We start from the raw sequence: 121,896 nt of genomic DNA, 5'->3' as shown, positions 1-121,896 counted from the left end.
ATTAGATATTATTTGTTTTCAAGCCAATCATTATTTTTTGACCAATTATGGACGTTTTTAAAATGCAGCATATGTATGTATGTATGTATGTATGTATGTATGTATGTATGTATGTATGTATGAATGCATGCATGTATGTATGTATGTATGTATGTATGTATGTATGTATGTATGTATGTATGTGTGTGTGTCTGTGTGTATGGATGTATGTATGTATGTATGTATGTATGTCTGTGTGTGTGTATGTATGTATGTATGCATGTATGTATGTATGTATGTCTGTCTGTCTGATAGCGTGCATGCATGGCTGTAGGTACGTAGTTAGTTATGTATGTAGATAGTTAGGTGGGTAGGTAGGTATGTATGGGTGTAGGTAGGTAGGTAGATAGGTAGGTAGGTAGGTCGGTAGGTATGTATGTATGTATGTATGTATGTATGTTTGTAGTATTGATGGATGGATCTATGGATGGATGGATGGATGGATGGATGCATGGATGGATGGATGGATGGCTATCTGTATGTAAGTCTGTCTGTCTGTCTGTCTTTCTGTATGTATGTATGTATGTATGTATGCATGCATGCATGCATGCAGGTAGGTCGATTGGTAGGTATGCATTTGGTTTGACGGAACAAGAGGACAGTGTAAAGCAAGTTTGGGTATCCACATATTGGAAAATATGATAATGAAATAAAAACAAATGGTTGGAAAGATATCCATGAAGTACATAATCTACGTTTTAAACGAAAACCTCACCTGCGCCATGTAAATATGTTTTGGACTCGTATATGTTTGAACGAATGTATACATCAACACGCAAGAGCTAAAATTAACGTAACAAAAGAGTCACCCATTCTTGTTATTCACTTTCAATGTTTTGCTCATATCATATCATGTCAGATAGTGAAATCTAGACTACACTATAAATACGTGAACTACGGTTAATATATGTAATATTTCGTATGCACATTTGCTGGTGATAAATTAATACACTTGCATCTGTCACGCGAGATCTCAAAATTTCAATCCAGAATAAGCAGATCCCATGTTCATTTTTGTACTTTAGAAAATTTAATTCACTGTGCATACCATATGACCTTCATGATTTACTCTAAACTTTCAGGAAACTATTGTATATCCATTAGAAATTGCAAATACGTATTTATATAAAACGTTATCTTTTTATACGCTTTGATGTCTACAATGCATGCTGCATGGAACTGGTTATAGTCGTATGCAGAAGAATATTGTCCTATCTTTCTTGTATAATACATATGTAAATTCACGCATACCGACTGATTTATAGCACCATGGTACAAACATTACAATCATTTTTTTTATATACCAACATACATAACAGCGAGAAAACATTGAATGGCTGATATTTGAATTTAGCAGAAAGTATTTCTCATTTTCATTGTCCCCCTCCCCGAACGAGATCAACTGGTCATCCATAATATAATCATTAAATTTGGAATGGTCGGATTCTTTCATTTCAGCCCATTGTTTATTGCATAGCGGCATATGTTGGGCTAAGAAAGGAATATGGAAAACCTCAGGACGAACCACCGACCCAGTCGGAGCAACTGACCCTGCTAATTCAAGTACCCACGCTGAGAGAGGTGATAGGTGCGGTATCGTTGATGTCACAAAGCTGTATATCATATAAGGCTATTGACTTGCCTTGCCTGATGAAATCGTCTGCCATACACTGTACAGGTCAATATATTGCTCTCATTTTGAACCTTTCTAATTAACATTACCTAACTAACTGTATATAGTATATGCCTTAAAGTACGATAATTACCTTATTGTATACAGTTTTAAGGTGTCGAATGTAAACTGAATGATATTTTGCTCATGATTGTGGCATTATACCCTTTATCATATCGAAGATTTAGCTGTGTAAATGCCTGTTACTATTTATGTATAAATGTCGCATAAACTGCTTTATATTGCGTGCATAGTTTAAAATAGGTCAGATGCAATGTATGCGATAATCCAATATTTTTATTAGATATGAGTTGAAAACTATGATAGGAATATTTTGAAATGAAACCTATTTCTTTGGGATGTATTTCACACAGTTTATGGTGTATGGACAAACTATGCAATATCTTATGTGCACATTCCATGTTACTTCAAATATAAGCTAAACTTTATAACGTGTAAAAGAAATTACATTTGCTCCAGGTGAACGGCCTTTAATAAAACGTGATATATATATATATATATATATATATATATATATATATATATATATATATATATATACAGAGAGAGAGAGAGAGAGAGAGAGAGAGAGAGAAAGACCATGGTTGTATCACTGTGTTTATGCTTGTTTATATAACCTATGAATATGTGTTATCTTACTGTCTTTCTTGACCTGTTTAAGAGTTTAAAACTGTATGACATAGTTTGCATCATTTATAACATATCTTGATCTTTTTATAAAAATAAACAATATATCTAATGCACATAACTATTCAATCTAAAGTTATTACATATTAGATAATGATCATATAGATGTTAATATATAGCATATCTTGCATCAACATATCATGCTCAACTCATGCCGGTACGGACAGACATCGACAGTAACCTGTGAAAATAATGAACATTTGAACAGCGTCTTTCCTCGCTGACGTTGTCAAGCGTAATTCGCTGCACAGATGTCTGACAACATATTCTCGAAACAAAGTCTTTACTTCATATTACTAACGAAAACAAGGAAGTAGATGTATGTTTGGTCCATGTATTGGTTTATTAAGCGAAATGATATGGATGAATCATAATTTATAACATTATCTCTTCACTGAGAAAATTGTTTCTTAGTTTCCAACATAAACGTAAATGATTCCAGCTGTTTTCGGTTTGCATATATGAATATGACATTGTAGCTTCTACTGCAATGTACCACATCTTGGTACGGCACACTCTTCAACTCTGGTTTTGGAATCCATGGTAAAGCACCATGGTGTACCACTATGAGTTGGGTCACGACAATAGTTTCCAGCCTGTCATAAAATAAGAAATATTGTGATAAATAAAATAAGAATATTCATAGTGGTGAGTTGAAAGGAGTGGGAATAATATGCAAGTAGACAGCTTATTAAGAACTACAATATTTACTTCGGTTTGCTTGCAGCAATGCGCATTTTAAATAAGTTTATACAGGAAAATTTCTATCTCAGGCTTCCATTGTCCCTACAACAAGAAGGAAGTACATTAGTGGTATGATAATTATATTCCGACACTTCCCTAGAGAGATAATGAACAAACCCTTCCCTTTCAAAACAGGTGCGTATTGCCAGCTATAACATTCATTACAAATATACGTTATCATCAAATCCCTTTTGTGAACAAAATTAATGAGATTTGTTTTTTGTTTATGCAATCGCATATGGATCAGGTCTAAAGAATGCAACGTGGAATGTTCTTCAATGTTGTTTAAGCGGCATTACAAACCTTTAGGCAAACATATTCAATTTGGATATTAGACTGTCCTTATATTTCAATCAAAATACAGTGTATGGAAAAAAGATCATGCTATACACGTTTTCGATTTCACTCATAACGATGACCGTTTGCATTATTAATAGAGCATGAATGCAGTGGATAATACTGATGCTCTATATTACGATTACGAAATAAAGACAATTGTTGATTTACAAACAGTGACGATAAATGTGACACAATTGTGCAAGGTAATATCATGTGTGACTGATCGGTACAAGTACTTACATTCTCTAACTCGGGGAATCTGCTTTTAATAAGTTCGAGTGGAGCCTATAAACAAAGAAACATCATTTAGATGTATTAATAAACTAATTATTTTCATAAGATATAGCCATATATGTAATATCTGCGTTGAGGTCTCGCCGAAATACATAAATACACAGCTTGTGTGAGCTGGTGGTTAAATTTGCAAACAAAAGATGGAATTACCCATGAAATCGTCACCAAGCAATTGCTAAAATGTTACCTCTAAATACGCTAATCCCTACATCAATCGAAAAATACTTTAATAACCATATCGAAATGCAAAAATAAAAATAAAAATTACACTAACAATTTTGGGATAAGAGGAATTATATTATTTCTTCATAAAGTAATTTCCTACAATAAAACAAATTGTAGGCTAGCATAAACTATCGAACTATATACGTAAATATTTCAATTTCTTTAGAAGGTTGTGGCTAGAACAATTTAGTTATTTTAGGGCATCAAAAATGAAACCTTAGCTGAAAGAAACACCTTATTTTATAAACCAGCGACACGTATCTTCCTCGAGACCATTAAGCATCATATATAATGATATTTACAATAATAACATTGGTGATATATATTACCATAGACATCCAGTTCTGACATACGAGTCCAGATTTCGTCAAGTTCCTTTTTCCAGTGTATTCGTGGCTGATTATGAAGCAGTCTGCAGCGAAATATTAGCATTACCATGTATTCCATTTAAAATGATAAGTATTATATAAACGTGTGAACACTCCTTTGGACTTGGAAGCATTTTCCCATTAACATTATGAAAGTTTCAAAACATGTGGAAAAATATTTGACAGTCACACACCAAATTCCCTATACATTGTTATCTAGTTTCGAGTCCTTTTCGTTCAAACAAGACCCTTATATTGCATTGGTTGACATCTGATGTATAATCATGGAAAATTGAAAATGACCGACAAATTCTAAGGCTTTTAAATGCATTTATTCTAATGGTCAACTGTGTTGATAGCAGCAACTATTATTAGTTGTGCAGAAATGTGTTCCATAGCTAGTACAAAATACTTACAATGATTCTCTAATTTTCAGATGTTCATCGATTATGGATGGCACAACGTCATCATTTGTCAAATATTAAATAAACTTTGCCAGGCTAATATTTGTTAAGGTTGTTTAAACTTGTGCATTCTATATATAATTATGTGTAATTGGTTGTTTTTATTGGTCTAGTTTTCCCTCAGGTTATTTTATACTCCATTGATGAAAACAAAACAATAATAGCAATGACACTGCTACTTCTATTATTACCACTACTACTACTACTACCACTACAACTACTAGTGCTACTACTACTACTGCTACTACTCTTGCTACTACTACTAGTCATACCAATGCCACTACTAATACTAATACTTATAATCGCTATAGTATTAGTAGTATTTTCGCGTTAGTATTGGCAATATTATTAGTAGTAATGTTAGTTGTTTCAGCATAAACACTAGCGCATATTCCAGTAGTTATGTCAGTAAATTTTGCCATAATACAGGTCGTTGCGATTATGGTGCAGCAGTAGAGTCAACCAAAGACTAAAAAATATAATTACCTGTTAATTCCAACTCAAAAGCCTCATTGTACTTTGTACGACATCCAGTTGCTGGAGCATGATTTCTTTCTTACATGACGTGGACGCAATTGTGACACTATAATTGGAAAACAAAAGTAATGAGATACTGTATATAGCGTGAAAGCAGTGAGCTTTCGCAAATTTTAATACACGGTTCGTATTATATTGGTAATCAACGCGAGTTTGGTATAGAATTAATGGCAATCATGTGACTATTCTAGATAGAAAACAGCGACGCTACTGAAAATGTTATTTATGGAGTGAAGGCAGCATTATCTTAGATCCATAATATAAATATACAATAAAATATGTATCTGCAATGCCGGCACGTAATATATAACTTTGACCCATAGCTGTATTGAGCATGCATCTGATACCATTTTCCTATTTCCGACTCCAATAGCTTCAACAAACGTTTGGCCAAAGAGTTCCTATCTAATGCTTCATTGTTCGCTTCCACGCTGGTCAGTATCATAACTAAAGAGCCAAATAACAGGAGCATTTCCCTCATGTTCATGATGCTGCTTCAGAAAGTGTGCGTCTTTCGTCGATGATCAAAACTTAATTCAGTTACATTTTCTGCATGCGGATCGTTCTTATATACGCATCGTTTTGTGCCAACTAGAAGGCATCCTATACAAGTTAACAAGTTAGAGACCTACTCCGTGTTTACTACATATTGACACCAGTGAACTCTAAATCATGTGATGTATAACTGATTAGAAAGCACATATGTCTGTATACATGATGACCTGAGTTCATACTAAGTGCACGGTAACAAAAGGAATTAAATAAGTAGAATGCTACGATGTGGCAGTACTATTATAAGCACTAACATTCTGGTAAATATTTCCCTCTGTTCCTTCACCCAAATTCTAGACAAAATATGTCAAGAAGTATTCTCCTTTTAAGCAGAAAGACCTAATAACTTTGTGCATTTCATTTTCCAATTATCAGCACTAAGTAAATAATAATAATAATATCAATAATAATAATAATAATGACAACAATAATAACAAATAATAATAACAACCATCAATCATAATAATACAATTAATATATTTCACGCAATTTGCTTCAGTTACAAAATTTAAAACAGATTTCGAAAATCAAATAAATAGAAATAACATAATGAAAAATAGACACTTTTTGTTTTTAATATGTTCTGAAAACTAAAGACTAAGTGCAAGCAGAAGAAAGTATTTAGAAAAGGTAATTCCTCTCATAACTCGATAACTCGTTTTTATAATGTTATTTCATGATTTCAGTTGCATTTCCAATTATGAACTAATGTTATTAATCAATGAAGCAGTCACTTGTTTGTCACTTATAAACCTAAATATTCTAATACATCTGGATGATAGTCGATGTTTAATTTAAGTTACCTGTATATTTTTCTTAATTGTATCCTCTCTGATGTTCGTATTAACCAGTATTAATAATACAAATATGAACTTCCCCTTGTTCCTTTGCATATACCAAAGGCCTTACCATTTCCAAGGGTATGTATATGCCATGATCCGAAAAACAAATATCTCGTCTTATTAAAATGATCCTCTTGTTTCTGTATCTAGTAAAGTCTCATATACAATTTCCGAAAGGTACCATTCTCATCCTAAGTCAGGGCTAACTAAATTGTATATATGGACATTTTTTATATAAGAATAACACAAGCGAAACTCTTCTATTCATGATATATATATATATATATATATATATATATATATATATATATATATATATATATATATATATATATATATATATATATATATATATATATATATAGATAGATAGATAGATAGATAGATAGATAGATAGATAGATAGAGAGAGAGAGAGAAAGAGAGAGAGAGAGTAAAGCTGATACAAGACGGATGAAGGACCAACAAAATATACTTCTGATAGTGGAATGTATGTCCAGTTGATCTTAGTCATTCATATGTTGTGTTTAACATTACTAATGACCATACAATTGTTTCGGTCCATCTATCTCTTCGTTTGGCCAGATTTTTTTCATCATTCATCGGTCCAAAGACATCGTCGTATAGCACAAGCAAAAATCCTCTACTCATGCGAGAGAAAAACTGAGAGAGTGAGAGAGAGAGATGGAAAGAGGGATAATTAGAAAAGTTGATAGTGGTGGGTGGACTTTTCACGTTTTTATATTTAATTCATAATTATCAATGTTTAGAACCTTGTAATAGGTTTAAGAAACAACATTATCTGATTAGCATATACAAATACAAAAGCTTTATAGTATTCATGCTAAATTTATATAATGTACCAATTGATACATTACAGTTATATGTGACTGATTCAAAAACACTATAGAACGTCTCTTCAAATTTGGTAATATTTGGTCTATACGTTTATAACTTCGATCACGCAATATTTATTTATTGGAAGTTTTATTAAAGGTAACGAAATTGTTAATCTATAAAACTTGATTTAGTCTTTGTAAACACCGGAACAAAAAGCTTATACAATATGTATGCTTGTGCAATATTTATTTGATTTTTATAATCTGTTTTAAAGGCACAATAGTGCAGAGTGTCTGTAATTTTGTGAATGTTACAGATCATGTAACTAGTGAAATGTGTCAACTTATAAGCTGAAATAATTCAAAATAACCTAGAGTTTGAGAAGATAAATTAGGCAATTGATAAATAAACGAGAGAAAATGATTTTTTGTGGGGGCCCGCTTTAATTGAAACTTGTAGGTCACGAACTGTTACGGAAGCCTCACGTGACTACAAAAACGTATACGTCATCTTCGTCCAGTGGGCGGGTTATGAGTCACGTGGTTGTAATTTAAATATCTACTATAAACAAAAATGGCGGACACACGTGAGAGTCAAAAACGTAAAGGTCGCCCGCGCTTGTCACTTTCCGAGAAGAAACGTCGAAAAACTGTCCAAGAAACCGAACGGGACTTATCAAGGATTCGTCTTGGGGACCAGTTTTTTCGATGAAGAGCATTGATGTAAGAGTTAGGACTGGCATCAGACACTGAAATGGCGAAGTTGTTGTTGGACAGGTAAGCCAATGTCTGTGTTATATGGTGATACACATTAGTTTCCCCAGAATCAAGTGACTGTGATGTCTGTGCATAAGTGTTCTCCATTTTTCAATATCTTGTTCCTACTGTATGTTTGAAAACACACTGTTTTATTAATACAATGTTTGCACAAGGACTTGCTTTGTAATATGCCCAAAATAGATGTGATCGGCTGATAAATATTTCACTCGGTGACTTTATTGTGTGTATTGTATGTTGGGGTGGAATATATTATTTATTTTTTTATAACAGCGTGCTCATAAAGGTCATTTTGTACACCTGTCAATTATCTTCGTGAGACAGGTTTTTTTTTTTAATTCGGCGGGGGAACTTAGATACATTTACAAGCGTTATCATTATTTATATCATATCTATCCCCCTCTCTATCTCTCTCACACACACACCCCTTAGGTTAATGTGACATGCACATTACTTGCATAAAAGTTTAATAACCTTATCATGTAAACGTGATGGAACAAATAATAAGATTTTATTGTACATCTTTCAACTACTAGTAAATCTATTATAAAGCACTGTATTGACTGCAATTACAAAAAGATCTGTAGTCATGATAGGAAAGGATGTTGTGCTGCCAGAATATATGGCTGGCAGATTGTTATCAGTTAAAGTTTTGAGCTGCAGTCAAGTTAGTTTTATTGATGTGAATGTTTTTTAGATCTGTTATTATGTATTCTTGCCTAAATGAAGTATTTCATTTCTAAGTGTTTAACACAGTGCACAAAGAAACAGATTTAAAACATAACTTATAATACAAATGAATATTTAATTCATATTTTAAGTTACAAAGTTACAAAGAATATAGCAAAAGATGAACCCAAGCATACAGAATTGATGGCCAGTACATTTTCATGCTTCACATCAACACCTGGCCAAGTGCTTTTGCAACATACTGAGAGAATGAAGACATCTTCCGTATCTAAAGTATTTGCTATTGAATCAGGAAGGTACAAATGACAAATTTCTTGCAGATTTTTTATGTGTGTGGGTTGGGGTTGTCTTACAATTGTCATTCTGCTGAAAACAATGATGTAACAAATGCATTGCTGATAAAGGACATTATTCTAACTGCCAGCAGGTTGAGTTCCCACTTCATGCTTTTCTTAGTTTGAGTTCGAAAAAAACCTTGAATTTCGCTTTCTCAGAAGTGGGGTTGGGTATTTCAACTGTGCCACTTCATGCATAGAAAAAGGCATAATTTGAACTGTCATTGTTTTGGTTATGCAAAAAAGTTCCAGTATACTGTGCTGGCTAACCCAATAATCACAGCTGTTTTTTTCCCCCACTCAGTACTTAGAGGACCAGTGATTGTATATTGAAATTGTGTCTACATGCCTCATATGCTTTCTTTATGCCGTTTCCCATTTATACATGTATCTATGTCCCACGTGAAGTTCTTGCTAACACTTCTTCCCATCTATCCACTTAGCTCATGATGAATGCACATAAGACATATTTAATTTAAAAACAAAATACTGAGATAACAGTTGAAGTTTGTTTTTGGAAACCACTGGCAGTTCATTAGAACTTTATTCATTAGGACTGGTGATATAACTTATTTGGGATTTAATTTACAATACTGTAAATTCTTTTTAAATTTAAATTTTTATTCTTGGGAATTAAATGACTTGTTGGTTTTCACTCTTTACTGTTATAAAACTTTTGGAATTGAAAAGCTGTTTCTGTTTTGATGATTGCTCTTCATGCATTTTTAACTTTATTTTATCTACCTACTTTTCAAGGTTGCCAAACAAATGGATAATATGGCTTTATTACAATGGTCCCAAGACATGAACCAGTTTTGGTTTTCATGCAAGACTGCTAGCAGCTATGGACAATTTTTTGTGAGTTTTCAGTCCTTTTATTTGAAACATGTATGTAAAAATTTGCTATTGTATACTTTTGTATGAAATCAAAATTATCAAAATTACAGTGCATAATCCTTATCTTCTGATTTCTTTTAATGTATTTTTTATCCATATATATTCATCACCAAATCTTCTAGGTATGTAGTTTATTAAAAGTAATTTATTTGAAATGTCAGAGTAATGTGGAATATTGAAGGAACAATGATCTGAGGAAAATTTGAATCCTGCTACGCTAACTATTAGCCAGTTCTACAATGTAGCTTTCGCTTTATGATATAAATCACGTTGTCTTATCAATATGGGGTCACCATGACAAAAGAGACCAGCTTTAGGTGCTAAAGGTAATGATTGTGGCATTCTTTCAGAGTATCTTGAGGAGTGTCCTAAATCACATCGCCAATACACATGAGTAGATCCTCTCACATGGCCAAGGCATTCATAAATGTCTTAATGAACCTTACCTGGAGAATGAAGAGCTGACAAAGCCTTGGCTTGATGAAGATGATCCCAAGAAGGAAGCCAAAGTGCTGAAAACCTTGGTACAGGTGCTCTTGGACCAAAGGTTCCTAAACAGTGGAGTATTATTTAAATTTAAAGTATGCAATTTCAGGATTGCAACAATTGCATGGTATTTAAAAGAAAAATGTGAAGACCACTTTAAATATTTTTTATTCTCAACTAAATAATAATTTACTTTATATATTTACCATTTGAAGATATGAATAAGTTAGAATTCATAAGATGTATGCACATGATACATGTATAGTGACTCTTCTTCTCAAGTCTTTGGTAATTTCAGGTATAATACATGCACATCAGGTATAAACAATTCCATGACACTCTATTGATAAACACTTCAGTAAAGATTTTATGTATGCAAAAATTACCAACAGTAATGATTATTTAATAACTGTATTAATCTGTTAGCAGATTACAAATAACACATGTTACAGGATACATGTTTTTGATAATTGCAGAAGCACTGCTGAGCTTGAAGTTTTTCATCAGTAGATCATGATGTACAGTGCCAAGAGATTTTCATACATCCCTCCTGTATACAGGATTAGGAATGAGCTAGCTGCATTGGATCACAATATCCATAGTGGCTGAGGTGTAATGAGAAACAAAGAAGGGGAGATAGTGTAAGCTTGTTTCACTACAGGACATTATAAATAATTTTATATATTGATTGTGCATTATGATCCCTGCCTGGAGATCAGACGAATGGAGTGTTATTCACATGTACAAGTCATGAAAACTTTGTATTAGATACAAGTCATTTTGCAACAATTGGCACACATTTATCTTTGTGGTAAGGAATCTTAATATTTTGATGCATACAGATCTTGTAATTAGTATTGTTATCATTCTAGTAGATATTTATTTTGATTTGAGTAATGCAATTCTAATAATTAGATCCAGTGATATGTATAGCACTTTCCCAGGGGACTGACACACTTTATTAAGGATATATGGGGTTTATGGAATATCCTCAGGACGTTTGGGGTAGATGCTATCATCATGATGATTACTGGCTAATACCTGTTCATGAAAACATGTTGCTTTCTGAAGGAATGGGCAAAAATGCATCCTGTCTCACATAGTATTTTGTGGATAGAACAAATAAGAACAAAAACAACCCCTCAACAACTCCTTCTTGGGAACTGATCATGAGGCTCTAATATTGGGTAAGAAGTTAATATGGGTTAGCATGGGGATGCTTGTCACACATGTTAAGAAAATAAAATTTTTAAAACAGGCATCGATGTTACAACAAAAAAAGCGGCAGATGGTCCGTCTACCCTTGCAAGGAAAAGAAAACATCCCCACATCAGGGAGCTTATAAAGAAAGCCCTCATCTGTCAACTTGAGGGAAAGCAGGGTATGCAGAGGAGAAGAGAACTAAAGGAAGATGATCCCAGGAGAATTTGTAGAAACCTGGCACTTCAAGAACCAGCATCAACTCTAGTTTTGGTGTGCTGAAGATCTCTCGATTTTAGTTATGTAAAATATGAAACAGTGTCTGATATATGGAGGTGTCATCTAAGGCAGGTTATACTTTATCTAATATCCTGAAATATCAGTAGTTGAAAATAAAATAATGTATAATATTGTATCTGCAGTTGCTGAAAACTTTTTATATTGATTATTTATGATCTTCGTGCCCACATTGTTTATAGGCAGAAATAGACTGGTGTTAAAAGAATCTGAAAGCATTATTGTTTGATGCAATATTATGTGCATTTATAAGAAAAAATGAATAAAATCAATTGTATTCATTTATATACAAACTCATACATGCAAGAAAGTGTTTAAGTTCATGCAAGCCTAGAGGGGATGAAGCCAGTGTATTGTCCATCTGGATATTTGTCATGTATCTGCCAGAAACAGCCAGAGGGAATTACATGTCTCTGTCCAGACCCCAGCCTTCTATGTTGCCGTAGTATGAACTGCCTATAGGTAGCATGACTGTTGGCACTCATCAAGTCAACTTTATCATTGAGGACAAGAACACTTCATCTGTACATCCTGGACAAGGCAAGTACAGCCTCATCAAGGATTAGACCTTGAAAAATCTGAAAAATTATTCCAATTGTAATATGCTATTTCTAAAATGTAAAAAAATATATTTTAAGAAATAATAGGAACATGCGCTTATTAAAATGTTATTCATCTTCGATCAGCAAATTCCACTGTGAAATACACGTGGATCAAAACTGCACATGGTTTTTATTTTGACATGAACACTGAGAGTTCCATCGCAATTAGAACTGATAGTTTATGTTAAGATGGACAGCTCAAAGTTTTTGGGGAGCATTTCTAGAAGTCAGAGACTCCATTGGGATCAAATAGGAATGGCTGATTGCAGCTTAGATTTGTTTAGTATAGTGAGTTACCCACATTGAAATCAGGTAATGAAAAGAATCTACTGAGTATCATTTGTAAATTAAAACAAAGTCCTTATCATTTGCATATGTATGCATGTCTGTTTTTGGATGGCTTACAATTTTAAAATTCTTTCACAGTGGTTGCAAAGAAATAACATTTACAACAATCATGTATGTACATCAATTATCAATCTTTGAGAGTCCACCTTGGAAATGGAATTCATTGTAAATGTTGTATTGTAAGAGTAACTATCAAAGTTTTAATTCTCTTTGTAAATTGATGCAGTATTTTGATTTTATTGGTACAAAGTGCAAGTTGTACTTAGGCATGTGCTACACATATCCTGTATACAGAAAGAGGTTTTCTGTAATGTAGCCAACATACCTGTCAAGTTATTCATACCTTATGTGATATACATTTTGTACATAAAAAATTTAAGCTTTGGCAATAACACGCTCAAGGAATATATAAAAGTTATGAAAGAATTAAAGAAATTTCAAGTTGCCATTGAATCAAGTAAATTTGTTATACAGAAATCATTTGCAGTAATCACCAGTTCAAAGGTGGAAACATTGAATGCCAAACAGATTGGGCAATTAAAGTTCTTACCCAAAAATGTTAGATCAGATATGAAGAAAAAAAAAGTTTCTTGCAAGCCTTAATGTCATTCTACATTCTGGATAAATAAAACAGTTTAGGATTATTAAGTCCTTATTTTTATCATGATATTGCATATATAGTATTATCTTAACTTATTTTGGGGCTTAAGAAATACACATTAAAGCATGCATCATATTTAAAACAGAAGAATAAAAGTGTAGTATTTATTTCACAAGACTTAAATGGCCATATGAATTCTGTACATGTCTAATTTTTTTAAAAACTGCAATCCAGTCAGGTCTAATTGCTGAACTCCAAAGTAAGATTGCATAGACCTTTTGTTACCATTTTGTATTTTAAAAAAATAAAACTAATAAATGTACTACTTAAGTTGGTTTGTTAATTATATTGAAAAAAGAGCAAGTTGACCTTAATAGTATTGAATGTTTGTATGCCACTAGCGTAGATCACTAATACCTATATATGAAATGATTTTAGCTAATCTACCTTTAGGCCCTCATGCAAAGGAATTTATCTATTTTAAGTGTCTCTCTGAAGCCGCTGTATATATTGGTTTGGAAGAAGGAAATAGAGTTGGCATTTCTAATGTCAACTGGAATACTATTCCAGAGTACTGGAAACATTTTTTGAGTATTACCAGGTAGGATATACCTGAATAGTGATTGTAAATATTCAGGAGCACTATTATTGGATATCATGTACATTAATTTGGCTTTTCTCAACCGGATTCAGTTTTTAATAGGTAATAATTTTAACTTACCAGCTAAAATTTTCCTTGCTTACTTTCTGGATTGATATAGCCTGGACGCACTTGTTTTAAGATGTGCCAGCTTTGCTATGATTTTATCATTTGAATTACTCCACACTGTGTTACAGTAGTCTAAATAGGGTTGTATGTAACTGTTATAAAATAGTTTTCTGTACTTTATCCTACTGAAAAGCCATAAACTTGAATTAACTTTTTTTACTGACATGTTCAGTCCATGATAGATTATTATCTACCAAAACACCAAGTAGTCTATCATGACAAACCATTTGCAAATTTGTATCCTTCCATGTCAGACATAGTTCATCACTATCAAGATTTGTTCTTTTTTGCCATGTTGAGATAAGTAATATTTTAGTTCTTCCAGTATTTACCACTATGCCATTGTATGTGCACCAGTTGTCCAGTTTGTTTAGGGCATCCTGTAAACAAATTTATAGTTTGTGCTTTGTGTTTTGGATGTCTGACAATGTTGTGTCATCTGCATAGAGATCTGTAGATGAAATTGAGTCCCTTAGTAAAAAGTGGTAGGCCATTAATAAATAGTATCAATAGTAATGGACCTAAAATTGAACCTTGTGGTACTCCATATCTAATTGTTCCAGGTTCTGACAGAACGTTATTTATATAAACATGTTGTATTCTCTCATTTAAGTTTGAAGTAAGCCATCTAATTGTACTTTCATCACATTGGTTGATTTTCAGTTTCTTAAAAGAATTTCATGTACACCAACCCATAAACTTTCCTGAAATCTACAAATAGAGATCCTATTATTCAACTTTGATCAAGTGGTTGAAGCCATTTATCAGTTAGAGAGATCAAGTCAGTCTCACATGAATGTTTCTGTCTAAAGCCTGATTGAATAGGGTGTAACAGCAACTGTTTTGTTATATATGACATGAATGAGTAATGGACATGTTTTTCAATCAATTTTGACAAGTTTTGGTTGTATTGAAATTGGCTGGTAGTTATCAGCATCATTCTTAGAACCAGATTTGTGCATAGGCATTACTTTTGCAGTTTTCCATATTTTGGGGACAGATGAGGTTGCAATATTTAAATTGATTATGAATGTTATGCTATCTGAAATTGCTGAGGCAGAAGTATTAATGAGTGGTGGACCAATCTGATCAAGTCCTGTAGCTTTCTTGATATCAAGTTTACTGAGACATTTTTAAGCAGTTTTTTTATACCTGTGGGATAGAGAAACATACCTTCTTAGGGATTTTTCAGTTCATTATAGTTGTTTTCTATCACTGGTTCTTTTAACTTAGTGGTAACGTTAGTGAAAAAAAATCACTCAAAACATTTGCAATGTCAGTGTCATTAGTGACTTTTGTGTCATTTACCAGAAGTGAGTGAATTTTATTTGTCTTATCTCTGTGTGTTACCCCAGTGAGTTCACTGAAGACTTTCGATATGGAGTTTGTGTTGCTCTTTGTGTTTTCAAGCATTGATTGATAAAAAGTTTTTTTTATAGCCTTTTCAATTATACTTGTTATGTTATTTCCGCATACTTGATATTGTGTATGGTTTCCCATAGCCTTCAATTGGTCTCGCGTCTTCATAGTATCTAGAATTTCAGTAGTAAATCAGTTAGGTTGGATTTCATACTTTACTCAATGTACTTTTAGTGGTGCATGCTTAGAGACTACATTCATAAATCAGTCCACACTTTTAGAGCTTCACATGTCATCAAAATTTTGGATAATATTCCATGGAATCTTATATAGGTCATCTTGAAATTGTTATTTACTTCAATTTTGGAAAGATCTGTAAGTGATAGTTTTGTGTGTATTTTTCCTGTTTCTGTTGCATTTAACCTTTGTTGTCAAAAAAGTAGGATAGTGGTCACTAAGACCAACATTTGGTACATTAACATAAGCCACATTGTTTGGTAGGTTGGTATAAATGTGATCAATAAGAGTTCTTGATATTTCTGTTACACTTGTGGGCTAGTTTACCAGCTGGACTAGGCCTCATGATTAAAAAAATTCCATCCAGTTACTCCTTATTTGAGTATTGAGAAGGTCCTTATTTATACTGCTGAGTATATATGTTTCTTTCTCCTGTGCATGAACATTTTCTATTTGTTTCAAAGAGTTATCATTCCAAATTGCTTTGGAGGAAGGTGACCTATAAATGAAACCAACTAGGAATGATTCTGCATTATTTTAGAGAAATTTCCACCCAAATACTCTCAATTTCATGTGACCCCAAGTCAGGTTGCCCTTCTGCATTTACATCTTGTAATGTATACAAGACCCCCCCCCCCCCCGCTGTCTCTCTGTCCCTGCATAATGGTTTATTGTAGCCTTGACAGTGAAATAGATTATCATTGTGGCTAGCATTTAATTTGGTTTCAGTGAGTCCTAAAACATGCATATTATTTTCCTTGGAAGACAACATTAACTTAATCTGTTCTGTTTTTTCCACTATACCTTGTACATTTAAGTGACCCATGTTAAAACCTTTTGTATTTAGTTTCATATCAATTATATGTATTTCATCATGCAGTGGGGTACTCTATGAGATTGTCTCCATAATACTTTTACCATTGTTATATTTATAAGGTGGCCATATAAATGAGGTGGCCTCTGTATTTTCTGTGGTATCTGTGCATAGTCTTCCTTTAACAAATCATATTAGGGTGGGGTGTTGAGTAGCAACAAAAAGTAAAGCAGTTTAAACATACATTGCTTGGTAAAATAACTAATCCTTTAATACAAGTATGTATTTTCTAAGTTGTGCATAACACTACTGACATAGCTATTAGAGTCTTTGCCAAGTTACTTAGTACCAAACATTTTTCAACATCTCTCAATACTTGTTTTGCAAGATATAAATAAACAATTACCCCCATTCTTGTCTGCCTTGTCTGAACTATGTGTAGAGCTTGGTCAGCTCAGTTTTTAGGCTGCACAGCATGTCTTTCTCCTCTCCCCCATCTGGTTTTGCAACTTCTTGCTCCATGCCTCATCCTTCCTCTCCCTCTTCATCTTAAAGGTCGCTCTAGAATTGAGCTTGAAAGTGAGCTGATTTAAGTCTGTCTAATGAATTTTAATATGTAAATGTATTTCATAATTTGACAACTAATATATTCATGATTACTTATCAAACTTATAGGAATATAGTGCTAACTTTGGATCAGAAATTAATACTTGAGAGGTTGTGATTTGATGGAAGTATTTTTGGGCTGGATCAGGTCAAGTGTTGGGTGGGGTGGGGATCCAAAATTTAAAAACGGCCCCTACTTTCCTCGAATGGGCACCAAAGCAAAGTCTATGTGTCTATTTACTCAGTGTGCACAATACCCAATAAACATGTGCAAGAATAAAGCTGTGGTCAAACTTCAGCTGACAAGTGACTGTACGTTTGTGTGTGTGTACTTTTTTTATGATCTGGCCCCGAGTTTTGAACCTGGATTCCATATTCTAGTCGCAGATTCGAAAAAAAAAAGCTTATTTAAAACCTTGTGTATGTAAAGTATTAACTTGGAGAAGCACACAAATTCTTTTCCGCTTTGTTTGAAACGTCAGAAAGATGGGTGTTAGGGATCCACTGGTGACAATCTGGTTAGAATTTATAAATTGATTAATGAAATTACTCAATTTTGAGCATTTTTAAATATCCTGATGCTTTTCATTTATAAAATTGAGTGGTGGGGACGTGAGGGAGTACGAATTCTACTGGGCAAGAAATAGAGTGAGTACCTGTGGGTTTTTGCAATACTGTACAGAGCAAGTCGATTTAAACTATTCTCGTACCACACAAACTTTGAAATATAACTATAAAAGTAGTTCTACATGCATTTCATTGTTTCCTCTCAAAATTAAAATTAGAAAGGAAAAGGATAAGAAGAAAAGAACGAGAGCAGAAGAAGATCGTACTCACCGTTGTTGACATTTTGGGCGGTCTCGTAGCGTGGTTGTGTTTTACGTCATCATCTTCAGTGTTTACAATGTGGCCTATAATTATGCAAATTTCGGTCACCGGAATTATGTGTGTTATTCATTCGGGATCTGCCGATCACTGCCGAGCGGGATTTCAACATGGAGACGACAGATTCGTTACTCTACATACGAAGATTTCAGAGAGCTCGTATTTCATAACGAGAACCCCTACGTACTTGATATTACCCCAGAAATGCCTTTTAAATAGTATTTAATCAGTTGATATACATAAATGTCCCAACATTTTTGCAAGAAAATTCACCCTCAGCTGCACTATTGTGCCTTTAAATGTTGTAACTGAGGCACAATGTATGAAATATATTAATTGTATTAGTATTTATGATGATTGTTATTATTATTTGTTATTATTTTTATCATTATAAGTATAATAATAATAATTATTATTATTATTATTATTATTATTATTATTACTATTTACTTAATTGAAAAAGAAATGCAAGACGTTGTTATGTATTTCTGCTTATATAAAATATGTATTGACATATTGTATCGAGATTTGGGGTAAAGGAACGGAAGGAAATATATACCAGAATGTTAGTGTTATAATTGTACTGACAAATCGTATTATTCTACTTTATTTAATTCGTTTTGCTGCCGTGCCCTTAGTATGAACTCACGTTATCATTTATACAGGCATATGTGCTTTCTAATCTATAATAATTCACATGACTTAGAGTTCACTGGCGTCAATATGTAGTAAACACTGGGTAGGTCTATACTTGGTTCAGCATTATTGACGTCATGTATGCATAAGAGCCCTTCGCTTTTGTACAAAACGATGCGTATATAAGAACGATCAACATGTAGAAAATTTAACTGTATTAAGTTGTGTTTATCGAAGAAAGAAACCATTTTTCTGAAGCAGCATCTGGAACATGAGGGAAATGGTCATGTTGTTTGGCTCTATAAGGCATATAAAATTAAGTAGGTAATATATATTAGAACGGTTCAAAATTAAAGCAATATATTGACCTGTACAAGGTAGGGCCGTCAATTTCATAAGGTCAGTGCAGTCAGTAGCCTTACATGAACGATACGTTACCTATCTCCTCTCTCTCTCTCTCTCTCTCTCTCTGGGTTCTTGATTTAGCAAGGGCAGTTGCTTCGATTTGTTTGGTGGCTCGTCATGTGGTTTAACTTATTCCTTTCTTTACCGAACATATGCCCGCCATGCAGTAAAACATGGACTGAAAGGAAAGAATCCGACCATTCCAAAATTATTGTGTATATTCTAGATCGCCGAGTAGTGGCGCATTTGTAAATTATGAACAGTTAATCTATTTGGATGGTTGGGGGCAAAGAAAATGAGAAATACTTACAGCTAAATCTAAAATATCACCCATTAAGACACGTTTTCTCGCTGTGCTGTATGTTTGTATATTCAACCAATCGTAATATTTGTACAACGGTGCTATAACTCAATCGGTTTGCGTGTCGTGCATTATACTGAGACGTTGAAAATCGAGGATCGGTTTCGAATGTTCATATCAACTGTTCATTGTCAACTCTCTGTATCGTCTACGCTGGTATTAATCAAAGGTACTCTTGTAGTTCCCTGATTCAAAAAGCAGCCTTCTTCGCATTTACTGACAAAGTTATAAGACAAATATTAGCATTAGTACAGTAAAGTATTGACTTTGGAGAACGAGTTCATCATTTTCGATGGGAACTAAATCAACTACACACATTTTACTGAGAAATCCCGTATACATTAAGTTAAATTTAGCTTCAATATATATATAGTCACATAAACACATTTGACAACTGGATTCTTGCAGCACTTAAACCCACAACACACTGACTGACGCTCTATATGTTTCACTAAAGGACTATTCATATCAATAACAAGAAAAATAGATGAAGTGTGTACAATACATACTATGCCCATATATTTGAATTTTTTGTGTTTGTACTTAAATATGTCTGTGGCGAAGGTAAATTAATTGAGGCATAACATATAGACCGCAATGTCGGCCAATTCAGCGAGTCGGATAATTCTGCTCAACGATACGTAATTTCCGTAAACATTGGATCAAGTGCTATTTTGGGTAATAACATCCATTTTGTACCCAGAAAAAACAATCGTATATTAATTAAGAAAAGCGATATTCATAAAGTGTACAAAAATATCCCACATTTAGACTCGAAATGCACATAAAAATGTCATTTCTAAAAGGCAACGTGAAGACCCAATCCATGACCTTCTTGAACCTGTAACCCAGAAAATTCGATTTAATATGCATCTTTTAGAATAATACAAATAACAATATTATATAAAAGATGAAAATGTGTACCTTAAAAAAAAAACTGTATTTCAATCGAAGTTTCTAATTTTGCAAGAAGTTGTCCCACACGTACAAAATCGTCTGCTACACAACGTGTCTACTTGCCGCTATAACATAAATTATCAACACATTCCTCGGCGTACAGTCTGTTTCTAATTCTGTAGTAATTTTTCCCCATCAACAAGACGTTGTAATCACATTACATCCTATCTGTGTTGTTTCTCTTCCACGTAATACTTTATTTTTCATAAAATGTTGAACTTTACTTTTTTACAACATAGGTTTAGGTTTGCTTAATGCCTCTAGCCATTTATTGGCATTTCTACGTTGAAATTTGTAAAACTAGCTATAAACCTGACCTAATTACTCGACTGAACTGCTGACAGAAACAGTCCAAAGTAATATATTTCATTTATTCAGCCCACATGGATAAACATGACATCTTTTCAAAGCTATGCGCAGAATAGGCCGACATATCTGTGTCCAAAATTAATATTATTTTGAACAGAATGTTCTGGTGACCACTGCATTTTTTAAAATGGTAAACATTGCTGTATTTTATTTTTTCAATCGCTCGAATTCCGTATGCGTTTTGCTTCAGCATTGGAAACGAAAAGTTTAGGTGCTCAGAAATGCCCGACAACCGTGTATGCATGGAACGTTCATATAATAATAAAGCCTACATTACATACAAAGCCGTTTGACGATCTTGTCCAACAAAATTAATCGTAGACATCAGCGCGTCAGCCAAGCTGGTTGAGGTAGGGGTAAAATTCGGATAATAATTATTCAGACAGCATACGCAGTGGTGCATGGTGGATATCAGAGTTCGGTCATTATGTCGCCATTTACATTTAATCGTTGTCCGAAGTTATTCATCGATTGTGCCCAAGTGCCTACTAAGTGAGTAAGCGGAGATTATTTGTACTTAACTACAGTCGATACGACTGGATATTTACATGTTTATTAAGAAGGTATAAACCAAATACTGACAAATTCTGACACTGTTCTAATTATGAGGAAAACGAATGAGTATATACCAGTAAATGATTATATATATATATATATATATATATATATATATATATATATATATATATATATATATATATATATATATATATAATGAAATGATAAGAAAATTAAATGCTTGCACGTTGTCATAGTTTTCATTTTATCAAACATATTATATAACATACAAATAATTTATCTTCTTGATGATCTTCATCATTAACTGCATACTATTTTATTCAACTGTCATGCATTATATGTGGTTCAATAATTTTGAAGAGATCTGAATTTAGAGTTCGCATGTAATTTACATAGTAGAGAATTTACTCCAAACTTATGTCAAATGTCTTATCACAAGTCAAACAATTAAGAATGTTCAGAAAATATAGGATGTTCTGCATAAATTCCGATAGTTTAATGCCAATATGTTAAACCACAATGTGGTCAGTATCTATGGTAAATATATGACAAAACTATGAATGTAGTGTAAACGAACCTGTTAAGCTAATGAACACTTCAGTATTTTGAATGAATATTAAAACTATAACAATCTTCACAACTTAAATGTGAATACAAAAGCAAGTATATTTCATGGATCGTAGCAGTCTGTTATATTACCGATATGAATTGATGGTGAATCATATCCCAAATTACGTAAATTCGACGTCACCTATAGAGATTCAAAAATGAAACACTTGATACGTAATTACTTTGTTTACAACTTTCAGCCGTGGATAAGCATTAGCAGTGTAAAAGATACGTTTAGAACCTACATGGGCAAAGGTTAAACAACCACTATGAATTAAATTTATATAGAACATGGTCAGTTATAATTTCGCAATTTATAACATATTTCCATTTCTGTTCAGATTTGCGGTAAATAATATATATATATATATATATATATATATATATATATATATATATATATATATATATATATATATATATATATATATATATATGTGTGTGTGTGTGTGTGTGTGTGTGTGTGTGTGTGTGTGAGAGAGAGAGTGCGCGTACGTTTATGTGGATAGTAGAGTGTGTGTTTATATGAGTGGGCATACGTTTATTTAGATAGTAGGTATTGTGGTTTTTTTCTCTTCCCGTGTATATTTTGCGGTTTTTGAAAGGAAATTTTGGGGTTTGTAAGAGTTCGTGTACGTTTGTGTGGATAGTAAATTTTCGGATTTTTTCCCCCTTTCCCCTGTGTGGATAGTAGATATTGTGGTTTGTGGATAGTACATAATGATTTTTTTCCATCTTCCCGTGTGTGGATATTATATGTTTAGGTTTGTGGATAATATCTTTTGGGCTTGGATGCGATTGCGTAAGTTTGTGTGAATAGTAGATAGTGTGGGTAGTATATTCTGGGGTTTGTTTTTCTCCTTTCCGTAACTGGATAGCAGATTTGGGGTTTATGGATATTATATAATAGTCTGTTTCTTCTTCCCGTGTGTGGATATATTTTGGGGTTTGTATGAGTTCGCGTACATTTGTGTTGATAGTAGATAATATGTGACGTGAGTGTAAGGTATGTTTTCCTTCACATCCGTGCTTGAAGTATATAAATCATAGCCGATGTCAGGCTGGTACCCATCATTAGCTAGTCAACACGTTTGGAAAATTGATTTGTTTAATAACTTGAAAGACAGTTGGTAATGGATGGTGGATGCCACCTATGTAGTGGAAAGGCTTGAACATGAATGGAGGTATCCAGTTACGAAAGGTTCTGTAATAAGTCAAGTGACCAGCCTGAAACTAGCTAGGCATGTAGTGAAAGGAAAGATAGACGAGAAAGTGGAGAAATTAAAAGGCTTCATTTAGTCTAAGTATGTAAGAGTGGCAACATTGAAACAGGCCCTTGATAATGTAATCAAAATGAGGTGATTTGTACAAGACATATTGAATTTCACAGAGTGGTCTATTGTATATGTGTGTGATTTAGATTTTTAACGTAGCTTTAACCATTTTTCAGTCATATCGCTACGATGTCTGCAGTGTGACAGTGTAATGTTTACCCCGACCCAGAGTAGCCCCAGTTTGAAACATGTATAATCAGGTAATTCTGGCAAGCCATTGTTTGATGTTAAACATTACCGAAGGTTAGCACTAATCCATGACGTTAGATTGCCGTAGCTAGAAGTGGAGAGCCGGACCTAGGAGTTGCGAAGCCACAGATAGCCAATTATCACCTAGGTGTGGAAATGTTTATCCAAGATCAAAAGAAGTTGCCTGAAGAAGTGGGAGTGTCTTAACTTCTTTTCCCTGCAGACAGACAGACAGGTTGAACTGGCCGCTAAGACGATTGGACAGGGTCACAGCGCCACCCAATCAGAATCGAGATAGAGGAGAGACCATGATTTGGGTAGAATGAAATCTCCGCGTCTTCCGGCAAGAATTAGTTCGCTAAGAGAAATTACCCAGAGTGGAGGTTAGCGTAACTCCGAATAGCCATTCGTTATTGGCGGGAAAATCTTAGAGCAGGAAATTCCAGGTACAGAGAGCTTCAGATAAGGTCAGTGGGCTATTTGTTCGGTCTTTGTGGAATGCGACTGCATTTTAATTGTAGGTCGTATGTATACTTTATTATTACTAGAATCGTAGTACAAAGAATTACTTTGTTTTGTTAATATGTTTGCATATTGTGAAGAAATGAGTTGATATTTGTAAAGAATTATATAGCTTGCTAGCCGTCGTAAGAGTTAATATTGTAATTCGCTATTTGGGTATTTTATAATAGACTAACACATATGTTCATGTGATTATAGATTTTGCCATTGTTGAATATTTGTGTAATGTACAGACATGCGTCTGATTGTTGTCAGATTGTAGTACGATAGATTAAATATATATGTGTATATACTATCTGACGCAATGTATTGATGTCTGTATGACAATTCGCTGATACCGTGTTATTACGCCATTGTTTACCCTGCAAGAAGTGTGTGGGAATTTCGGTGTGTACGCATGCGTGACAGAAACCGTGATAGCTTATCTGATGATTAATTGATGATCTAGTGTGAGGTAAGATTCGATAAAGCATATGTTATCACCTTGTGGTTTTTCACAGGAAGCTTTGAGGGACAGACCAGTTACAGTTTGGTCCCGTAGTCTCAGATAGAGAGACGGAGGAAAGGAGAAGAAAGGAGAGAAGTCAGGAGAAGTTGAAATCTGGAAGCGAAATTGGAGGAGGAGATAGAGAGGGAAACGGAGTTGAAGGAGGTGTTAGAGGAACGGAAAGAACGAAGGAACTTCGGGAAGAAAGAGATGAGTAGATGCAAGGACGGGAAAAAATCGAACTCTCACTGTAAATCACGGGATGAATTAAGCTGTCACTTGGTCGAGGGAAAGACGAGTGATTGGAAGTTATCGTTTTATATTATCGAATTTATTCAATTGTTATTGACTGCATTTCATCTTCGTGTTCTCTATAATTTAACCGTCGGCATAGCTGACTGGGGGCTCAGAGCTGTAAATCTACCTCGTCACTAATTTAACTTTCTAACCTCACGAGCCAGGGTGGAACTTTCATCATAATTTAATTAAATTATATTGGAAGAACCCCACCCCAATGCGTGCAAACGTCACAGACAGTTTATAGTGATGTCTAGCACCGGAGCACCATGCCGCAGACATGTAGCATGATGTCCCACCCAGTAACATTATCCTGACACCAGGCCGACCAGTCGTAACACTAACCTCTTAATGATGAGCGCCAAGCGAGGCAGTTGTTAGTACCATTTCTGAAAGTCTTTTGTAAAGTGGGGATTCGATCAATTAAGAAAAGGAGAAGAAATGATGAGCATAATGCTGGAAGAAGAGGTGTAAAAGATTAAAGATAACTGGGGTAAAGACAGATTGGAAAAAGAAAACAGAAATACAAAATAGGACTTTGAAAGACTGAATCAAAACTGGATGAATGTACATAACAAATTAAGATTGATGGGACATCCTGACTGGACACCAGACGGTGAAAGAAGAAGAAAAAAGGAATAATTGAGAAAGTGAGGAGATGGTGGAAGAAGTGGAGAAAATAGAAGAAAAAATCGAAAGACCCATTTCAAGGCCACTCGTATGCTTCGAAAAGATCTGCTTTCTTGCCTGAAAATATTTTTAGTCGGTTGTATAGTTGTTTGTATGATAGATTAATATTCATCCATCTATGTCTGTATGTTGTATGTGTTATATAGGTATATGTCTCGCCAAGCGTTCTAGTTTTTTCCCCGCTCTTTGGTCACATTGAAGGTAGCCCTTTGCTACACTGTCACAAATCTTCAGTACTGTGAGGTCACCTCACCTGTTCCATTCATATTGCCCCTATACAACAAGCCCACTTTCCCTTGTCGCCATACAGACCCAGTTTTCCCCATGTTCAATTCACCTTGTCGCTAAACAGCCCAGGGTGCGCTAAAGAGTGGTGTCGCCAAACAGCCCGGTGGGTCTCTAATGTATTTTCCCATTGTCGCTAAACAGCCCCACTATACTACTTTTGATTTAAAATTAAAAACTCCCAAGCTACATATATGCGGTGTGTGAAGTCACCTACCTTATTAATGTATTTTAATATTGAAATTTGCATATGCTGCTCTCTCTCTCTCTCTCTCTCTCTCTCTCGATGAAAGTCGTTAAGGGAAATAACAATAACCCAGACAAACATGAGTGCAGCGAGGTCTTTATCATGTTTGCAAATCTTCAGATGATGAATCTAATATATGTGAAGTTTGAGAGCAAGCTATAATGCTTATATGTACATAACCGCGTAGCCTACATACATACAAACATAAACAAAACATAAAGGAATAAAATAAGAAAGTAGCAATTATACCGAGGAACTACTTTCCTTACTGATAAAATAAAAGTATGAATCGAACTTCAAGCAAAAAAAAAACAGTTTGAAGAATCTAGCAAACCAAAAGAAAGACATATGGTAACAAAATATGCAAAGAATGAATCTTTTCTCCTGACGCGTAAGGAAAATATAAACTGTATCAGATGTAGTTATGTCTATGTTCTAAAATGAAGTAAAAGCGAAATTGTTGCATTTTCAAATCAAATTCATATCAAAGTCTAAATTATATAAACTTTATTAAAAATAAGAAATAACATTGATTTACCAAAGAGAGGAAAAGAGCCTTAGCTCTCATAGTTTCAAATTTATTCCTTCGTTTTTAAAATTTGAATTTCACGTTACGTTGTCTGTGTTTACCATATAAAGCACATAACGTACCGAATTCCCATTCCATATAAAAAATATATGGCGTTTAGCTCAAGTCTAAGGTCTTGTTAAAATGCACACAGTATCACACTACGTAAATTGTCACGAAAATTTCTCTTGGAGAAAAGAAGAGGAATAGAACTCGGATATATATATATATATATATATATATATATATATATATATATATATATATATATAGACACATCACGTGGTGCAGATTGCCATGCCAGTACGTCATTCAGTGTTAGATAAATGAATAGTTTGCACTTTGAACTTAATTTGCATCAATAATTTGATTATGTAAATTATTTAGTCACTTATTAGTTCCAAAGGTAGTATTGACTACGATGAACACAATCTCACCGTCGTTATATTTTACATGAACATAAATCAAATCATTGAGAACCCAAGTATGCATTGCTATTTAGTACTACCAATACAATGGCTCATTGACACAGTTTATGCACCACTTTAACTAATGAACTTTTCAGCTTTCATTCACAACAAACATGTATTGTGAAACAATCCTCTTATATATTTTAACAGTATTGTCGTTGAGTGCCTACTGAAAATGCTTTTAAGTCTGATCTAAATAGTCATATAATGAAAATACATAATGGTTGTTTTCAATCTTGTTATGCAAGTGAACGTGCCGATTGATTCTCTTACAAGCAAGAGGAATAATGCAGATATTATATTGCTTTATACATTGCAGGAATTGTTACGGATGATAAATCCTAAATTATCACAGATATGTTTTAACTGTTATTGGTGAACAGTCCTGTAATATTACAGGTGTTTTTAATGTTATTAGCTATCGGTCATGTATCGTTACATATATTATTAGTGGTTATTAGTTAACAGTCAGTATTTTATCAGATTTATTTTATATTATATTAGTGAATAGACATCTATTATCACAGCTATATTTTACATGAGGGTTTTATCATTAAGCTTAGGTCATGTTGATTGCAATGTACATCAAAACGTGGCACCACTCAAAGTCTGACTATTTATTTGAAGGTATGTAAGTAAACTATAGGATAATAATAAATGTTATATGATCAATTAACACAAGGCGATCAACTGATGTAACGAGCGAAAAGTTTTCGATGAAGAAGGTGTGATTCGGAGATTTGAATTATAAACAGATTTCGACGCTTCAATTGCTTGAATTAAAATCAGTTCATATATCCCATACATAGCCCAATAATACATGCGTGCAACACATTAATATGTAACTTGAATCATTTGTGCATTTACCACATGAATATGTAGTTCAAGCATGCTTACATATGCCACCTGAATATATAATTCAAGAATGCTTACATATGCCACCTGAATATGTAGTTCAAGCATGCTTACATATGCCACCTGAATATGTAGTTCAAATATGCTTACATATGCCACATTAATATGTAGTTCAAACATGCTTACATATGCCACATGAATATGTAGTTCAAGTATGCTTACATATGCCACCTGAATATGTAGTTCAAACATGCTTACATATGCCACATTAATATGTAGTTCAAACATGCTTACATATGCCACATTAATATGTAGTTCAAACATGCTTACATATGCCACATGAATATGTAGTTCAAACATGCTTACATATGCCACATTAATATGTAGTTCAAACATGCTTACATATGCCACATCAATATGTAGTTCAAACATGCTTACATATGCCACATGAATATGTAGTTCAAACATGCTTACATATGCCACATCAATATGTAGTTCAAACATGCTTACATATGCCACATGAATATGTAGTTCAAGCATGCTTACATATGCCACATTAATATGTAGTTCAAACATGCTTACATATGCCACATGAATATGTAGTTCAAACATGCTTACATATGCTACCTGAATATGTAGTTCAAGTATGCTTACATATGCCACATTAATATGTAGTTCAAACATGCTTACATATGCCACATGAATATGTAGTTCAAACATGCTTACATATGCCACCTGAATATGTAGTTCAAGTATGCTTACATATGCCACATTAATATGTAGTTCAAACATGCTTACATATGCCACATGAATATGTAGTTCAAACATGCTTACATATGCCACATGAATATGTAGTTCAAACATGCTTACATATGCCACCTGAATATGTAGTTCAAGTATGCTTACATATGCCACATTAATATGTAGTTCAAACATGCTTACATATGCCACATGAATATGTAGTTCAAACATGCTTACATATGCCACATTAATATGTAGTTCAAACATGCTTACATATGCCACATGAATATGTAGTTCAAACATGCTTACATATGCCACCTGAATATGTAGTTCAAACATGCTTACATATGCCACCTGAATATGTAGTTCAAGCATGCTTACATATGCCACCTGAATATGTAGTTCAAGTATGCTTACATATGCCACATTAATATGTAGTTCAAACATGCTTACATATGCCACATTAATATGTAGTTTAAACATGCTTACATATGCCACATGAATATGTAGTTCAAACATGCTTACATATGCCACCTGAATATGTAGTTCAAGTATGCTTACATATGCCACATTAATATGTAGTTCAAACATGCTTACATATGCCACATTAATATGTAGTTCAAACATGCTTACATATGCCACATGAATATGCAGTTCAAACATGCTTACATATGCCACATTAATACATTGGACAATTATACTTCCATCTAACACAATACTATACATCCCTTTATTAAAGCATATACATTGGTATTATATAGCTAAATCACATTTCATATTCATACTCATGACGCAATCATTGTGCTCATAACTTATGCAAATATAGCCCGATCATTTATGTATGTACTGCATTAATATATAGCCCAATTATAATTTCAGCTACAGCATTAATATATAGTCCAGTCATAGTGCATATACCGTATTTAAAGACAAATCACACTGCTAATAAAACACGATATACGGCATAGCATAGTTTCTATACAAAATTATTTAAGACCTTGAAACTAAGAAGTCCTTTTTTATGATATTGATGATACAATCCTTACTTAGCATTCATGTTAGATTGCTGAAAAGAGATGATGTTGATACTAAAATATTTTACCAAATAAAATCATCCTGGCTGCTCATTTTATTAACAATATAGTTTATGCGTGCTAGAGGAAATACGGGTTATTACCCAAGAAGTGCAACAGCAGAGACAATCTTTAAAAATGCATTTATGTTGGGCACCTTTCGGGTCACCTGATCCAAAGTAAAAGCAGCAACTGTTCCTTAACTTCTCTTTTTACTCAGGTATTGTTATAAAGAATATTTTTAAGTGATAAGACCAGGATATAACATTATTATTAGGTACGCCCAAACCTTTAACACATCTAGCATATTCAACTTTGTACCATTTGCTTCTGTGTATAATTATCTACATTTGGCTACTTCTCGTACTGAGGATATGCACATTAGATTTATGTAATTTTAAGCTACCTTCATTGTTTATATATATATATATATATATATATATATATATATATATATATATATATATATATATATATATATATATATAAAACATGTTGTAAATGTACATCCAGTTCTTAACATTGATAACATGTGTATGGTTAACGTAATAGTATGTAACATCTACATTCGTAGAGTCTATCACAATGAAAAGTGTTTCCAACACTTTAGAAAATCATTTATACCATATGAATTAGAGAAATCCTAACATAAATATATGTTGTACTCCGATTTAAATGTCGTTAAAATGGGAGAACCATATCTCCAACAAACTGCTTGAAATCTGCATTAATATTAATTGAAAAGCACCGCAATGTAGGTTTTGTAACCTTTCACCTTGATATGGTGTGTAGCAAAACTTTACGGGATTAACAATATTAAAATATTTACCTAGATCTAAGAAGAAAACCGTTAGTTAATTTCCCGTCGTCAATATCATTTTAGCTGTAATCAATCACAGCGAAGATTTTGTCGGTAATCTAACTGAGATATAATTTTGTTCATAAAAAATGTCATGAAATAAGCTGAAACATGTCTTGAATTCGGTTAACAATGGTAGAACAAAGAAAGGTGGGTAATGTTATAATGCATGACTTTTAAAGGGAGATAATTCAAGCTTCTGTTAAATTATTTACAAAAGTATTTCTGCTTATGAGCATATATTAAATAGGTCAGTCAGCAAATGATGATTGTAATTTATTGGCAGCTTTAAGAGCTGCACCGACATGTCAAAGCAGGTTAACTTTGAATTCTATATGTATATTGTACAAATTGGTTTTGAAGAAAATTAATAACATTTTTGGTATGTGAATCAAAGGTTTCATTTGATATACCTTCAATCTCCGGTAGTGATGACGAAAATTATTATCGTAGGTGCATATTGCAAATGAATATGGACCAATACACTGAAATGTACAGGACAGATACAAGAAAAGCAAAACAATAGCAGGCCATTTTGGGTCTTAGAGATTAATCATAATATTTATAGGTACACAATTTGGTCTATGGTGCTTCAAGTGTCCGTACAAAAGACTGGCATATGCGTACGCATAGAATTCGAAATGAATGCAAAACAACAGTGACCACTTAAAGTACTACCATAAAACTGCATGACATAAACTTTCCAGAGGATTCAATATGAATAAATGATTTAAGGGCTATCTATCACTAACATCAAGAAATGCACGTGTATGGAAACTGTGAGACACAAATATCGATAGTGTCGTGTGACTGGAGGAGAATACTGACATGGAAATATCTGCTTCTTTGCTACAAATAAAAGTTTCTTAAGTAGGAAAAATAGATGTTTCTCACTGAGCAAAATTGGAAAGCTAAAAGTTAAGTCATCTAAAAAGAGTTTTATTCCTTGTTAAACCGTTGCAAAGTCAGTATTATATCACAATGTGCTTTACGATTGTGTTTCCTACACAAATAAACCTACTCCTCTCTCTCTCTCTCTCTCTCTCTCTCACAACACTAAATTTACAGATATGGATCTATTTTGCGAGGTAAAGGATGCCGAAAATGAACTGAGACATACAGAGACCTGAATATAGCATCGTAAAACATGGAGTTCATGTATGTTTTAACTGTAAAATTGCTAGACATTTGTTGATAGTGTCGAGTCAACTATATGGATTCATCATCGCGTGTATGGGAATTTCGAACGTAGGGAAGATTAACAGGATTGTGTTTTGGTAAGTGTGACCTAAAATATGTTTCAACGTTTGCTATGTTTTCGCCGTGATGAGACCATTGAAACTGTTAATAGAGCCACAAAGAACAAATAATACTTAAACAGGTGTAACAAAACAGCAGACATGTACGTAATCTTGAATAATATCGCCGAGAAGTTTACTATTTTAAGCGACTAACTGAATTAATTTTAAAAAGTTACATTTGATGTATGAATAAAAAGAAATATAGTAGGAATGAAACGACTCAATAAGGGACGACGAAATGTATATTTACATGACAGCCATTTTGGCTCCACTATAGGATGGTCATGACTCGTTTAGTAGAATGCTACACTTAACCGTGGCGAAATAAAATCATAACAAAATAATGTTTTCTCCTCAGAGTACTGAACGTTGTTTAAAACAATATTGTGCTGCATCTTGGATTGCGTAGTCAGTTAGTGAAATCATTAAGAGCTTCCGTCAACATGTCAATCGTTGCGGGGCTCTTAATTTGCAGATCCTTCCTGAGGCACTTGTAGAAACTTTCTGGAGCCTGGAAACATATAAAAATGTCCTAGTACGTATAACCAGGTCATGTTCGAAACGAGCATTCAAATTTTTATATTTTTCTTGCTTACCTGATTCATTATTGGAGACTGTATTGAACTTTAGACAAGTATTGTCGTACATTACAATATGATATACCTTTGTAGTGGGATGGGATCGTCTACATGTTATGATTTTCAAACTATTTACACAAGCAGACATTGAAAGTATATAATCCAGCATATATTATTGCAAGAAATTTATCTTCTGCCACATTCGCACGGTTTTTGTTTCCACACTTTATAATAATACCTGTACGATTCGGTAATTTCTTCTTAAATAGTACAAGTTCCGCGTTTCAGCAAACGAATTCATTGTTTGCACAACCTCACATACAGTTAATGTATAATGTATCTTATGTCATCTTGTTATAAATTGCAAGCCAGGCATACACATTATCCAACAAAGCTAATGCGGTTTGACAATTTAGAAGTGTCATCATATCGTTGGTAAGCATATGAATATGGGCATAATCAAGCTAGTGATAGACCTACAAGTCCTGGCACAAATGGTAATTACTACGTAACCAACTTGTCCCGCTCCTGGTGCTGTTTCTGAACAATAAGTTAAGCATTTCTGAACAGAAATGAAGAAAACAATCTGCATATATATATCAGTATATATATATATATATATATATATATATATATATATATATATATATATATATATACCACCACGTCGGCCAGTTCAGATAATTCTGTGCAACGATACGACATTCCTGTAAACATTGGATCACATGTTGTTTTTGGTCGAATATCCAATTTGTTTCAAGAAAGAACGATAGTCCTCTTATGAAGGAAGCGATATTCATAAAGTGTACTCCTTTACCGTCTTGAACTTGTAACCCAGAGAAACCTATTTACTATTTATCTTTTAGAATCATAAACAAATACATTATACAACAAATGGAAATGTATACCTGGAAACAATACAGCATTTTAATCAAAGTTTCCAATTTTACAAGAAGGTGTCCCACACGTAGTTTTATCGTCTGCCATACAATATGTCGACTTGCCGCTAGAAAGGGATTTTCAAGAAACTCCCAGGCATATAGTCTGTTTCTAAATTTTTAAAATTCTTTTCCCATAAATGAAAAGTTGTAAACACATTGCATCCTATTCATTGTTAGTTCTCTTCAGCATAATATATTTTTTTTTAAATACTGAACTTTACTATTTTGTTTTACACGATCAGTTTAGTTTGCTTAGTATATCTTGTTATTTATTGGCATTGTTACGTTGAACATTGCAAAACCGGCTATAAGCCTGACCTAATTACTCGACCGAAATACTGACAGAAACAGCCCAAAAGTAATGTATTTCATTTCCATAGCCTAATTAATAAACATTACATCTTTTCAAAGCTATGCGCAGAATAGACCGACATATCGCGAGTCACGAAAACACATGGGTGGTATGCGGTGTCCAAAATGAATATTATTTTGTAAAGAATATTATGGTGACAATTGCCTCTTTTCAAATGGTATGCAGTGCAGTATTTTATTTTCGTCAATTGGGCGAATACGGTGTGTAATTTGTTTCAGTATTGCTTCAGTATTGGTGACGGAAACCTTAAACCTTAGGTGCCCAGAAATGCCCGACAGCATATATATATATATATATATATATATATATATATATATATATATATATATATATATATATACATATATATATATATATATATATATATATATATATATATATATATATATATATATATATATATATATATATATATACATACATACATGAGCAAGGAAGATACAACAATCTAACAAAATTAAAATAAAATGGAACAATTAATTGCACATATTGACCACCAAAGACATTATTGCCAGAGTAGAGAGCATTTATATGCCTCAGAATTATGGTAACTAATATCCTGTCTCGCGACAAGGAAACAGTATTCAAAGACTCTGGAATAACCGAAATTCTAAAGCTAATGTATGCGTTCTAGCGACTTAGATAAAGGTTTCTTAGCTTTTATAGCTGAGAAACTGTAAATAACTTTACATTAATTTGGTCCAATGGAGAGTGAGGTTATTATGTCAACATAACTTACACTGGTGTTACCAAAGAAGACTTAATAGTACATGGCAATATGATTAATATGTATCGTTATACCTTGTCTTTCATTGCGATCAATCCTGCTAGGTCTCTTCCTGTCAGTTGCCCAAGCTCTTTCCTAAAAGTCAAATACAACTTCAATATTTTACATTATTTCATTACAATGTAGTTGATTTTGCGTTCAGCTCAGTGAGTGATATTGAGGCAATAAGACTTGAATAAATATTACTTTTGCAAACGTAAAATGTTTTTCTTAGCTATTTAATTTATATTAAAATGCTTCAATGCGAAACCACTCTTACGATCACAATATGACTACATCATTAGTCAGGTTATTTAGATCAGTGTACAAAATTCAAGCGATATTCAGCAGACTTGAGCCTGCTTCTCCTCTTTGGGGTTTGATCACACAGCGAATTGATTATGTTAGATAGTATACAGACCATAGCAACTTGAGTCAAAATACAAGGGGAGATAATAAATAATTTACTTAATATCGACAAAACCTTTACCAATGGCTTTTGTATAAATAAGTTTGCTCTCAACATGTTAACGAACGTTCCTGATACTTAAATAAAATGTTTATATTTGTATGTATCTATCTGGCAACATTTCTACGATTTTTATTTTATTTTATACTTTTATGTTAATGATATAAACAAGACAATTAAAACCAAGAATAATCCGTAGTAACTCTGCATGTACATATATAAACAGACAAATGTCAGTATGATATATCAATTTAGGGTCACTGAATCGCTTTCTTGTCAAACACTATACACTTCAAATATATGTCATACAATTGTACATTTGGAAAATCGAGTACAAGACTGGATTTTATATCTTAAGTAAATATTTGGGTTTAATTATGTAAATAAATTTCTTTCAAAGTAGATTGCTTTCATCTAAAATTTTATGTATAATCTATGCATTTTAGCATTATCAAGATGAAAATCTGAACGAGGAGAGAAGGAACATAACCTAATATATAAGCATAGTTTTAAATAGTGATTGTCATATATGAAGGTAGAAGTTAAGACCGGTTCCACGAGGTGGCAATCGTGTAAGTATCTTCTTGAAGTTCGGTATTTATATGTTATATGTACGATTTTCTCTGTTAATCGGCATAATGGTTCAGTAACTCTTCATAACCTTGTCAAATTGAATCACTTATCTCACTTATATAATTCTGTGAATCATACTTTTATATCAAGAAGGTTCTTAGTCATCCGTTCTATAACTTTACCAACAATGAGAGGAAACCTGGTTAAAGTCAAATGCCGCAAATACGTATATTTGTATTACTGAAATCCATTTAAGGAACAACATTTGCACTAGCTGGGAAGCTAAATTCGAAAATGATCCTGATATTCTTCGCTTCAATGATTCTGTACCTTAAAACAAGCTCCACAAGAAGTGGTCACTTAATATTATAGTGTATTGTTAAATAATAGAATATATTTTGAACATCATGTCAGCTTATCGAATACAACTATCAATCAAAATGTGTGAATGAATAAACCGTTTTTTTTATATATTTCTGTCCAGATTTGGAGTACTTCTTTCTGTTAAGTCAATAATCATATGCTTAGCTGTTTTCTCTTTAAGCTTCCAAGACAATACAAACATGCATCGTTTAGTTCGCTTTCATCTTTTATTCTCAACGCCCATTTATTGTTCTGAGGAAATCATTGCACAGAAAAACAAACGAGATATCTCTTTAGCTTTTGCTTGGCGAGAATATCCGCCATCAACATTACTAGGAACCTTATATTATGTATTATACTTTATGTGATCACAAAGTAAAAAATAATATCAGTAACGTGCCAAGTAGTATTTTTTCAACCATTTGATGAATATAAATTTTATGTAATAAGCTAGTTTGACTTAATAATATATCAGCGTCAGTTTCAAATGCTCCATTTGGTACATTAGTTTCCTACCTGGAAAGATTGTGTTTCTTTATCCAATTGTTTACATCAGTGGATGTCCAATTCCGTATTGAAATCACGGTTTCTTTTGGTGCAGAGTGTGGAGCGGTCCGGGTAGTGTCTGCTACATCTGATTCCGCCTATGACAAAATAAAATGAATTAAAAGCACTTTCCTCTTCTCGTGGGTGAGGTGCGTTTTTTTATTTATGTAAAGGTAGCAGCAAATGTGGCACCACCTTATGTTTAAATGCAAAACAAACGGAACGGCCAATATTTTTGGGAGGTTTCTGTTATAACCATACTGTAATCCTAACACGAAATGCTGAAAAGTGACCAATGTCTTGCAAAGGTGTCTGCAATAAAAGATGATGTAACTAATTTTCGGCTTGCGTTTGTTTGCCATTATATTGGGAAAAACATGTACAATTTTAGATACCTTTTAATTATTGTACTGAATGTAACCATCATTTAATTGATTTTCATTTATTTTTCCCATTGTGTGTATATATATATATATATATATATATATATATATATATATATATATATATATATATATATATGTGTGTGTGTGTGTGTGTGTGAGTGTGTGTGTGTGTGTGAGCCAGATCATACGAAATCGGGCTTTACGGCATTAAGCGAGAAACGCATTGAACCCAAATCAAAGTACGTCATAATTACTCGGAAGTGGTTTGCCATTCGCATGTCTGACTGATACTGGACTCAAGAGAAGTGCTTTGCAAATTTGTCATTGATTCTGGAGATGACACTGTATTTAGCGTGTGTTAATCCCTACTATTAAATAAATATTTCAAAACACAGACAGCATGAATAAATGTAGAGAATATAATTGTTAATACATGTATCGCTATAATTCGATTATTCTTTGCTGATCGACGAACAAGTCTGAACTTTATAAACTATATGAATATATATGATATTATGACCTACATAAACTAAAATATCTAAGAATTATTTCATATGTTTGCTATGACTTATACTGTCTATGAAAGTTTGGAGAAAGAACCAGACAAAAGTTCTGTAACGCAAAATAGTGTACAGCGCGTTGAAGAGTTATGCAGGACAAAGGAGATTATGTACAACAATGTAGATTCGGTTGTACAAACGGTAGTTTCACATTGCTATCCGAACGGACCCGGTTCAAATCCCATTGTCGCTTTTCCCACTATTTTTCGTTATTCCTTAAACTCAATGTTAAGTTTAAAAAAGTTGCAATTTTAAACGAATAGTAGATGATCAAATTAATATGTATGTCTTTGATGTTTCAATCAAGGTTTTTATGCAATGAAGGCTTGTAGAAGTTCGTTGTATCCAACAAATAATTAGAAGGTGTAATTAGGAAATAAGCCACGAATAGGCGCAACTTCAAAGTATATTTATCTTTAGGAAACTGAAGTAACAGTGTAGAGCAGTGCAAATTATTTCATTGATTATAAACTTTGTGCTTGTTTGTTTCAAAGGGATTTTTTAGAGGGCATATTCAGATAAAGCATTGTGTCATTCGGTATCATACTTTTTATTTGATGAGAAGTAGTCAAAGATATTATCGGCATATTTACATTAACAACATTTTTTTCTAGATTTTTGGGAAAATGTCCACGACCTCAAACTCAAATAAAATGAAACAAAAAAATTAGTAACTAAAAAGTGACGTTTTGAAGAAAAAATTAATTGTTTGTTGAATCTATTTGTGTTTTGTGTGTAAACTGTGTTTGTTATTTATGTAAAGGAAGATATATTTGCGGAACACTTTGGTAGGGTTCATGCATCCAACTATCATTCTCCCTCGTTACTATCTGACGATGTTGGTTTCCAGACGATGTTTTCGTAATGTGAAAAACATGCACCCCGATGACGAAGAATCCGACAGTGAGGAGGAAGTCATGAATAATAAATCTGACGACGTAGTCATTGAAAACAAACCAACATAAAACTGACGTCAGTAAAAAGATAGTACGCAATTTTATCACAAAATGTTTCAGTTGCGAATAACATCGTATTTCACGTCAGAACTAATATACAGTTTATGACTAAATTTTAAACATGAGGAGAACGCTTAAAGTTTGCAAGAGAAACCTTATGATATCGCCCAGCTGATGGAGATACTACCTAACAGTGGAATGACTCGAAGGAATATCTCGCCCAGCTCTTCAAGCCCATGCGAGGCACAGGGCACTTTGTGTATCAAAAATTTATGTCACAGAGCGTTACCGACCTCACGCACCATGTGTAATGTTTGGAAAGAATGCCTCTAATCAGAAGGAGATCCCTTAAATATTATGAAGGTCCAGGATAAGATGAACAAGCGTTCAGACCTGATGAAGAGTGCAGACATTCTCAAGAATATGTTTCAAAAATGTAACAGGATTTGTCAGCCTCTGCTATCAGTTATATCATGTCTAAGAACCCCAGAGGAGTGAGGAGCTTTATGTTGTTCTTTAGCAAACTTTTAGCTAGTCTGTGCTATATAAATGAAATATAATTGCGGCATTACATTACTATATATTTATTGTTTTCACTTGAGTATGTTCAAATGAAAAAGATCGTGTCACAGAAGAATATGTCATACCTCCAATATTCTATCCATCACATAGTTAAAGGATATACATATCAATAACAAAAGCTGCATCATACATATTGAACCTAGTTAACTAAAAGTTCAGTATTTAATCACTAGACATTGTTTCACGACATGAAACAAGATTTAATGAGACATTGCAGATAGATCTGTTTTTGTAACGAACTAAACTATTCCGTTACGATTTGAGCGACAGTACCTTAACGTCATGACGTGGCACTCTGAAACAGGATACATTTCCTCTTAAAACTATGGAAAAAAACTGACTCAATGTGCTGTTAACATTTATATTACTATAATTTCAAGACATTTCTTTATCATAAAATGGAAAATAAGTACATATCTAAATTTTATCTCATATGGCCGGTTTTCCATCTGTATTCCATCAAGTTTAATAAAAGCGAAATCAGGTTACTAATCATTCTCAAAAACACATCATTTAATCCAATAACTCATTGCTGATGTTCGCGGAAACACATAATTCCACTACATAAATCTGTTACCGAACAAGTGAGTAGGCTTGCCAAAGCCTCATCTTTTACATTTGAGCGCAGATATGACCAAAATAAATGAACAAAGTCCTAATAGGTGAAATCAAATTGTTAAAACCTTTGGCTTCAACATTTTTCTCTCAAGGATGCCGATGCTACTGCTCTGTGAATTTATTATCTACGCCACATGAGAATCATTGTATTGCTGAAATAAATTATTTCCTTCGTCAAGCGGAAACTTATTGTACTGTGCCACCTGACGGTATATTGTTTCACTTTCCGCACAATATTGCCTTATAGCCAGTCTATAAACGTAGACACTCGTCTCTACATCATTGAATGGTGCATACAAATACGCGTATAGTATATAGAATAAACATAGTGTGTTTTACAAATAGAAATATCTGATTCTCCGTCCTTTGTGAATGTTAGAATCCAAAAGGGATAAACTGATACATCGTTATACACAATGTGTCCGAATGAAAAAGGAAGCATTTTTCTTTCCTAATATTGTCAATAATAAACAAAGCGTCTAGAATCTAAATAGGATCAAACATCACACTGCATTGACCAATAATAGTAGTTAAAGGGGACGATATAGCGACAATGAAAAATACATTACAGAACCCCCTTTGGGACGATATAGCGACAATATTTTTCAGATGGGGTTGTTATATAGGGTAGCGGGTAGCGGGTAGCGGGTTAGTTCACTGGGCATGTTTAGCATCAATGTGAATTGAACATGGAGAACATAGGGTTTGTATACCGACAAGGGACAGTTGGGTTGTTGCATATGGATAATAGGAATGGAATAGGTGAGGTGACGTCACGGTACTGGACATTTGCAAAAATGTCCACCAGGCGTTCTATAAAGTGATATGTCCCGCTCCGCCAATCATTATATCCAGTTATATGTCCCACCCCGCCAAGCATTGTTTTATTCGTAGTGTCACCGCTGATCTATTTTAGCTTACCCGCCCCGCCAAGCGTTTTAGCATTTCACAGTGATATAGCGACAAGGGAAATTGAATAGGTGAGGTGACATCACAGTACTAGACATTAGCAAGGATATCGCAAGGAGATGACCTCAATCGGGCCAAACAGCAAACAGTGACATGGGGTAGCGGGTAAGTTCAGCTAGTTCAGCGGGTATCGGGTGGCGGGTAAGTTCAGCTAGTTCATAGACTATACCAATAAAACAACGCTTAGCGGGGAAGGGACTGACAGGATATAGACACAGACATATAAAACATATACAACACCTAATCTATAAAATCGACTAACAAATTTTGAGACAAGAAAGCAAATCTTTTCGAGGCATACGAGTGGTCCTTAGGGTGGGTCTTTAGGTTTCTTCTATTTTCATAGAAACACCATTATATTATCCACACACGGGAAGAGGAGAAAAAACAAACCGCAGATGTACTATCCGCACAAATGTACGCGATCCCCTACAAAACACTCTCTTTTATCCACAAAAACACACACTCTATTATCCACACAAACCATATGCGTATGCATACAGACACACAAACACACACTCTAATATCCGCACAAACGTATGCGCACGTATACAAACCCAAAATATACTATCGAAAACCCCAATATATATTATTCACACACAGGAAGGAGAAGAAAACCATAATATCTACTATCCACACAAACGTTCGCGAACGCATACAAACCCAAAATATACTATAAAAAAAACAATATCTACTATCCACACACCAGAAGGGGAAAAACCACAATATATACAATCCACATAAACGTACGCTCATTCATACAAACCCCAAATATAATATGCACACACGGGAAGGAGAAAAAATAAACACCAAATATACTATCCACACAAACGTACGCGCACACATACAAACACACACTATACTATGAACACAAACACACTCTACTATCCACTCAAACGTACGCGTACGCATACAAACCCTAATATACTATCCACACAAGGGAAAGGAAAAAACAAACTCAAAATATGCTATCCGCACAAACACGCATACAAACACACAAATACAAACACACACACACACACACACACACACACACACACACACACACACACACACACAATCACATCAGTAAAGGAGTGAGTGTTTATAATCACACTAATCCACACTCACTCAAATTGGCAACTTGAAAAGTCTCTTTTCCAGAGATTTTGTTAACTTTGAGAAGGACTGTATCTTTATAACTTGAAATACACCTGGATAATGCTGGCATCTCCCAGGCCTGACCCAACACATGCAGCGTCTACTCCAGTCCTGCTCCCAAGTTACATTTGTTCTTGGGAGCGCAAACCCCGGTTAAGTGGCCTCATCATCCCAGTCTTTACTTTGTGGGATAGTGAATACTTCCCTCTGTCTTTTGTTTTGCAGTCGGGATGATGAGGTCTTCTTATCTCTAGCACTGGTACTTGTGGCTGTAGCTGACGTTGATGTGATTGTAGTGCTGGTTGTCGTGCTGGTTGTAATGGTGTAGGCGTCCTTACCTCAGGCTTGACCTCACACAGAGGTCTCAGCATGAGTTGAGGCAGGATTTTTCTTCCTTTTCTTTCTACTTTCTCCTCTCCTCCTTTCCCTCTTCTATTCTCGTACTTTCTACAATTGCCTCCATAGCAGTTCGTCAAGGAAGCGCCTGGCATACTCCAGGTGCATTTAGAGTTCCAAGAGTTTTGTGATTCTGCTGCTCATTTGTTCACAAATGATTAATCAACGATGGATAGCCAGACTAACGAGCACTGCCACTTGTATTTGTCAAGCACGGACGTGAAGGAAAACATCCCTACGATGTTTTGTTGGGTCAAAATACTATAGAGTTGATTTAAGGGTGAGGGATAGAAAGAAATCAAAGACCATGTATCATGAGGAAAAATTTAAAACAAACGACATTTTCTATTCAAACAACAAACAACCAACAACTAACAAGAAAACAAAACAAATCATTTTTGACAAGGTTGACAACATTGTGAAGTGAAGTGAGACTTCCAATGATGGCTAAAGCTAAAGACAATAGATAACCATAATGGTCACAAAACCATCAATCTACTTTGTCATCGTTTCTAGAAGAGGGACGATCAAAATAAGTCACAAATGTTCTAAAGAATATCCAAAACTGCATCGATGAAGAAAGTACACAAAATATTGTATACACACCATCGAATCTGTGCTTTGTAATTTCACATTATTGAATCGTGTCGTCTGTGCATTTCTTCTCATAAAGTCGATGATGTCGTCTTCCAAAGGTGGCAATCCATACGAATCAAAATACTCCAGATATACTTATTTAGGAACGTAGACGGCTACCAAGTGGGTTTCTGGGAGATGACTGTCGTCCGTGTTGATGACATAAGCTTGATGGACTTTAGGTGAGCGATGAGGCAGTTGATCTTTAGCATACACGACAGGATTCCAAGAAGCAGTTTGTAAACTGTTGTTCAAAAAGTAATAATGTTCCCATGTATCCATTGTTGTGATGTCTTGTTTTCTAGTTTGTTTTTCACGGGTAATGATAAGTCATCAATTCAATCGTAACATTTTGCTTTAAAATCTCTGACAAGTAACCGTTTCTTCGCTTCTTCTCAGCACTCTTAGCCAAGACAGCTTCTATGCGATGGATCTCTGGATCCAGCAATGGAGGAGAGGAATGATAACGCAAGTCTTTATACCAATGATGCAATACGGCTTCTTCCGAGATGAGACTCCAAGCTTCGTCCAGATGCTCGTCCAAGTTTTCTTCTTGACTCAGCATCAGACATTTATCGTGTTGAATTTGACTGCGATGATCCATAGCAATCTTAATTGATCAATTCCGTAATTTTTTCTGCCAGGTGTTTGACAAACAGGAGAATAAATGTTCTTTTTCTTCTGGCCATCTGGACTTTATCACTATGATCTCTTCGTCTTTGTGTTTGGGTTCAACTTTCACGGTATCCTCCCATTCCATTTCCATAGATTCTCCACTATTCAAAGAGGGATTACAGTCTTCCATTGCTTATAATAGTCTAGAATGACTTCTCTCAAACTGTTGATTTCTATCGTATTATCAAATTCGGCATACAGGATGACGTTAACCGTCTCAAGGAGGGCATTCGCAAACTGAAGTTCTACAAGGATCTGTCCTGATATTATATAGTGGAAATGTCCCTCGTCGCTGCCTTGGTCTGGAGTGAAATCAAAAGCGTTCAAAGCGTAGCCTCCTGCATAATCTTCGTGCGTAATGCTGTGACTGGTGTTGGTTCCTAACTGTCCGGTGGCTTCGTACAGGGATAGGTACGACCTCAGGTAGTTCATCTTGACACTAAAATCAGGTTGCAAGGGTCTGGTACACATGGTCTTGCCATCGCGACTGACTTTCATATTTGACACGTTGTAGTGATGAAAAGGATTTTGACTGTGATCTCCGTTGAAGGCTGCATTGCTCACGATACCAATGGTTAATTGATTGGGTGCCTGTCTTTGGAACAGATGACCGTGGATATTGGATCATAGCCCAGTGGAAATGGTGAATGTTTTTACTTCCACGCGTCGTATCGGATACCTGGCGGTCATTCTGCTCAAAACATGACTGATGTCGTTTCCCACTTGCACGTAGAGTCTGGCTTCCTCGATGTAGGTTTTATATTCGGTAGCACCAGCCATCAAATGGAAAGCGGTACTGCTGCGATTGAGTCCCAGGCGAACACCCAAACCGTTCAGCAAATACTTCTCTTGTAACCACATGTCCAAATGAAAGCGTTCATCAGTTCTAAACTTCGGCTTCCAGCAATGATTTGACGTGCATATAATCCCTTATTGGTGCACTATTTTTCTGCCACCTCATCGAACTTGCCCGCTGTGTCAGGTTTCCATACAACGCAAGCATCCGGATGTGTGTTTTAGCTTCTTTTCTGTACGTCAAGAGATTTTCCAGGTACGCTCGATAAGGGTAATTATCCATGCTTCTGCTGACCAGTTTGTTATTCAAGTAATGCATGAAAGTGTTGTAGGAAGCTACTGCCTCATCGGCATCTAGATCGCTACAAGCCGTTTCGTTCACTTTGACTTTCAGGTACAAGTAACTACTGTTCAGATCGATGTAATCTTCGGGCTATCCTTTCATTTCAATGTCGATGGGAGCTGAGGCCGTCAAAGAGGAGATGGGATGAAATTCTACCCATTGGGATTCTTGCATCATCATTATAGTGAGTGGTATTGCAAATAGATCTAGGTTCAACTTGGAACAGGCGCAAGTCTCTCAATGCATCATTTTCTTTCTTTCTTTTTCTCTCCCTTTTTTAATAATCAAAAGCGTTTAAGTCTCGGACGGTTCTTCTTTTCTTAGTCTTTCTGGCTCTGAGAGTCGGACGGTTTCTGAAGGGGCGTTTTCGTCGCCTCTTTCTGCCTTGTCCTTGCTGTGGCATCAGGGAAGCAGAAATTTCTGACTTGGCACAGTTCAGGCCATTTATAGGAGTTTCTCGCCGATCAAAAATATCTTTGCCTGTTTGAAGCAAAACATTTTTGCCTGCTCTCAATAAAGATTCTTTACGTTTTTGTTTGTCGATTATGACATTATGGAGAAATTCTATGCCGAATGCGGAATTTTTCAAGGCCAGCAATCCTCATGTCACAACCGGTTTCAAAACGGGGGCCACCGAACGAAAGGCCGATTTTTAACATATCACCTAAACCAAGTCATCCCTGTCGAGCAACTACTCGGTACACTAAATACATGACTTACAACTCGTTAGAGAATCGTTTTCGAAAATGGAGCTTCAACGTGAATTTCACTTTGGAGAATACAATATTTTGTCCCAGATCCCCTTTTATTGCAATGTTGACAGTGTCGCAATACGACTTACTGACGTGCAAAAAGTGAGGATGTACAAATTCGCGATGAACGTGATAGGTGTTTTCTCCTTCCTCGTCAGTGACCGTGGTAGAATTCAATTTGAAAGGAATGACACGCAGTAACGGTACGGAGGTGTTTCGCACCACATTGTACTCCACCATTTCAGAGTAAACAATGATAAAATTGAGTCCTTTGTTTAGTTCTACAGGGGAATACAAAAGCCCTGTAGAAATTTATATTACTGTTGATCTTCGGGCTTAAATTCTGTGCTGCCAACTGTCGAAGTCCCAAAATTTAAACAAACTACCATTAAACATGATGAACAACGTTTTGGTATCCTGAAATTTCATCAGTAGGCGACAAGCCACTTTATGGTACTCAATATTATCACTTTTTGGGCTTTGTTCAGGGCTTTGCCAAACGCTGCCTCGACCTTTCAGCAATTGTGTCCACCAAATCATCACCTATAAAATAATAGCCTGACAGAATTTTCTCAGTGTAAATGCTTAATAACGGATTGCTTGCTGACTTTGTGTCAACAGAAAACCTGATTTTATTTATCTCTTCTTGCAATTGGAAGTTCAGGATTTCGACCTGAAAAGTGTTTTGAGTTTCAGAAACGCTTTTCATTTGTGTAGGGTAAATCCTTTCTACCAAAGCGAATTCCCAATGAGTTTCGTGATCCAATTGGATGACCTGAGATAATTTGGCCGTGTAACAACCCAAAGTATTGTTGGGAAATACCTCCATGGAACTGTCACTGTATAACATTAAGTAAAATTGGTTATTGTTGTTCATACTTTCAGAGTTCTGCTGTGCGAGGGGTAACTGGAAATCAGTGGAGTGCCTACGCCAAAAATATTGGTGTTGTGGTGGTGACTGCAGGAGTGGCGACTGACGTTGGATACAAGACTCCCGTTGTTACCGTTCGAGAAGTATTTTAGAGAAGGATTGGGAAGAAGGTAACCAATGAAACTGCTCAGTAAAATGATCCACAATTGTTTCTCACCTTGTTGTAAACTCAAATTGGCAATGGTGACACCGATGACACAATACACCACAAAGATTTGGCAGAAAAAGACTATTTGAGCTTTAGGCACACTTTCTCCACACCACACCCACAAAGGTTGTTTTTGTCGCTCATGCGTAGAAGACCTGAGTGAAGGAGTGGTTGCCTGTTGTAGTGACAGCTGAGGCTGTGTTGAAGGACATGATGCTCACTTCTTTTTATAGTTAATAACTTGCGAAGCGTCGATCCAGGAATCAAAACTGGTTGGATATCCTTTCCAACGTACTTTTACTTCTTTGACACTTTTGGGGTTCTTCGTTCGAGCATAATTTTGATGAAATACACTTCGTCTTCTTTTTTGGCAACAAGTTGTAACTCGGGCAAGTAAAACGTTCCTTTTAACACTTCCCCTTATAGACTGCAGGACGACGGACACGCACTCGTCTAGTGACGTGAAACAATTCAGTGGTCCATTTGAGTAAGTTACCTTTGTCGAAAGTGCGTTTGATTTTGCCAATGCGCACCCAACCTCCTGCTGCCAACACTCCACCTTGTTTGGGGACATTCACTGTCGGCAAAGTACTAAACAGGTGCTCAAGAACAGTCACTTCGTTGTCGGGAGTCACTTCATGGGGGTATTGGTGGGAGCACGTCCGATACTCCGGTGGTACGATTGCGATTGGTTGTACTCTTGGACCGTCGATGTACTTGAGAGTGTGTTGATGCGTAAAATATTTCCACATGCGTTCTTTTGAAGGTGCGTTTCACGATGCTGAAATATTTTTGGGATTCTCGGTGGTGAAAAAACGAATATCTCGTTTGTTTAATTCTTTTTGGAAAGCTTGGTTCAGAAATTTGGTGTCTTTGTCGGTTTGCCATCGAAGAGGGGACGACTACTTTGTTTTAACGCTAGTTTGAGGGCTCGCACTAACTCATTGCTCGATTTGGAAGTCAATGGCACAACCCAGGCAAATTTGGAAAAGACATTGATAACACAAAACAAATATTTGTAGCCTCGATTAGGTATCCAAATGAGAGACGTCGACTAAATCGGATTGCCATTGATGATCGATGCCATCCACTCGGGTGCAACGTCTGGAAATGTTCGTCGAATTGGTTTGTGTAAAGTGTACATGGCGTGTTCTTGTACTCATCATTGCACTTGAGTTAAACGTAGACTTTTCAGACGGGATTTGGCAGTTGGATACAATTTCTGAACTCCTACGCATCCCGCAGGATGGGATGGATCGTAGTAAATACTGGTTAACACCTCCATTTTTGTTACTAAATCACACACTCTTCACTGATGCAAATCTTTTTTTTTTCGTGTGGTATTTTCCTGGATAGTAATGCTTTGCGTGTCCGTCAAGTGATATGTGTCGAAGAGTAGAAGGATGTTTGAACAAGGGTAATCGGTTCTTGTTTCACTTCTGTATTTACTTTCTTTTTCTCTTTTTGGAAGAAGGGGTGGCCACCATCTTTCTAATCCATCTGGATGTATGTGGTGTTGTTAACTTGCATACTTTCTCTGGTGATGTTGTTAACATTTTCTGCCTTGGTCAATGTGGGTAGTGGTGAGACTTTTCATCAGGGTCCAGAAACCTTTCAAAGTCGGTTTAGCTGTTTCGTCTACAGCTTTCAGGTGGAATAGTTGCAATCGTTGCAATAGCTGACCGTACCATTGTGATTTTTCTCTTTCGGACAAGTCGTTACAATCCATCAACAATTTTAATACATGTTGTAAGTGGGACATCTCTGTCAAATTAGGATTGGTAGGCAAATGCGGGGTCCGTTGTTCTTGCCAACGATGGTATTTCATCCATCAATCGTAGGGCATAGAAGCCAGTTTTCGTCCTTCCATTCGATTCCAAAGGTCGCGTCTGAAATCGTTTCACTCCGGAGGTCATTTTTATCTTCTTGGTACTTTCATATTGGACCCATGGGTAAAATTCCTACCAACAGTCCTCCCAGCATGGCTCCTATCATTCCTTTGACAAGAAATCCGAGAAAAAAATCCATCCACCTCTCTGCAGCAGCATCTTTTTCTTTTTACTGATGGGTATTTTCTTTTTAACAATTTGGCAAAGAATGTGTTGATGTTTGTCTAAGCATTCTTTCTTCTTTCTTTAAGACAACATTCGTTCACGGTGATGACATCTTTGGAGACTGTTTGAATGGGTTGTTTTCGCATGGGTGAAGGAGCTTTGAACAGGAAAGACAACATGTCCCAATGTTTGGCTAAACAAGAGGGAAGTCCTTTCCTTATCTTTCATTTTTCATCCAGAGAGTAGTGTGCACTTATTTTAGGGGACATTTTTGGGCGTTCACGATCACAAAACACTGATCCACTGATCCCCATTCTTTACCGCAGGTCGTTTTTTATACCTGAATGATTCGCCTCTGGTTACCTTTACGTCGTATCAACTTCATGACAGGCATCACACATCGTGGAGGGGTTCGCAACGGACTAAATAGGGACAGTTCTTGCTTGGACGAAATCCAATAATCCCTGTAACATGTCGGATCTCTCTTGAACGTTTATTTTAGGTGCAGGTACTTTGTGAGCAGCTGATACTGCAGCTAAAGAGGAGGAGGGTGTCACCGCTGAAGGAGATGTTCCTTGAGACGATGGTGTCTATTATTTCATCAAACGAGGAAGAGTGGTTGTCATATTGGGCTTGGCTGCCATCACTAGCAACGGAGAAGTTGAATAACCTGAGGAAACTGGAGGCGCGGTCACAGTCGCTGTAGGTCATGGGATCTTGCGGGAAGAAGCTGTTTTTTGGCGTCTTTTCTGTGGGTTTTTCTTTTTCTTTTTCTGTTGGAATTTCGTTTTCTCTTGCTGTGACCTAGTCTTGAAACCAATGCTCTTTTTATTCTTTTGGGTGTGCTTGGCTTTTTGTGAGAGGCTTTATTCTTGGGGAGGACATTGTAGGCATTGGGATCCAATTTTAACAGGGAACGAATGATGACACCTGCTGTAGAACCGCTACCTCCAGGTTTCAAAACGATTTGCTTTTTATTTTGAGTGTCGATGCGAGGATCGACCAGTTGCGTCAAGTTTACTTTGTTTCTCTCAAACAAGCTTGAATGATGCCTTGCAGTAATTTACGTGATGTCGCCGTAAACCATCGAACGACTTTTTTGAGACTGGCTTTTAATATACGAGAACGTATTTTTAGATTTTTGTGCGACTGATGCCGTACAAGGTACGAATCATTTAGACCGAAATATAAGACCGAAGGGACGTCATGTTGACGATGTGTGAGACACACCCAAAGTGTACGAGGATTTTATATATGTTTTTGTTAAGTCGACGACAGGGGCGTGTACACGACGGGGCCTCCGTCGTGGCACCAGATGTGAAACAGATAATTACGAAATCGCAAAAAATCAGAGGTGGTGGGTTTTAAATCCACGAGTAAATAGGCGTGTGGGGTTTGAGTGTCATCGTCTTACGCATAAGTCAGTCATGGCGTTCCAAACTCTTTGGCTAACATTCGCACTTGCGATTTATCCCTAGGGCTTTTAAACAAGAGCACATAAAGAGCATTGAGACTGATGGTGCGATGGGCTTTACTTTGTTGAAACAAATTTCGGGTGATATAAATGATGCTAACATTACGATGATGCCCTTTGCGAGATTAGCAGTTTAATATCTTCTTCGTCTTTTCCTAACGTGTCGTCGAAAGTGACTAGATGAGTTTGAGTGGGGTCAGACTGGGGTCAGATACGATCCCGTCGTCTTCGCTATGGATGCCGTCCACAAATATGATGACATGATAATCAACTTGACTTTCTCTTAAGATTCTGAACGCTGATTGCCACTCTTTGTAACACCACACGATCCGTTGAGGTGAACGATCGATCAAATGATGTTTATGTTCGATCAAACGTTTGACAAGATGCAAGGCCTCTCAACTGGCACGATCTAACTTTTAGTCAATGACTTTAAAAATGGAGAAAGAGCAAGCAGTGAATGTCACTTTTGAAAAGAAGACAGACAAGACATGAGCTTGTATACTTTTTTTTCAGGACACGTTTATTGCGAATTAAAATTGAACAACACGAAAGACAAACGTACACAAAAGCCAAATGGTTATGTACAGCGATAAAATACACATCACAACGATCAAAGTGGAATATAAATAAGTTACTGTACAACATGCTTTTGGTTTTAAAAAAAAGGTGTTCCAGGGAAAGTGTGTAATATTCTGAGAATCGCAGTATTTGGTAGAGGTCCGCAGGTTGCCTGTCAGAATGACCTTCCAGGAATGTCCATGACAGACCTGTCCTGAAGAGAGTTGTTGTCCTCCGTGATGGGGTCTTCTTCTGTCACTGTCACTAACACAGGTTTAAAATTTACCTTTTTCACTGGACGTTTGAATGTAGGACCACAACTCTTGGTCTCTGTAGTTACAATGAACTATCGGTCTTGGACGTTTTCTCTTTTTATATCCTGACCTATATCGACGTGTCGGTAAGGCAATGTGAAGTGATTCGGAAGTTGCACTCGCTTCTGGTACACGATTTCATATACTGTTTCACAGGCCAACTGACGATTTAGTGTATGGGATAACACACAATCTTATGCGGTTCGCAGGTGGTCAGAATAAAGATTCCGTCCTATCCAGACTGTAAAGCTTCTTTCAGAACGCCAAAGTTAACCACTCGACTAATTCGATAATTGAGAGTCAATCATGGGCTCTTTCCTTTTTTGGCCCGGTATTCGTTGCTGTAATGTTTGGGACCGCCATTAGCAAAACTTATAATGTTTTCGTCCATGTGCTTGTCCGTCCAGGATCATAAACTGTCTCCATTGATGTCAGGGTGACGTTCACCCAGACGATTTAAAGCTTCGTACACGTATGCCACAATGATGACATTTCCAAATTAGTAGGCTTCTACATAGTCCAGTTCATCCTCGTAATTGACTAAGATCAAGTCCTCACGGAGTACGTCCACGTGTTTCATATATTTAGTTTTGTCGTGAATCATCTGGAAGTAGCTAAAGGTTCTGTAAAATATTCTGTCTTGGGGAAACACGGCGCTGTGCCATTTTGCCCCACAAGCGGCTTAACATAACTTTGTCAAATGCTCGCCTTCCTTCGTTTTTCTCCACCTTTTCTGAAGTGATGCATTCCTGCTCCCAATATTTTGCCTCGAATTTGTTTTGGTCTTAGGGAGTGTGGCACCAGGAAGGATAACCACAGGTATCTTGTTTCAGTTTCAAAAAGGCATCCACGTAATCTGCGAAAATAACTTTCTTAGTTTGGTCGCCCTTGTGGCACCGTTCTGTCTTGGGAAAGTGGTAAATTTCGTACACTTCTAACAGTCGGTATTCCAGGTCCAGAGTTTTGAACAATTCCACGCTGACCCACGTTCCCGTCAAGGGGCGTTTTCTACCTGGGTGTGCCGACAAGACTGGTCTTGATTGCACGTCTAGGCACAAGTACGGCACAAGGAAAACATCATTTCTCCTTTGCAGTGGTGAGATAAGCCGGAAGGGTACAAGTCTATTGGAGGAAAGGCTTGGCACTTGATTATTCCTTCGTATTGTCGAATGTTGTCCACGTCGATGTGTTCGGTCAGCAACTGCGGGTACCATACAGAAAAGTGATAATATTTGCACACGTAAGAATACAGCGAATACACTTACTCGTATTTAATTTCTTCTCCTTTCTCCTCGTTGGCTTGGGACAGCAAACAGGTGGCATTCTTTCGTCTTCATTACAAACTGTGCCATAGGTTCCGAGGATTGATTTTCAACGGTGATTGTATTCATGTTCCCTAATTTCCACAACTAGGTATCCTTGCTGTTCTAACTTCAAGCGACGCTGACAAGTGGCCTGGTACAAGACTTCCATGGTCCGTTGTAAAAACTGATTTTTCGTGCCACGTTGATGGTAGCAGATGAGACACCCGTGGAAAAAGCACCCATTAAACTCGTACACGAACTTGGGGTTTTCTAAGTCCCAGCCATCCACCAAATACCTTCCGATGGTCTTTTCGCATCCTTCATTGCAGACATGTTGGATCTATTTGTCTTTCTTATTGCACAAGTAATGTAGCCGGCGTAGGGTTATAACGTGTATTGACGTTTGACAAAATTGGTCATTAGAGGGCTTATGACAACCAGGGTGTTTTCAGGCTTGAATCGTTGGCGATACACTAAGGAAAACGCTTTGGTAATGGTGCTGGATTCTTCAAAGGGATCGATCCCTCCGTGCTCAAGGAATAATTCTCCAAATATTCCACAGCAACTCCGTAAAATGTCCACTTCGGAACGGCAATACTTTAACATTTATTCCTGAAGTCGAAGGGGTCTGAGGCGTGAGTCTGTTACCAAGCGTAGAAAGCTTTTCGTTGTTCGGTGCGTATGTTGTCGGGGTCGCAGTAGTGAGCCTCAGGCAAATGGGGTAGAATAACGTGTTGATTGAAAAAGTGCGAAAATAGCCTTTGGCCATTTCTGTCATTCCAAACGTTTTAGGCACTCGACTCAAAGGAATGGCCAAGTAACTCATCGAATCTTTAAACTGCACTTGTCCCACTTGCATGGAAATGATTTTGGCTCCGTTCAAAGTCACTTTAGGACGTTTGGTTCTTTGTTACGTATAGAATCTGAGATGAAATTGCATATCGTATCCCGAGAAATTGTTAGCCATCACCGTAGCATGGCATTTCGGGAATGACACAGAGTGTGTCTTTATATATCTCCGCTTGCTGTAACAGGATCTCTTCTTCTCTTTGTTGTTTGGCTCGGTCCGATCGTTGAATAGTTTTCCAGGCTCTTTTCCATTCTAACGTGTCGTTCTTGTCGGCATACGTTCGTCCCATCCCGATGGCACGGACAAATCGCATCTGGTCTTGAGGATTGTTAATTTGGACAAGGCTCGTTTTGGTGCTACGAAGGTCGTCTAAGAATAACACTTTTCTGCGTTATCCGGTTCCGTGGAGAAAAGACATATCCGGTTCCATGGCAGAAGAAACACGTAGGTCATGAATAGTGTCTCTTTTGCATCGGTGATGTGAAACTTGTCGTTGGATTGTTGCACTCGTTGAATCTTGTCGATAACTTTGGAAGGTGACAGTTCTGACGGGCTGCTAAACTCGATCCAAACGGGGACTTCAAACTGTCGTGATGAATGGAAAGTCTCAAGCGATCGACTTCTTTGACCAGAAAGTCGTTTCAGTGTGGGGAACAGAGAATCCCACACCTCGGTGATGAACTCTTCTGCTTCCTCCAACGGTACGTTGGAACTGAAATCTTTAAACTTCACACTGAATGTCTACGCCGGGCTCTACATTTTCTAGAGGAGCGCTTTTTTCTCTCGAATGTGGTAGTATTGTTCAGGGTTTACTGGTGACTGTGGTGGACTTTGGCTGGGTTTAGACTCTCCGGGTCTGGATTCTTGCTCACTCATGTCATCTTCAAACTCGCAGGCATGAAGTTGAGCCAAGACTCAGCTTCTGTGCGATGCGATAAATCTCGTTTCTGTCTCATATTTTTTCCTTTCTCCACGAAATGATGCGATTGTTTCATCTTGACTGCAAAACGTCAAATGACTACATTTTAAACGCAATGGGTCCCTTATATATTTATGTAAGACTAGTGTCTTCCATATATAAAGGGTCAGTGTCGCCCCTTCAAGTATTCATTTCACTCTCAAGCCGACCAGGACGAAGGAATAGCCAACACAGATCAAACCTCTGATCAGAGCTTTGCGAGGTATCGTACGAAAGTTATCTTCAGACAAGCCGACGGACTACTCCCCCTCATTTTGAGATAAAGGTCAAGATAATTGCTATATCTGTAAGAAGAAACGACCTTAGTATGCAACATGTGCAGACCGTGAAAAAAGCAAAACAGGTGTCAGAGAAGAGACAAAAGTCAAGTTACCTGTTATCACTGTAAAGAGAAAAGACATTGGTCTTCAGAATGCCCTTAGAAACAACAGGAACAAGAGGAAGAGAAAAGTTCAGAACAGGGAGAAGAAGCGGTACTGTCCCCAAAGGAAGAAATCAGACACGTCCAGTAAAAGAAAAAAGAGAAGAAAAGAAAACCAGACGAAAGTTAGGAAGAAGAGGAGCAAACACCCGTAAAAGTGAAAAAATTTAAAAGGAGAGTGAACTAAGGCCGAGAAGAAGCTCATGAACTTTTTAAAAGTTGTATTGTGTTGTGATATTGGATTGTATATTAGTACCAGAATAGACCAGACAGAAAACGTTAGTGTCTCTTGCTTTGCTTGGTTTTGATGTTTAGAAAAAGTAACTACACTCATGTATTCAAACATATCCATCATGGGGTAAAAAGGGATTTTGTGTTTAAATTGATTTTGGCAATCGAAATACTATATCTTTTCGAGAGAGGTTGGTGCTCTGAAAAAAACCGTTGGGTGTAATTTAAAAAAAATAAACAAATTCAGGAACGGGACGTAATCAGCGTTATCTTCCTTAAACCTTTGCCACGGCCAAGGCCTACTTCTGGACCTGCTCCTGTCGATGATGAATTTGGTAGAAATGACTAGGTTGGGTATCTCAGGCGTAATAACAGGGTTGGATTGTTTGGCTTGAGAAGGTCTTTTTCTCTTGGGTCATAATACAGAAGTCTGATGCATTTGTTTCAGACTCCTTAACTCTGCCAAAATGACTAAGTGTACCGTCACCGTTTGACTTTCATTGTCCTCCTTCTCTCCTAGACCTTGTTTCTTCTTTGCTGCTTCTTCTTCTTCTTCCTGTCGTTTCCTTCTTCTTGCCTCTTCTCCTTCTCACTGATGATATTGAAGAAGAAAACCTTGTTCTGTTTCTTTCTGCTGCTGTAAAATTTCCTCAAATCATCTTTCTGTCTCTGTTTAAAATCCTCTACGCTCGGTAAGGAAGGAGAAGGTGGTGAAGGTACTCGTATCGGAACAAATTCTTGCGAAGAAGAGAGAAAATCGACTTAATCCCGATTAAAATCCGTCTCTTCTGGAAGTAGGCCTGTGTTGACTTTGGTAGCCACTGCTATGCCATCGCTTATCGTCTCCACGGCCGGTGCATCCCAATTCATTGTCTTCAACAATACAATACATACAACAACCCCACTTTCCCATGTCGCTGTACAGTCCCAATATTCCCCATGTTCGATTCCCCTTGTCGCTAGAATTGCCCAGTGTGATCTGAAAAGTCTTGTCGCTATATGGTCCCAAGGGTGGTGGTGTCTGTAATGTATTTTCCCATTGTTAATATATCGTCCCTTTTAACTACTAATAACTACCAGCGCATAATGTGCCTGCATATCTGGGTCTGTGCAGTTTGTACTTGGAATAATAAGTAGAACAAAGAACTTTTACTATGATCTGCCAGCTCATTATAGGACGGCAGATCAAAGCCTATGATATTTGCAGTTGGATCCGACATATAGCTGAGTACATGCAGTTCTTAAGAAACTATAAAGATTACCTAACGCTTTATTTTGAATATATAAAGAATTATAACCATTTTTTCTCAAGTTGCGCCCCCGATATTAATAGCTAAGATTTTGATGATTCCACTGGAACCTTACCTGTTCTACGTTAGCGGGTTTTCGGCCTTCTGTTGTTTGGGAATTGTCTTTTCTAAAGATTGAACCCAACCGTTGACAGAGTTCATCGATTTTTTCGTGAAAGGGATATTTTCCACTGAAGTCAATAAATTTTCTTCCAGTGATCACCATTGCAAGCCATCCATCCCGTTTGTAATCTCCGTCCATCCTTAGTGGAATTATTTCCTTTCTTTCTTCAAAAGCATATTCAGCTTCTGAAAAGTACATACTCTCTTTATTCAAACATATTTATTTGTATTAACTTGAGGTTATATATAGTCACTTATTTCACGATCGTATCCTTGAAAGCATGTATATTTCTAATATTAATGAAGTACGAATCCTAATTGAGTGAGTACAAGAATATGTGAAAATAAAATCTCACATACACACATCCGCAACAAAAATGTATTGCCCATCTCTCACCAGACAATGGTCATAAATTAAATAACAGAAACAAGTAAAACTAACGAGTTTTGTTAAACTTAACACAAGATTTTAATGTCAAAGTTTATCAAATGAAACTTTAAGAGGCAGTACAGTATTATGAATGAATTTCATATTTCCCAAAATGTTTTACACAAGTCCAAAAGAATCGAATGTTCGGAATGAATTCCAGACCTTCGAATGTACTTGTGTGATAACAGTACAGATGTATCGCAATGGTATTATTCAGAAATATTTTGATTAATTTCCCAATAGTCCCAACATAATATTTTTGCCTGATAAGCATTATCTGATTCCAGTGAATTATTACAACAGATGCCTCCTCTCAAATTGTATCTACACACAACATTAAACGCATCAGCAGAATGATATTAAAAGAAACTATACTAAATACCAATCCAAAAAAGAAATAAGAACAAATGAAAAGCTCAGTTCTCTCCTTACATACATGCATACGGTCCCAAACCGCAATTTTCTCCTACTAACTACGTGACATTTCTCCATATATAACCATATTGTAGAATCCACTTGGCATACCTATCCAACGGGAAATAACCCCAACTCCGTAAAGAGGTTTATTATTAAACATATATTTACATCTCCTATGCAATCCTTTTGCTAAACGTGACATGCAGCATAGATACAGTCACGTACCAAAAGTTAAACAAAATACAGATATACATATTACATTGAAAACTATGACAATGTAAAGATGTGGCACAATATGATCACATTTCACGTAATCGCGAATGAATAAATTACCGTTTCTAACATGCAATAATTTTGATTCAATCAGGCGTATTTTTAATGTTCTTATATTAAGTTTCAGCTCCGTGTCCAAAGCCCTTGTCGGACAACTAAAATAAACAGCGACGATGTAGGAAATATGAGACATCATATTAGCAGGGATAAGGGTCATAATAAATTAGAATTAATAAATCTTATACGTCTAATCCCTTCTGCTTAATTCTCTGGAACTTAATCGTTAATGCAGATTTCCGTACTTGATTTACCTTGCATGTTGAACGCGTAGGTAGAGGGTTTAATCCACAATTATTTTAATCTTTTTATTTCGTCCTAAACGTTTGCTTAAACAGTTAACTTACATTTGTGCCAGCAATCGTGGTTCAGTATTGTAGTAAAGATGTCTTAAATACTGATCTTTCCATTCACTGGAAATGACAGGATAGCAGTCGGTAAATATGTAATGCTTCAACAAGTGTGGCTGTGCGTAATCAAAATCCAGGCTGGCAACTCAACAATAACAGGAAACCAACAATTTGCAACGTTTGTTTAATCCTCTGAACCGTATATGTTATGTCAGGTACATGTTAGAGTTTTCCAGTGGTTGTTAAAGAAGAGATGGTTCATACACTAATGCGCTTTACAGGTAACTTCATTTATCGCGAATTATATCTTTTTCCTTGAATAAATGAAAACATCTTGCAAAAGTTACTAGATCACTTAGTTTCATTGTACATTTAGAAGAATGCAAAGTTTCCTAATTACACACATCAAATGCGTGATTTTTACCTTATTTATAAATCAGTTTTAACAATATAGCTCTCAAGATTGACGATGTTTATCTGGATATGAACATCTTTCAAAGTTATCGATAATGTTTATCTGTTCCACAATATGACAGAATATTTATTTTGACACATTGGAAATAACTAATCAAATTTGTGTTTTTTACTGTTTTTTTTTATAACCCAACCATCTTTGAAGACAAATTTGTTCCATCAAGCCTCGTAAACAATATCTCATAATTTTTGTTTTCATTCTGTCCACAAGAACGATTTCATTGCAGTCATGTGATTAAGCATTATATAAAAGTGTGTATATATATATATATATATATATATATATATATATATATATATATATATATATATATATATATGTGTGTGTGTGTGTGTGTGTGTGTGTGTGCAATAAACTGACAAGAAATAGTGAACAGTGCGAAACTAGTATCTAGCTATCTAGCTAGCTGATCGCTATCGACTCCTTAATGAGTCTTTTTCAAAGGCAAATGCAAAACATAGACAAGACAAACAAATAAAAGAGAAAAAGTGGTTATGTTTACGAAATTTTACATGGCTGTTTCTACAGGAATTCAACTTTTAACTATGTTATGTGTCAACTAGTTTATTTCAGCTTGTTCCTGATACTGGGAAATATTTGTATTGACCTAGAAATTGATGAGCCATAACGACATCTGTTATTTTATGTAAATTTATGTAAATGCAGGTTATTATAGTAGTCATAGGCTATTAAGCGAATTTAGATAATTATTTAAAAGAAAATGTGTCTGCTGTAAAAGATAACTGTATGTGTGCATGGTTGTCTTTTTCTAGTCTTGTTTGTTTAAACCGCTTGGTTTCAATGTTCTGAAGCGGCGTATCCAGCAAGATTCTTTTCTTTCCTGGTTTGGGGATTCCATTTGGGGATGTGAGCAATTGCAATAAGTATTATATCACTGAAAGTGTGGCTAGGGGAGGAGAAGTGTTCTGCGACCGGGCTTCTGTACAACTTTGCCATCCAACCAGATCTATGAAGGTTGATTCCATTATTATAATCAATGCCTCAAATATTGACACAGTTACCCGAACATAGCAGAATTTTAGTCGGCAATAATATGAGATAAATCTGGGAAGAAAACTCAGTGCATCCCTACAAAAAAAGAAAAACATTGAACCAAGCAAAAAACGAAACATAAAACATTATCACTATCTAAAGGTTTGGAAGATATTTTATGCGACAAGTTGCTTCCGGTAGATCTGGATCTTACTGATCCTGAAAGAGCTATAAAAATGATTAACAAGACAAGTGCAGCTTGATATTAGTGTACTTTTTTGTGCCTTCAGTTAATACTGATGTACCATTGTGTGTCTTCAATTGATATTATTGTACGGATTTGTGTCTGAAATCTATATTAAAGTACAGTGTAAATGATCGATTATAGCGCTGTGTATCAAACGAGTAATCATATCTTATTTCTCCAAATAATTTGGGAAGATCAAATACACATTATATTGAATTTATAAATGATTGTAAGTTTAAATAACCAGCTCTGCAGTTTGGACTGTCCTTGTACTTTCTTGAATAGCATAAAAGGACGACACGAGCATTCTCTACTGCCTCAGCCATGTCTTGGAGTGTGGTACCGCCCATGTTTTTTATATCAATCCACACTGGGAAGCCTTTCTGCTTCAGTATTTTGCGAATTTTTTTCACTTCTTTCTGATGTCCCCAGTTATAGCTGATCATGACATGGTTTTTCGTTTCTCTTAATACGTTTTCAGTTCTGTCTTCTTCAGTGGAACCAGCTATGTCCTTCTTTATATACGAATTAGCTGAAAATGATATAATGCAAGCACATATACTGTTGGACTTGAGAATTGCCTTGTTGTTATAAGCAGTTCAAAGCCTCAGATTTCCATTAACCAATTAAACCTCTTATCTTTTAAGTGTACATAAAAGCGTGTGCGCCACATAGCGTCATGTACCACTGGTATTAATATTTATATTATTGTGTACTAAATGTCACTGTGACGTCATTTTCATAACGTTTCTTCTATCACTTACTCACTAGATGTCATATATATACCACTGTACTTAGAGCTCCGTATGCGCACAACTTTTAGTGATGTAGAAGTAGTTCTGAGCGTAGACAAATATCATTTAGTAGATCGCAAAGCTTAATTAACAAATTTGTATATTTTCCAGCAGTTGTAAGATAGTGTTTTGGAACAACCTTGAATCACTCTTTAATACGTATCGGAGCAGCAATATTTTCCCTGGGGCCTTTGGGTGGGGAATATGATGATGGTGGTCACATAGGAGGAAGCAAGAGCTGCTTTCAAGTGGGGTAGTGAAAGGGTTTGACAGTCATAGTGGGAGGTGATAGCCAACCTCGAGCAGCGAAATGATAGAGATTGTGTGTTTATCAGATATTTTTAATGGTCATGGGAGCAAGAACTGCGAGTTGAGTAGCGAAATGGGCTGCAAGCGACTAACAACAATCTGCCTATTTAGAGACAAAAGGCTTTGGAAGTTAAACTCATTCACAGGTTAAAAGATGACTTACGACTCGTATGAGCGCTGCGAAATTGCAGGCAATTTTCAACTAGGACCTGCATCAACTCACCAAGCACCTGGCGCACTTCACATGCGCATACATGTATGATGGGTTGAAGTGGCTGGCTGGGCGATGAGGGTACAAAGCAGGCATGGTTAACTTTGACACCTTGGTGAGACCTTGCTGAACCACTTGACTCAATGGATTAGGTTCCTGGAAACTCCTGGCCGCCTGCTCTACTTCGACTCATATGGTTTATTGCGGAAACTCAGCTACTAGACCCTCCTTGTACGGGCAAAAGCTGATTGTGCAATCTGCGCCTACTAAGGTTCTAAATGCATTCAATTGATAACCGAGGTCCGGGGAATATAACCATACTAGTAGCCATCTTCGGGCTGCAGCAAAATGGACGAGACAGGCCTACAACATCCACGTCGGCAGATGCATACAATATCGTTGTATTTACCAACAATATATGTGACGTGAACAGCTCCAACGAGGACCTCTTTGCGCTGCTCAACCGCCAGGATAGAGTGGAGGCGCCAGGCAACCTCATATTTTTTCAGTCCGACAGTACGATGCGAGACAGTAGCAAGGGTTGGACAGATCGAAGGCGCAGGAGGCCTCTATGAGGGCCTTCTGCAACCCATTCGACCAGAAAATGTTCCTACAAAGCGATTCATTGATCACCATGTCGCGGACGCAAGGAAGTACGCCGACAAGCTAGAAGTTCGCCAACGACAGGGACGTGGATTAGAAAGAACAAATTGACACCACAATTGTGCACTTAGGCGAAATGGCAACTTCGAGTAGTTTTAACTTCTTGTATCAATATTTCCCAACTTCAATTCCATCTGCCCTGTTCTCTTGCATAATGTATTGGGACACACAAGGTATGTTGATGATCAAGTCGAATTCCTGGGGCCAAACTTGGTGATACCATGATGGGTGACCAAACATTGGTGGCAAATGGAATCACGGCCTAGGCTGCCGCTATGAATTGAGAATATAGTACACATAATGTGCAGCCAAAACCTTAAAACATTATACAACATATAAAATTGAGAGACAGATCTTCAAGAATATTGATAATATAACTGGTTCCTTGGATATAGGTAAAACAGAAATTTGCATCCATAGCAGACGTATTATACCCTCAAGGTACAGCTAAAAAATCATAAGTTGACCATACTGCTAATAACCAGGAGAGCGTGGATTCAACAACACCCATTCAAGGTGCATTATGTATGAATTATATAATGTCGCGGATAGGGAAGAGTTCACCGATCCTCAGGATATACAACAAAATCAGATATCAGTATCAATGTCCGTGAGACATAGAGCTCAGCATGAGACATAGTGTTTGATGTACGTACATAATTGTAAGTACGAGGGGTCTGGAAATTTAAAAGATACTAGTACCAAAACATACGTTGACACGATTGATACCTCAGTCTGGCTTAGTGACGTAACATCTCAATAAACATGAACGCAAAAAAGTAGTAGGTGTGGGAGAGGCTACCGATATTAAAGACGCAGCAACAGGGCACACTCTTTTCTCTTTTTTATCAGGTTTAGATAGTGTCTCAGTATTAGCGGACTGTTTTAGGTATTTATTCAAGGGGAAATCATAGAATGACAGCTATAAAGGGTCCGCACATTACCTTGAGCGCTAGAAGAAAAGAAGCTGAGCCATATATACATATATAAGAATACAAATCATATGGCGAATAACAATCCTTTCAAGTGCACTGGATCCAGGAAGGGATCACGTTTGTCAGAGTTTGATTAAGATAAATGGAATAAACTGACAACGAACAGTGCAAAACAATTATTTAGCAAGCCCGAGAGCTTTCGACCCTTTAAAGAGTCTTTTTCAAAGGCAAATACACAATATAGACAAGACAAACAAATAAAACAGAAAAACGGTTACGTTTGCGAAACTTTACATGGCTGTTTCTACGGCCGTGCGTCAGTGTTTCTTGACGACGTTTACCCGGGTTCTTTATACTTCAGGTATACTGGACACTATTTATAGCCTAAGATGTGCTGAAAACTTGCGGTTACCAAACTACAACAAAAACACCGAATGTGACAGCCAACATGTTGTATCCAACCAAAGCTCCACTGAATCCAGAAGAAGAAAAAACATTGCTGCACCGTGAGTTAGTAACATGAAATGTACTGTTGGGCCACACCACTACCTTACAACTTTTTCCTGCAATAAATAAACTACATTCAAAAACAGAAGTTTTTCTTTACCCTCTAATAAAGATATTTGCTCTAATTTCAGTTTCTTAGAACAACTCTAAACCCTTCGGTTCGGATTCCCCTATCTTTGCCTACTCGAATCGAATTCTTATATCTTCTCTCCACGGGTTGAATTTCCATATCCTTCATTAGCAGGTAAAGCATCCTTTAATCTTGATGCAAATTTTAATTGCTGGTATCGTTGCCATTGCTAGTTATATATGTCAGATTACTAACATTTCAATTAGTAATTCGTTAATCCTTGCAATCCCAAAAGAGAAAATAACAATATTTCTTTATCTTTCCTCAAAGATTACGCACATTAACCATATTATCTACGAACTACAGGTGCTGCAATCAACATGTCTTTACTCCGCTTTAATGAACATGAGCTGCAAACTATGTCATTCAAGATCTTTTAAGCACTTAGTCTGATGTTCATGCGTCAACCTAAGTATCGTATTACTGGTCCATTTGTGTCTTAAGGCATAATTTTAACAAAAAAAGAAATAATAATTTTGACGATAAGTGCATCTGTGTCGGGAAGTAATTTGGACATGTTAGTTTGGTCATTTTCCCCTGGAAACTTCTTATGTTCCTATTAATTTGGAGTATGTAGCAAAATCTTCACTATAGAAATAATGAACTTGTTGAACCGATTCATTCAATTAAAAAGAGCTTTGCTTTTCTAGGCAAGAGACAACATTTCTGTAACATTTTCACATATTAATTTTGTAAAAGCTGACAAGGGATGTAATATAAATTTAAGAGTAAATAAAGAAAGTAAATATACGAGGAAACTTCAAGCAAATTTTGATATTTTAGTATATTATGAGGATATATTTAATTTAATCTGAGTGTACTTGTTAATGAAACCAGTGTCTTTACCTTCATTTTTCATATATACCTATATCTTTATATTTCTTATGCTTCTTAAGTTTTTTTCTGAATATCCACAGAGTGCTGTCAGCATCCTCTCTAGTCTCCTCATCCTTGGATTGTTCTTTTAATTTTACAAGCAGCTCGATGATTCGTAATTCGGTTTTCTCCAGCATTTTTCTTCGGTTGCGTTTGCTGAATGCCAGAACCAAAATTGCACCAACAGCCTCTATGTAATTATACAGAACAATAAAAGAAGATCATCAGGGATACACATTGATTCTATAGTCCTTAGCATGGATGCAAAGAGGTCTTAATAAGTAATTTATGAATTTATCTTGAAATACAAAATATTTGCTGAGTGTTCAATAAAGAGTGACTTTCAGATAATGATCGTTTGAGAAACTATTTTAATGGAATTATACCGTCTTTAATGTCCAATTGGGATCTGAAAGTTACGTTGGCAATCGTCACACGGTGTTATAAGATAAGCAGTAAGTTTGCTATAATCTGCATGAACAGCTCAACATGAAACGTTTTTGTTGCACACTGCACGAAGGAGAGCATAAAACATAACAAGAAAAAACAATGTAGATCACAGAGAGTTACCTCTTTGCTCTTCAACAGTTTTACACTTGGCTAATTCAACTAACTGACTCAAGCACCCCATCCGAACGAGAAGTCTCTTAGTAGCATCATTTCTGGCAAGACGGCGGACACCTGAAAATGAACGAATATATATATATATATATATATATATATATATATATATATATATATATATATATATATATATATATATATATATATATATATATGTCTATTTATATATGTATATATATATATGTATGTATATATATGTCTATATATATATGTATATATATATATGTATGTATATATATGTCTATATATATATGTATATATATGTATGTATATATATATATATATGTCTATATATATATATGTCTATATATATATATATATGTCTATATATGTATATATATGTCTATATATATATATATATATATATATATATATGTATATATATGTCTATATATATATATATATATATATATATATATATATATATATATATATATATATGTATATATATATATATATATATATATATATATATATATATATATATATATATATATATATATATATATATATATATATATATATATATCTATATATATATATGTATATATCGTTATATGTATATATATATGTATATATATGTATATATATATATATATATGTATATATATGTATATATATGTATATATATATATGTATATATATATATATATATATATATATATATATATATATATATATATATATATATATATATATATATATATATATATATATATATTCCACTGATCTCATTAGTTGCGAGTCGTCAGTCTTTAAATTAAGAATAATTAAAAATATGATTGAATGTATATATTTGATAGCGCTGGAAATCTTTATCATGATGATCTTGCTTGTTCATCTTTTACCAAAGGAAAGAAAAAAATATGTATGTACACAATCGATTAGGACGCACAAAATGAAACATTTGTGTTTCATTTGGGTAGCATTGCAATATCCGTACAACTGTATTGTTTCTTATGCTACTACTGTGTGGATTATTTTCTTAATTTCAGACACTAACAAATGTGTATATCTATGTGTTATGTACATCTATATTTTATGTATAACTTTTGTTCATGGTCGTAGATTGTAAGGGTCATATGTAAACACGATATTACATAGCTAACTTTTGTCCATGGTTGTGGGTTGTATTTTAAAATAATATTTATTAATAAGATTATTTGACCAAGGCAAAATTCTGAAAGCGAACAATAACCCAAATTCTGGTCGTCTTATTGTGCCTTTGAGTTATATATAAGGTACTGATAATCAAAAGTATTTATTCCTATTTTAATATAAGTATTTGTTGAATCACTATTACTTGTGTTCAGATATAATTTAAGAAGAAATGTTTAATTAAATTATTCATTGGGATCATAAAGTGCGCATAGACATTTTGGACTAAAAGCCTTTTCTTAGGATTATTGTGAATTCATTGAAGGACATTATGGATTATATCACTGTGTTATAACCTGACTGTTGACACATCAGTGCATTCAAGGTTATTGATACATCAGTATATTCATGACATCATTCGGAACATTCTGTATCTTTTCTACTTGTGATAGAACTTTTAGGATTATTTGGCATTTTATCATCAATTCTGTAAGTTCCTTCAACATTTTCACTTTGAAGTCTAGGGAAAAAAATTATTTCTTGAAATTTCCAAAACGTGGCTATGTTTCTCTCTGTTACTGAATATAAGACCACAGAGTCATGACAATCTGTTTATCATCCTAACGATTTATCTACTTATATATATATATATATATATATATATATATATATATATATATATATATATATATATATATATATCCGCAAGATGCATGACCATGGGTAAGGAAAGCTGATGAAGTGCAACGCTATGCCGACACTAACAACTCCAAAGAGTTCTACAACGTCATCAAGTCAGTCTTCAGCTCTTCAAGTCTATCTCCGCCGCCTTGCTTGTAGCAGATGACAGTACACTAATAAACGACAATGCTGGCATTGAGGACAGATGGAAAGAACACTTTAGTCAGTTCCTAAAAGGATGGCACCTGAACGGATGGTATCCCAGCGGAGGTGTTCAAAGGTTTCAGTGAACAGAGGCATTCCACGATGTGCTAATCAGTATCTGGACGGAAGAGAAGATGCCAGACGACCTTCGCGACGCATCAATTGTGACCCTCTATAAGAATAAAGGCACGTACTGCAGTAACTACAGAGGGATCTCCTTGCTCTTCATAGCTTGCAAAATACTTGCTCGCAGAATTCTCAACAGGCTTATTGCGGCAGTGTCAGAAGATAACCTCCCCGAATCTCAGTGTGGTTTTCGCCCAGACCGGAGCACCGTTGACATGATCTTCGCAGTTAGACTATTCCAATAGAAGTGCTTTGAGTAGAACATGAATCTGTATGCTGTCCTCGTGGACCTGAAAAAGGCTTTCGATACAGTCAACATAGATGTACTGTGGGTAGTACTCAAGAATTTTGGGTGTCCTCAGTAGTTTACCAAACTCACCAGGCTCTTTCACGATGGCATGAGAGAGTCTCTCAGACGGTGAACCCAATGAGAAATTCACCATATCTAACGGTGTCAGACAGGGATGTGTACTCGCTCCACTCTTCAACCTCTTATTCACACAGGTACTGCTATATGCAGTCCGTGATCTTGACCTTAGTATCTACATTAGATATCGCCTGGATGAATCAGTATTTGATCTCTGTCGCCTAGCTGCAAAAACCAAAACGCTAGAAAGAGTCATCACTGAAGCACTCTCTGCAGATGACTGTACCCTCATGGCCCATGAAGAGATCCACGTACAGGCAATCGTGGACAGGTTCTCTGACGCCTTCAACCTACTTGGACTCGCAACTAGCCTAGGAAACAAAGAAGTCCTCTTCAAGCCAGCCCCAAACACTGTCCCATCGCAACCCTGCCTATTATTGGAGACACGCAGCTGAAGAATGTGGACAGTTTCAAATACCTTGGCAGCAAATATCCAGTGATGGTTCCTTGAACAAAGAGTTCATTGCGAGGATCCAAAAAGCCAGTCAAGCACTCAGACGACTCTGAAACAAGGTCTTGCAGCACAAAGACATACGCCTGTCAACAAAGATGAAAATATACAATGCATTTATCCTCAAGTCTCTCTTGTATGGCTGTGAAACGTGGACTGTGTGCCAAAGGCATATCGGTCACATGGAACAATTCCACCAGCGCTACCTGAGATCCATTATGCAGATCAAGTGGCAGGACCGAATCACCAACCAGGAAGTCCTCGACGGAGCCAGCACAACAAACATCGAATCGAAACTAATTCAGGCCAAGCAATGATGGACTGACCATGTCATCCGCATGGATCAAAACAGAATCCCAGAGCAGCTGTTCTTTGGTGCGCTAGCCCAGGGCAACCGAAACCAAGGCCGTCCTCACAAGAGGTACAACGAGAATCTCAAGATGCACATCAAGTGGACAAACTGTCAACCCCACCAGCTCGAGCTCGCTGCCTCAAACAGAAGCCACTGGCGATCCCTGACCAGAAAAGCCTGTTCAACCTTCGAGGTTGACCGCCGCCAGCATCTTGCTGAAGCTCGTGAGAGACGTCACAGATCTGTATCCCAGCCTTCCCAACCACCGGTGTCCCATGTCCCACCTGCAACCGCCTGTGTGCGTCGGAATTTGGACTCCGGCGACACATGCGCGTCCACCGTAGATGGGATCGCAAAACTTGTCTTCCTCGGCTCGCGAGACTACCGAGATATATTTTAGGTTCTGATATATATATATATATATATATATATATATATATATATATATATATATATATATATATATATATATATCAGAACCAAATAAATTCAAATTAACAAGTTAGTCGACCTTATACTTACTCTCCAATATTCTATTTACTCAAACGGATAATACGGGTTCTAAAGTTTAACAATTAGGTTGTTAACAACCATAACTTTCTGCAAATCATTGGGACCGCAATCTCACTACCATGCACCTTTGTATATCATTGGTGTCATGTGAAGACTCGAATAAAAGTTTTTCAACGAGTTACAGTTTATACCTCTACGTTGGTGTAGATACATTGATGACATATGATGGAAATAGATAGAAACGGGCGACAATTGTAGGTTGTTTGTTTGTTGTTTTGCATTTTTATAAATTCGCGAATAGCTTCTATTCTCTGAATGAATTTACGTCGGAGTCATCACAAAATGCAGTCTCATTTTCCATACCATCCTGGTTGGGAAAATAGAAACTGACCTATATTCTAAACCTACTGACTCTCACCAGGTTCTACTTGTGACCAGATTCCACCCACGAAACGTAATAATTTATATCCCTTACGGTATGTGCTTTTGTACCAGATGCATATGATCTTGGAATGCTAGTTACGAAATGAATATCGGACAGTTCAAGAAACACCTTAAAATGAGTGGATACAGAAGCAACTACATTGAGACTATTAATTTAAAACAGACTCCTCGATAGAGATGTCCTCCTGTCATGTTTAGCCAAGAAAACCAACAAACGTGTCCCTTTCGTAGTAGCTTTCCAACCAAATGCCCCAAACCTAAAACATGTCATTTGCGCCATATTGAATTATCCAAACGTCTGTTGGGTATATTTCAAAATGTGCCTATGGTTACGTACTGTCGACCTATACATAGACCATCTTCTGCGTGCCGAGGTAACTTCAGGTAAGACCACAGATTAGGGTCCATACCTCTGCAAATACAAGCGTTGATTTATTTTCAAACATATCCTTGAGAATAAATCTTTCTAAAGATCAACAAAAGGACTTAGCTACAATATCAGTCAAAAGTTAGGATGTCGAACCAAGAAGGCACATTCGCAAAAATATTTAACTCTTAAGCCAGCTACTACAACTCAACAGGACGTTCAGTCGAGTCCAACTCAACAGGACGTTCAGTCGAGTCCAACTCAACAGGACGTTCAGTCGAGTCCAACTCAACAGGACGTTCAGTCGAGTCCATTGAGATTCTATCAGCGGAATCAAAACTCGGGTGGACCGACATAGAACGCACACGTAGAGAATGATATTGTATACTAAAATGTGAAAACGCATGGATAGTTTTCCCTAAATTAAAATATCTAACGTTTAGTTTGCAGTCTTATACAATTTACAGACAAATTAATCAGTTTTCGCCCGTACACAAATGTTTGGATACTATTTACCTAATTAATTGCATTTATTATTATTTGTAGTAGTTGTACAATTATTGTCCATTATTCTGCTACACAATTCCCTTTACATCTTTACTCTAGAACGTCCGTGCATAACTATACCGGCTAAATTTTCTTTAACAAATCTTATAGATGGCATTTATTTTGTTTGTCATGCTGTCGTTATGTTATTTGTTCACAACCTGAAATTAGGTCACGGCATGTTGGTCATCAATGTGATAGTCGCAAGTAGTATTTTTATATTTTCATATCTATTGTTGTAGATTTCCCCTGTTCTGCTTCAATTTCTGGCAGAGAACTCTGGTTTGTAGATGGTATGATCAAGGTCAGTCCTGCTGGATTTACTAAATTGTATGCAATTCATGGTCTGCGCGATTGTTTGACATACCTTGCATCTTTGCCTTGCTAACAACAAAAATTTTAATCGACATGCATAGCGCTTCTTATTATAAGCTCATTTTTTTCCCGTTAACTTTATATGGTCAGAATCGTTCAGTATTTTTCCATATTTTTCATAAGAAACGGGTTTCTACAAATAGTATAGTGTATTAGGAAGTATTTTATTAACAAACAATGTACGCTCATTTGGTACAGGCTTTAGCTTTTGGTTTATTAGATTTGTTTATGGATGAACTAAACAAATTGTTTCGTCCATTGAAGAGGTACATGTCTATTGCAGACGAACACCTCTATAATTCAACTAAGCAAGCAAGTTTCGTCCATTTGAAAGTGGAGATGAAAAAGTTAACGATGTGGACGATTTAACTGTGTCACAAATGAAACTTTCATACAAGCAGACGAATGAACGTGATATTCACAATTTCAACAGCAAACGTGAGAGAAAAGGTAATTGAAAATACCTCTCTGATCATTTAAACAGTTATTTAGGAGACATATTCGTAACTTTTTGCAAAAAGAATGGTTCAGACTATGACCAGTGCTCTTAATGATCTATACGAATAGTAAAGAAAGCGTATTTATGTCAAGGTCTATCTCATATCTATCAGAAACGTACCATTTTCCTAGTCAGTCTAAATACTAAATTCTAGAAAAAAATGCAACTGAAGGTTTTGGTATGAAACTAAAAGCTTCAGAGCAAGTAGGCCAAGACGACAAAAATGTATTATTTCCTCTGAATAAATGGACTGTCATACAACAGCTGTTTTGTTAGTTTCCCCGTTTAACTGTTTTGATAAAATGTTAAGCTACCGATAGAAGGCATAAACTGTATGGCACAGGTCATAGCTGGAGTCCCTTCAACAGCATGAAAGTGACAGGGCATATGTTTTCTTTAGCTTGGAATAAGAATGGTAATAAATATACTTACATTTAGGCATCTTGAATTTCCTCAAAATATACTTTCTTAGTTGTTTCTAAAATCCGAATGACACCATCCGTGTCATATAAGACCTGATCCACACCGAAATTGTACTTTACTTTCGACTACGTTTCAATTGAAATAACATTGTCCTTACTGTACTGAAAAGACGTAATAAATCCAATCCATCATAAACAGAGTCAGAATTGAGCTGGACCAACACAAAAACAAATCCAGACCAACTGCAGGAGTTTTTTTAAATGCGCATTTATTCAAAATATGAGTTGCAAGTTGAAGTAGACCAAAATGAGATTTATTTTTAAGCTAATGTCGAGCGCACGACGAAATTTAAACGTCCAAGGTGGGTGCTATGTGCGCATGAAAATTGTTCATGTGTATTGATGAATCTGCCGTTTTATATTTATTTTGAAATACAGTATAAATTCATTTAATTCATTTCTTGTAGTGTATTCCTTTTATTAAGCTATTAGTAAGAAAACGATACAGTCTATAATAAAAAGGACGCTGCACTGATAGAGCAAAATATTAACTCATTTTTTTTTCTTCAGACTAAAACGTCGTGCAGTATCACTCAGGAAAAACAATCGTTCATCTATTTCCATACAAATGCAGTAACCCATAATTACAAAACTACGAAAAATCGAACCACGTTTGGATCCTCATACAGTCATCGTCGATTTTCAGAGTGCAGCAATAAACGAGTTTGGTCAGTGCATCTGGAGAATAATTCAAGAAATATGTATTGCATCGAACTACAAGATCAACTCCCAGTTCGTAAGGTACTTTCAGATGCTGGTACATTGTCAACCACGATAAGTTGCGCCTACATGAAGACGCTTCGACCATCATTCTTTCCCAGACGCTGAACCTTTTCTCAACTACTTTGAAGATAACTTCGTTCCAAGAGAACGAGGTCGTAGAGACAGAGTTGTCGTTCTATTTCCGGTTGAGATATGGGATTGCTATAAAAATGTTCAGTCGGAAATTCCTCACACCATCAACTCAGTGGAAGGATGACACACTGCGGTTCCAAGCTCTGTCTCCGTCACGGATCACTGCCACACATCTGTCTGCGTGGGTTCGAGTCTCGGGCTCGTCCAATGTGGATATGTGAGAAAGCTTGCCGGTAGTTTCTCGTGGGTCGGTGGTTCTTTCCGGCGTTTTCCCGGGTTCTTCCTCCACCATTAATACTGGCCGCCATGTATAGCCTATCTTGTGCTGAAAAATGGCGTTAAACCCTATAACAACAACAACAACAACAACAACGTACAACGGCACTTGCAGGCGAAGCTCCTCAGCTACAGAAAAATAAATACAGAAAAATAAACTGTTGACTTCGAGTTGTCTTCATGGATTACGAATATCTTTCGTCACTGGACTACTTAGTAGAATGCAGTCAAAGTATAGACTTATTAGCTTAGGCAGTAAGCTTCTCTGCTTGAACAGTACTTGCATGTTAGATGACGTTTTATGATTGAACTAGTTATCTGTATTTGGAGGTAGTAATGGTTTTTTCAAACAATACATAGGTATTACGGCTTTGAATATCATAGCACTTTTATCAGTAATAAAAGGTTTAGTTTATAAACACCGTTTCTATTAAATTTAATACATATTAGCTAATTAGTTAATCTTATGAGTTTATAAACACCGTTTCTATTAAATTTAATACATATTAGCTAATTAGTTAATCTTATGAGTTTATAAACACCGTTTCTATTAAATTTAATACATATTAGCTAATTAGTTAATCTTATGATCTCAAACTGTTCGTTCCAAAATGCCCTGCTCCAATGTGTCCACCCCGAGCTTTTCAGTCCTATTCATCCACTCCGAACTATACACTCCAAATGGCTAGCTCCGTATCGCCCCTAGCACTCCTGCACCGTTTTCTTATTTGCCTACAAGCATATCCAACCTTAGATACGCTTAAATGAAGAAATGTATAATATTTAAATTTATTTGACAAAACATTAGTTAATAACAATTTACCCTTCTGATTCAGCATCTCGTGCATATTTATATATTTCTCTTAGTCATATAAACTGTGAATGTTAGAATTCGAAAAAACCAGGTTTAAATTGTAATACGCACACACACACATATTGACGATTCACAAAATTGATTGTGAAAATAAATTCGTAAAAATTAACAATATTTGGGGATGTTAAAAATTGGTCTAATTGTCTTTGACAAATGTCAAGTTTTAGTGGCAATGTGTATCATTCATAGACCGAAAAACGTGCGGAAATGCGCCGGCGGTCAAAGCTTTCGTTTGTAATTGGATTATTTTGAACCGAAGTAATTCACGTTTGGTGTTCAAAAAATATGTGATTGAAATGTAATGATATAATGGATTTTTATCTTAAAATATTATGTTAAATAGCATTGTTTTGATGTACAATGTAACACTCTGTTTAGATGTTTCATTCTGGAAGTGGTGCGTTCTCAAACGAACTGGTACGTAATATTGCTGCTTCTGACAAATTGGGTAATAGCGCATAAGTAAAGAAAATTCTTTTTAGATTTCAATGACTTATATTAGCGTTTCCACCTTTTGCTCACTCCGATTTTAGCAGAATGATTTTTTGGAAAGTACTAACGTTCGAGTTTACAGTATTATTGTCAAAAAACACCCAAACAAGATATATGGCATTTTAATATCGTACTTTCAGTAGATCGAACTCACATAATCCACATTCCCGTGCCGACCAACCCTTGTACATGTGATTTTCGTTATCCAAAGCTGACTGAAATGTTCTCAGGAGAAGCTGTATAACGTCATGCTTGTTCTTGAGAATTCCACTCTGTTTCTCGTCAATAATATTTGCAAGGGCGGCAAGCGTAATGAGACGTAAATAGTCATCGTTTTCATCTAAATATGGCTGAATAGCAGTCATGATGCGGAGGTTGCGGAGACGTGGAATAGTTTGGTCCACTTGAGAGACACTGCAAATTATGTCCAAAGCTTCTCGGATCAAAAAGTTATATTCTGTCTGAAAAGATGAAGAGAATTGGTGATGGTAATGTTATTTATTAGATGAAGATAAACTATTGGCTCCTTACACACACATTCATATATATATATATATATATATATATATATATATATATATATATATATATATATATATATATATATATATATATATATAAGTTAATGGAAATGCATCAAGGACAACGCTGGCGCTGTTTGATCTACATACTTTTCACTAAAAGGCTAGTACGAAAACTACTGAGCGAGAGATTCCGTAAATATCTCAGCTGATGCAGGTCATAGCTGAATGAAAGTTTCGAAGGGAGACACATTCGAAAATATTCGTCTTCAGAGTGACTGAGACATACCAATGTTTCTCTGGTCAACTATCCCACCTTCTATGACTGGTGAAGATGAATTGAATCAAATCGTACAATAATGAGGTCTATATCTTAGGTTTTACGAGAGGGTATATTTGCTGACAACATAAATCCATAATAGTATGGTTCTGCGAGTACTCGACAGTCAAAGCCTTATTAAATCTTTGTTTATTTCGTTTTGTTGGGAGTTTCTGTTATTTTTCCTTTCCTTTCGTCAAGTACAGCAAGGTTTTCTTGCTTTATTCATGCTATAAAACACCATTAAAACTGTTCTCACTTAAATCTCTAATTATAGAGTAGGTTTCTTACGAGAATGATCACTCAGACGTATATTTTCAAATTCTTGCTACAAGCCTAGCTTGTGTAAGTCTGTTACTTACTTCGTAACATCTTCAAAATTATTGCAGTTACCAATCACAACGAAGTAGTTTCCTTGGCATATTTGAACCAGTAATTCTAAAATCGTTTCTAGTTTATATTAAGGATATATTATAAATACGTTTTCATCATTTTAGTGGTCGCTTTGCAATTTTTCGAATTATAACTATGTAGGCAAAACAAGTTTCTGTAATTCTGAAGATTAATATAGCCATTATTTCCATAATTAATGACACCATATATTACTGTGTAATGAAGCGCCTTTAGGTACATCTGTGTTGAAGCTCTTTTTTGAAAACACGATTGATTCCACGACGATTTACATATAATGGCTAGTGCTTCATTAACATTACACATTTGAATAATTTAAATTTCAATAATGTATGTTATGCATTTTCTTTGAAAAAACCCTCAAATAGCCAAACTTACATTTTTGTTGTCCTGTCTATCTGTTGAAGGTTTATGAGAGTTCAGAATGTCCTTCAGTGTTCCAATAAACCATTTGTTGTTTACGATATCACATGATACTTCAGAGCTGCTGTGGGAGAATTGGCGTAAGACTGATATTGCTGTCTGCAGTACGTCAAACAATGTTTTCTCATTAGTAACATCTGCATTATTCTTCCAACAATCTACCACTACATCTACTATCCTTTCCGTCGTTTTTGTTTTGGACAGTTTTTTCCCTGCTTTTCGTCGGTATTTCAGAGCAACATCATATGTTGACATGCCTATATTTTCATGAATTTCTTTTATACTGTTTAGACTATCCATTAATTCTTCTTTCCATTTTCTGTTGGTATCTTTTTGACTATGAATTTTTTCAATAGCTTCAATTGCTGTATTTAGAGGTGTTAAGTCATATTCTCTCATTGTTTTGTCATCTTTTGTCTCTTTGTATTCCTCTGAAGGTCCATTAAATGCACCAGATTCACTATCCCTCGATGTAATAGATGATGAAGTCCCCATGATGACGATGAGTTTAACACCTGTAAAATTAATAGCAGAATTTTATTATTCCGTGTGATATTAACAAGTTTATCCTGGAATTAAATGCCGACATTGTTGTTAAATATCGCTAACAAAATTATGATCCCATTTCATGTGATAACTCAAACATGTGCTACAGGTATTGCTACATTTCGAGAAAAGATGAACTTGTTTTCACTGAATAAAATAAACTTTTGAGGCTTTTGGAAAGAACAAAACTAAATGTATAATGCGTTTGCTATTTAAGCACGCAGATAACAAACTGGAGACGGTTGCGTTGTATCCTATAAATCCAAAATTTGTTAAAGCGTTCCTTGTTTTTTTATCTATCGTGTTGATTAACTGAAAAAAAATGTTTCGATTTGCCTATTATCTTTATATTGATTAGAGCGAAAGTACTGCATGTAATAAGGGTGGTTCAATGATCTAAAGCGCTCGCTTCACAGGTCACTCATACATCTCACCTCTGTCCACGTGAGTTCGAGTCTCGGCTCGACCAACGTAGGTATGTGAGAAAGTGTGCCACTAGGTTCACGGTTTCTTCCTCTGCCAAGTATGTACTATCCGCCATGTATAGCCTAAAATGTGTTCAAAATGGTACTAAACTAACAACAGCTACAAAATCCATCTGGATTAAGAGTTGTTTCGTGACAAAAAATTGTCTTCATATTACATGTATGAAGTGGTGCCATTTCAAGTTTTGCGTTCACCTGTCAGTTACATTGATGTGAAAAGCTCATTTTTCCACCCAACTTAGTTCCAACTTCACCCCACCTACCTGTTTTGCCTCACTACCAAGACATGGGTGAAACTCTTTTCACACTGCGCTCAAAGCAGGGCTAAAAAGAATTTACCAATCACTCGCGAATTAATAAAAGGTATATGGTCTAAGGAGAAACCGAAAATTAGGACTAGATTATAACGTGATCGCGTTGATCTAGGGATACGGGAGAATGTCTACAATTCCCTTACTGAATGGGCTGCTCAGGTGAAAGATAATAAATCATTAGGATAAAATCGTTGGGCTTGATGCAATATTGCATTTTCAAGGAGTAAATACGAGTATAATTCACTGCGTATTTTCGCATTTGAATGAGTGCATCGAAATAGATTCACAAGTCTAGAGGAATATGTGAAATTATTGCACTATGAGTAATTCCAGCAAAGTTTATAAATAATTTGTTTGAGGCAATGCATCTAAATTATTTGTCTTGGAAAACTTTGGTTTTAAAATGATGGCTAAGTATACCGTACGCAAACGTGCCTCTTACATTGCAAACTAAATGTATATGGTTCAAGCTAAACAACTGAGGTATTTGTGAAAGGCTTTCTTTATAAAAGAGTCATGTACAAAATGCAGAGGAAAAACGTGGTGTTGTTATTTATCAATATTGGAAGAGTGGAACAGGTGTTAGAACTACGCGTCGGATATGTATACATTGTTGTGGAAGTAATATTATAATAAAGTTGGAGCACAATGAGACAAACATCAACAGGCAATTTATCAGAGTTATATGCGAAATAAATGAAACAGAATGTGAGTATCGTTTATGCATAACTTAACCAGTTTTAACTAGCTTACAGAGGTTAGCAGAACAAATACGGTGTAGATTTCAATTATTGATTATGTTGGTCTGGAAGGAAAGAAAATAACAGGACAACATTTTAATTAGAGACACGCAGGCTTTGGAAAGCAATTTCTTTTTGGCATACTGGTTCCAAGACAGTCGCTCATTTGGAGTACAGTTAAACGTCTCCAGATTTGACGTAGTCTCTTACCTCAATCGAGGTCAAATTCGCATCTTGAATGGTCAACAGTTGCCACACGTCACCCATAAAATTCCCCGATATCAAATACAGCCAGCACATACTTGTATATGTGTCAACCAACCTTCTCGTGTGCCAAAAGCAAGAGGACAGTATAGACCTCTTCGTTAGGGGTTGAAAGATTAAACCACGGTCTGAAGGACCACCTTGGTTCGTGAAAGTAAATCAAAATTTGCCTGCTTCTTGCGCCACGCATTGGCAAACACATCGTGAGGCTTTGGCGGCCTCTACCACTGTTAACACCCTTCTACTAGCTTCGCGGTCTGTAGTACCTACTCGCGAGCTTAGTATCCATCGCATGTAGCATCTATCGTATTTGGTATCCAAACGAGTCGCTCCAATTTGCCAGCACAAAGAATTTCAGCACTTGCCTCGGCAGGGAGACCTCCAAAATAAATATAGGCTAGACTTTACTCTGTTTACGGGGTAAAATTCAAAAGGTTTGCGTTAGTCTCCAACCTCTTCGTTACAGCTGTTGTCGTCTGATTAATAGACGTCTTTGTAAGCTTTTCCGCACGTTGTTGGCTACGTAGTGACTCATTTGCAGCGGTGAGTTGCGGAAGAAGGCAGACGAGAAGCCAGACGCCTGTGTTAGACCAACCGACGCATAAAATACATATCACGCTCTTTGACCTTTTCAGTCAGCGCTCGAACAGGGCTGGGGTTAACGTCCGTCTTACCTCTACGTTGTTTCATCATCTCAGCAAGTCTTTTAATCTTTTTGACTTATATGACTTGCACAAGTACTGCTCACGGTTTCAGTAACCCTGCTGCTGGTAGCACTGACGTTTCCGACATCAGTATCGCTTCCAGCTTCTATTCCTATCAAGGTTGTACTGTCGCACTGTTTGTTTTTTTAACCCTGCATTTTTCAGCATGTCCCTAGGTTTTCAAACCAGTTGTAACTGGCACTTGTACTGGACCGTAACTGAAACAATGAAACAAAGGTGGCTGTTGAGGCATGTCAAAGAGACTTGAGCAGCGGAGGGGGGGGGGGCGAACAGACTCTGATTGGTTCACCTGTGTTTTCGCAAATTAAGACCTCCTGGGGGATCGCAAAAATCGTTAAAAAAAATGCGCGAGATCGTCGGTGACGCGTTGAGAGCGTCGCCCCCCCCCCCCCCCCGCCCCCGCTGCTCAATTAAAAAATTCTGTAACAAATAATGGCTGACATCGGAGAATCACATTCCGCTAAACTAGCTCGAGAGCGATTAGAAGCAATAAAAAAATTTCTTCCGGTGAGAGATTCTGTAAAACAAAAATTACAAGCTCCGCAGGAAGCACAAATTGAATATGCCACAGGCATGGAACAATTGTTTAAACCTGTTATAACAGCTACGGAAAAAGCTGCTGCGGTCACTGAAAGAGCTTTATTGGGGGATATTAAGGATGAGGAGGAACGAAAAAGGGGTATTCTTCCAATATTGAAACAAACCGCTAAGCAAACTGAAAAAATATCAGCGAGAGCTAAAAAGACAAAAAGGGTTTTACGAGATCTTCCAACTAAAATAGCTGCAGCTCAACCTCAACCTGGTGAAGAGATACCTGAAGAGGTCGGCAAAGTTCGTACTGAAGTTGGTGATATAAAAGATCGCACACCAGAAACAGAAACAAAACAAGCCAGGGGTAGGGTTCATATAAAGGATAAATTTACCGAAAAGGCGATTAAACTTATAAAGGAAATTCAAACCGTAGATGATTTAGCTGAGTTTGCTGTGCGAAGTTATGATGACCGAACTAGAGTTTTAAAATCGGATTATGTCGATGATTTCGTAGATGATGAAGTTTGGTACAAGTGGATATTTCGTATATATTATGATGCTGATAAGGTTAAACGCAGTGATACTAGATTTTTGCCGTTTTCTAAAGCAATAGATCGTTTATTTGAAAACCTAACACGATCTTCTTTCCAGCAACAGAAAAAACCACAACCACAACTTACCCCCCAGCAACAAACAGAGAAAGAGTTGTATTATCAAGAAGAAGATGATCCTTCAGGGGATGTTTTACAAGATCTTGGCCTAAAAGGAACATTTGTCACCGACGGCAGTGGTTTAGGAAGTGGTTTTATTGACTGTCCTAACAATATCGTCAATGATGTGCAACGGCTAGAAGTTCTCATAGGAGGAAAGCGAGCTGGAAATAACTCATCAGAAATAATTAATGAAGCAGTTGATATTTGCAGACGATTATTTCAAGGTGGTATCATGGACACTGGTATCTACCGAGAACTTCTTAATGAGCTCTTTGATGACTACCACAGTGACTAGTTGTTAGATAAATGAATAATTATATAAAATGATCATACACGAATCCCATCGTAGGCCAGTTAGGGTCAGGGTGGTAAATTCACGATTACCAGTATACAAAATAACCTACGGAGATGGATTTGGTGATGTTGTTCAGGGTTTATTTGCGGGAATGGCTCCTAAAGCAATACCGATCGCAAAACAATTATCAATGAAAGCTACTGGTGCTGTTGGTAACGTTGCCAGTAAAGTATTCTTGGCAATCAAGGATAGACTAGCACGATTAATACGCAGAACAAAAGCGGTCCAGCCACCACCGGTGAAATTACCAAGCACCGAAGTGATGCCTGCAGATGTTAGTAAAGTATAAATCAAGCTGCAGATCAAAAACTAGCAGAGTTGATAAATCAAGGGACTGAACAAATAAATACAAGTTTGGTGGCGGGAAGTGGTCTTCGTTTTAGACGATAACTTTTATAATAAAATGTTTAAACGTCAATCCGACCCAGCGTTCGACATAGATGCACCAGTACCCAAGGACGAATTAGTGCGTGATTTTCAGTATTATTCTTATGGTATAGAACATCCAAATCAACGAGGACGAATTGAATTGCAGGTTCAAGACACAAGTAGATATTTCTTGCCCGCTGAAGCGTTTATCAAAATAGAAGGTGAAATTTCAAAAACAGATAATACAAAACATGACGTGGGATTTAAAGTTGGTTTTGTCAAGAACGGAATTATGGCCTTATTTGAAAGCGCTGCTATCTCATTGACGGAAAAAAAAATTGAGTCAATTGAGAATAATGTTGATGTGGCTACAACAATAATAGGTTTAGCAAGATACTCTGATGATTATACAAAATCAGCTGGTCCATCAATGATGTTTGCTAAGGACACTTCTGATCATCCTGACAGTGATCAGTACAATATTAGACGACCAAGAAATAATGGCAACACCGCCGACGCTGATGAGTGGCCGGTGGTTTACGGTGCTAATGATAATTTTAATCTAGGATTTCATACACGTGGACAAATGTTAAGTGGGACAGATAGAAAATTTTCTTGTGCCATTCCGCTGTCGCATATATTTGGCTTTTGTAGAGATGTCAAAAAGGTAATTTATGGAGCAAAACACACGGTTATGCTTTTCAGAAAAAATAATGACAACGATGCCTTTTGGCGAGAAGCTGGTGTTGCTGGTGATGATAGTAAAGTATTAATAACAAAATTTTTGTTGTGGATGCCGGTAACGACTCCGGCAATTGCTGAAGAACAGCGACTGCTTTCTTTTATGGATCAAGGTGGTAAATCGTTGTTATCATGGCTTACAACAACCACAGATAGTGCTCAGAGTACTGTTAATGGTTTATTTACATGGTATGTAGCATCACAGCAGGGGATTTCTGCACCGCGACATATTTTCATTGCTCTTCAAAATGTTGTACGAATAAACTCACAAACACGGAGTCATATGATATCTGACAAACTCGGTTTTACTGATGTTTCTTTAAGAATAAACGGGCATCAAGAACCATCAGAAAATATACAGTTAAATTTTGCTAATTATCATGTTGCATGTGTATATCATCGTTTGATGAAATATCTAGCGCGTGATATAAATATCGATACTTGTTTGCAAATATCACAATTGGATTTCATGGCACACTATCCAATCTATTACTTCTTACTAGAGCATCTTGATTTAACTAGACAGTCTGTCGTTGATGTGCATTTCAGAGCTCAAGTGGCAAGAAGGGCTATAGCTGAGTACAGAGCAATTGCTGTTATACTCGGCGATAAAGCAATGTTACGTGAAGGTGTTGGTGGCCGAATGAGAGTTATTCATGCACCAGTAGAAAACATGTAGTTTTCAAAGACAATTAGATCAATCGCGTTTATTATAAAATGTCATATAGTCACGTTAATGTCACTTTGACTTCTGGTCAGGTAAAGAAATTACAATCTAAAAACGCAAAAGTATGTGGGGCGGCGATAACACTAAAAAACGATAAAATCTCTGGCGGTGGTCCAAATAGGTTATCGCTGACTAAAACCCAACTAAAACATTTCAATAAAGCAAAACAAGCAGAAACTGGAGTTCAACTTGATTTTGCTCCAAAAGCTATCAAAGATATGATTAAATCAGGTGGTATATTTCCACTTCTCGCAGCAATACCAGCGCTGATAGCTGCTGCTGCCCCAGCTGTCGCAAAAGCAGCCGCGTTGGGAGCTGTTGGAACAGCTGCTTGAATGGCATTAAAGAAAGCAACTGGAAAAGGATACCAAAAAAAGGACGAGGTCTCAGGCTTCCAGGAACTCCGCCTTCATGGTACCCAAAACGGTTTTGAAAATACGAAATGTTTCACCGATGTCAAATTTTGATTTGCTCTATGCTGCTAAACAATTAAATATAAAAAATTTCAAAGGCGTCTTTATGCGAGATCAATTACCACAACAACCGAATAATCCAGAAACCGGAATTATTAATCTTGATAACGGTGATGGTCCAGGAACTCACTGGGTTGCTTACGCGATCGATCCACGTGGAATTATATATTTCGATTCGTATGGGTTAGCACCGCCAGTCGAATTCCTCAAATATGTACACAGAGTACGAAGTACTTCAAGACTGCAAAACATTCCAATCTGGTATTCAACGCTACCAACACATACACTAACCGATCCACCGATATGTGGCCGTGAAGTATTAAATGTCCTCGATGCGATATCAAGATCAACCAAACCACCTCACAAGGTCGTGCACGAGTATACCTCGGGTCGATTTAAACAATCCTTAAGAGAATAATGGTAGATATTTACGGAAGATATCTCATCGAGGCAGAGATAAAAAAACGCGGTGATGTAGATTTATCAAAATATGCGACCAAATATGAAATTGACAATCTTTTAACGTTATCCGGGATAGACCCAGATGAGGTTGTTATTTTTCAGGACCGATACGGAAAACTAAAAACCAGCAATATCAAATGGAATAACATAGTTCGCAGGGTTCTTGGAGCTGTCCCGGATAATATCCCTGTGTTTACTGACAGCGGAAAAATCAGAGACTCAAGTATATAGTTTACAACCATCAGAGATCAAATCGCAGCAAGTGTGACTAACCGCTTAAAAAATACCGGTGACACAATGACAGGTGAACTCAACATGAACGGGAACAAAATAGTAGTTGCAACAACTCCAAAATCTGACAACGACGTCGCAAACAAATTATACTTCGACACCGTAGACAGTAAATTATCCACGCTGCGGGCCGAGTAGGACGTTCACGTGGGCGCTTTTGCAAGATTTCGCAGAAACCATCAAAAAACCGCAGAAGAATTCTTCGGCGCTCCGCATACTGTTGACATAAAACTTTCTGATATCAAAACCAACATTGACACGATCAAACAAAGACAGCAGGATATCGTAGATGGGATTCCTGAGATCGTTAACAAAACCAGTTTGATTAAATTCCCACCTGGAGTTACTCCTGGGCATTTTATCAACATAGTGTACACGGTATCATCTGGGTTCGCAACATGGTCTAAACAAAATAATACTATCAAATATACCGCAACAGTTACTGGCGTGCACAGGTTTTCTGTGTTCAGTGCTGCAAAATTTGAGATATTTACAAAGTATCCCTGGCGACATTCAACTGACAGGTTTTCCGGGGTTGTGACTGTAATAATAAATAGCGGAACCGAAGAGGAATTTATACTAGAAGAACTGATAAGACATTAAACGCAACATCTTACTGGTGGTGTTTGGAATTCGTAGCTGAAACACCTGAACTGGTTGCTGCCTAAGATAATAAACGACCCTCTTGACGAAGTCAATGACGAAGTCAACGACGACAGCATCAACAACAACATTGGATGCGCAACAATATAGATACGGTCAAGTACGCTAATGGCAATCAGAGTTAAAAAACCCTCATCGACAAATACAACCTAAAAGTAAAAAAATATAAACGACGAGCGGTCATCCTGGATGCGCTAGTATGCTCAGTATCCGCGTTAGTTGCATCCACATGAGTAGTATTATCAGCGCTAACACCAGTAACAATCGTAGTAACAATCGTCTCTTCATCAACTGCCATCGCAGGGTTTTTTAATATAATCGCGAAAAAAATATCCTCGTGCACGAGCACAAAATACCACGATTATGTCATGCAACTAAACACAGCCACGTCCGCATACTCAAAATTATCGTCGTTGATATCATCAAGCATCGATGACACAACAATATCAGATTCCGAATTCGCGTTAATGGTTAAGATATACGAAGACTGTACTCGCCATTTAAAAACAACCAAGAACAATAATGACGGAATTACTTCATCGAGCTCTGCTCGACATAGTCGAAAATACATCCTCGAGAAGAATTTCGATGATAACGGTAAGTTCGACTAACCCTGAATTTAGTATTAATTTTCCAACTGCGATTCCCGTGAAAGAAATCGCACTAGCACAATTACGAGTATACCACAGCTTGCCCAATATCAGATCAAAATCGTTTGGTGGATTACCAGCGAATAATTCGTTCGTGTTTGCATATAAAAACCAACCCGATGGTACACCCGACTGGAACGTCATTGGGTTACAAACGAGGTCTTATCAAATCGAAGAAATCAATGAGGAATTACAACGTCGAATAAAAAATATCACAGGAAAAGAATCCAAAATAAAAATAACTGTTCATGAACCAACCCTGTCTTCTGCGATCGAAATAAACACTCCAGGGTACGCTGTGGATATATATATCAGAGTTCGATCAGAACAGTGTTAGGATGGCCTAAAATCCCACCACCAGCACCACCGATACCACCAGAACCGAAAAAGTCTGATTATGTCACGGATAAGACTTCGTACCACGAAGTTGAATCATCATACAAAAATCTTTTACTTGGAATAAAAAACGAAACGTTGGGTAGTAATTTTGAATTCGTTAATGAGTTTTTCATTTGGGAATTTCCCTTAAAACAAGAGATCATAAACCCAGACGGAAGTATAACTGTATCTTTATATTTTCATCAAAATGATATTCCTAGGCACTTTACAGTCGTTAATCAATTACATACAACACAACTAGAGCGACTACGGCAAAGTTTCCAGGAACATCTCTTTGATATAACTGATTCACGCAGCGAAATCATTTCACGAATCGAAATATTAAATCAACTCGTATCCGACATGGAATATATTAACCAACGAGTAATTCAGGCAACAATTAACGATAAAACCGGTTCTAAACAACAATTTTTAACTGCATACTCGCTGACAGAAGCTACACTGCCGAATTTTAAATTTCCCGGGTATAATGCAGCCGAGTTAAGAAAATCAGTTAACGAATTTTCATTGATGAATATTTTCCCGACATACTCGCTGCGTGGAGAAAAACACTACCACCAGCAACTATTCTCAGGCACAATAATGACTCGGAAGGGACAGGCAGGCATGTATCTCCGGGCATCGTAAATATAACCGAAGTGGTCGCGGTCAATCTTGTGTGTGATGTCATCGATGGCAGCTACAGCACAAACACAACAGTATCAAATCAAGCCCAGCAAGGATTTGTTCTCTTTCATTCACCCCGAAAGAACCACCTGGATATCTGATTGTGCAAGAGCCGATCAATCAGGTTTATCTGCAGTGTTATAATCCACTGTTATCAAGAATAAATTTCAAACTAACAGACCAATCTAACCACCTTCTGGATTTAAGACACGAAACTCTGCATATTAATTTGCTTGTGAAATCCTAGAGATTTCGTCTTAAGACTTTTATCCTAGAGATTTTCAATCTTTGACAGTCAGGGTGTTCAGAATTATAAGAAATTTATTTTTTACTGAAAAATTGTCAATTTTCTCAATTCCGAAAGGCAATTACCCCTGCAGGGTCATGAAAATCATCCGTTTTACTGATTCCGAGGGCAATTACCCCAGCATGCTCATGAAAAATCAACAATTTTCCATGAAACATAAAATTTCTTATAATAATAAAATTTTGATAATATTGATTATCTGACAGGGATTTTTTACTGAAAAATCATCTATTTTACTGATTCCGAAAGGCAATTACCCCAGCATGGTCAACAAAATCATCCATTTTACTGATTCCGAAAGGCAATTACCCCAGCATGGTCATGAAAATCATCCATTTTACTGATTCCGAAAGGCAATTACTCCAGCATGGTCATGAAAAATCAACAATTTTCCATGAAACATAAAATTTCTTATACAATATTGATTATCTGACAGGGAACTTTTACTGAAAAACTGTCAAATTCCTCAATTCCGCAGGGTTAATATACTTTCAGAATCATGCATAAATTCAGTAAAAAAAATTTTTATTCCTGACAGACTTTGATTTCTAATTAATCAAACGAGTATCATATATGACCAGCATGTGAAAGTTTCTATTCACGACAAGCAAGGGCTTGAAAAACACATCAAGGAGGTGTTTGTGCAGTCCCCGGTCAGCACAGCTGATTTGGTTATTGATTTATTCGGTAATGAAGACTTTTTATTAACGCAGGGACAGTTAGATGAACTGCAGCAAAAACGTATTTGTATGATCACATGTGACAGAGATCAGATTTTAAATTACGCGCACTCGTGCATTACACTTAGTCAGCTTAAGGAAATACTATTTAACCCTGTGGATCAAATTGATCCAGATCCAGATGCAGAAGATACAAGTGAAAATAACCTATCGGATTGATTGATGCAGGTCAGATTAATGTGGGTAAAAAAAATGCGGGTAAAATATTTTTTTTTCTGTCAGTGCGAGACTTCTACTTTCGATTTCATTTCCACGTACCTGACTTCATTTCCCAGTAATTTCATCCATGATTTCATCAAGGGAGCTTAACTCACGATCTGACATAATTTTTTTCAACTGTCTTACACGCGTACCGATTACCTTTCTGTGTTCATACTCTTGGGATAACACTAACCTGGTTTTTTCTATTGCACGGGACAGAGAGACAAATTCATATAGTTGCTGTTCTTGTATTGTGGCCAGTGATTTATACAACGCTGTCTGGATTTATTTTATAAATTTATACTGAGCAGGTAAAATATACCAATCTTCCAATGTAGCCTCATATAGCGCTTCAGAATCAGACATGATTTTTTCAGGATTTAAGTCATCAGATATATTAATTTTATTTTCTTGTAATTTTTTAATAGCAGCAATTACTTCATTGATATTTTCGTAGTTTATATTTATATAATTATAAATTTAAAAGAAAAAATAAACAGTTTCTTGATGAGCGGTTATCAATTATGGTTCTGCACTGGCCTGTGTATCTCCACGAAGGTCCTTTCAGACTTTTGTCTCAAGATTTTGTCTTACAGATCGTTTCTTGTCGATTCTCGGCATCTCTTCGTGACCGTTTCTTTTTGGCCGTATTCTTTCTGAATGTTTTGTTTTAGTGGGATCCATGTGACGTAGAGCTTTCTGCATCCAAGGCAACTGTTTATTTTTTGGGGGGCGTTATTCACAGACATACCTCCAGCGAATTCCCTAAGCGAAAGCGAGGCGAAATGTTAGAGTATTCAGAAGGCTGTGTGTGTTTTCATGTAGATACCCGTCCCCGTGAATTAAATCCCGGGGTCAAAAACGTCACCCCACGATTTAACGTGGAGGAGGATATGTACATGAGGGGCCTTGCTGGAGCCCCCCAACCTTATAAAAACCATAATAATCGGTACCGTCGACATATGTCCGTGGCGAGATTCGATCTGAAGACAGTGATAAGTCACAGGGACGAAAGTCAGCTGAGCTAACCACTGTGCCACCGAACGCAATCTGAAGATATAAGATTTAAAAAAACATCATATAGGTAACTTGATAGAGCTTGGCAGCTGAATTCTGTTCTGAGCTAGATTTTAAGTTCTGAACTAGATTTTAAGTTCTGAACTAGATTTTAAATTCTGAACGATTTCAAGTTCTGAACGATTTTAAGTTCTGATTTTGTGAAAATAACATTTACTTGTACTGACAATCAAACGCGGAAGTGATAAAAGACTGCCGCTAGTGTGTATGCAATAAGACAATTACAAATAGCCGTATACAGTTCTGCCCGCCGCTGGATATTACCTTTACAGGTGTTGTGCAATCACCTGAAACATTTACCTGGATTGACAAACGCAAGGTGAAAATAGACTGCTGCTACAATTAGCTGTGCAAAAAAACTATATATAGTTCTGCTCGCTAGATTTACAGGTAATGACCTTGACTTGGGATAACTGCGTCATTCACTTTTACACAGCCGCTGCAGAGTTGTCTCGGTTATCTGCATCTACATAACGAAATGAAATCCAGCTATCAAACCGGTATGAAAACGTTGATTTGATTAACTCATCTGCAACACGTTGGACTGAACGCGAATGAATATCAAAATACTTGCTAGCTGCATACATTGAATGAAATATTTTTTCTTCACCTGTGCTTATGTTGAGAGATCTTACAACTCTTTTTTTTTTTTAAATTTACCAGTACCCCCTCGTGCAGAATTCTCGCTTTGTGTGACGATTCTCAGATTGGATAATTTATTGTTAAGTTTATTATTATCTATATGATCGATTACAAGACGTTCTTCGATCACTCCATTAAATACCTCAAACACGAAACGATGACTGAGATATTTTTTTCGCTGCACCAAACATTAGATAACCAACATTAGTAACAAAACCAACTATTTTTTTCAACCTGCAATGCCTAATTGTGCCATAACGATTCGTAATTCTTGATGATGGGGTGTCGGACAAATTCTTGGTTCATTATAATAATGTCATTTGTCTAATTTATATTTGTCTGAAAACTTAGTTATATAATCGCGCTTACATCTCAAAGCGTCGTGATTATTTTTTTTTGTTATAATATCGCTTAAGCTCGCGGTATCGCTTACCCCCACAATTTGCGCATAATTGTGTTTTACCTCTGACCCAACACCACATTGCAGACATGGTATTGGTCCTGAACCACCTCTCCGGATACTTTGGGAATGTTCTGCGCAGGTTTGCATGATTTGTTACAAACGGTCACAGATCCTACCTTCAACCACCTGCAATGGTTCATTATATATATATATATATATATATATATATATATATATATATATATATATATATATATATATATATATATATATATATATATATATATTTCTTATTTAAATTTTTGCCTTAAATATAGTATGGAAGAGTTTGAGAGATTATCTGCAATCAAACCCAGAAAGGCTTCTAGATTTGGTCTTGACAGACTAACCCCTGATTCGCGAAGACGAGCCTTAACTGATCTGTTTGATATTATAAGAGATGCCAAAAACGAATTTCGTAATGATGGAGCATCTCACGTGTGGTCCACATTCAAAATTGTACCTGACACTGACTCTATCAATGTCGACGATGTTAAGGACGCTACAATGAATGATACACGAGCGAAAATAATTATCGATTACCTCAATCAGAAACATTTTTTTCAGAGTAAAGTTTTTGTGCGCTCGGATGATGATACTTAGATTATTCGTGACAAACGTGACCCTGTTCTTGCTGATGGAAAAACCGCTCTGTTAAGTAAAGATTCCAAACCAGGAATGCTGACTGGGATTGACAAACCATATTACGCTCGAGCGTATCCTGTAACAGCGGTCATTTATGGAATTTATCCGATAAAAAATCCCAACATTAATAAACTTACCCGGATGAGATTTTCATCCTTGACTTTGTCAAGGCTAAATTGTGTGGCCGAGCGAGTAATAGAACATTTTAAAAATGCGAAGCGTGGAAACGGTTTAACTGATCTGCGACGTGAAAAAATAAACAAATGGGCTGAATCGGTTAAGGATACAGGAGCTTCAATAAGCGATGTTGCAAATTATCGAGTAAATTTAATTTTCCAATGATAGTAAAAACATTAACGGGAGAGGTTTTATATAAATCAGATAGTAAATCAAGAGGAGCGTCAATTGAAATTATTGACCATAACTCTCACGCTTGGACCAATGCAGTCACAATATTTCCATGAAATCGTGTTGTGAGATATTACTCGTCAGAGAGTTTTTGGAATGGAATATTTGATGCTATTAGCCGAATAAGCAAAAACGACCCTGTGTCAGTGTGGTTGTTTAAAAGTTCCGAAGAAGGCGAGTATGATCAATTTGTAAGACCTAACAGTAAATTATATCGTAAAGAATCTCTCCACGAAGAAATGAGAAAACTCACACAGAGATATTCAGAAAACACTGAGCAGTTATTAACTAATTGTTTTACAGTCCCGTCAATTGCTGCCCATACCGCGAGAGAAACAAATTCATGGAGACCAACACACGCAGAGTTCCTTGAAGATGTCCAGAATAGTTGCATCGAATACGGACAAGGCGGTTTGTGGAACAACGAGTATAATATCATCGAGATGATTTCCGTAAACATGACCGCGTGTTATCCTGGAAGTTTTCTTGGGAAGGGCGAGTGTGCCGGATATTTTGCGAGATTTGATCATCCTTGTCATGAGATGGTAAGAGTATCAATTAATGGTCCATTACCTGATTTTGATTTGACAGGATTTGCTCGTGTAACGTCGTTTGAATTCACTATGAATCTTCATCCGTGCTGTTATGTTTGGTTTGACAGACATTTTTCGGAGAAACGTTGGGCGCCAATAGTGTTATTACGATATATGCTTGACAAAAGAATACTGATATCGTTGACGGTCAGTGAAGCAATTATATCATACCGAAAACAAACTTCGGTTTGGTTACCAACATCGGAGTGTATCAGTCTCGAAGAATGTGCACGAGAATATCCAGATTTGTCCGCGGATGTCATTGTTAATATTCTTAAGATTAAATTTAGCAACAGTAAAAAAAACAGCAAAAGATCTCGGTAGAAGAATAATCGGTAAATTTACTCAAGGTGGTGCATATCATCATAAACGACATCACTCACGACTGGTTATGGATGCTGCTGAATTGGATTTTATAATTAATGATGCCACTGCGAGAGATATATTTTGTAATCGGGAAGATGCTTACTTGTCCGACAGAACAAAATTGGGCACAATTGTTAGTTACATCGAGGGAGAATCGCCTCAGTACACCCATTTAAGATCTTCGATGTTAGCTTATGTTTCTATAAATTTACTATCGATGATAAATAGATTTCCTGACACTGCAGTTAGAGTTGCTACGGATTCATTTTATATCGATAAAAAATATTCAGAATTACTGATTCGTTTCACAAGCAATGACGAATCATGGAGTTCGTGGAGAATAAAAAAAGAAATGCTACATTGTTATTGTGAATCCGCTGATATTGCGGTTAAAGATAGTTATTGTTAATCAGAATTATCAGAAATGTCGAGTGCACCATCTGTGTATGATCCAGTATCCAGACATAAAACCGTTTATTTGAACGGGGTGGGGGATCTGGTAAGACAACTCTAGTAATCGAATTATTTCGTGGAAAATCGGATATAATCGTACTAACACCAACACACAGGCTCGCGCGGGAGATGAAACAACGAGGAGTCAATTCTAGTACTTATCACAGTCTTTTGCAAATACAGCGGCGGTGTGTGGACTCCAGATCGAATGGGGGGGTGGGGTGGAAATATATTCCAAAAGTTATTATCTGGGATGAAGTGTGCACAGTGCCGTTAGAAACATTAAAAACATTTCTCGATTGGTTGTTATTGAAAAATACAGCTGTGGTTATGTGCGGTGATCACGGTCAGCCACCTCCGTTTCTTGGACCATCTCCACACGATTGGTTGAAGAATTTTGTTGATTATTACGAAGTAGTGACTGATGATCATAGATCTCTTGATGCAACGTTAAAGGAATTTAAGAAATTAATCAGACTGCAACCGAATACAATTCAGTGCGAAATTATGCGCGAGGTGATTTCAGAAACTTCTTTGAACAACTTTTGGAAAAGGTGGAGACCAAACGATTTGATTGTGGCAAGTAGAAAGATAGTCAGAGACACATTTCAACGGCAGTTATTTCAATTACACAAAGAGAAATTTCCAACACTGCCAGTGCCATTGTGTTATAGACCAGCTGATACCCGGTTACAGAATATTGACGTTGATATACCAGGACAGTCAGGGGCAAAGCAGAATCTTGTGCTGAATGATATTGTTGCAGTTGATGTCAATGTTGTTGAAGATGCACTAAAAATGAACAAATCCCCGTGGACGCTAGGATACGCAATGACGATACATTCATCTCAAGGACTAACTATCTCTGATACAGTTGCTTGGATTATTGATGATCGAATCGAGTGGTCAAACTTAGTTTACCTGGCTGTATCTAGAGTCAGAAGAATATCTCAACTACGAAGGATTGTCCTGGATGAGTCAATGGCTGATGAAATTAATAATGAAAACAACAGTCATATAATAAGAAAATAATTAGCCGGTTACAAACAGAGTGACAAAAAAAAATAATCGTGATTTTGACCTTAATGTTGAATTTATCATGACACTGAAGCAACAGCAGAATAATAACTGTGCAAGCTGTAATTGTATGATGTTGTGGCAGTATTCGAGTAAACACCCAAAACAATTCACTGCAGATAGAAAAGATATTCGTCTTGGTCATACACGAGAAAATAATATGCTGACCTGTCTTGAGTGTAATCGAAGTCGTGGTGCTTGTTAAGTGATTTGCTTGGTAATTGTGTATCCTCGGGAATTACTTGTAATTGTTCATGTGTAAATCCACGTTGAGGAGCAGTTGAATCCAGTCTGTAGATTGCTGGTCTACCAGTAGATCTAGTTATATTAGATATCTTGTGTGTGGTAATACTCCAAATAGGATCAGTCGCTCTTTTTTTTACCACCTTCAAGTTCACCTGGTTCATATAAATATCTCACAGTGACATCACCCAGTATTAGCTGTGATGAAGAATCACGTCGTACGGGTATATGTTTTTTGGATATTGCATTAATAGGTTTCATATTGGTTGTTCGAGTAATCTCGTTATTTAATGCAGCTATCACGCCTGGTAATCTTGCGACCCATTCACGCGATCTTTTATCTTGAATGAATTCCTTCGCGTATTGATATCCAAATAACCGCTCAGCAAGAGTTCGATTAAATCGCTCAACAATTGCCTGATCACGATGAATTTCAGTATGCCCTCGTCTGATGGTAACGTTATGTTGTTTCATCAACGATGATACTGCACCCTGAAATTCTTTGCCAGGATCAACTTGTAATAGATTTGGCCATCGTAGACCACCTCGTTGATAAATTCGTTCAAAAGCACTGGCTACTTCTGATGCTGTTTTAGTCGTTAACGGTTCCGCATCTTTGTATCTACTTGCAACATCAACTACAGTTAACGCGTACTTGTATGTGTTTTGACGTCTTCGGATTTTAATGGTATCATGTGGCAGAAATAATATATCAGCCTGGTGAACTTCATTTGGCACATTGACATTGAAATGCGGAAAGTGAATTTGTTTAGGCGGTGGTTGGTAAATTTGCCATATTGCCTGTTTGGATAACCAATTTTTAGCAGTATCGCGCGTAACTTTTGCTGCTTCAGCGAGCTTGCTGATTGCTCCGCTACCCCTCCAATATCCTTTTTGGGGAATAATAAATCGACTCCATTATAATTAATTACCAGCACCTAGCGCTAATTTACCTTTCATCGCGGATTTTATTAACCAACTAGCTAATTTTTCCTTGAAATATTTATCAGTTATGGAATTTAACGCGTGAATTAATTTCACATCTCCTAGATGCCTATCTTGTAGATTTTTACTTTTATAAGCTACATCATGCACATGACACGCTTTATTGATAGCATTTATTGGTTCTTCTCCGGGTTTTGGCTGATCTTGGTCACCAAGTCTGATATCAAGTCGGGTTCCTGGACCACAGTAACTATATCCTGGAAGATGTTTTTCTCCTGGGTATTTAGCCCACGGAGTACCGGGTAGTTTTGTTGATTTTGCTGCAATATCACCTCCGTGTTGCTTTTTTTTTTACCTGACCTTGGTTTTGACCTTGGTTTTGGTTTTGACTTCGACTTTGACCTTGGTTTTGACTTTGACTTTGACTTTGGTTTTGGTTTTTCACCTGACTTGCCAGTAGAGATAAATTTAAATTTCTTTGTACCGCATCGCTCACACTTGCCCGTAACTGCAGATCTATTATTTTTTGTTGTAATGGTTGTTAGATCACTTGTTGGCGTGCGCGCCCTGCATTTAACACAATATAAATCCATATTCTTTTTACATATTTTCTAATGGAAATCACCGACTTTTCTGCAAAAAAACGACGAGAACCAGTTAAGCATCACGCAGCGTTACCAAATTCTATTCGAATGATTATTATAGGCCCATCTGGAAGTGGGAAAACGCAGTTGTTACTTAATTTAATAATGAAATGGATGAAATGGGATAAGTTGTATTTGGTAGCTCCATCTGTGGACGATCAGCGCTGTTATGATGTAATAAAAGATTATAATGAAAGCGCAAAATTGTTAAATGAGAGTGGAGATGATGTTGTTGAATTTATAACTGACATTAATGAAGCACCAAGTATTGATGATATTGATGGGTCAATTAATAATTTAGTTGTGTACGATGATATTATGCTGGATAAACAATCAAATCCTGCTCGGATATTTTCCAGAGGTGGACATAAAAACACAGATATCATTTATGTAACTCAACGATACACACAAATACCAAAAGTGATCGGGGATAACTGTAATATTCTTGCTGTCTTTAACGGAGTTGATACTCATACACTGAGAAATATTCATCAAACTTGGTGTAGCGGTGATATGAATATAAATAAATTTAAAAATTTCTTCAGTCATGCTAAAATAAACCCGCACGGATTTGTAACAATAAACTTACATGATCCTCGAACACGGTATCGAATCGGGTTAGATAAAAAAATTTAATTGAGCAGCGGGGGGGGGGGGGGGGGGCGACTCTCTCAACTCGTCACCGACTTTATCGCATATTTCCTTAAATCGCATGGAAGAAAAAAAAAACTATCAGCGTTAACAAGTAAGCCAATTTGTCATCGACGGAGTTGTCTTACGCGGAGTATCGCATTTTTTTACGATTTTTGCGATCCCCCAGGAGGTCTTAATTTGCGAAAACACAGGTGAACCAATTAGAGTCTGTTCCGCCCCCCCCCCCTTCCGCTGCTACTTGGATTATTGGATCATATATTAAATCCCTAACAAGGTACTCGCGGTTGTCTAAGGGCAAAACGGGACTCACAACTGCCGTGTAAAAGCTAAGCACAGATGCCTTCAGAGAAGCGGTTATTCGGGTAAGATGTATATGGAATGGTTGTTTTGAAACCTGTTCATCGCTCCTCGGCTTGAGTTCTGCAGATATATGCTTTCGCCGCTCATGAAGCTACCAGGCGAGTCTGGCGGTCACACTGAACCGACATTCAGACGTTTTCGTCTGGTTTGGTACGAGCCATCGTGGTGAATTTTGTTTGACTGCCAACCCGTTTAGCATTAATTCCTCGATACAAAGTTCGCCAACAGCGCCGTCATCGTCGTACGAAGTTTTGGGTTGGATTTACTAATCGACTAACTCTATGTAGTACATAGATTAAGGCTATAAGTGTTATGAAGTAGCAGACGGTACACAAAGCATAAAACTGCAATATTATGTAACATCAACGGTAGAAACGAACAGATAGGATACTGGCGGATCTGTGTAATGTTTCTCACGACGTCCACAAAAAGCCGTGTTCAGTTTTACTCAACGACACACATATGTGCCTAAAGTGACAACTGTAACATGTTCTTGCTATTTTGTGGCATTGGAAACATCCACCAGACTTAGTGTGCCGCTGACCAAATATGGGGTGAATTCCATTAAATATTTGTGCGGATCAATAAGGACCTTTGTAGATTTCTCACCATTGATTCAACCGGCACTTGCATTCGCGGGGGTAAATACCGAGCTGGTCTGCACACAAATGTTTCTGATAAAACAGTTACCAATCATGACAAGTGTATAAAATGTCTGCCAGTGGTATTCTTAAGATGTATGAACGGCGAGGCCGTAAATCCGCTCTTGAACGGCATGAATAGATTTGTAATAGTATTGCAGGTCTAAACGGTGTCCGATATATGTTGCAGTAGCTACACATTGCACGAAAAGGCATCAACGTGGGCTTTGAACAAACATTTTCATCGCTTATTAAGCCAACAAGGCAAACTACCGAACGTATTTAGTATAATATAAAAGGCTACAAAAGAAATATTGGAAGAGATGTCAGCGCTAACGGGAACAGAATTAGAACCTGGTCCTATTCACAAATAGTTAAACGTATCAAGGATTTCAAGAAAGTAGCAAGAATAACTGCAGAGACTATAACATTCTTGCAGGTAACGATCGAGGAAGTAAAGGAAAACGTTGAAAAAAAGCGGAGAAGCCGTTGGTCTGGTTGCAAAAGGCACCCGTGAACTTGATCAAGATGTTAGAGATGCAAGAATACCAGACATACCAGCCTAGTACAGTTCACAGGTGCAAACACAGGTTCAATTCTTTAACGAAACAGCTCGTGAGGGGATTTTCGAAAATCATATACATGTCGCTCTTAACACACCCGGCGACTGAAAAAAATAAATGCAATCAAAGACACATGAAAAGCACATGGCTAAGGAATGGAGTTAAATGGTATTCATGGAGTTTACTGGACGAAAACAAGCTACCGGTATTCGGTGGAACCATTATTGCACAAACGCGTAATTTATTGATAAATGGTAGTACTCAAGAAGCTGATATTTTAGGAGCAGAATTTATGGAATTGAACGTACCTCATCCAGTGATACAATTACAACCAAAATAACGACAACTTTTCTGGAGACCCTGACTACCACCTTTAATATTTTAGATAGAAAGAAATAGAATGTGAAATTAAGACAAAACTTAAAAACGTAAACATAAGGAACAACAAAAACGCGCAACACGAATAACCCAAAGACCTGCTGCACCCACGCTAGAACAGGTATTACAAAAACACATACTGAACGTGTAATCCAAAGACCCGTTGCACATACCAAGGACAGGAGCAACAATTACAATAAAGACATGTTGTACGTGTACCCCATATGTTTGTTGCACCCATATCGGAGCAACAACCAAAGCAAGGTGAAGGTTTTATTGGACTGTGTGATCCTAACCATTGATTCGAATCACTCATGGGATCAATTCGTGCAGCCAATATCGCATACTGAGTCATTAATGAAGCCGCATCGATTTGTCAGCTACTTCTCACCAACAACATCATGGACAAAATAAAATTTAGCCTGTTGATGCATGCAATTTTGAAGATATCAGTAATGTATAAGGAAGATAGTTACAAGCTCAGTTTTTCTCTTCTCTACGAAGAAGTTTCAGCAGAATGTGCACATGTTTTCCTTTTCTTCTTATGATCAAACGTGTATTCAAAGTATCATTGTAGAGTAAGGTTGCACTGAGACCTTAAAACGAAACAATTACGACTTTTGCTGTCCGCATAGAGCTACCATTTTCTTGGTCTTGGACTGTTGATTGTCCGTCTCTACTACACAAATATAAATAGATATGCAGGATAGCCCTGATTGTATTTTAGTCCTATCAGTATTGTACTCAAAATACACAAACAATAGATGCGCGACACCGTAGGTGTTGTTGATGATACAACGAATGACCAACGGGCGGCGACGATTATTAATTATCTCAAGAATCAGAGATATTATTTAGAGTAAAGTTTATTTTGTATCGGTGGATACCGCCGAAGTAAACGATACTTGGATTATCCGTGACAAGTTGACACTGTTCGATTACATCACACTGGAAATATTGTTACCTCAAATAAAAATTCCAAACCAGGAAAGTTGACATGGTATTGATAATCTGTATTATGAATGAGCGTATCCAGTGACTGCAGTTATTTATGCAATATATACCGCTGAATGGCAAACCTAGCATTGACGATCTCAAACCAATGACATTTTCAAAAATGAATTGTGTAGCCGAACGAGTAATGGAACATTTTACAACACATTGAAATAAACTATCAGATCTAAGACATGAAAAAATTAACAAATGGAATAATTCAGTCAAAGATAAAGGAGCTACAATGAATGATGTTGATAAGTTAGAAGAAGAAAAAAAATCCCAATAATGGTAAAAACAATAACAAGAGAAGTATCATGCGAGTCAAAATATTTATCGAAAGGAACTCCGGTAACTATCGTTGATCATAGTGCGCATGCTCGGACTTTTGTTATAACAATATTTTCAAGAGATAGGAACGTCAGATTTTACCAAGGATATAAAATTGACTTTGTTAACGAAATAAGTAACTATGATCCTGTGTGGGTGTGGATATTTCAAAGTTGTGAAGAAGATTACGACGAATTAATTAAACCTGATGAAATTATCTGTATCGAAGAAAAATAAATTTGATTAGTTTTTAAGACGTAATGGTGAAATATATCGAACAGAATTTCTTCATTCAAAAATGAAAGATCTTGCGTCATAATGCACCAACGATCATGAAAAGTTGCTCATTAATGGTTCAACGATTACATCAATCGCGGCTCATTTTTCTAGAGAGAAAAATTAATGGAAACGCACTCGGCTTGATATAATATAAATTTGTGTCGAATACGGACAGCGCGGATTGTGGAATACCAGATATGATTATAAAGATATTATCTCAGTTGATATGGTTACATGTTACTCTGGAAATGTTCTTGGAATGGGAGAGTGTTCTGCTTATTTTAAGAGATTTGGACATCCAACACACTAAATGACCAGAGATTTGATAAACTGACCTCTACTAGATTTTGATAAAGTTATATTTGCACGAATCACATCATTTAAGTTTGCCGAAGGTCTTCGTCCGATTGTCGCTGTTTGATTTGGAAAACATTTTAATCAACGCGGCTGGGCTCCAATAGCTTTATTACGATATATGCTTGATGTAAAAAGATTGATATCGTTGGTTGTAAGAGAAGCAATTATACCATATCGTCCGCATAAACAAGTTTGGTTACCACAACAAAAGAAATATTATAATGATGAAAATCCTGATAAAACTGATTTTAAGAATAAAATCGCAAAAGATCTTGGCAGATAAATTATTGGTAAATTTAAGGAGGAAGAATCATATGATCATAAACGACATTGTACAAGATTAATTATAGATGATGCTGAACTCGATTTTATAACTAATGATACAACAGAGAGAAACACAATTATAAGTCGAAGTAATGTTAATTTATCGGATGGAACTAAATTAGGTACAATTGTGGGTTACACTGATGGTGAGTCACCCCAGTTTACTCATGTAAAATCTTCGATGCTCGCGTACGTTTCGATAAATTTATTATTGATGATAAAAAATTTCCTGATGCTGCTGTTGGAGTCGTTACAGATTCATTTTATATCAATAAAAAATATATGATCGCTAAAACAACTATATATTGGGGCTGATGCATCATGGGGCGAATGGAGAATAAAACAAGAAAATATACTTAATTATTCTGAATACGCAGACGTTGAAATCAAAGATATTTATTTAAAAAATAATCAAATATCAGAATTATCATAAGCACAATCAGTATGTCATCCTTTGACCAGACATAAGACTGTTTATCTTAGTGGATCGGGTAGTTCTGGTAAAACAACACGTGTGATCGAATTATTTCGTGGACTTGATAAATTTGTGGTAACCCCTACACATATACTCATCAGAGAAATGAATGGACGAGGATTTAAATCTTATACTTATCACAGTTTCTTCCATTGGAAGAGAGATACATGGACTCTTGAATGAATGTGTGAAAATTATATTCCAAAGATTATTATCTGGGAATAAAATATGTATAGTGTCGCTGAAAGACATGAAAAATATTTCTTGATTTGATATTGACAAAAACACTGCTTTGATAATGTGGGGTGATCATGGTCAACCGCCATCTTTTGTTGGATTGTCTCCGCATGAATGGCTAAGAAAAGTTTGTGGATTTTTATCAGGAGATAACTGATGATCATAAGGCCCTTGCTCCAGAATTAAGAGAGCTTAAGAAATTAATCAGACTACAATCAAATAAAGTTTAGTGTAAAATAATGCGTGGGATAATTTTAGGAACTCTTATGAATGATTTTTGCAATGTATGGAGACCAGATGATTTGATAGTTGCAAGTAGAAAGATAGTTCGCGATACACTATAACAACTTTTATTTCCGTTACATCAAGTAACATTTTCAAATCTATCCGTACTATTATGTTATCGCCCAGCAGACACTCGACGGGAAAATATCGACGTTGAAATTCCAGGTTGTAGCACTAAACAAAATCTTGTGTTAAACGATATTGTTTTAGTTCCTGGGAGTGTTGTTGAGAGCGCGTTAACGGTTGAAAAAAAAACAAAAAAAAAAAAACAATGGACGCTATGATATACTATAACGATTTATTCGTCACAAGGATTAACTATTTCGAATACTAATGATTGGATTGCTGATGATCGTACTGAATGGTTAAATTTAGTTTATCTCGGTGTCTCGAGTCAGAAGAATAACTCAACTGAGGAGGGTTATCATAGACTTTTCAGAAAATAATAATCAAACTCAAGGAAATCACCGATGATGTAGCAAAAAAAGAAATTAGTTATAAACAGTGTGACAACAAAAATAAGTGTGACTTTGATCTCGACGCTGAACTTATCATGATCTTAAAACAACGATAGAATAACCAACGTGCGTGCTGTAACACAGTAAAGTTGTGGCAGCATTCAAATAATAATCCAAGACAGTTTATCGTAGATATAATTAATACTAGTCTTGGTCACACATGCGAAAATGTGATGATGACCTTTCTTGAACGTAATCGACGTCGAAGCGTCAGTTTACAAAAGTGAAGATGGTGGTAATTATGTGTCTTCAGGAATTACTTGTACTTGTTCACGTACAAATCCACGTTGAGGAACAGCTGAATGTAGTCTGTAGATTGCAGGTCTACCCGTGAATTTTACCACGCTGGAAACTGTATGCGTCGTCACACTCCAAATAGGATCAGTTGCTCATTTTTACCCCATTCAAATTCACCAGGTTCATATAAATATCTTACAGTCACATTACCTAATACTGGTTGTTTTGAGAAGGAGTCATGTCGTTGTAGTGGTATATGTTTTTTGTGATCACATTAGTAGGTTATCCCCGGACTTAAGGTCTGTGGATATTTTCTTAGCATATTGATATCAAAATAACCGCACAACAAGTGTTCGAATAAATCGCTCAACGATTGCCTCATCACGGTGAATTACGGTATGTCTTCGTCTGATTCTGACGTTATGTTTTTTCATCAGTGATGATACTGCACTAAGCAAATCCATGTCAGGATCAACCTGTAGTAACTGTGGCCATCGCAAGGGTCCTCGTTGATAAATTCGTTCAAGAGCAGATGCAACTTCAGTTGCTGTTTCAGTTGATAGAGGTTCTGCTTCTTTATATCTACTTGCAATGTCAACGACAGTTAACGCATATATGTATGTTAGCGATTGATGTCTACGTGTTTTAACAGTATTGTGTGGCAAAAACCAAATATCTGCCTGATTAACATCATTAGGAGCGCTGATATCAAAATGTGCGTACTGAATTTGTTTAGGTGGTGGTAGTCAAATTTGTCATATTGCCTGCCGTGCTTACCAATTCGTAGCAACAGAATGTGTGATATTTGCTGCATCAGCGAGTTTACTAATCTCTGCTCTACACCTCCAATATCCTCTTTGGCTATAAGAAATCGATTCCACTTTAATTATAATAAAGGGTTGATTAATTACCGGCCCCTAATACTAGATTACCTTTCATCGCGGATTTTACTAGGAAGCCAACAGGTTTTTCTCTGAGAACTTTCTTTATCTTGAATTTGACGAGTCAATCAACTTGACATGTCTTCGTCAAGTCGGATATCAAGTCGGGTTCCAGGACCACAATAATTATATCCAGGAGGATGTTTTTCTCCTAGATACTTAGCCCATAGAGGTCCTGGTAATTTTCCTAATGAAGCAGCTATATCACCACATGTTTTCCGTGACTTGTCGAAGGAGATTAATTTGTATTTTGTACCACCTTTCACACACTTACCTGTTAGCGCATGCTTTTTAATTTTTGTTATTATTGTTGTTAATCCACTGGTGAGGGTAGATGCGTTGCATCGAACACAATATAAATCCACAGTATTTGTACAATATGGATAACAATGATTTTTCAGCGACGCGAAAGCCAGGGACATTCAAGTATCAACCAGCACTACCAAATTCTATCCGAGCAATTATCATAGGCCCATCTGGGTCTGGTAAGACGCAATTGTTGCTTAATCTGATAATGACATGGCTCAGTTGGGATAAGTTATATTTAGTGGCACCATCCGCCGATGATCAGAGATGCTACGATGTGCTTAAAGGTTTTAATTAAAACGCAAAATTGTTTGACGAGGACGGCAATGATATTATTGATTTTATCACCGATATTGATGAAGCCCCATCTAGAGATGACTTCGATGGATTTATTAATAATCTCGTAGTATACGATGATGTTATGCTGAACAATCAAATCCAGGTCGGATATTTTCTCGAGGCAGACGCAAAACATATACGTGATTTAGGTTACTCAGCGATATACAAAAATACCTAACGTGATCAGAAATAACTGTAATATTTTAGTAGTGTTTAAGTGAGTTTATACGCATTCTCTGTGAAATATTCATCAGACTACATGGATATGATTAAGTTTAGAACCTTCTTTTGACGTTCGCAAGCTACCCCACACGGATTTATCACGATAAATTTACATGATCCTCGGTCGCGATATCGTGTTGGTCTTGATAAAAACTTTGGTTGAGAGATAGCAGCAGGTAGGGTGACGACCAACAATGAGTGTCCGGGTGGGTAAACAAACACACGTACAAAGTTGAAAACACAAGCGACAAAGATAAAGTAACAAAATATGCTAACCCAGCTGTAGAAAATGTCCGTCAATTAGAGGCTTCGGTTTTACATTACTGACCTTGTATTTTTATTATTTTCGTCCAACGCTTTATTTTCAACCAAAAAAAAAGCTCAGAAGTGATATTTTTACCTTCCTTGCTGCTTCACACGGTCTTGCTAATTCTATTCTTTTTTTCTGAAACGGGGGATATGAATATGTACACTGTATAGAAAAGTTCAAAATTAGTTTTATGTAAGTACGTTCTGAAAGTTAGTAATATATATATATATATATATATATATATATATATATATATATATATATATATATATATATATATATATATATATATATTAGTTCGATGCTGTATTAAGATAACTGGATCACATCAATTTGTCAGTTTTTACAAGGCTAGATGTATCCAGTATTAGTTAAAAGTTATCAGTATGACTGAATATCATAATTCATAGTTATGTTTAAAAACACTGAAAGTGCTAGATAAAGTAGAGATTAAATATGTATCAATATATATTGGGAATTTAATGTGATACTATTAGGGGGGTGCTTTAAGGTCACTTTTGACACTATATTGGCTACATTATGTCAAGGAAAAAACAACTAGGTGTCGTCCCAAAGACACACCGAGGCAGCTGACCAAGGCTGGCTTAGGCTATTATCGAACACGTAACCCTCAGGTCAATAGTCCACTACTCTACCAACTAAGACGCGGTGCCTCCTATAGTTTGGTCTTAGTCTGAATTTGGCTAAATTACAGCAGGGGGTAACAATCAATATATCGAAGATCACAAGGAGTGACAAGACTTGTATAACGAGGACATACGAGTTACAGTAAATGTATGGATATCACTGCTATATTTAGATGACAAAAATGACGAAATCGATACATGAATAACATCAGCTAGACTATTATTAATATTAATGCAAAATAGTGGCACCATACTGCATAATTTTTATACTGACACCTTCATATATCATGTGTGCTAGCTGTCGATACATTGTATAAACTATTACCTTATAGACAAAACTTTAGGAATATGATCGGTCAATGTTTAAGATATTATAATCAGGTAACTTATACATATGGTCAAACAAAAAAGTAGACACTCTCTGCTTCAAAAGTAAAACTGCAATTTTTTATTTCTGTGATCCAAATATATGAAACAATTTTACCGTTTTAGGAAATGAGTTATTGCATGGTTTTCATTGCATTGTCCCCAAAACGAATGATAGATTTTAATTAAATAAACATACGAAACAATTTTAACAATTTTAGGAAATGAGTTATTGCATAGTTTTTATTGCATTGTCCCCAGAACGAACGATAGATTTTAATTATATAATACTGATCCGTCAATTATTCAGAAGTATTTATGTGTTACCTATTTGCCCTTGGGAGGTTATGACACAAGATGAGCGCCATTTGTAAACAAATGTATCCATGTCAACAATGGCAGCTAAGAAATTTCACCGAGTAAGTTTATACCAGTTTCATGGGCTAATAAATATATTAGTTGGCAGCCTACCTACTGCACAGGGCATGAACGTTTGGAACCCAATACAGCATGTGAAGTTCAGGCGACCATAACATAGCACACACCTCGGTAAACTAAAACGTAACTATTATTACCCCGTGTTCAATACGGTTAAATACATGTTCAACTGCTGATACCATAGCCGTGCAGTTAAAAATGGTATCCATAACATATCTAGCTGGTTTTACAATGCATGTCACCTGCAGATGATATTCATGTTTAGTCTAGCTGGTGTTACCATGCCTGTACATTTACGCATGTTATCCATGACATAACCAGCCGGTATATGCTACAGCGTTGTATCTAAGAATGTTATGTATCAGATATCCAGCGCTAGTTATACCGTTGCTCTGCATTTACAAGATTTACCCACCGCATATCTGTCTCGTTATACCGTTGCTCTGCATTTACAAGTACCCACGCTACGTTAGTCTCGTTATACCGTTGCTCTGCATTTACAAGTGTTACCCACGGCACGTCAGTCTCGTTATACCACTGAGATGCATTTTCAAATGTTATCCATAACGTGTATAGCTAGTAATGCCATGGCTGTACATTTTAAAATGGTTCTGAGCACGCAACGTCTATTATAGTATTATATAGATAGATACCTGTGATAAAAGTTGACAAGCCTATCTATTACAGTATTTCCCTACCTAACTACCTGTTCTTTCTCTCTCTCTCTCTCTCTCTGATAGACAGTCAATCATGCTTTTACATCGATCAAAACTTACCTCGCCTGGACCGTAAAATCGGGTACACCTTCGCACGTGATACTGAGACTATTGTCAGGATTACGACCGACATCAGTTTTGCGTTCTAAATATAAATATTGTTGACAAGCCGCTCCTGCCATTTGAAATGACTTTGAAAAGAAAGGAATATACCGTATACGTTTGTCAATAAGTCTGTACGACGAGTTGAATTATTTGCAATTGTGCTGCCCCATCCTTTTCCATCCCCCGATTGATTATTGAAACATTGTCTTTTTTATCATACATGTAATCAATTCAAGTCTAACGCTTACATGCCAAAATAAAGTGTAAAGTTTTGTAAAAAAAAATTGTGGAGTATGTTCCTTAAGGCATATACATACAGCGTCCGTTACTAAGGACGCTCAGCACGGTATGAATCAAAATATTCCCAATTCAAGTACACGTTATTTGTTCGCGGTGAAGCAGTCACGGATAGCCAAGTCCCGTAAAATTACACCGACTTCAATAAGTATAAAATTATATACATGGAAATCACCGTCAATGTTCAAACGTGTAAATATGTTTGTATCGTTGATTTGTCATTTAAGTTGTAACACGCAGTGCTGATTTAAGATGTAAAGTTGCATAATGAAGACTACTATCAAAAACATGCCTTTTGAATTCATCTCGTACTTTTGACTGTTGTTGTTGTTTTTGTAGGGTTTAACGCCATTTTTCAGCACACGATAGGCTATACATGGCGGCCAGTATTAATGGTGAAGGAAGAATCCGGGAAAACCCCGAAAAGAACCACCGACCCACGAGAAGCTACTGGGAAGCTTTTTCGCATGCCCACATTAACTGAATCCGAGACTCGAACCCACGCAGGCAGAGGTAAGATGGCAGTGATCCGTAACGGAGACCGCTTTAGACCACTCGGCCACTCGGGGGCCCCCACTTAAGACTGTAATTTGCATATATTTCCACTATGCTAGAATGCTAAAAAATAAACATAAATAAATTGACAACAAACGTCTTTAGGACAAACGTCTTTAGGACACACGTCTTTAGGACACAACTTTGGGACACACATTTTAATCAGACTTGTCATTTACTGATTAAAATCTTTTGCATGCATGAAAATTCTTTCAAATTACGTTTCTAAAAAAGAAATCAGAAACTGTATTATCATATTTGTATTTTACAAATCATCTAGCCTATGTACCATTGGGGGAAATTGAATTGTCACTAAATCTGTGACGATTAGTAAACTGCAATATCAAGTCGACCAACTAATTCAAGAAGTATATGTTTTCACACAACAATCTGATTTATTTTCAATGTTAAATTGGATACCATTTTATGAACGTCGTGCACTGCAAAAAATACTGAATAATGTTCAAAACGATGGAATTTCTTTACGCCTGATTGTCAGGTTTATTTCAAACAACCGCCAATATAACACTGTGTCCTTCCTTTGATTTCCATACGGGATATTTTTATTTCCAATTTTGATACATCTATCGTTGTATCGGGTCCATAATTGATGTATATAAATCTGGTTGAAATTTAAAATTTAAATCTTATTCTAAGTTTAAGTATTTCCTTATTAATTTTCAATTAGCTCATATTATCCATATTTGTGTGTCAATTGTATTGTATTGTATACACATATTTTCGGCATGTATAACGTCCTTTTGCTTATTGTCGTCTTATCTACAATCCTAACCTGACACGTATTTAAATATATTTTACTATTTTCAGGTTTTGGATGTTACCGTGCAAAAACTTCAACTTGTTTCCCGTCCTTATTTATGTAGTATAATGGTTTATCTTTTGGTAAATGAGTCTTGTTTAGATAGATAGATAAACATCTATCCCTAATGACTGTGATCAAGATAACAAGAAATATCACATTATGTCCATGCAGATGTAAGTGAGTAGTAAGGTGGGGCACCGTAGCGACAATGGGAATTAGCATTACAAGACCCCTTGGGCTTGTTTAGCGACAATGGAAATTTATCATGGAGAAAAATCGTGGGCTTGTTTAGCGACAAGGGGAATTAACATGGAGAAAAATTGTGGGCCTGTATAGCGACAAGGGAAATTTAACATGGGAATAAATCTTGGGTCTGTTGAGCGACAAGGGAAAATGGAACAGGGTCGGGACCCTATTTTAATACGGTCCCGACCTGATGGGTCTATGGAAAGGGAACATACGAAAATTGAAACAGGGATGGGTCTCTATTTTTTTTTTTAACAAAAAAAAAAAAAAAATAGGGTTGGCAATGGAAAGTAGATCTCTTTTCGAGAAATTGGAGTGGCCCTGAAAAGGGCCTTTGTTTTATGTTAATATGCCCTTAACATAAAGGGCATCTGCGACATCTTCTTCGCCTTAAACTTCGTCTCACTGTAGGACCGTAAACTAGCACTCTTTTAAGGCATCCTTGCCTCTCCACGTAAATCCTACGTATCCATAGGCTGGTAGTGGTCCTATGGACAACGATCCACTTGGATCGGACATACATGGGTATGTCCGTCCTGAACATCATTGTTGACACAAGGGTTGAAGATTGAACGTCGGTCCACATCTTGAGGCGCCGAGAACATGTGAATCAATAGAGTGAACTGCGCTTATTTATAGGGACAGAAAGGATTGAAACGGATTGAGTTTGTTGACCAATCCAAACACGCGTTACAAAATTCAGTCAGTCCACATTCAATCCGAAGAGAGCAGTCTGTGACGTCACGTAGTCTATATAGATTCGCTATCGCCTGTGTGCAGTCAATTCATGCGACAGTTTTTCAACATGACGTAAACTCAGAAAACGATCCATTGGGGTGCACCAGCCGTGGAGACTTCACAAGGGAACCCTGACTTACTTTTCAGAAGAGGTGAATTGGGATTATGTGGATTTTCTTACTTCGCAAGAATTTGTTCCAGAACCTTCGTCACCCTCTCCTTCATTACCACACATGGAGAATTTTCGACAGAGACAGAAAGAAGAATTGGAGAAATTTATGCAGCAGCAAAAGGAAGCAGAACAAGCTTTTCTTCTACAGCAACAGCAGCAAGAAGAAGAGGTAAGAAAAAAAAAACAGCAAGAAGAAGAAGTAGCAAAGAAACAAGAGGGTGAAAGTCAAACCGTCACGGTACTGTTGGACATTTTAGCGGAGTTAAGAAGTCTGAAACAAATGTATCTGACTTCTTTATCACGACCGAAGAGAATACGACCTTCCCGAGCTAAACACTCCAGCCCTGTGACTAAGCCTACCGTACCACCCTTAGTGATTTCAACCAAATCATCATCATCAGAAGTAGGCCTCGGCCGTGGCAAAGGCTTAAGGCAGCTAAAGTTGATTGCTTAAACTCACCCCTTCACCAAAAAAGGCCCTTTTCAGGGCCACCCACGTCTCTCGAAAAGAGATACAATTTCAATTGCCAATAACTAAAAAATCCCAACCCATTTTACCCCTATAGTACGTGTCTGTGTATGAGTGTGTGAGTGAAGGTTCTTATTTTAAAATCAAAAACCAAAGACACTTACGTTTTATAATTAATTTATTCTTTTATTAATATTTACAATCCAATTTACAATTCACAACAAATCACTCTAAAAAAGTTCATAGACTTCTTCTGTCTCATTTTTTTTCACTCTCTCTATTTTCTAAATTTCTTCACAGTCACACTCTTTTCCTCTTCTTCCTCCTCACTTTCTTCCCTTCTTCTTTTCTTCTCCTGTTTCTTTACCTGTCTACTTTCTTTCTCCTCTTCTTCTTCCTCTTCTTTCTCTAAAGAATCCCTCTCTTCTTCTTCTGACTCCTCTTGTTTCTTTTTTGGGCAATCTGGAGACCAATGTCCTTTTTCTTGACAGTGACAACAGGTATCTCGACTTTTGTCTTTTCTAACCCTTTTTTATTTTTTTGACGGTCTGGACACTCTGAAGACCAATGCCCTTTCTTTTGGCAGATATAGCAAGTATCTTCACTTTTATCTCGCAAGGAAGGAGAGTAGTCCGAACGCTGGTCTGAAGAAAATTTTCTAATGACCCCTCGCAAAGCTTTGATGAAACGTTCGATTTGGGTAGTCTCTTCCATCGTTGTGCTCGGTTAGAGAGTGAAATGAATAGTGAAAGGACAAGACACACACCCTTTATATACGCTGGTCTGCCATGACTATAAAGTAGCCCATGGTGTTTAAACTTTAGTCATTTGACGTTTTTCACTCAAGATGAAACGATCCAATTCATTTGAGAAGAAAGAAGAAGAAGAAGAAAGTAAGAGGCAGAAACGTGATCTATCGCCTCGTACCAGAGCTGAAGTCCTGGCACAAATTCATGCCAGTGATTTTGAAGAGGACATGAGTGAACCAGAATCCAAACCCTCTAAACAAAGTTCACCACCCTTAGTTAACCCTGAAAAATACTATTCCTTTCGAGAGACAGAAAAGCGCTCCTCTAGAAAATTTAGAACGACGGCTTACAAATACACGGTGAAGTTTAAAGATTTCAAGTCCGAAGTACCCTTAGAGAAAGCAGAAGGGTTCATCACCGGGGTGTGGGATTCTTTACTCACCACACTCAAGCGACAATGTCAACCCAAAGAAGACGATCGCTTGAGACTTTCCATACAACACGACGGTTTGAAATTCCCTGTTTGGATCGAGTTTAGTAGCCCTGCAGAATTGACCGCTTCCAAAGTCATGGACAAGATTCAACACGTGCAACAATCCAATGACCACTTTGACATTACCGATGGAAAAGCCACACTGGACATGACCCACGTCTCTCCTCCTCAAGGGACCGGACGCAATAAGGTGTTATTGGTGAACGACCTTCGCATCACCAAAAAGAACTTCGTCCAAATTCACAACCCTCAAGACCAGATGTGTTTAGCCAGGGCTATCGTGCTGGGACGAACCTATGCCAACAAGAACGACACGGCAGAATGGAAGAGAGCCTGGAAAACTATTCAAAAATTGGACCGAGCCAAACAACGAAACGAAGCAGAACTCCTGTTACAACAAGCCGGCCTGTCCACAGACACACCCTGCGGTATTCCTGAGCTGCAAAACTTGCAAGATGTCCTAGCTCCACTCTACACCTTGAAAGTGCACACTCAAGAAGTGCGAGGGCCTCTGTTGTTTCGAGGGAAAGACTTTAAGGATGGAAAATACATTCACCTTTATCATCACGATGACCATTTCGATACCATTACCAGTATCACTGCATTCCTGGGATACAGCTATTACTGTGAGAAATGTGACTATGGCTATAACAATCGAGAGCAACACAAACATTGCGGATCGAAATGCTCAGGATGTTTGGCCTCTCCACCCTGTCTGCGCGAAGGACAAGAACCAGTGCATTGTTTAACTTGTCTGCGCACGTTTGTCAGCCCTGCCTGTTACCAACAACATTTGAAAACGCAAGGTTCACAGAAGAAATGTGCTTGTCAACTGCTGAGATTGTGCCATACGTGTGGACAAGGTATACTTACCAATAATGCCAAGGCATACGTATGTCGAGGAAAGAAAAAAATGTCACATTTGTCACCACATTGTGGACTTGGAACACCAATGCTACGTGCAAAAATATCAACCCCAACCAGAGAAAGAGGACGGTCACAAGAATGAAAAAGGCAATTTCATCTTTTTCGATTTCGAATGCATGCAAGAGACCGGCATTCACATTCCTAATTTCTGCATGGCTCATCGAGCGTGCGAAAAGTGCATTCAAGAACCTATCTTCAGTCATTGCCCTCACTGCAGTAAGATTCCTGGAGGGCGTGAAAAAATCTTTTGGGGACCGAACACGCTAGCCGATTTCGCTCGATGAGTCTAAGACCCCATCGACAAGACGTGGAGCCAAAAAGGACATCGAACGTTACGGAGATTGTCATCGCCATGCCACGGTGATGGCTCACAATTTCTCCGGATACGATGGACAGTTTCTTTTGAGATACTATACAGAACATGGCACCGAACGTCCTAAAGTCCTTTGAACGGAGCCAAAGTCATTTTCATGCAGGTGGGACAAGTGCAGTTTAAAGATTCGATGAGTTACTTGTCCAGGCCTTTGAGTCGAATGCCTAAAACGTTTGGAATGACAGAAATGGCTAAAGGGTACTTTCCACACTTTTTCAATACGGAAGCCAATCAACATGCCGTTCTACCCCATTTGCCTGAGGTTAAAGACTACGACCCCGACAATATGCGTACCGAACAACGAGACGCTTTCTACGCTTGGTACCAAGCTCACGCCTCCGACCCTTTTGACTTTCAGGAAGAAATGCTAAAGTATTGTCGTTCCAACGTGGACATCTTAAGTCGATGCTGTGGAAAATTTCGAGAACTGTTCATGGAACACGGAGGGGTCGATCCTTTGAAAGAAGCTTGCACCATTGCCAAAGCGTGTTCCTTAGTGTACAGGCAACGATTCATGCCTGAAAACACCGTGGCTGTCATCAGTCCTCAAACGACCAACTATGTCAAACGTCAATACTCGGTCAAAGCCCTACGCTGGTTACATTACTTGTGCGACAAAGAAGACAAATGGATTCAGCATGCCCGCAACGGAGGGGGCGAAAAGAACATCGGAACGCATTCAGTCGATGGCTGGGACTTAGAAAACCCCAAGATCGTGTACGAGATTAACGGTTGCTTATTTCACGGATGTCCCGTCTGTTACCCTGATCGTGACACTAGAAATCAGTTTTTACAACGAACCATGGAAGACTTGTACCAGGCTACTTGTCAGCGAAGTCTAAAGTTACAGGAAGGATACCAAGTGGTGGAACTGTGGGAACACGAGTATGATCACCGTTTGAATACCGATCCCGAGTTTAAACGCCTCGTGGAAAGTTACCAGTTTATGGATCCCCTGAACCCGAGGGATAGTTTGTACGGAGGAAGTACCAATGACACCTGTTTGCTGTACGAAGCCGACGAAGAGAAAGGAGAAGAAATGAAACACTTGGACGTGTGTTCGCTGTATCCCTACGTGTGCAAATATTGTCGCTTTCCTGCAGGGCACCCACAATTGTTCACGGAACACATCGACCTGAAAAACATTCGACAATACGAAGGCTTGATCAAGTGCAAAGTTTTGCCTCCGACGGACTTGTACCATCCCGTCTTACCTCACCATTGCCAAGGCAAACTGATGTTTCCTTTGTGCCGTACTTGTGCCGAAACGTGCAACCAAGACCAGACTTGTCAGCACACCCAGGAAGAACGGGCCTTGACGGGAACCTGGGTCAGCGTAGAATTGTTCAAAGCTCTGGACATGGGATACCAACTGTTAGAAGTGTACGAAATTTGTCACTTTCCCAAGTCACAACAATACCATAAGGGTGACCCCACGCAGAAAGGCATTTTCGCAGACTACGAGGACGCCTTTTTGAAACTAAAGCAAGAAGCCAGCGGCTATCCGTCCTGGTGTCACACTTCCGAAGACCAAAGTACATTCAAAGAGAAATACCGGGCACAAGAAGGCATCACTTTAGATCACATCGAGAACAACGAAGGCAGGCGATCGTTTGCCAAAGTGATGTTAAATTGCTTGTGGGGCAAAATGGCACAACGCCCGTGTTTAGCCAAGACGGAATATTTGACAGAACCTTCCCGCTACTTCCAGATGATTCACGACAAAACTAAATTCATGAAACACGTGGACGTCGTTCGCGAAGATTTGATTTTAGTGAATTACGAAGAAGATCTGGACTTTGTACAAGACGACCCCTTTGGAAATGTCATTATTGCGGCTTACGTGACAGCTCATGCTCGCTTAAAATTGTACGAAGCTTTAGAGCTGTTAGGGGAACGTGTCCTGTACTTTGACACAGACAGTTGCATTTACATGGATCACCCGAGTCAACAGCACCCTGACATCGAAGGAGACCGTTTAGGAGCCTGGACAGACGAGCACCCCGACGACAAGATTCTAAGTTTCGCCAGTGGCGGTCCTAAAAATTGCGGCTACGAATACCGGGACAAACAAGGAGACGTGCACACGAAGTGTAAAGTGAAAGGATTGACTCTGAATTATCGTACCAGTCGAGTGGTGAACTTTGGGGTATTGAAAGAAGCCTTACACTCTGGAAAAGATCAACACTTTAAAGTGACTACCTATCAACCCAACAAGATTGTACGTTTACCCACTCACCACATCGTCAGTTGACCCTTGGAAAAAGTCTACCAAATCGTGTACCAGAAGCGAGTGCGACTTCCCAATCATTTCACCTTACCGTATGGACACGTCGGTATTGGTCTGTATATAAAAAGGATCCCTAGGCATGATCGATAGTTCATTCTGACTACCAAGACCAAGCGAACAAGATGAATACTTTCAGAGAAACACAAAACAAGTTCAGACATGTACACTTCAAGTGTGGGGACTCTAAAGTAGAATGCGATTGTGAGCCTTGCGATGGGAACGATGCTGAACGCTGTGACCTTAGCGATGCCGTAAAGCATCATAGGAACTTTGTTTTCACTACCCCTATCATGGAAAGTGATGCTGTGCGTGCTAAACCTGAGGGATGCGAAACCGATGCCGCTCGTTCTCTTGGACACTTTACTGGGTTTCATTTTAAAGGTGGATGTTCACCTTCACGTTTACCCCCCTACGGATGTCATCCAGCCCTGAGCAAACTCCTGTCCATGTCACCCAACCCTCATCGAAACGAACATGTGAAAGACGAATATTCGTTCCCTGTGCGTTTGTCGGAATACTGCGACTTTGAAAATCGTCTTCAATCGTTCAAAGGAAAATGGCCTAAGTATCTGGGAGGACCGACCCCCGAAGAATTAGCCAGAGCCGGATTTTTCTACTTGGGCGAAGGAGATAAAGTCAAGTGCTTCAGTTGCGATGTGTCACTTCACCACTGGGAACCGCAAGATTCGGCCTACGTAGAACATGCTCACCGAATCGTCATTACTTACCCTTAGTGGGACCGAGACATTGAAGTAACTTACCATGTCGTTGAAGAAGAAACCAGATTGGTTAGGAATCAAATGTTGGACATCACCGAGACCAGTATTTAAACTCCATTTCAAAAACGATATTGAATCATTACCTAAAGAACTGCAAGAGAAGATTTACAAGGAAGTTTGGCAGGGACTTGCCAGAGTGAAATCTCAATGGGTAACTGTAGAACTTTTATGCCAAGAAATTCACAAGAGGAAAGTGAAAAAAATTAATCAATGTGTTAGATTTCTCTGGGTCAAGTGTGCATTCGTCCTATTATATCACTCTAAACCGTTTACATCGAAAGAGTTCAGTGGGATTCTTGGATGTTACCCCGAATGGCAGTGGCCAGAAATTACTCACTATGTGAATTACTTTTGCTCTAGGAGAAGATTGCGAATTGTACTGACTAACCTATTTATGGATACTTTACAAGAGAACATTCGTGCTTTGCCTGTGGAGTTGAGAGAACGCATTTACCGAGAGCTGGTCAAAATACAAGTGAAACGTAAAGAACAATTGTATCCGTTACGTCACCAGATCTTTAACCACTGGTACCTGAATGGTATAAAAGAACTGATTCGTCACAAATTGTTTCAGTGGTCAGACCTTGTTCAACACTTTGAGTTAGTGAATGAACGAAATGTTCATTATTTTGGTTACTTCGAGATTCACCTAGAGCAACGCATTGAGGAAGACAAGTTAAAGGATTACCAACATATTTTACGTGGAATCTGCTTAGAGGAAGAGGAAACATCTAAACAAACTCTGAAGTTTAGGTTACAGTATGCAAGATTTGAAGAACGAAGATGTCTAGTTAGAAAGTACCTTTATTGCTTCCGAAATAAAGTGACTATAAAATCAGGAGTCCATGCCACGGCTTATGTCACATGTGATTGAACAGATTCCGTGGAAGGAACTCAATGACCATATCCAACCGTGGATCATTACCATCGATTATTACAAGAACTGTATCCATTCAATTTGGGTCGACACATAGTGTGTGTCTTTGTGACTTGTTTTCTGGGATTTTGTTTACGAGCCGATTCCTTGTGGACTCTTTACGATCAATACGTACCACCCAATGGCCTTAAATGGTCACGAAAGACTCCTTTTGCTCAAAGCCTTACGGTTTCTCTGGATACTTCTCGACCTCTACGGGAAAAAAAGATTCGTCAACTTTTAGCTACCCAAGACTGTATGACGATGTGTGTGTAGCTTGTGACTTACACCCCCATATGTCCGTGCCTGGAAAGAATGGGATTCTGAGGCTTGGACCCAAGAAGTGGCCCAGAATTCACGAGAGTTGTTCAAGGAAAAAAGTCACTTTTCAACCTGTGTTAATGACGGTGCCAGAAGAAGAACTCGTCACCCAGGACAGGACTGTCGTGGACATACCTGAAAGACCCCTTCGGGAGGACACTTGTGTGACCTTACCCCCTATAGAACTGGTCAGAACCTTACCCAAAACATGTTGTACAGACACTTGTTTCTATTCCGCTTTCATAATTTCGATGTGCCTTTTATCGTTGTACTTAAGTTTTCGGCTTTTATGCATTTTTGTCTTTCGTATTCATGTTTAAAACATTCAATAAACGTATCCTGAAAAAAGTATATAAACTCTTGTCTTGTTTGTTTTCGTGTCACAAGTGACATTCCTCACACTATGGCTACTACTGCTCCCTCTTCCTCTACTGTCAAAGTCATCGACGAACACTTAGATCGTGCCAGTTGGGAGGCTTTGTATCTTCGCCATCCCTTTAACATGCTCATTGCTGGACCTAACGGTTCAGGCAAAACCGAATTTGTAAAACGTTTGATCGAACATAAACATCATTTGATCGTGTGGTGTTACAAAGAGTGGCAATCGGCGTACAGCCTCTTGAGAGAAAGTCAAGGCGATTCCATCGTGTTTGTGGAAGGCATTCCTAAAGAAGACGATGGCATCGTCTCTGACTCCCGTCAAACCCATTTGGTCATTTTTGACGAAATGTTAGGAGAAGACGAAGAAGAAATTAAACTGTGGTTCGCGCGCAAAAGGCATCATCGTAATGCCAGTGTCGTTTACATCACTCAAAATTTGTTTCAACAAAGTAAAGCCCATCGCACCATCAGTCTCAATGCGCATTACGTGGTCTTGTTTAAAAGCCCTCGAGATAAATAGCAAGTGCAAGTCTTAGCCAAACAGTTAGGAATGCCTTGGTTGACTCAGGCGTACGTCGATGCCACTCACACTCCACACGCCTATTTACTCGTCGATTTGAAACCTACGAATCCCGATGATTTGGGATTTCGTACCCAATTGTTTCACCACTGGTGCCAAGACGGAGGGCCTGTCCTGTACACGTCTCCGTCTTCGACTTAATTTCATTCCAAAAAAATCTATAAAAACCTCAGACACTTTTCGTCTGCCTCACGCAGTGTGAACAAGACGTCCCTTCAATCACATCTTCCCGTCAAATTGATTCGTGCCTTGTACGGCATCAGTCGAGACAAAAATCTACAAATACGGGCTCGTGTCTTAGAAGCTAGTCTCAAAGAAGTCTTACGATGGTTCACGGTGACAGCACGTCAATTACTCCAAGGGATCATTCAGATTCCTCATCAAACCAAACGCTTTTACGATCGAAACAAAGTCGCTTTGGTCCAACTGGCCGATCCCCGCATCGACACTCAAACCAAAAAACAAATCATTTTGAAACCTGGAGGGAGCGGTACTCTAGGAGAGGTCATCATTCGCTCTCTCTTAAGATGGGATCCTAATGCTCCAAAGTTCTCCCCAAGAAGAAAACAGAAGTCAAACGAAGCTCCAAAAAGAAAAAGAAAAAGACCAGGTCCCCAAAGAGACCCCTGTCTCCAAGAACTTCTCCAGTGGCGGGACCCTCCTCTTACCAGACACCACCCCGGAAAAAGAAAAGCCCCCAGAAAAAGAAACAGAGAAAAAGTCCCCAGAAAAAGAAAAGCCCCCAGAAGAAAACTAGTCGCAAGAGAGGCACTTCAGCCAGGACGCAACCTTACACTCGCAAACCACGACCTGCCACGGCGGTGACTGCGTCTCAAGTAGCCTCAGGTTCAATCACTTCTCCGTTGATGTCACCAAGAACTGAACAGTACTTGGAGACGTTGATCACACCAAGAACTTCTCCGTTGATGACCCCAAGAACTTCCCCAGTGGCAGGACCTTCCCATTTATCGGCAGTGGCTGCGGCTCACAAAGTACCAGCTCCCAAAATCAAAGTCCAAGAAAAATCGGGCATGTAACAAAGTTTATTGGATTTGTCCAAGCAAGAACTGGCTCGATTTAGTCCGTTGCGTACCCCTGCAGGGCGTGTCATGCCTGTCCTCAAGTTGATACTACGTCAAGACAATCAGTGGCCACGCGTTCCAGTATAAAAAAGGTATGTGACCAAGTAGGGGCATCAGTGTTTTTGGTGCTGAAGACTCAAAGATGTCACCCTCCAGAAAACCTTCCTCTTCTAAACCCCAAGGAAAGAAAAGGAAAGGACTGCCTCCACGTTTAGTCAAACATGGGGACATGTTATCTGTCCTGTCCAAAGCTTCTCCACCCCTGCGAAAAAAAACTCATTCATTCGGCCTCCAAAGAGGTCATCGATACCGTGTGAGAATGTTGTTTGAACGTGTCGAAAGGCACGATCCCTTTGTCCAAACACCAGAAACAATGCTTAGGTAAACATCGTCACGTTCTTCGCCAAATGGTTCAAAAGAAAATCTCCCTCCGACAAAAGAAGAAGATGTTGGTCCAACGTGGAGGAATTTTACCCCTCTTGTTAGGTCCCTTATTGAAAGGAGTCTTGGGAACCATGTTGGGAGGACTGATGGGAGCAAGATAAAAAGGCCCTCTGGAGTACCAAGATCCCAGAATCGACCCTTGACATCCCATGGAAGGACGAAAACTGGCTTTAGTGCCTTACAAACGATGGATGGAATACCATCGTTGCCAAGAACAACGCACCCCGCATTTACCTCCCAATCCCCATTGGAGCGAAATGTCCCAGTTACAACACGAATTGCAAACCTTGATGGATCGACAAGATTTGTCCGAAACAGAAAAATCGCAAAAGTACGGTCAACTCTTGCAACGACTGCAAATCTTTCACCAAAAAGCTTTAGACGAAATAGCTCTTCCCACTCTGAAAGATTTTAAGACCTTGATAAAAAGTCCAGCACCATCACCGCCACCACCACCACCACTACTACCAGTGATCAAGACAGAAAAAAGAGAAGAAGAAGAAGAAGGGTTTCAAACTCCACCAGAAAAAGTACGCAAGTTAACAACACCACCTACCTCCAGAATTGGATGGATTAAAAAGATGATGAATACCCCTTCTTCATCAGAAGAGAAAAAGAAGGTGAAGACAGAAGTTAAACAAGAAAAGATATCCCCTGTTCAGGCATCATCCTCCTGCTCGACACCTATTGCTGGTCGCACACGCAAAGCATTACAATCCAAGAAAATACCCCAAGAGAAAAAGAGTAGCATCTTCCAAGAGTGGGTGCCTTATTAACACACAAAAAATGGAAAAAGCCTTAGCCAGCATTTATTACGATCCCTCCGATCCTGCAGGTTACGCAGGAGTTCAAAAATTGTATCGTGCTGCCAAAACGCAACTGAAAAGTCTCCGTTTACCTCAAGTGCAACGATGGTTACAAGAACAAGCTACTTACACTTTACACAAACCCATTCGACGCAAGTTTGCCAGAAGTCGCACCCAAGTGGAAGGCATAGATCATCAGTGGCAAGCCGATTTAGCCGATGTCTCTCATTTGGCCAGCTACAATCGCGGCTACAAATATTTGTTATGTGTCATCGACGTCTTTTCCAAATTTGCTTGGGTCGTGCCCTTGACTTCCAAATCGAGCAGCGAGTTAGTGCGAGCCCTGCAACGAGTGTTGAAACAAAGCGGTCGTCACCCTCTTCGATGGCAAACGGACAAAGGTACCGAATTTCTGAACCAAGCTTTCCAAAAAGAATTAAAGAAACGTGACATTCATTTTTTAAACCGAGAATCCTGAAACCAAAGCCAGCATCGTGGAACGTTTTCAACGCACTTTGAAAGAACGCATGTGGAAATATTTTACGCATCACCACACTCTGAAGTACATCGACATCTTACCGCACCTGATGCAAGCGTACAACCAATCTTACCATCGAAGCATCGGACGTGCCCCGCAAGAAGTGACCCCCGACAATGAAGTGCTGCTGTTTGAGCGTCTGTTTGGGACGTCCCCGACGACGGCTGTCCCCAAGAAAAGTGGAGTGTTGGCCATTGGAGATTGGGTGCGCATTGGCAAAACCAAACGCACTTTCGACAAAGGTTACTTACCTAACTGGACTACCGAATTGTTTCGTGTCACTGGACGAGTGCATGGTCGTGATCCTGCCGTTTATAAATTGGAAGACATGAACGGAGAAGTACTCAAAGGAACGTTTTATTTGCCCGAGTTACAACGTGTCACCAAAAAAGAAGACGACGTGTACGACATCGAAAGCATTCTCGAACGCAGAACCCGTAAAGTGGGCAAACGACGTGTCAAAGAAGTCAAAGTACGTTGAAAAGGATACCCTCCCAGTTTTGATTCTTGGATCGACGCTTCGCAAGTCATCGACTATAAAAAGAAGTAACTATCATGCCCTTTCACACAGACGCAGCTACGTCGACCACTCCTTCACCCAGTTCTTCTCTGCAAGATTTACAAAAACAACCCTTGTGGGTGTGGTGTGGAGAACGTGTGCCTAAAACGCAAATCGTCTTTTTCTGCCAAATCTTCGTGGTGTATTGTGTCATCGGGGCAGCCATTGCCAATTTGAGTTTGCAACAAGGAGACAAACAATTGTGGACCATTTTATTGAGCAGTTGCATCGGTTACCTGCTTCCTAATCCCTCCCTGAAATTCACCTTGAACGGGAACAACCGGAACCTTGTGTCCAGTGCCAGTGCCAGTCACCACTCCAACAACAACCCTATTTTGGGCGGAGACACGCCTCTGACGTCCAGTAACCCCTCGGACAGCCACAGAACTCTGGAATTATGAGTCACCAAAACCAATTTTACTTAACCTTACCTAGCGACAGTTCCATGGAGGTGTTTCCCAACATCACGTTGTGCTGTTACACGGCCAAATTACCTCAGGCCATCCCATTAGATCACGAAGCCCATTGGGAAGTGGCTTTGGTAGAAATGATTTACCCAACACAAATCAAAAACATGACTGAAAATCAAAATACTTTTGACGTCGAAATTCTGGACCCAACGGTGCAGCAAACCATGAATACTACGAATCAACATAGATCATTTCTTGCGAAGGAGATAGTACCCCGCAGCGGCAGCAGTGACACTTCTCCTTCATTTTACGTTTATCACTTTAAAATTAACCCAGGCCATTATTTTAGTGGTCAACATCTGGTGGAGGCAATCGCTGACAAATTCCATGCAACATTTGACAAAGTTCTGACGGGACTAAAAAAACGTGTCACCATTGACTACCACAAAGTGTCTCATCGTCTACTCATTAAATTTGAAAGTGAGGAAAAAAGTATACGTATTAAATTTTGCCCTGAATTGTATGACATTTTGGGTGGAGACCTCAATATGGTCACGGATAAGGATACCAAAAGGATTCGCATCGCAGACATTGACAACAACGGGCATTTTGCGAGGTATTTTCGTTTCCCGGTAGAACTGAACCAGGGACTGAATTTGATCTTTGTGTACTCCGATGTGGTATAGTACAACGTGGTGAGACACACTTCCGTACCGTTACTGCGTGTCATTCCTTTCAAAGTGGATTCTGCCACGAACGCTGACGAGGAAGGTGGAAACACTTACCACGTCCACCGCGAATTTGTCCATCCTCACTATTTGCCTGTCAGTAAGTCGTATTTGGACACGGTCAACATTGCTATAAAAGGAGATCTGGGACAAAATATTCCATTCACCAAAGGAAAAGTCACGGTGAAACTCCATTTTCGAAAACGGTTCTCTCACGACTCGTAAGTAAGTCATGTATCCAGTGTACCGAGGGGTTGCTCGACAGCGAGGACACGGTTTAGGAGACATGTCAAAATCGGCCTTTCGTTCGGTGGCCCCGGTGTTGAAACCAATGGTGACACGCGGATTGCACGCCTTGAAAGATGCGGCACTGACACACGGTAAAGAATTTCTCCAAAATGTCGTCATCGACAAACGAAACCCCAAAGAAGCTTTCTTGAGGGCAGGCAAAAATGTCTTGCTGCAAACGGGTGAAGACCTTTTGGGCCGACGAGAAACTCCTATAAATGCTCTGCACGCTACCGAGTCAGGCATTCAGCAAGGACAAGGCAGAAAGAGACGACGAAGAAAACACCCTTTCACCAGACTTCACACTTCTAAAGCTAGAAAGGCAAAGAAAAGAAAAACCGTTCGAGACTTAGACGTTTTTGATTATTTAGACACAGAAAAAAAATGATGCACCGAGAGTCTTGTGCCTGTTCCAAGTCGGAACTGGATCTGTTTGCCATGCCACCTACCATGATGACCATGCAATAATCCCACTGGGTGGAATTTCACCCCGTCTCCTCTTTGACAGATTCCGCTCCCATCGAGTTTGAAATTAAGGGACAGTCCGAAGATTACATCGATCTGAGCAGCAGTTACTTGTATTTGAAAGTCA

General features: G+C 37.3%; 1 protein-coding gene and 2 long non-coding RNA genes across 4 annotated transcripts; 1 reads left to right on the top strand and 2 right to left on the bottom strand.

The window, feature by feature from the left end:
* Nucleotides 1-8,206: 8,206 nt before the first annotated feature.
* Nucleotides 8,207-10,866, top strand: LOC149783555 (uncharacterized). Its single transcript, XR_016414030.1, has 3 exons — nt 8,207-8,399; nt 10,181-10,282; nt 10,672-10,866. It is a non-coding gene; the product is annotated as an uncharacterized LOC149783555 (long non-coding RNA).
* A 1,701-nt stretch (nt 10,867-12,567) lies between these two features.
* LOC149783554 (uncharacterized) lies at nt 12,568-18,818 on the bottom strand. Its single transcript, XR_016414029.1, has 2 exons — nt 17,441-18,818; nt 12,568-12,882 (listed from the first exon to the last, which is right to left on the bottom strand). It is a non-coding gene; the product is annotated as an uncharacterized LOC149783554 (long non-coding RNA).
* Nucleotides 18,819-19,618: 800 nt separating this feature from the next.
* LOC149783553 (uncharacterized) lies at nt 19,619-105,431 on the bottom strand. 2 transcript variants are annotated; one of them, XM_089931820.1, is made up of 10 exons: nt 105,296-105,431; nt 75,378-75,937; nt 73,903-74,209; nt 64,633-64,743; nt 64,052-64,252; nt 59,882-60,169; nt 56,349-56,581; nt 36,879-37,006; nt 34,993-35,053; nt 19,619-19,744 (listed from the first exon to the last, which is right to left on the bottom strand). In XM_089931820.1, the coding sequence occupies exons 1-10, from the start codon at nt 105,366-105,368 to the stop codon at nt 19,691-19,693; spliced, it is 2,016 nt and encodes a 671-aa protein (XP_089787946.1). In that variant the 5' UTR covers nt 105,369-105,431; the 3' UTR covers nt 19,619-19,690. The 2 variants fall into 2 exon arrangements, with proteins under 2 accessions (XP_089787946.1, XP_089787945.1); XM_089931819.1 differs by lacking the exon at nt 19,619-19,744 and adding an exon at nt 29,298-32,810.
* Between the last annotated feature and the right edge of the window lie 16,465 nt (nt 105,432-121,896).

This window comes from Sinohyriopsis cumingii, chromosome 14 (genome assembly GCF_028554795.1).
Source record: "Sinohyriopsis cumingii isolate HCF-2022 chromosome 14, ASM2855479v2, whole genome shotgun sequence".
Classification (NCBI taxonomy): domain Eukaryota; kingdom Metazoa; phylum Mollusca; class Bivalvia; order Unionida; family Unionidae; genus Sinohyriopsis; species Sinohyriopsis cumingii.
Note: the sequence above shows the minus strand (reverse complement) of the source record. Positions and strands in the feature narration are given on the sequence as shown.

Bases quoted from the DNA above. Each gene is read 5' to 3' on its own strand.
- LOC149783553 (XM_089931819.1), bottom strand. From the start codon at position 105,368: ATGTCGGTCGTAATCCTGACAATAGTCTCAGTATCACGTGCGAAGGTG. The intron at 64,253-64,632 runs GTAACTCTCTGT...ATAATTACATAG, and splicing joins AACTGTTGAAGAGCAAAGAG to AGGCTGTTGGTGCAATTTTG. The intron at 35,054-36,878 runs GTAGGAAACTAA...TTTGACTTTTAG, and splicing joins AAGAAACACAATCTTTCCAG to GAAAGAGCTTGGGCAACTGA.